Source organism: Perca fluviatilis, chromosome 18 (assembly GCF_010015445.1).
Source record: "Perca fluviatilis chromosome 18, GENO_Pfluv_1.0, whole genome shotgun sequence".
Classification (NCBI taxonomy): domain Eukaryota; kingdom Metazoa; phylum Chordata; class Actinopteri; order Perciformes; family Percidae; genus Perca; species Perca fluviatilis.
This window is the reverse complement of record NC_053129.1, coordinates 9,636,611-9,780,789: the sequence shown is the minus strand read 5'-3', so window position 1 is coordinate 9,780,789 and position 144,179 is coordinate 9,636,611. Positions and strand designations below refer to the sequence as shown.

The 144,179-nt window shown below is 41.7% G+C and overlaps 2 protein-coding genes across 2 annotated transcripts; both read right to left on the bottom strand.

Moving 5' to 3' along the window:
- Nucleotides 1-26,156: 26,156 nt before the first annotated feature.
- ankef1a (ankyrin repeat and EF-hand domain containing 1a) lies at nucleotides 26,157-47,702 on the bottom strand. Its single transcript, XM_039782006.1, has 11 exons — nucleotides 46,850-47,702; nucleotides 46,055-46,263; nucleotides 43,481-43,642; nucleotides 38,136-38,335; nucleotides 37,319-37,468; nucleotides 36,977-37,100; nucleotides 35,036-35,861; nucleotides 33,451-33,677; nucleotides 33,093-33,235; nucleotides 27,698-27,856; nucleotides 26,157-26,442 (listed from the first exon to the last, which is right to left on the bottom strand). The coding sequence occupies exons 1-11, from the start codon at nucleotides 46,897-46,899 to the stop codon at nucleotides 26,287-26,289; spliced, it is 2,406 nt and encodes an 801-aa protein (XP_039637940.1). The 5' UTR covers nucleotides 46,900-47,702; the 3' UTR covers nucleotides 26,157-26,286.
- Nucleotides 47,703-48,135: 433 nt separating this feature from the next.
- Nucleotides 48,136-94,133, bottom strand: emilin1a (elastin microfibril interfacer 1a). The gene is made up of 12 exons (XM_039782005.1): nucleotides 93,704-94,133; nucleotides 71,683-71,799; nucleotides 66,895-67,091; nucleotides 65,380-65,479; nucleotides 64,149-64,257; nucleotides 62,559-62,735; nucleotides 60,278-61,555; nucleotides 56,783-57,197; nucleotides 55,739-55,864; nucleotides 53,679-53,696; nucleotides 53,445-53,579; nucleotides 48,136-50,221 (listed from the first exon to the last, which is right to left on the bottom strand). Exons 1-12 carry the CDS (start codon nucleotides 93,811-93,813, stop codon nucleotides 49,902-49,904), a joined length of 3,102 nt encoding a protein of 1,033 aa, XP_039637939.1. The 5' UTR covers nucleotides 93,814-94,133; the 3' UTR covers nucleotides 48,136-49,901.
- Nucleotides 94,134-144,179: the final 50,046 nt, after the last annotated feature.

Below are 144,179 nucleotides of genomic sequence, written 5' to 3'. Positions count from 1 at the left end.
TGGGCAGTGGCTGTCAGCGTCGGAAGCGACGCAAAAAAGCGCCATCCGCGTGTTTGTAGAACGCACCAGGGAGAGCTGCAGCTACACGGGGTTTGACGATGACGTAGCACTAAGAGCGACTGTAACATAAAAATAAAACGTATTATGGATCATTGTTATTTGTTTTTAGTTTATAGCTGAGTTTACCAGCTGACGTCCCTTACATTCTAAAACCTGCCTGTGCGACTTGAACAGCTGAGTCACAGCGAAACCACCAGCTGGCTTGAGTCGAGCTGAGACGGGCCGGTTCAGACCGCTGCAACTTTTCCCTGCGACGTTCTGAAACGGTTTTGTCTCGTCGCGAATCTTTGGTCTGAACTGGGCTTCCGCTGTCGTAGCAGAAGCAACTTGCGTTTGCCAACCTCAAGCTGACATAAAGTTTCTGATCTTTCTGGAGTGGTTTACTGGTCTGGCCCACTTGAGATCAAATTAGGGGTGAACTAAAATGCATTTGACACCCCCGCTGTAAAGCAACCCGATCCTATCAATTGCTTTGTTGTTCAACTGTTGGCTTTTGAAATGTTTTATTCAGTATGCATTCGCCTAGTTTCATTCCACAAAATTGCAAGAAGTCAGTGATTCCTACAAAGTATATATACTTTTTTTAATTATTAGGGTGAAAATGCCTTTTGAGAGAGTCTTTAGATTATTAAGGGATATAACAAAATCTGGAATACGTTCAATCAAATATTGATCGAAAAAAACAATTTAACAAATGAATAAAATGAAATGAATTGTGCATATGAAATCTATTTTTGTTGCAGGTTTTACAGACTGTTTTAGTGTACGTAAAATTACTCTTTTTTTAACATAACATAATACAAGTGTATGTCTACACACTGTGTGTCAGTTATAGCGTGGTCATTTGCCCTAACACAACTTTATTTGTTCTATGTGCGCACAGTATACACTGAAACAATTGAGGTGTTAAATCTATATTTCGACACAGGGCCCTTCTGTTTCTTCTTATTGTCATGCACACGTTCATTCTTTTCATTTTTAATGTTACCATTACAAATATTCTATATAAATTCATGCCATATGTCATGCCATCCAGGTTGTTTTACAGATCTATTTTTCTAAAAATGAATATGTCTTCAAATGACTCAGCATATTCATCCCCCAAAAAAAAAAAAATCGACATTTCTTTCTCCCAGAGTACCAGATTCATGAGAGAATATGAATCAGACTTGATTCAGGTTAATCCCATTTTAAATGTTATTGTATTCATTCTGTGATCATTTAAAATCAGATAGCAGGGTTATCAGCAGTCTGAATTAGGCATTGTCAGCTTATTTCAAGAAACATCCCCCTGGCACTGCTGCTGCTTATCGGTCTCATTTTATGTACGTACTGTATATTTGGTTACACTTTACTTGAAGGTATCTACATAGACATGACACTGTCATGAACGTGTCATAAACATTATAAACAAGTCATAAACGTTTATGACATAACGCTTCTTTCAGTAAGTGTCATTTGGTTTTTGTCATGACAAGTTATGGTGATGGTTAGGGTTAGGATTCATTTGTCATGACTGTGTCATGACAGTGTCATGTGTTCATGACAGTGTCATGTCAATCTCATGTAGATACCTTCAAGTAAAGTGTTACCGTACATTTTTTTTTATAAACTTAAAATGCAGGTTCTTAGTTCTCTGGGTTGTGGATTTAGGAGTGAGTTGGTCAGTCTTTCAGCATGCGTGTATAACATGGCGCCTTAAGATGGTAGGATGCTTTTTTTATTCAGAAGAGCACAAATAAACTGAACACTGTCATTAAAAGTATGAGGCTCATCCAATTCTTCACTTTTCTTATCATCCATTAGAGCTTGCTGTGTTTTCGATTTTTTGGCGGAGATGAAAGAGAATGCCTAACTTTTCATGAAGAGGCTTTTGAAGTCAGAGTGGTTTTTGCAGTGTGTGTGTGTGTGTGTGTGTGTGTGTGTGTGTGTGTGTGTGTGTGTGTGTGTGAAGTGTCTGGGGAACTCAGGGGGATGGAGAGCTCGGCGTTAGTGGTGCTTGGTCTCACGGTCAAAGAGCAACAGCACAGCGAGTGAAAGGAGAAGATTAGCCGCAGCGGTATCAACCCTGTAGCAGACAAGCTCGCGCACTCTGATCTCCCTCGCCCTCTCTGACTCATTTCAACCCTAATTAATCTTCACAGGAAAGGTGGCAGGCTGGAGGAACAGAGGGAGGAAAAGAGGATAAGGGGGGTAAGCTGCGAAAGAGTGACGAGGCGGAAAAGACAATAGGCACTGGCTAAAAAACACAATTAGAGGTGTGAAAGATGGAACACACTTCACGGGATGTACAGAGTGGGTATTGTGAGTGTGTGTGTGTGTGTGTGTGCGCACGCTGCAGCAGCAAGCAGCCTTGCAGTGACTCAGCACTAAAATCTGCCTCTCTCTCTCTCTCTCTCTCTCTCTCTCTCTCTCTCTCCCCTCCCCTGCCTCAGATATCAGTCCTTAGTCATCGTACCAAACCAAACACACTATTTGACCGCTTTCTTGCCAGTTGGAGAGGTTGTCACGACGACAGTGCATCTCATATGGTTTGGCTGTGATGTAGAGATGCTCTGATTAAGCTTACAGTACATGTATGTTCTCAGGCCATGTATACAATATCACTGAGTGAATTGAAGTCTTTTTTTTTCTTTCACAACTTTATTGAAAAAAATACATTCAAATAATAATCCAGAGACACAATAATATGATTTTAAATACATAAATATAGTGTTAATAACAAAAACAAAGTATGAAGATCTGTCTTGGTTTCTGTTTTCGTTGTGACCCAGGTACTGCACTAGAGTACTTGTAATTAACTTGATTACTTGTAATTTATGTTTCTTTATACTTTCAACTTCATTACATTTCAGTAGGAAATATTTTACCTTTTGCTCCACCACATTTATTTAACAGCTACTAGTTACTTTACTGATAAAGACTTTCAACACAAAATATATAATCGGCCTATAAAATATGATTTGTTGTTATAGAATAAACTATCCAGCAGACTATAGAGTAGCTAGGACTGGCTCCACTGTGACCAGTTACTATGTTGAAAGCTGCTTTCACATGATTGCATCAGTATAATCTAATAATCTAGAATAATAAAATGTACTCACAGGACCATTTCTTCTGCTTTATAACTACAGTTCTTTATGATTCTTGAAGTACACTTTGCCAATAACACTTTTACTTAAGCAACATTTTGTAAGCAGAGGGTATTTTTTTACCGTGGTATTGCTCGATGTGAAGATGTGAATATTTCTTCCATCATTGTTAAAATCTCATTTACAAAAGCTGTGTACGTTCTTATTACACTAAATGCACTAACGTGCATGTTTTTTTAACATGCATAACAGTAGTGTTTTGGCAGTAGTGTAAGAAGTGCAATAAAATAGCAATACAACAATGTAGGATTACTAAATTAAAAGTGTGTAGTCTTCCATCCTATATTTGGTAACACTTTACTTGAAGGTATCTACATAAGAGTGACATGACACTGTCATGACACAGTCATGACCATGAACCCTAACCCTAACCATAACTTGTCATGACAAAAATCGAATGACAATAAAAGATAAAAAGATAAAAGAAGCGTTATGTCATAAACGTTTATGATGTTTATAATGTTTATGACACGTTGATGACAGTGTCATGTCACTCTTATGTAGATAACTTCAAGTAAAGTGTAACCCTATATTTATTTATAACGTGACTGGATTTGTATTACTGATACATTAGTCTCGCTTTGCCAGACCGTCCACACGCTGCGGAGCGGAGGAGGGTCTGGCTAGTCCACACAGCATTCCTGGGTGGGAGGAAAAGGTGCTCTGGTTTATTTTTTTAAACCAATCACAATCGTCATGAGCACTAAACTCCGCATAAGGCCACTGTAAAATAGCCGTGCGAGAAAATACTCAGATTGGACAGATAGTCTAGCTAGCTGTCTGGATTTACCCTGCAGAGATCTGAGGAGCAGTTAACCATAGTCCTCAGAAATCCACCGGAGTTTACAATGCCAACACAAAGGAAGCGGAAGGTAATGGACATCGGCGAAAAGACATGCATCCGGCGGATTTTCCTGTGGCACCGGAGCAATCCTGGAAGTGGAACGTCAATGATATAGACTACTGATGCATTAATATGTGAGCAGAATATTAAAGGGACACAGTGGAGTTGTAAAGCACTAATAGTGCTATTAAAAAAACGAATGTATTTAACCTTTATTTAACCAGGTAGGCCGTTGAGAACAGGTTCTCATTTGCAACGACGACCTGGCCAACAAAAGCATAAGCGTGCAAGACAACATACGGTTTCACATGCAATAAAATACAAGAAAACAGAATACAATAGGCTACATAAAGTGCAGATTAGGTGGGCATTACAAAGCTGGCACGAAGGGAGGTGTAAGTAAGTCGGAGGATATGCGAAAGTGGTAAGGTAATAACAACACAAAAGTGTCTATAACACTGCTGAGCTGTAGTGAAGAGTCAATATAAATTATAATTTTGTAGATAGTAGATGATAGATCGTTAGAGTTTACTAACATTGTGTCATACAAAGGTGGAGTAGAAAAGAAGTTAATAGAATAGTGGAGATAGGAAGGAAGAAAAAAAAAAAGTGGATGAAAAAAGATGGATGAAATTGTTACAGTTAGCACGTGCAGTGATCGGACAGGAGCTCAGAAAGATGTGATTTGAAGGCAGTTAGTGGGATAAGGGCTTTGAGTTTCAGGGTTTTTTTGTAGTTCGTTCCAGTCATTTGCAGCTGAGAAATGGAAGGAGTGGCGGCCAAAGGAAGTGTGGGCTTTTGGAGTGACCAAAGAGATGGAACTGCTTGAGCGAAGGCTGCGGGTGGGTGAGGCTATTGTGACCAGTACAGAGCTTAGGTACACCGGGGCTTTGCCTAGTAAGGACTTGGAAATGAGTTGGTACCAGTGAGTTAAGCGTTGAGTGTGTAACGAGGGCCAGCCAATTAAAGCATAGAGGTTGCAGTGGTGGGTGTTAAAAGGGGCTCTGGTCACAAAACGAATGGCACTGTGATAAAAAAAACATCCTGTTTTTTCAGGAGAGAGTTTGAGGCAGTTCTGTAAATGACGTCACTGAAATCGAGGATTGGTAAAATTGTCATTTTCACCAAGGCGACTTTGGCAGCATGAGTGAAGGACCTTATGAAGTCCCAGCTGGGCCCATTGAACCCATTATCTAAGTCTTGGAGGACTGATACAGCCATCTCCATTGCCAACAAGTCCCAGAAGTCCTTTAGCCCAAATATGGTGTTAGGTATTTTTTTATTACCTATTGTTTATTTTACTGTGTGACTCATTTTATAGTCTTATTATAGTTATTTTGTTTATCTCAATCTGCTGTTAAATAAATGCAGTAGACAAAAAAAAATCCATTATTTCATTCTGAAATGTAGTGAAGTACAAGTTTAAAGTAGTATAAAATAGTAGTGCTGTCAAACGATTAAAATATTTAATCGCGATTAATCGCATTAATGTCATAGTTAACTCGCAATTAATCGAAATTTTTATCTATTCTGAATATCCCTTGATTTCTTTTTGTCCCATTATTTTTTCTCATTTTAATGCTCTTATCAACATGGAAAAGTGGATTCGGCTTGCTTTGTGCTTTTGTCGTCTGTCTTTGACGAGGGGGCGGGGAATTTGCATCAGCTGTGTGCTCGGCCATCAAGTGGTATTTCAGACTGGACGTGCTGCGATGAAAGCTCAGTTCACAACGACAAAACACACACATCACTTTGGTCTCGTCAATGGAACCATTTGGCAACTTTTTAAAAGTAAACTTTCCATTCAGAATCTTATTGGCATCTGTTTTGGCTTCTCGCGCTCGCCATCCACTCAAAACATAACATTAACCTACTACTCTTTGGCCGGCTCACAAGCCCAAACAAGTGTGTGCGCCGTGCCTGTTGTTTTGTTTCCGGTCTTGCTAGATCCGGTGTGGTGTTGTAGTTTTTCTAACGTTACTAGTTGTTGCAACAGCATGTGAAAAAAACTACAAAGTTTGCTAGGCCAAAAATAACGTTAATCTTGCAATAAACAATTCAAGCTGTTAAAATGGGTTTGCATTAATGCCGTTAATAACGCGTTTAACTGACAGCACTATAAAATAGACATACAAAAAAGTACAAGTCAGTGTTTTCCCTAAGATTGTGTAAGGGGTCCTCCCTCAAGAAAATGTTACGCTAAAAAAAAGAAGAGAAAGAAAGAAAGTAATTTCCCACCATTTTGGACCATATCTGTGTCTAAATGTTGAGAAAAAGCTAGAGCAGATAAATGACATTATAAACCTACTACAGACATTAAAAAGCTTAAAGACAAAACTAGCTAAAGAGCTCCACTGGGGACCAACTACAATCTGATCAGATTTGATGCACACATTGATTGTATTGCGTTACTTGACATACTACTTAGACACTATATTGCACAAACTGACTCTATATTAGAACTGTATTTTTGGTAGATTATTTACTGTATTTTGTATGTTTATATTTTACATATTTAATCTGTAACTCTAAGTTGTCTTGCACATTTACGCTTTGTCTTGGCCAGGTCGTCGTTGCACATGAGAATTTGTTCTCCATGTAACCTGGTTAAATAAAGGTTAAATAAACAAAAAAAACACCTACGACCTCGGAAGTTATTTTATTATATATATTATTGGCCATCTTGGCCATTTAGTAGGTTGTAATGTAATGTATTGATGAACGTATGCATGTGTTGTTGTAATTAAAATTTCTGTTGTTGTTGTTGCTTGTTGTATGCACGTTGTCGTATTGCTAATTGTATTTTAATTTTAATTTAATTTTCTTTCACTCCACTGTAGTTATGTAATGATTGTGTTATATGTTGGGTGTTATATGTTTAGTGATTTCTAACAACAGAGTGTAAATTGTAATTTCCCCACTGGGGATCAATAAAAAGTATAACATTTAAATTCATTAAATTAAACAAATTTGAAGTGTATTTAAGTACAGCACACAAGTAAATGTACTGATTATTGGTGTGTATCTATGATTTTAACACTAAAATGTTTTATAGTATAACCGGTAACAGACTATCTCAGCATTCCCTGCTCTCAGGATTCTAGGTTTGATTTCTGATTGGTTACCTGCTGCCTGTTGTTTTGTGTTGTTCTATCCTTACAGAGGCGCTGAACTGTGAGTGAACGCACATCAACAGACACGTGCATGAAGAATAGCTCTCAGTCTCATCCAGCCCACTGGGGAGAGTGATATTGAATCTGATAATTGAGGTATTGATAGATCAGAGTGAGTGGCGACATTGATAAGTTTGAGTCTGAATGTCTTGTATCCGATGCTGAGGGATGGTTGTCGGAGGGGAAATCGATCCAAATCGACCCGCAGCTCTACACCTCTTGTCGTTTCTATCCCTGTCTTTTCTTTTTTGCCTTCATCCTGACTTTCCTGGCCTCAATGTGTCTTCATCCCCTTTTCCATTTATCCCCGCTCCTCTCTTCTTTTCTCTTCTTTTTGTCTTTTCTTGCTAATGTAGCACACAAAACTTTGGGTGGTATGTACAGTGGTGGAATGTAACTAAGTGCGTTTACTCAATTGCTGTACATAAGTATAAATTTGAGGTACTTAGTCTTTTCTTTTCATGACACTTTCTACTTCCACTCCCCCACAGAGGGAAATATTGTAGTTTTTACTCCACTACATTTATCTAGTCTGGCTTTGCCAGACCTTCCTCCACAGCGCTGCGGAGGAGGGTCTGGCTAGTTCACACAGCATTCCAGGATGGGGGAAAAACGTGCTCTGGTTTATTGGCATTTCTTTAAACCGATCACAATCTACATGGGCAGCGCTAGGCTCTGCATGGAGCCTCCGCAAAATAGCCTCGGGAAGGAACTTGTTTTGATGGAACATGTGTACGTTTAAAGGTTGTTTTAGTCGTGTGAGAGAAAACTCAGATTAGACAGATAGTCTAGCTAGCTGTCTGGATTTGCCCTGCAGAGATCTGAGGAGCAGTTAACCATAGTCCTCAGAAATCCACCGGAGTTTAAAATAACAACACAAAGAAAGCGGAAGGAAATGGACTTAGGTGGAAAGAAGGACAGCCGACGGAATTTCCTGCGGCGCCGGAGCAATCCTGGAAGTGGAACGTCATGGATATAGACTGACATTAATCTGACAGATTTAGTTACTACTGTAGCTACTTTACAAATTAAGAGTTTTGCACACAAAACACATGTAGTTTATTCAATACAATGATGTCTTGTTAATTAAACTGCCCAACAATATAATGGGCCACAAGTCAATTCAATTCAATTCAATTTTATTTATAGTATCAAATCATAACAAGAGTTATCTCAAGACACTTTACAGATAGAGTAGGTCTAGACCACACTCTATAACATACAAGGACCCAACAATTCTAGTAATTCCCCCAAGAGCAAGCATTAAGTATGACAGTGGCAGGGGAAAAACTCCCTTTCCAGCTAAATGATTGGCAAATTAAACACGTTTTGATCGTTTCCAGTTTCTAAAATGTGAGGATTTTTCTGCATTGAGTGCTTATTTTCTGATAATACTTACATACTTTTACTTAAAGGTGCACTATGAGTTCCTGCATGGTTTCAGCGCGATATCATTTTTGTCTCAAATCGTAGGCGTCTCTCCTTGATCCGCTAGCTGCCTGCCCCCCTGAACACACTGTGAAAAAGCCCGGCCTCGGGAGACAACACAGGGGTCGTAAACATCAAACAAACACTAGGGGCACAGGCTGTGCACCAAAATACAACAAATCACGACAAGACGGTTGGGAGGAGGGGGGTGGGGGTTAGTGACAGTTAGTCAGTTAGTCATGACAGTTACGGAAACATGGGGGGAGGGGATAGTTTGCTCTGTTTTGTTTGGAATTTACTTGGAACGTCAACAGAAGTGACGTCATGCAGGAACTCATAGTGCACCTTTAAGTAACATTTTCAATGCACTCGTAACAGAGTATTTTGACAGTGTGGTATTAGTACTTTTACTTAAGTAAAGGATCCAAATACTTCTTCCACCGCTGGTAGTATTTATGAAAGAACAAAACAAAAAAAATTAGCAAAGGTCGAAGTTAGAAGCCTTGTGTGTGTGTGTGTGTGTGTGTGTGTGTGTGTGTGTGTGTGTGTGTGTGTGTGTGTGTGTGTGTGTGTGTGTGTGAACAGCTGAGTGCAACAGAGAAGAGAAGAGGAGACGAGAGCAGGTCAGAGCAGAAACACAGAGATCACATGATGCAAAACATAGACAGACCCTTGGTAGTGTCACACAATATAAGGCAATGTAACATAATGTAACACAAGGACATGTAACTAAGAACATGAAAGAGAACAGGGGAGGAAAAGGAAACAAAGAACAGAAGTTGCGAAGGTGCACTGGCCCAGAATCTAACGTCCCTCCTGGCTGGCTCACAGGAAGCGGCACATTACTGCCGACTGAACTCCAAATGTGCGTACTCTCAATCTCCCACGTGTGCATATGTGCATATATAAAATTGCACATAAATGTGTGCGTGTGAACAGCTGAGATTGTCCTGCTGCATGAGTAGGGTTTGAAATGTTGAGTGAGCAGGGAAATGCAATGAGCTCTGAATCAAGACAGGGAGAGTAAGACATTTCTGTGTTTGTTATGTCAACTAGAGAATATTGCACTTGATAAAAATAAATGGCTTCATATTTTCTTGGGGCTGGGCAATATACCAATATTATATCGATACTGATGTATGAGGCTAGATACCTTCTCATTCTCATCAGATACACCTTCTCATTCAATGCGCATATATATATATATATATATATATATATATATATATATAGTCATTTTCTGACAAGCTGACATTTCTGAACCTAAAACCGTATACAGTTGCCTTCACCTCAACTTTTCTTCCTTTCTACAGCCCCTCATCTCCTGTCCCTCCCTCTCAACCTCTTTCCGCTCTTTCACCCCTCTATGTCTTTCCCCTCCTCTTCATCGTGTATCTCACCCCCAGGGTACAGATCAACACTCCTTTCCCCCAGCTCCACTTCTCCTTTCATCTCACTTTCCTCCTGTCTCACCCTTCTCCTCCTCTCCCCTTCTTCTCAACTCCCTTTCATCCTCTCCCCATCCCCCTGTATCTTCTATGTGTCTGGTGTTTCCTAGTATGTGTGTGTGTGTGTGTGTGTGTGTGTGTGTGTGTGTGTGTGTGTGTGTGTGTGTGTGTGTGTGTGTAGGGTCAGTAAGGTCGGGGTCATGGTTGGCCAATCACGTGTGACTGCGGCCATGTTCTGTAATCATGACACATGCTCTGCTCTTGTCAGTGTGGTTTTTCACGTTACTCCAAGAACACACATAAACATTAGCTCTGCTCCCGTGTCAGTGTGTTTATGTGTGTGTGTGTGTGTGTGTGTGTGTGTGTGTGTGTGTGTGTGTGTGTGTGTGTGCGTGCGTGTGTGTGTACGTGTGTGTGTGTGTGTTGGGCTGCGTTGCGCATGCAAATGTTTCACCTCAACAGATCGAAAGCTAGATCAGCTCCCAGTGTCTTGCACCTGCCGGTTTCTATGGAAACTGGGTATCCTCTCTGCGTCACCTGTGCCCATGTTTGGTCTGGTTTCCTGCTCCTTCATATCAGCATCCCCCTCTCTCTCTCTCTCTCTCTCTCTCTCTCTCTCTCTCTCTCTCTCTCTCTCTCTCTCTCTCTTTCTCTCTCTCTCTCTCTCTCGTCCTAATTTCCTGCCTGTGTCTCTCTCCTTCTCTCTGTAGTGCAAACCACACATGCCGAAACAAAAACACACAGATTAAGTACTGGACACAAACCGCGGCCCTTAAGTCTTCTGTTAACCAAATGAATAAATAAGGATATTTGCATAAACTGTACACCAAGCACAATCCATGCCGAACACACACGGACGCACACAGAAACACATCATACATACCACATTGAGACAAATTATGAAAGACGCAGGCATCATAAGGAACATAATGTTACCCAGTAATGTTTTTAAACAGAATTAGCTAAGCTCTGAGTCACCATTTGAACAGATGCGTCGTTCTTTATGAATCAGCAATGAAACAGTGTGGCTCACCAGGCCAAAAGCAGTGATTATTCATCCTCAAAGGGACTTGTGAACAGCGACCCACATGGGCAGTAGACCTGCTGCAATCCCGGGCTGGGATTGTACAGCTCTGATGCACCGATCTGACTCTTCCTTCTCTAATATTGTGATACCCAAACTCAGCCTCCCTTTCCCCCATATTTTAAATCTGTTAAACCTTTCTCGGAGGAAATGGTTTAAATGATTATTCTGTGTGTTAAGATGTGAGACTGTAACTGTTGCTGTTGTACGAGAGGTTACATAAAGGACTGTTTTTTAGAGCTGGGCGATTTGGATAAAATCAAATATCACAATATTTTTGACCAAATACATCAATATCGATACCGGCGATATTGTCCGGTTGACTATTGGGGCTTTTACAAAATATTTACACAATGAGATTTTTGATAAATAATCATTAATAATGTGGATATAATGAATAAGTGGGTATAGGCAAATAATAGAACAGCTAGAGCAGTTAGTAAGTTCAGAAAATTACATAATTTTATTGTAATGCAGCCAGGAAAAGACAACACTTACTGTATGTCATTTTGCGATATTACGATATCCAGAATCTAAGACGATATCTATTCTCATATACCGATATTGATATAATATCGATATTGCCCAGCCCTAGACCGTTTCTTGGCCAGGACGGTGACTTCAGGGTCTGAGCTGTCTCAGCAGGGCTCAACTTCACGACAAGACTTTGGGAAGACCTGAGCCCAAGAACATATAAGTTAGGTAAGAGATAATATATAGCGAGCCGGTCATTATTGCGAATTAGAACCCCCGACAGGGTGATGCAAGAATCAGATCTTGAGTCAGCCTGAAGGGGTTCAATTCGCAATAGTCTATATCGACAACGGTTCATTTACGGGATAGTTCTGGCGCCGCTGGAAGTTCCCCCTTTTTTTTTGTACCCTATCGTTAAGGTTGATAAGATTTAGGCTCAAAAAACAACAACTAGGTTTAGGGAAATCATGGTTTGGGTAAGAAAAGTACTTTGTCGGGGCGGCCTCTAGCTCACCTGGTAGAGCAGGTCTCCTGGTAAAAGTCCATTGTATTGTTGACCCATATATCCACCCTGATCACGTCCCTACATGGACTTACTCTCTCTGTAATAACGTCGCCTGACTTCCTCCGTTGCTCCTGTCATAATTATTGCAGATACTAGAGCGATTTGTCATTTAAACATAAACAAATGTCGCTTCGGGGAACTTGCTGAAGCGACTGCCGCTGTCGTTCTTCTTGTGAGGACACACCAACTGTAACTTTTCTCTGAATTCTACTGTACGTCACGTCTGCCCCGATACCCAATATGCCTAATTAGGTCAGTATATGTGCTGATACCGATCCAACAGATTGGATCAGTGCATCCCCACTGAAAGACTATTACGTGCACAACACAACATACCCCTATTAAATTGCCTCGCAGACAAACTCGAGATGAAGTTTTGTGCAATTGTGCTAAGTTACTACTTGGCAGACGCTGATGCAGCTAATAATGAAAAGTGTAAGTCTTGGCTATAGCTTGCGATGTCTGCACACAGCGAGACTTTGACACAACTTCACCAGAGGTTGCCAGATTAGTTTTGGACAGCGGGGCGCCAGGTATCAGAAAGCAGAGAGAGACCGAAAGAGACAGAGAGGCAAGCAAAGGCAGATAGATGAGACTCCAGTGAGAATAACAGCAGAGAAGAGAGAGAGAGAGAGAGGGAGAGAGAGAGAGAGAGAGAGAGAGAGAGAGAGAGAGAGATGGAGTGTATCAATGTGAAGCAAGAGGGGGGGAGGACAAAAAGCCTCTACTGCAGTGAAATATCCCCGACCAGGCTGACCCTCCTCCCCTTTCTCCTTTTCCTCTACCCTCCTCTCCTCATTGATTCGGTGGTGCAGTATCGGCAGCAGCTTACCAAATCTCTTGCAAAAAAAAAAAAATCTCCCCAACTTCAGGCTCTGCAGTGGCTGCCCTGCTTTGGGAAAACACCCCACCCCCCCTTTTTTTTTCTTCCTTTCACTGCTGCGTACACTCCTCGTGCCCCCCTCCCACTGCCATGCCTCCACTCCAATGTTTTGATAATCGCTACCCTCTCCTTGACACCCCTTCTCCTCTGCTTAATACTACCCGACGCAGCAATGACAGGCCAGTTTTTTGGAATACACGCACGCACACACACACACACACACACACACACACACACACACACACACACACACACACACACACACACACACACACACACACATACAGAAGTTAAGAATGTGTAGCTATTGAATTAGACTTGTGATACTCATTGAAAGTACCGAACACAACTAGCCATGGACAGCTTCTCTGTACAGATTGGGATTGCCAGCTAACGTTAGCTACAGATTCAAAACATTAACGTTAGCTAGCAAGCTAACAGTGTTTGCCTAAACTAGATCTGGCTCAATCAAGGCTGCACTAATGAATGTTGAATCACTGCAACACACACAAACACACACACAAACACACACACACACACACACACACACACACACACACACACACACACACACACACACGCACACTCACTGACTTCAGCTAAATCTCACCTCACCTTCTATTGTGTCTGACTTGAAAAACAAGCATTCCCACTCTTGACCTGCCACAACCCCCCATGCAGATCCTGTTTTTCAGTCACCTCACTCTCTTCCTTCTCTTCTGTTGCTTACATTAACTCCCAGTTATCCTCCACAGGCTCTCAGGGAACAGACCTTTAGCAACTGCGACTCTCCTCCAACCTGCAGCACATTTTTATTTTTTTATCTTTACAGGCATACAGGATAAATGCAGGAAGATATGAATATTCAGGGATGATTGCTGTTCGGGTTAATTGTAGAATACAGCGAGAACAATGTGTGATATGATGTGCAGAGCTTGAAGGGAAATAATGCTAATGAGAAACATAACCACAAGTTACAAAAACTCTTCAGACTCCTCATTAGGCCCCTTGATGTTTTACAAAATAAATGAATCCCAATGTCTTTCTCTGCGATACAAAATCTGAAAATTGTACTTCCTATCAAAATAAAATGCATGCTGTCATGAAAGTAAAAGTATCCAGGGATCCGAAAATGATTTTGTGATAAAATGATAATGTGTTGATCTGTGAGTGGCAGGTGGATTTCTCAAAGTTGCCCTCTCTCCATGTCACCCTCTTTTACATAACATTCATCTGTATTATTTATAGGCTTATCAGAAAGCCCTGCTGACAATTCCGTATGTGACATTCATATTTTATGACTGTGTTTCCTGGTTGAAGTTTGATTAAAATGTCTTCTTGCTCAGGAATCCAACTACTGCTGAGCGATTGGCCACTGAGGAGGCCTTAATCAACAGGGAGTGCGTGTGCATAAGTGTGTGTGTGTGCGCACGTGTGTGTGTGTGTGTGTGTGTGTGTGTTTGTGTGTGTGTGTGTGTTTGAATGAGAGAGAGAGACTGAGCCCATCTCTCCTTTTCCTTTTTTTTCTCTCTAAAAGGACTGAGGGAGTCAGTTTAGGGAGGGTGCAGATGATACTGCAGTATAAAACTGAGCCAAATGCAAAAACAGCTGTTAAACTTTTCCACAACAGTGGGCATGTTGCAGCCAGCTTGTAGGAGCACTTTAACACATTGTCAATCATAATGTAAAAAAAATTTTGTTGGCTATTTTTGATAATTCCATGTAATAAAATATAGTTTACTTGTGTATTCAGTTTAGGACTTTAATGATCCCCAATAGGAAATGTGTTAATTACAAGAGGCAGTTAATGAAAAGGGAAGAATACAATTAACCTGCATTCATTTTGTGTGTGTGTGTGTGTGTGTGTGTGTGTGTGTGTGTGTCTGTGTGTGCCTGCGTGCGTGCGGGCTTGTTTAACTATATTCGTGGGGTCCAAAAACCGGGAGTCCAGTATACTTGTGGGGTCCCGACAGCTTTGTGGGGCCAAAATGCTGGACCCCACAACTTTAAAGGGCTGTTTGAGGGTTAAGACTTGGTTTTAGGATTAGGGATAGAATTAGGTTATGGTTAGGGTGAGGGTAAGGGTTAAGGTTAGGCATTTAGTTGTGATGGTTAAGTATAGGGTAAGGGGCTAGGGAATGCATTATGTCAATGACGGCTCCCCACAAAGATAGTGTCTCAAACCTGTGTGTGTGTGTGTTCTCGTTTAACTACATTGGTGGGGTCCAAAAACCGGGAGTCCAGTATACTTGTGGGGTCCGGACAGCTTTGTGGGGCCAAAATGCTGGACCCCACAACTTTAAAGGGCTGTTTGAGGGTTAAGACTTGGTTTTAGGGTTAGGGTTAGAATTAGGTTATGTTAGGGTGAGGGTAAGGGTAAGGGTTAAGGTTAGGGATTTAGTTGTGATGGTTAAGGTGAGGGTAAGGGGCTAGGGAATGCATTATGTCAATGGTGGGTCCCCACAAAGATAGTGAAAGGCACTGTGTGTGTGTGTGTGTGTGTGTGTGTGTGTGTGTGTGTGTGTGTGTGTGTGTGTGTGTGTGTGTGTGTGTGTGTGTGTGTGTGTGTCTGAAATCGATAAGGCCTATACTCTTTCCTTGGTTGTGATATAATGAAGGAATGCCTTTCCATGTTAGCTGGACTTCAAGCCATTTGAAACCACTGACGTTTCATTTTACATTTAAATTTGAACTTAATATATCCTCGGTATTGCAAGAAACAAAAACAACATGTTGTTTTCATCTTGACATTAGCGAATGGCTACAATGAGACACACTTATCCTTTTACAGACAGTGAAACATTCTTCACTGAGTAGTGTGATTCTTTGACATTTTTGTATTAATTATGTTTTTTAAGGTATTGATGCTGATGCTGATGAAAGATACCGCAGACTAATACAACTTCATATTTTTACAATCCCCCCCCCAGATTACTGAAATTGTTGGGTCTTTGTAAATTATAGAGTGTGGTCTGGACCTACTCTATCTGTAAAGTGTCTTGAGATAACTCATGTTATGATTTGATACTATAAATAAAATTTAATTGAAATTGAAAGCCCAAATAAAATGAGGCTGAAACTACTGTGGTTTTAGGCCAATGGCACCCCTCTGGTTTTTATGATCACTGCCAGCAACACTAATGAGCTGTTTTTAGGGCAGAGGAAAACGTGTATTCCTAAAATTGAAAGAAAACAGGCAAATTAAAGCCAATGTATCCCTTACAGAAACAGCATAATGAATTACAACATCAAAGGGTTCAGTATCTTAAGTGTTCTCATTATGCTGACCGTGGAACGTGTTTTTAAATTACAGTTATAGTTCAACAACGTTGTGGGTTTGACTCCTATTATACAACATTTCTTCGGTAACTCTATAGAAGGAAAAGATAGAGATACACTGAATTTTTTTTTTTGGGGCCTTTTAACGCTTTTTATAAATACCGGTTTTACGAAGGACGAAGTATAGTCAGTAAAATGCTGAATCTATCCTGCCAGATATGCACTGTATCTGTTTTTGGGATTTTTCCCAGGAATTGGTCTGTTTATCTGAGCCAAGATCTAGTCCTCTGTTTACCACCCGGCGTTATTGGGCTCACTATGAAATTCAAATCAATATCCTCATAATAAAAGTCCCAGGCCTGCAGCAAATTGGAATCTATAGCTTGGAAAGCTAAAGAGATCTATGGCACTGCCAAGGCTGCACTAATGAATGATGAATCACTGCAACACACACACACGCACACACACACACACACACTTTTGCACACTCAGTAAACCTGCACAGGTACTTAACATCCACAGAAAAACCACAAACACACTTTTTGACACACATATACACATATACACACACACATGAAGTCCTGTTGTGTTACATACAGTAGAGTCACTCGGGCTTGCTGTGAAACATGACTCTGCCATTAATAATGGATGCTGAACCAGGATCTGTGCAACGCCGCCATTGTTTCAGTAGACACAGCATTTCCATACGCCTGCTACTGTGTTTACAGTTACTGGCTCTGTGAGGAAACCGAGACGCCATGAGCACTGAATCCATCTCAGCATGAAATTACAGGAAATGGATTTTCTTTAAACTTGAAACTGTGAATATATATGTTGTCATCTAACTTATGACTTATGACTAAGTTATGGGCATGCGCTGTATTCGGTATCATTGATAACATTCATTGAATTCAAAACAGAAAGGCCGACTACATAAAAAAATTATAATTTTCCTATTGCAGTACTGAGAAGTAACATACTGTAATTTAGGAATTTACAATATTGATGTACAGTGTAATGTATCTAAAGTATGTGTGTGTTATGTCTGTTTACATTAGAGTTAAAACTATTAGTTTTAATTCATCAACAGCCTGAAAATGAATTGGCAAGTACACCAAGTGGCAGCTTTATTAAGCACACCTGTAAAATCTAATGTAACAATACAACAGCTCAGCCATGAACTCTACCTTACAAATATATTAATGTTTAGCTTTGACTGATACCACGATGCCATTTCTGCTTTTTATTTAATAGTGAGAGAGACCGAAAGGAAAGGCAAAGGAGAGAGAGGGGACGACATGCAGACCCGGGCTGCTGCAATAGTCTAACAGAAGTACATTTCAAGGATAATTGCCTGAATTCCGATGTGTGGCTCAAGCGCTGGATGTCTGTGTGTTGCCGTTCTCAAACTCTGTTCGCTTTGGGGGAACAACAACAACCTTCGAGTTAGCAAGACACACGATGAAAATGGCGTGTGCGTGTGTGTGTGTGTTTGTGTGTGTGTGTATGTGCTTGCATACTGTATGCAATTATAGGATTATACAGTACACATATGTGTGAGCCCATCTGTGTGCATACATACTTAACGTAAGTGGCACTATAATAGAACGTAATAATAACTTAATATAATGTGGTAGGTGGTGTGTGTGTGTGTGTGTGTGTGTGTGTGTGTGTGTTTGTGGGTTTGTATGTTTGTGTGTCTCCCAGTGGGTTGTTTTGGGAAGTGAAGGGTTGGAGTGCTAAATGCTGAGTAAGCGGTGCAGGGCCAGAGCTGGGAGACTGCAGTGCTGCTGGCAACAACACACACTGATCTGAGCTCAGACTGATACTTGGAGGGGGGAGGGGGGGGAGCTTGAAACTGTAAAAAAAATACCCTTGAACGTACATCATTAGCATGTATCTACATTCGCATTTTAGCACATGCACTCCCAATCACACAGACAAATATAACTAGGGCTGCAACTCATTTTGATTGTCGGTTAAACTGTTGACCATTTTGTTGACATTTTCTCGATTAGTTGTTTGGTCTATAAAATGTCAGAAAATGGTGCGAAATGTGGATCGGTGTTCCCCAAAGCCCCGGATGACGTCCTCAAATGTCTCGTTTTGTCCACAACTCAAAGATGTTCACTTTATTGTCACAGAGGAGTGAAGAAACTAGAAAACAATCACATTTAAGAAGAATTTGTAATTGTCAAACCGATTATCTGATTATTTTAATAGTTGATGACTAATCAATTAATCAATTCATCTTTGCAGCTCTATATAACACATACTTCTTTGTCTTCCTCATATGAGACACAGCAGAGCCTGAATGAAAAAAAAAAAAAAAAAAAAAACCAGCCCCCAAAAAAAAAAAAAAAAAAAGGGAACAACAGATGTAACACATACATATACAGCACTACCACACACATGCATACACAACATAAACATAGTGTATTCACATTGGAAAACTAATATCCTATCATAGAGCCTTAACCCTTGTGTTGACTTCAGGTCACATTGACCCGTTTTTAAATTTTTGTTTTATATCAGAAAAAAATGGGACGTAGAAATAAGCCCTGAAAATGTGTAGAAGAAAATTTTTACAATTTAAAACATTGGAAAAGCAAAAACAAACTGTGAAAAAAAGGCGTCAAAAACATTGAAAAAAACAACACAAGGGTTAAATGATGATAAAACAAACATTCCAATATGTAAACAGCCATCTATATTAAGAGTATTTATAAATCATCTTATTTTCGAGGGGGTCCTTAGGACTAGTATACAGAAAATACAAAATACATTCACATTCACACACACATACACACACACACACACACACACACACACACACACAGACAGCCCTGCCAAACCTAACTACTCCATCACCAACTGACTCCCTCCCCGATAAAAATACTAAAAGAATAAAAAGAAATACAAATATACAAGCAAATACACAATAAGTTTGCATACATCCCAATTGTGCTGCTTTTTACAGTATATGCATGAAAGGGCACCAGAGAGGAGAACAGTAAGAAAGAAAAAGAAAATCAACATGAATCCCGTGTCATATCTCTATTTATTCTTTCAAATAGAGCAGAGATCTTCGACAGGGGGTCCAGGACCCATAGGGGTTCCTCAGAGTTACTCCAAGGGGGTAAGTTTTTCAAAAATTAAAATGTCTTAACGTGAATCCAACATATTATTAGCCATTATTAACCCCATTGATGATAGTCTTACTGACCAATAGAAAAGGTAGTCAATAAGATAGCCATCCACAGATACAGTTATACCTAAAGATTCACTGTTTAACATTTAAATATGATTTAAAAAATCATGCCAGCAATTATTATTCAAATGGCTTAGTATTCTTTGCAAAAAAAAGGTATGTATGAAGGCTTTAGGCCGCCCTACACGTTATTGTAGGTCCAGTTTAATATGCAACTTCATTTCATACAATATATGTAGTAGGGGGTCCCTGCTCCATCTCTCTTTCAGTTAAAGATGCAGTAGGTAAGTCTTATAAAACTAACTTTCTGTCATATTTGCTGAAACTGACCCTATGTTCCAGTAGAACTACATGAATTATGTAAAAAAAATAAAAATAAAAAGACAGCTCCTCTGGCACCTCCTACAGCCTGTATTGCGATTGGCAAAATTCCACCGCTCCTGGTCGATTTTCTCCAATCAGGGCCACAGGGGTGGTCTATCTGCCTGTCAATCACTGCTCAGGCACACGCATATATAGCGTTCTCCCCTCCCCCCTCCCCGCGCACGCGCTGCAGAAAAGTTTTCCAAAACTCCGTGAATAATGGAGTGGCTTTTCAGAGGTGGCGTGGCTGCAGGATTTTAAATACATTTAAAATACATTCCTCTCAACAGGTAACATAATTACCATGAATGATTTATCTTTCACTTGGTTATTAGTAGTCAAAAGTCCACAAAGCTACGTTGGTGAGGATGATAGTAACGTTAGCACAGTGGTCGGTCTGATATGATGCTGAAATGGCTAACGGTAGCCTGCTAGGTAGCATCGTTTTACTGTTGGTGAGTAAAGTTAACGTTGTGTTGGTGTTTAGTTATTGAACATGTTGTCTGACATGCCGGCAGTTCTGTCAAACTCCGTTGTGTGGGAGGGGCTTAGGAGACGGTTTGGGCTGCAGCAGAAAGGGAGGAGGGACTGAGAAGTTGTCGATGTTCAAATTTGTTAGCAAAGTCCTGGCTCTTCACAATCTTACCTACTGCAGCTTTAAGGGGTCCTTGGATTCAAACACTTTGAAGAACCCTGAAATAGAGTCAGTTGTCGTATAGTCTTGCTTTGCCTTCCTCTACAGCGCTGCGGAGGAGGGTCTGGCTAGTCCACCCAGCATTCCGGGATGGGAGAAAAACGTGCTCCGGTTTATTGGCATTTCTTTAAACCAATCACAATCGTCTCAGGCGGCGCTAAGCACTGGGCAGAGCCACAGTGCGCTGCAAAATAGCCTCGGGAAGGAACTTGTTTTGGTGGAACATGTGTACGTTCACAAGATGTTTTAGTCGTGCAACAGAATTACAACACAAAGAAAGCAGATATAGTGGATATACGTAGACTAGGATGTCCTACACGTTATTGTAGGTCCAGTTTAATTCTATACGATATATGTAGTGGGTCCCTGATCCATCTCTCTTTCAGTTAAGGGTTGCTTGGACTCAAACACTTTGGAGACCCCTGTACAGTATACGCAAGCACACACCATTTAAACCATACTATAAAGATGCTTTGATCCAGTTATCGTTCGAAGATTTTCGACCGCTATTTTTACTTTTCATTTTTTCCTCTTCTTGTATCTAGAGTTTTATTTTAGTTACTTTACCAATTCTTCTCACTCCCCGTCCCTTCTTTCTTGTCATCCACTTTTCTGGGTTATGAGCGAAGGATTTTTTTTTTTTTTTCACTCTCTATCCACTTTCACTGTTCTCTTTCTGTATATTGTTACATACGTGCGTGGCAATTTCTCTTTCCTCTCAGCTTTCATTCCTCCCTCTCTCTCTCTCTCTCTCTCTCTCTCTCATCCATTGCCTCTGTCTTCCCATCCTCGTCATCAATGCTTTTGTAACTATGTATATTTAAACAACCAAGGCCCTGTATTACCTCAAAGCTGTTTCCTCCCCTCCCCCCGTATATGTGATTATATAACTGCGTCCCCATGGACCTTGAGGACACTGCAATCTAATTTTATCTGGTGGTGATGATGGGGGGGGGGGGATGCATTAACGCAACATATATAACACAGAAAAGCATGTCTATTTTCTTTTTTCTCACATGATTCCTGATATGGACATCAATAACTAAAATATGAGCTGAACACTGTTCAGCGCCAGTCAGCCACCCTGAAGCAATTCATGCAGTCACTTCATCCAGGCAAAGATGACACATGGAGGATTGGGGAAAAATCCTTAACCCATTTTTTATAATGATATGGATATCCTTTTATTTGTGAACTGCAGATTCCTGTTTGAAAGCAGTCTGAGTGGCTAACATCAGAGCAGTAAACACACATGGCTGCCATTTTGATGTCTTTCTGTGCTAAGAACATGAAAGCTCCCTCCAAGTTTTCTGTCCTCCCAGCTTAATAAACACCCAAACCCCTGCAATGCTAAATTTGCCAAACAGCGCCATGCGCTGGTTTCAACGTGGAACTGCATCTGGCTGGAGAAGTTCTTTCTTGCAGGCAGCTTGATGTTTCGCAGTAGTGAAATCAAATACAACAGCATTAGGTACCCCTAATTACCCCCCCCAATTAATAAAATATTTGTCTCATTTACAGCTCTTATGCTATGAAACTAAAGAGTACTAAATACAGTAAATGTACACAAAATTGTCTTTTTCAGTTCATAATCTCTCATAATTCCCTCTTAAAGATGCAGTAGGTAAGTCTTATAAAACTAACTTTCTGTCATATTTGCTGAAACTGACCCTATGTTCCAGTAGAACTACATGAGTTATGTAAAAAAAAAAAAAAGACAGCTCCTCTGGCACCTCCTACAGCCTGTAGTGCGATTGGCAAAATTGCACCGCTCCCGGTCGATTTTCTCCAATCAGGGCCACAGGGGTGGTCTATCTGCCTGTCAATCACTGCTCAGGCACACGCATATATAGCATTCTCCCCTCCCCCATCCCCGCGCACGAGCTGCAGAATAGTTTTCCAAAACTCCGTGAATAATGGAGTGGCTTTTCAGAGGTGGCGTGGCTGCAGGATTTTAAAGATCTGAAGAACGATGCAGATGTAGCCACATTTCCTCTCAACAGGTAACATAATTACCATGAATGATTTACAGTGCCTTGCGAAAGTATTCGGCCCCCTTGAACGTTTCGACCTTTTGCCACATTTCAGGCCTCAAACATAAAGATATAAAACTGTAATTTTTTGTGAAGAATCAACAACAAGTGGGTCCCAATTATGAAGTGGAACGAAATTCATTGGCTATTTCAAACTTTTTTAACAAATAAAAAACTGAAAAAGTGGGCGTGCAAAATTATTCAGCCCCTTTACTTTCAGTGCAGCAAACTCTCTCCAGAAGTTCAGTGAGGATCTCTGAATGATCCAATGTTGACCTAAATGACTAATGATGATAAATAGAATCCAGCTGTGTGTAATCAAGTCTCCGTATAAATGCACCTGCTCTGTGATAGTCTCAGAGGTCCGTGTAAAGCGCAGAGAGCATCATGAAGAACAAGGAACACACCAGGCAGGTCCGAGATACTGTTGTGGAGAAGTTTAAAGCCGGATTTGGATACAAAAAGATTTCCCAAGCTTTAAACATCCCAAGGAGCACTGTGAAAGCGATAATATTGAAAAGGAAGGGTGTATCAGACCACTACAAATCTACGAAGAACCGGCCGTCCCTCTAAACTTTCAGCTCATACAATGAGAAGACTGATCAGAGATGCAGCCAAGAGGCCCATGATCACTCTGGATGAACTGCAGAGATCTACAGCTGAGGTGGGAGACTCTGTCCATAGGACAACAATCAGTCGTATACTGCACAAATCTGGCCTTTATGGAAGAGTGGCAAGAAGAAAGCAATTTCTTAAAGATATCCATAAAAAGTGTTGTTTAAAGTTTGCCAAAAGCCACCTGGGAGACACACCAAACATGTGGAAGAAGGTGCTGTGGTCAGATGAAACCAAAATCGAACTTTTTGGCAACAATGCAAAACGTTATGTTTGGCGTAAAAGCAACACAGCTCATCACCCTGAACACACCATCCCCACTGTCAAACATGGTGGTGGCAGCATCATGGTTTGGGCCTGCTTTTCTTCAGCAGGGACAGGGAAGATGGTTAAAATTGATGGGAAGATGGATGGAGCCAAATACAGGACCATTCTGGAAGAAAACCTGATGGAGTCTGCAAAAGACCTGAGACTGGGACGGAGATTAGTCTTCCAACAAGACAATGATCCAAAACATAAAGCAAAATCTACAATGGAATGGTTCACAAATAAACATATCCAGGTGTTAGAATGGCCAAGTCAAAGTCCAGACCTGAATCCAATCGAGAATCTGTGGAAAGAACTGAAAACTGCTGTTCACAAAGCGCTCCACATCCAACCTCACTGAGCTCGAGCTGTTTTGCAAGGAGGAATGGGCAAAAATGTCAGTCTCTCGATGTGCAAAACTGATAGAGACATACCCCAAGCGACTTACAGCTGTAATCGCAGCAAAAGGTGGCGCTACAAAGTATTAACTTAAGGGGGCTGAATAATTTTGCACGCCCAATATTTCAGTTTTTTATTTGTTTAAAAGGTTTGAAATATCCAATAAATTTCGTTCCACTTCATGATTGTGTCCCACTTGTTGTTGATTCTTCACAAAAAATTACAGTTTTATATCTTTATGTTTGAGGCCTGAAATGTGGCAAAAGGTCGAAAAGTTCAAGGGGGCCGAATACTTTCGCAAGGCACTGTATCTTTCACTTGGTTATTAGTAGTCAAAAGTCCACAAAGCTACGTTAGTGAGGATGATAGTAACGTTAGCACATTGGTCGGTCTGATATGATGCTGAAATGGCTAACGGTAGCCTGCTAGTTAGCATCGTTTTACTGTTGGTGAGTAAAGTTAACGTTGTGTTGGTGTTTAGTTATTGAACATGTTGTCTGACATGCCGGCAGTTCTGTCAAACTCCGTTGTGTGGGAGGGGCTTAGGAGACGGTTTGGGCTGCAGCAGAAAGGGAGGAGGGACTGAGAAGTTGTCGATGTTCAAATTTGTTGGCAAAGTCCTGGCTCTTCACAATCTTACCTACTGCAGCTTTAATGGCCAGTATGAACGCAAGGAATTATTACAGTATGAAAAGCCTGTTTCAAAGCTCATATGGACAACTGCGTGTTGTTTTACAATTAACTTGAACAACTATCCTTATAGACAGCAAAATGGCTCGCAGTTTGACCAAGCTGAAAGCAGAGTAAGTACAGTAGCCACAAATTCTGTATTTATGTAAAAAAAAAGTTGTATTCAGAGCATGTTTCAGTGTATTGACAAAACATATAAATCTGTTAGATTTTTGTTAGTTTTGACAATTGCCAAGATATACAAACAGTTCCTGCTGAGCATTATGAATATACAGTACTGGATGGTGTACACCTAACAAAACTTTATTTTTAAGTGAGAAGTTTTCGGGGCATGACCTGTTTTATTAATAAAAGCAGTTTGCTTACCTTTGGTAAGTTAGCGTGATGAAATCATACATGTTGTCCTAACAATTCCTGACTATGTATTGACATTGTTCCGATACTAAATGACAAGATTAAAAATGAGAGGTTTAGTAACATGATTTCCAACTTTGTTGATTAAAGTAGTTGTAATAACTCGAGCTGCACCGCTGTACACACACGTGACATGCCTCACTCTCCGTATCAGGGGGAAGCTACTTTATCATCACTCCCCAATATCTTGTGTAAAGCCAAACTGCAGGGAATGATGAGGTCAGACTCTGGCCGCCAAACACAATGTTCTGCTGTTACAATAAACATTTCAAAAGTGAGTTGTCTGACTGAACTACGGTTGCGTCCGAAATCTCATACTCTGCACTACATACTCAATATGTACGCTATAGTTCAACATACTTTTGAGGAAAAAAACAGTAGTGTGTATGTTTTCGGACGCACTAAAGCTGAAATTTCACTTCCTGAGAGCCTCATTGCCGTAACCATGGTAACCCCTGCTGACCGCTCTAGCGGCATCGCCAGTAAATTACTGGAAAAGGTAAACAACTAGACCAACAGTCGTTGAAATAAGTAGAAATGTAAATCAGAGCGTTATTGGCATTTTAGAGATCCTTGGTAGCTGTCCGTTTGTCTGTTTAAGTCGTTGTCATTACTACTGCACTACATTGTGGGACACTTTTGCCAGCGTAGTGTCCAGTATTGCATACTGTAATATTTTACCAGATATAGTATGCAATTCGCTTAGTTTCATACTAAGGTTTCGAACATACTAAAAAATCTCACATTCTGTTTCAGCCTACTAAATAGCATGTTAGTATGGAATTTGGGATGAAGCCTATTGGTGCATTCCATTTACCTCGGAACTCAACGGACTACAAATCAGATTTTTTTATTGTGGGTTAAGCTCTAGCCAGATTAGCCATTGTTAGCAATACCAGTTGATACCAACACATTAAAATGCATAAGTGCTAATAACTGTATGTTACTACAGCTTTCACTACTGTTGATGCAGGGGGCAGCCATGTTGGATTTTGAGCTCGGGGTACTGCGAGTTTGGCCGACTTCCCAACTCGGAAATCCGAGTTCAAGGGGGCGTGTATCCGACTTTGACGTCGGAAATTCCGTCCTCCAAGGACAAATGGAACGAAAATACATGACTCCAAAATGTGTGAGTGTCTCTTGCTGCCTACTGTAACTGTGTCCTTTCGGTCTAGTTTGTGGTTTTCGCCAGCTCCTGCGTTTTCCTCTGGATGTTCTGGCTGAAAGGCATCATGAAGTCGTCAAAGTCCACCTCGAGGGATAGGAGCTCTTTGCGTCTCTCTATCTTTGACATCAGCTGGCTGGTGGTGGGCTGCTTCCCCCAAACCTGAGACACACACAGACCACTCATAAAAACACACAGATAGAAACTTCAAAAATGAGAATTTGTGTGTCAGTAAGTTGGATACAGTACAGAACTGATGTGCACTTGTATCAACACTGGAGAAGTGTGCTAGAGTGACCATACAGTAACTCCACTGCTTTTCTTACATAGAGGCAGGTAGAGTGCTCAAACCGAGTGTATTTGAGTGAACTTACCCTGTATTCAAATGCTAGTCATAATAATAGCTGTTGGATGCCAAATTGCAAAGCTTTTGTGTTTTTGTGGAATGGTGTTGCCGTGGCGAGGCAGTGCAATTTGCACGTTTCGACATAACACGGGAAACGGCTATAACTTTACTTTACACAGTCCAATCTGTCCCAGATGTCACATGCTTGATAAGAGCTGAGGCCCGAGGACATCTACACACGGCCATATTGAGTCATAGCGACACCTGCTGCTGAGAACAGGAAGTCAGCCAATGTAATGTGACAAAGATGATTCGATTTATATGAAATTTACACGGTGTGGTCTACACATGACCTATACTGACATGACGTATCATTAATATGTGTTCTCTGGCGCCACAGAGTGGACAGAAGAAGTGGTACAAAATTAGCAAAATGTAATTTCCAGTGCCACGCGCTCCACCCAGGAAGTAGCGTCTAACTCGTGATCAGATGGTTAGGAAATCCACAGCTGCATCACCCGGCGTCCCGCTAGAACTGTCGACGTCAATTGCCGCCTGCAGCTTTAATGGTCATTATTTTTGTTTGTAATTTCTTTTTAAGATTGTTTTTATTGACGTATTTTGACAACATATAAAGAAAAACAAAAAATCAACCAAAATATAAAGGAAGCAAACAAACATACCCACAAGCACACCTACACACATACACACGGGGGGGGGGGGGTTAAATGTATGTCCAGTTCATCTTAACGCCAAGTCAAGGAAACCAAAACTAAATCAGTGCATAAATAGATGCATAAATAAAAGTAAAATCAAATTGGGTCCAGATATTGCAATTGTCATTATTGTTAGACACAGCATCAATGAATGTTTCCACATCGAAGTCAACTTTGCGCTGAACTTGTTTTTAAAACTGAAAACCAAAAACACAGTTAAAAACAATGTATTTCACAGGCAGTTTATGGGATATTTTTCAAGGGCATGTTCAGACAGGAAGTAATACTTTTATGTTCAGCAAGCAGATGCTACAATATATTGAGGCAACCTTCAGTGAATGGGGATGAGCCTCACCGTTTTTGGCACAACGGTGATATCCACCACGTTGGTTTCCCCCGTAGTGATCCGGGTGTTCTGCAGGATGACACTCTTTGAATCCTTCTGAGGAGGGGTCTTCCCTGCTGCTATAGTCGATGTGATCTCTGTGAGCGCTGCACCTTCTGCAGCAACGCTCTGTAAGGGAGAAGAAGATTTTCAGATTAGTACTCAGTGGCGTTGGTACAAATCAAAAGGTCTTCCAGTGTCAGATCTAGATCAGACAGAGAGAGAGAGAGAGAGAGAGAGAGAGGTTACAGAACGGGGCTCGGAAGGGTTTAGCTGCATCAAGAAAGTAGGGCTGGGCAATAAATCAATATTATAAGATAGATATTGTTTTAAATTTTGGATATCGTAATATTGTGATGTAACAATGTTGTCTTTTTCCTGGTTTTAAAGGCTGCATTACCGTAAAGTGATGTCATGTCTTACCAGCTGTTTTATTATTAGCCTTTACCTAGTTAGTTATTGTATTGACGTTATTGGTGATTATTTTTCAAAACTCTCATTATGTTAATGTTTTGTGAAAGCACCGATAGCCAACCCTACAACATCGCCGCAATATCGACATCGATGCATTCGGTCAAAAATATTGTGATATTTGATTTTCTCCCTAGTGCCCAGCTCTACAAAAGCAAGACATTTTACACACATTTAGGTCACAAAAGAAGACAGTTTAATAACGAATCAGAACAATAAGTTTCCTGATTTTTCAATAAATCATGGTAGAGGTAAATGATAGGGAGGGGGATGGAAGGTCTCAGCAGAAATAGCACTTGTAACAAAGAGAACAGGAAACCTCTTTACAGCAATGTTAATTATTTAAGACCACGCAAAACACCAACCAAATAGTACTTGTGATTACAAAATACAATAGAGAGACAACAGTTAAATGAAAAAAAAGCTTAGGGGATAGTGATAAAGATAAATATTGAACAGCTGGGCAAAACAACAAGTTATTTCAGACACCTGTGTGCATTAGTGCTAATTGTCTGTAGAAATAGTAAAAAAATAAATAAAATATGGTTAGGACCCCGCTCCTTCCCTCTTTAAAAATAATTACAACACACACAAGAAAACACACACACACACACACACACACACACACACACACACACACACACACACACACACACACACACATCACACACACACAAGTTTCTCCAAGGGCTCTCCTTGTCCCTGGCAAGGATAAATTGAACTGTGGGACTCCTGCCACACACACAAAAACAGTGACAAACAGTAGTTGTGGCAATAGTTATAACTTTTCTTGCCTGTAGATGGCGCACATCCAGATGTTTACATCTGCATTTTTATCCTGCTGCTGCGACTCTGCTGCATTCCCGGAAGTGGAACGTTGGAAAGGATATAGGCTAGAGTGGAGGACACCTCTGCGGTTAATTCGGCGGCCTGTAAAAAGCCTCCTGATCGCTGAACACTAAAGAAATCCCAACCGGGAGAAGCTGACTTCGCAGTCAGCTTCTCGCAGCATTGCTCCGTCTATTGTTATTGTTTCGATCGAAAGACCCCTAGCTACAGAAAATGACATATTGTACATTAATCAAATATGATGGAGGTCAGTCCAAGAAATCCAGGTTTAATTCTGGAGTTAATACAACAATCTCTATCATCACCTCTGGTCCATCTTAAAGTGCTCATATTATGCTCATTTTCAGGTTCATAATTGTATTTAGAGGTTGTACCAGAATAGGTTTACATGGTTTAATTTTCAGAAAACACCATATTTTTGTTGTACTGCACATTGCTGCAGCTCCTCTTTTCACCCTGTGTGTTGAGCGCTCTGTTTTAGCTACAGAGTGAGACATCTCACTTCTGTTCCATCTTTGTTGGGAGTCGCAAATGCGCAGTACCTAGGTAAGGACTACTAGCCAGTCAGAGTATGAGGGAGTGCCACGCTAGCAGCTAGGCGAGCATTATAACGTGTGTTAGAAAGTGACGCACTTTTGTCTCTGAAGTAAAGGCTGGACTACAATAGAGCTGTTTGGAGCAGTTGGTAAACAGTGTTTTCTGTTGGAGATGGTAAGTCCCTTTGTGGTGGACTTTGGGCTGTTTCACTTTGTAAACCTATAACATGAACAAAACAGATAAATAACACAATAGAGGAAAGGGGAAAAGCCAAAAAGCATTATATGAGCACTTTAACAGTATAACATAAGCTTCCCTTCTGTCCCAAACATGGTAATGGTTTAAATTCTTTGGGTCAAGATGTATTATATGAATATGGGTGTAGTCAATATCAGCTGATTCATAAAGACACTATTTTTGGACTTTTATACAGTGAACTTTAAAAGCCCTTTGTGTGCCCTTATTATGACTCCAAATCAATTACGCAGCAAAGTAGAAATAAACACTTTCAAAAGGATTCAAGTTAAAACATGGTTAAAAGATACTGGTTCAGTCAACCCAATTGGTTTAACGATACTAAGACAGTGTCTAACTTTTTCAGTGACCCACTGTGAAATGTTTATATGACATCTAGCTAAAAACACCAGAATTATGTCCAAATTTCACATCTGTGTCCGCCTCATTTACAGGATCCTATTTTTACCAACTCAGAACATTTCAAACTTGCATATGATCGTAGGTCTGATAAGTATCACAGGTTCAAAGCCATAAGTGAGTATTACATTGCAATGGAAAGCATGTACTTTGACTTGAGGGTGCATGCATCATTTACAGTGATTGGCTTGCTCATAAGTCACAGTGAATGGAAGTGGTCAGCAAATGTATATATGCTCAGTGGAGAGACCGCTCCATATTGTACCTGTGTGTAATTTATTCTGTGACTTACTTTCTTGACCCCCTAGAATTGCTGCTTTCAGCTATATTGAACTATGAATATTGCTGATTTTGTGCTGCAGCACCACCTGCTACTTCCTAGTCTTAATGACAAAATCAATACATTTTGTCAGATTATAGGAAATGCAAATTGAAGCGCCATCATGTTCTAGTTGGAACATAACACATCTGGTCTAATTTGCTTACAAGTTGCTGCCTGACAGTAATCAGATCTCTCTACAGGCTTAGGTTTCTCATGCCTCATGCTGAAGCCAGACGCTGGAGTACACACAAGAAAACCAGGGTGGGAGATTACCTCCAGTCAAATGTTGGTTTGTGCTGGGTACCAAATTTTTAGGCAACAGCCGAATTGCCTCCTTAGTATCGAGTATCGAAAAATGCCTCGTCATTCAATACCAAGCTATGAGGAGAGGGATCGAGACTGCTGCTCTGGCGAAAACGCACAGCTATTTAAAGCTGCATTCAGTGTTCAAGATTGCTCCGCCACGATGGAGCCATCACACGCCTTTGCCCTCACCATCGTCAATGACACCAATCCCCTTCTATATCCACACTTTACACTGCTGCCATCTGGCCGCAGATACAGGACTCTGACGTGTAGAAGGACTCGCTTTGGCAGAAGTTTTGTGGCTTCTGCCCAAGCCCTGCTGAACAAACTATCTCACTGACTTTGACAGAGAGGGAAGCAAAACAGCAGCTGATTTTTTTCTGGTAGCCAATCTGAGTTCAATGAATGATCCCCCCCTGAGTTTCCGATGTCTGGTAATTACCCGTCATTGACCGGAAAAAAATGATGAGGCCCTGAAAATTCTAATTGCCTCCAGTCAGAATGACCGCTGGAAATAATTCCCTCTGCACAATATGAATTGTGTTAAAATAGGCTACAGTGATTTTCATATCTTTTCGTTCTATTAAAACAATCAACAATCATATTTTTTCATGTAGAAAGGACTGTAGACTGTAGCGTATGCGATAAAGGAAAAACTGCATGTCGCGTTCTCGCTCTGATTGAATGCAGAAGACTAGCGACAAGCAAGCGGGAAAGTCAAAGCCCAAGCCCTGGGAAATATTGTGAATTACTTCACAACGCCAAGCAGCGGCCAGCCTAACGTATATGAAGCCAAGAAATTGCCAGCGAGGACACGTCTGCACCAGCTAAAGCCCCTCTCATTAATGTTAATGCCACAGACGAGACGCCATATATGATGACAGCTCTCCGCCGTTCCGGAGGCTTGACTTTCTCAACAGCCTGCGAGGTACAGACCTTTTTCACGGCAGACATGTTGACATGTCATAGTAGGAAAAGCACAGGTGTATTCAAAACCATTAATGATGGCTGCATTCCACTTAGGAGAGGCCCTGGTATTGTGCATGCTGACTCACTGAAATAGCTTACTGGGACACTTGATGGAATTGAGCCATCGTTAAAGTTATCAATTTCAGCTGTGCTTTTCCTACTATGACAAGTCAAAATGTCTGCTGTGAGAAAGGTCCATTGGGATTACGGTAAAATCTATCCAGAGTGGGTCAAACTGGCCAAGGTAGCATGGGTAAAACCCATCTCCAGTGTGCCAGCAGAGAGAGGTTTCTCCCTGCAGATCCGCATCATAACAGCGCAGCAAAGTTGCCTTGGAGAAGGCAGAGGCGTATGCGCATTGCGAGTTGCAAGGCAAGGCAAGGCAAGGCAAGGCAAGGCAAGGCAAGGCAGCTTTATTTGTATAGCACATTTCAGCAACAAGGCAATTCAAAGTGCTTTACAAAAACCTTAAAAAACAGAACAATTTCAGTGCATTAAAAGACAAAAAATAAAATGTAAAGAGCAAGAAAGACACTTGTTGACAATTATTTTGATTCAAATTGGCACTTGATCATTTTACGAGTCGCTTTGTTTGTACTGTAGTTTGTACTGTGTTATTGCTTCAGCCTATGGATGGAATGGAAAATAGGCTTATTTTAATTCAGATCGGCACAATTATGTGCATTGATTTAATTATTTTGCCCTCTCTGCCTGTAGCAGCCTACATTTCAATAAAAATAGTATGAATCTACATCCATTGATGATATTATTCTTTAAAGCCTGCCTATCAATTGCTTTTAAGCGCAATAAACACGGAAAAAATATTTGACAGGAACTGTTTCCATTTGACCCGTACATTTTTTTACTAGCGGAAACTCTGGATCCCCGTCTTCACCAACAGAGAGCAGATAGATCACATTGCTGTCTAAAAGTACCTAGTGGTCATACTCTGTTGTAAAATCTATGTAGGGCTCATATCAGACCAAAACCCTGCTACAAGTGCAGGAAATTACATTTTCTAGTGTATGACCTCCAAGAAAAGGAAAGCCTTATTTTTCCATAGAGATTGTCATGATTCTTTTTTTTATTTTTATTTTTTATAGATGAGCCTGAATGGGTTTAGTGAACAGTGATTAAAGAACAGAGTGAAATTTTCATTTCACACAAACACAAAACAGGAAAAAGTTTAAAGCCACAAGGTTTTAATTATGTTTGTAGCAGGCTGGTAAAAAGGTTTTAATGGAGTTACTTAGATACCTTAGCCGGTTTAGGCTTTGGAGCTTTGCCCCCCTTTCCCTTCGCTGCGTCCTTTTGTTTAGGCAGAGAATCCATCTTGTCTTTGACCAAGTCAATTATCCTGGAGTCTGCAAAAGCTGTGGCGATGTCGAAGCAGTTTTGTTCTGAAGGAAAAAAATATAATGTTATATATATATATATATATATATATATATATATATATATATAGGGCAATCAAATAACAGTACAACTCACAGTGTTACCATCAAAGAGGGGTCGCTTGCCTAAAAGTCGAATACCAATTTCACAGTGTGCACTTTAAACCAAATCTAATGGCACGAATGGTTAACATTGATATATTTCAGATACGCAGTCAAACCTTTTTTGTTCTCGGCGTTGACACTGGCACCCGCCTTGATGAGGAAGTCCACACAGGAGGGTCGAGAGCTCTCGATGGCCCTCATGAGGGGTGTGCCTCCACTGAGGGCCCGGGCATCTATTTTGGCCCCGGCCTCCACCAGAAGTTCAATAATCTCCACTTGGCCAGCGTGAGCCGCGTGGTGGAGGGGCGTCCAGAAGAACTGGTCACACACATTTACATCCGCCCTGTCAGAAACAGTAATATCACGGTGCGTTTAAAGACTAACCAGGGCATTGGCCTTGTAGCATACTGACAATAAATCTGATCTGTGTTCTTCTTCCAGTCAAGTTAAAATCCTCAAAGTATGATTAAAAACAAAGTTTATTTGCATTTACAGTGTGTCTACTGTTTGTCTTTAGGTTTGATTTTTTTATCCTCATTTACCTCATACATTAATAATATTAAATATCCAGGTATCCCTTAAAGCCCAGTTCAGACCAAAGATTTGCGACGAGTGTAAACTTGCAGCTCCTTGCAACGTGCCGGTCTGCAACGTCCTGAAATTTGCCAGTTTACACCAATGAGACACGACAAGACGGTGTATCATTTTCACAGCGACTCTGTGTACTTCTGTTTACTTTCAGGCTTTTTTGTAGCTGGATATATCATTTGTTGCGTTTAAATATGAATGTGGATAACGTTCGTGATAGTGAGGAAAAAACGTTTTATTTCTCTGATTCAAGGCTTTGTTCTAACGCCGCTCCCCCTCCTCAGTCAGTCTCTCGCTCGCTCCACCACATGCCGTGCTTGCGGGAAGTCAGTGAGCCTCTGTCTAAAACTCTGCCATTTCAACTAGTTCACAGTTTGTGATGTAGAAATAAAATTGATTTGGATCATTTTATTTCTATAGTTTTTAGCTGACTTCGCAAGCTGACTTCTCTATTGGCTGTTGAAACAGGCGACGTCCCTTACGTTCTAAAACCAGCCCAGTCCCAGGGAACACCGACAGCTGGCTTGAGTCGAGCTGGAACGGGGTTGGTTCAGACCGGCCCGTCTATAGACATAGCCAGCGGGGCTTCTGCTTGTCAGAGCAACGGCACAAGACTGGATTTATCGGGTAACGTCCGTAATTATGACTATGCTAATTTAGCTTTAGCTATCAACAACAACAGTCCGTGGTTAGGAAAGAGTAGGATTACCCCCATTTGTTATACATCGACCGGTGATTAGGGATATATGATAGCACAGTCAGCTGATGTCATTCAGTTGTACGGCAGGGATACAGTAGTGTACAGAATCCCCATGGTCACCACACATTGATCGCCTGGCGTTTAATCGCGGAGCGTTGTCCTTCACGTGAGGAGCGTAGGAGACCCCGCAGATCCACGCAACTACGCAGGCGAAGTGTCGCTCCCCGTGTGAAAGGCCCTTAATATATGAATAAAATAGTAAATGAATGTCTAAAATGAAATGTTGTATTATCGCTTTATGAGTAGGAGTGTTGTCGAACATCGCTTGGACTCGCCGGTGCATCTTTTGTCCTCAGAGGGTTAAAAAAAGTCTATAAACCAAAAAGAAAAAAGAAAAGGTGATGTTTTCTCACCCCCGACTGAGGAGATACTGAGCCACCTCGTAGTTGCCGCTGGAGCAGGCCACCATCAGCGGCGTCTTGTAGAACTCGTCCTGAACGTCCACAGGAACCCCGTGGTTGAGAGCCAGCTCCAGAGACTCCAGGTCTCCACTTTTCACACAGTAGTTGATGCTGACGTAGACCTTATCTGGCTTTTCTATGTACCACCCTGAGTCATTCATTATGGGATGCTCTTGAGGGTGACTGCGGTCGAATCGGCGGATGTCGGAGCAGTTGTAGTATGTCTCGATCATGTATTTGGGCGGGCCTCCGTCTGGCCGCCGGGCCATACGCTCCGGCGGCAGGGTGCAAATGGGCAAGGTGAGGACAAATTTACCCTTCTTCTTACCTCCTTTTCCACCCTTTTCTCCCTTTTTCTTTTTAGGCATATACGCGGAGAGGAGAAATGGTTTCTTGATGTACTTGACACCTTTGAGGAAATCACTAACGTTGATGCATCCCTTTTTGTCCTTGTCATGGGCTGCGATGACTGCATGGAGCTGGTCTAGTTCCACCGGAGCTTTCAATTCTTCCAACACTGAAATAAACATCTGGGTGGTGACAATTTCTGATTGGTTCCCCAAGGCTTGTCGTAGTGTAGTCTCGTGCTCGTACGACCAGTCGTGGAGGGTCAGGGCCCAGAGATCTGACGTAGGGCACTCGCCACCGCCGGGCTTGTTGCCCTTTCCCTGCTGGCGCTCGGCCTTCTTAAGCTCCTTGACAGCCGCTTTGTGACCGGCGTCCTTGGCAATCTGACGTGGCAGCAAACCTTCCTGGTTCTTCAGTTTGGGGTTACAACCTGAACACAGAGCAAAGTCTCAGCAACAAAAAATAAACACATGGTAGAAATACCTTATTTAATGTGAGACTGTGTTTGCAGCTGCATCTTCTACGACTTTCTTTCTTTTTTTTGTCAAATACTTAACCATGTATGGCTCTATGTATCACAAGAAAGATATAATTTTACGACATACACATGCTAATAAAGAGAGCCTGCCTTTTATTATGTTTTAACAGCTGTATACTACTATCCCTGTATGGATGTGATATGATTTCTATCTTTGTTGTACGGCCTGGCTCAGGTTAAACTCTTTGTGAAACATGAACAAACACAAACAATGAACGCCGCAGAACTTTGACAGTCAGTCATAATGGAAAAAGAACATAAATAAACTACTTAAAAAAGTATATTTTCTTCTGGGCTCCAGTACTTTCCGATACCATCTTTGATGGTGTTTTTCCATTACATGGTACCTGCTCGACTCGCCTCGACTCTACTCGCCTTTTTTGGTGTTCCATTATGAAAAGAAGTCTCTGGTACCTGCCAACAGGTACTTTTTTTAGTATCACCTCCGTCGAGGTTCCAAGCGAGCTGACGTGAAAACCTGCAGACTACTGATTGGTCGTAGAGAATCGTCACTAATCACTGCGTCATCATTGCTAGCGACAGACTGGGGTACCCTGAACAAACACGGCATTTTTAAATAGTTTAGCCAGCGGTGTTTTTTTTTTTGCTGCCTCCAGCTTCTTTTGACAAAATGTGTCTTCTGGCTGTGGCAACAGCCACATGCCGAGAGTCAAAAACAACACACCTTCGACGTTCTGTGTGTGTGTCGCGTTAGGTCACGGCAGTTTCCTGCGGCGTCGCTATGACGACCAGCCATGCTCACCTCACGCAAGAGGCGGTACTGCAATGGAAAACGGAGGACGGGGCACCATGAGCCAAGTAGAGCAGAGCTGGTACTAGCGGTGGGTAAGCGCCATTAGACAGTACCGGAGGCTTTTCCAATACTGGTATCAGATCTCTAGTACTTACCACAGAGCTATCTTTGCCTTAGATTTTAAAGAGAAAAAAGCTATAATTCAATGCACTGACATCAGGATGCCTATTATTGTAATAATATCTCACAGCACCTCTCTGTGCCAGGAACTTGCAGCAGTTAGCATTCCCCAGGGCAGCAGCGTAGTGGAGGGCTGTGCAGTCCTCTAGGTTAGCCACGCCCATGTCTGCTGCGTATGCAGACAGCACCTGAATCAACTGGAAGGCACAAAACACCACAGAGCAACACATCAGAATCCTAAATCTAAAACCCCATTCTAACTGACATTAAGTACTGTAATTTGAGTTAGAGCCTGAGGAAAACTTGAAAAAAAAACTGGTAATGTAGGCAGAAAACAACAGCTCTTTCACTTTAATTTTACATGTTATTACTTATTTAAAAAAATAGTAAAAAAGTGAATGAGTAGATACCACACCTCAAAAAAGCCCCCCATGGCTGCATAGTGTACAGCTGTGAGGCGCTTTCGGTCTAGGGCGTTGGGGTTTCCCCCTCTCTTTAGAATGGCTCTGACAAGCTGCAGGGAGCCTGCCTTAGCTGCCTCCATTAACGCTGTGACGCCTGTTTTCTGATGAGAGAGAGTAAGTCAGTGTTAGACGACGTTCAGAACAGGAAACAGCGTTGTGCAGTGGTGGGAGTGTCACTGGAAACCATTTGTGTGACGCCCTGTTGGGTTCTTTAACCCCCCAATATAGCAGACTTTCACAATTACTGTTTTGCGTCAGATTGTTTATAGATCTCGACATTTCCGACTGTACTTGAAAGCAGCTTCATTTCACGGAGAAAGAGAAAAAGAAAAGAGATGGAGCCATTGAATACATGCCAATGTGTTTTGTTGTTGCAGGAAACACTCACAACTCACAACTTTCTTGTGTCAGCAATAGAGGCAGTTTCCTGTTTAATGCACGGGACTCTCACACCGCCTCAAAATGGACTGACAAGTCTGATTGCTGGTTACATTACTAGCCACTGGAGCGTGGCGTTGGGTAGCGTTTCTCCAAAAGTTTAATCGGTCTTAACTTTTCGCCGCAGGCCGCCACGGGTTTGGGGTTGAATGGAAAGACCTGCGTCACACGCAGCCAGCGTGAATGCAGACTTAGGGTTAAACAAACAGCATGAAGAACATCTCAGCTGCAAATATGCTGTGCACTCAAAGGATAAGCTCAGTTCGCAAATACTCCACATGCCACTGCCTCAGTTCCCATAATGAGTCAGTTCCCGATCCAATTTCTCACCTGATTTGTTGCATTGGGGTCTGCCCCTTCCCCCAGCATGATGAGACACATGGGGGTGCACTCCTGGGCTTTTTCACACATCAACTGGAAGACATGTGTCCCCTGCGCTGACACATCGTTGACGTCTACTTGGCACTTGAGTGCAACCTGCAGGCAGCGGGTGTGGCGCTTGGTGGGGTAGATACAGTAGAATAGCACACCTAAAGTGAGAGGAGGAAAGAGGTACAAAAGGTTATAAAAAGAAAAAATTAGAGATTTAAGGGATTAAGGGAAAGGGATTAAAGCTTTAGTGTGTCACTTTTTGATGTTAATGAACGTCCGTTACATTCAATCTATTGTCAAATGAGTTGCTACAAAGCTAATTAAGACTGTCAGCTCCACACAACTCTCTCTGGATTTCTCAGTTAGTATGGTTTGTTCAGAATGGGTGAACTTTCCGTGCAGAAACTCAAGTGAAGATAATGAGCTTTCTGAAGAGTCCATCATGTTTTTTTATCGTCTCCTCCTGGGCTACTAGCAGCTGCGTGGAGGAGAGTGCTTTGTATCATGTGGACGCGCTGACAGTTTTGTTGTCATTACTTAGAATTCCTCATGGGGACGACAGAAACTACGCACTATAGCTTTAAGGCAAATGGGATTGACATTCAGCTTTTGAGATGCATCTCAAGAAAAATATCTAAATATCAACATTGTCAAAATTGTTTTGGACAGGCGTGTCGTAGCTGAATAACCATATACAGTAACTGTCCAAAATAAGGAAAAAAAGCCACAAAAATACCCACCCAGCTGGGCGATATGAAAAAAATAAATCAAATGTCACGATATTTTACCAACTACGGATGGGTATTAGTGCCGATATTGTAGTTTTACTATTGCCGCTTTCACAAAATATCAACACAATGAGAGTTTTGATAAATAAATCACCAGTAATGTGGATACGATGACTAAGTGGTTAAGGCAAATAATAGAATAGCTGGTAAGTCTGGGAAGTTCAGAAAATGATATCACTTTACTGTAATGCAGCCTTTAAAACCAGGAAAAAGATACAAACATTTGTGTTATATTACGGTATCCAGAATTTAAGGCAATATCTAGCCTCATAAATCAATGTCGATATAGTATTGATATTAGGGCTGCACGATATATGGAAAATATGCAATATGCGATAACTTGATAACAATATACAGTGCCTTGCGAAAGTATTCGGCCCCCTTGAACTTTTCGACCTTTTGCCACATTTCAGGCCTCAAACATAAAGATATAAAACTGTAATTTTTTGTGAAGAATCAACAAGTGGGACACAATCATGAAGTGGAACGAAATTTATTGGATATTTCAAACCTTTTAAACAAAAAAAAAACTGAAATGTTGGCGTGCAAAATTATTCAGCCCCTTAAGTTAATTCTTTAGCTGCCCCTTTTTGGTGCAATTAGCTGTAGCTCGCTTGGGTATGTATGCTCTATCAGTTTTGCACATCGGAGACTGGAGAAATTTTTGCCCATTCCTCCTTGCCAGGCTCCGAGCTCAGTGAGGTTGGATGGAAGGCGTTTGTGAACAGCAGTTTTCAGTTCTTTCCACAGATTTCGATATGGATTCAGGTCTGGACTTTGACTTGGCCATTCTAACACCTGGATATGTTTATTTGTTGAACCATTCCATTGTAGATTTTGCTTTATGTTTTGGATCATTGTCTTGTTGGAAGACAAATCTCCGTCCCAGTCTCAGGTCTTTTGCAGACTCCATCAGGTTTTCTTCCAGAATGGTCCTGTATTTGGCTCCATCCATCTTCCCATCAATTTTAACCATCTCCCCTGCCCTCCTGCTGAAGAAAAGCAGGCCCAAACCATGATGCTGCCACCACCATGTTTGACAGTGGGGATGGTGTGTTCAGGGTGATGAGCTGTGTTGCTTTCGTAAACATAGGGTTTTGCATTGTTGCCAAAAAGTTCGATTTTGGTTTCATCTGACCACAGCACCTTCTTCCACATGTTTGGTGTGTCTCCCCAGGTGGCTTTTGGCAAACTTTAAACAACAACTTTTTATGGATATCTTTAAGAAATGGCTTTCTTCTTGCCACTCTTCCATTAAGGCCAGATTTGTGCAGTACACGACTGATTGTTGTCCTATGGACAGAGTCTCCCACCTCAGCTGTAGATCTCTGCAGTTCATCCAGAGTGATCATGGGCCTCTTGGCTGCATCTCTGATCAGTCTTCTCATTGTATGAGCTGAAAGTTTAGAGGGACGGCCGGGTCTTCGTAGATTTGTAGTGGTCTGATACTCCTTCCATTTCAATATTATCGCTTGCACAGTGCTCCTTGGGATGTTTAAAGCTTGGGAAATCTTTTTGTATCCAAATCCGGCTTTAAACTTCTCCACAACAGTATCTCGGACCTGCCTGGTGTGTTCCTTGTTCTTCATGATGCTCTCTGCGCTTTACACGGACCTCTGAGACTATCACAGAGCAGGTGCATTTATACGGAGACTTGATTACACACAGCTGGATTCTATTTATCATCATTAGTCATTTAGGTCAACATTGGATCATTCAGAGATCCTCACTGAACTTCTGGAGAGAGTTTGCTGCACTGAAAGTAAAGGGGCTGAATAATTTTGCACGCCCACTTTTTCAGTTTTTTATTTGTTAAAAAAGTTTGAAATAGCCAATGAATTTCGTTCCACTTCATAATTGGGACCCACTTGTTGTTGATTCTTCACAAAAAATTACAGTTTTATATCTTTATGTTTGAGGCCTGAAATGTGGCAAAAGGTCGAAACGTTCAAGGGGGCCGAATACTTTCGCAAGGCACTGTAACTTGCGATAAATAAACATTGTACTCAGTTCTGCTGCGTTCAGTATTCTGCTAAAATACAACAAACTGCTTGTTGAATTTAAAACAAATGAAAGGAAATCATTTCCAACATTCTGTTAAGGAACAAATTAAACATTGAATTGAATATAGAAGGCATCACTAAAATAGGACGGTAACATAAAGTGCAGTTTCCTACTGATATTTTCTTTAAACTAACAAAGAAAATCGTGTCTTTCCTGATATGTCGCAGCCTTTTCGCGATGGGTTTATTGCGCCAGTTGATATCGCGATGACCGTAGAAAAACGATATGTTGTGCAGCCCTAATCGATATACTGCCCAGCCCTACACCCAGGCCCTGTATAACGGAGGATAACACAGGCAAATGTGTGACTATTGACACTCAGCCTCCTAACTGGGGAAAAGACTCGGCTGTGGCTTGAGACTGGGCCAAAGCAGTCCTTGTGGAGTGCAGGATGATATCAGGTTACTCGGCATGTTTCACAGGAGAGGATCACCATTAGAGGTTGATCTGTAATTAGATGTACCCACACGGTCTGGCTCACACATGCACACAGTACATGCACACGCTACGCACAATCATGCACACACACACACACACATACAACATAGTACATATGTTATACAAAAGCATGTATTCATGCGCACAAGCAAGTACGCAAATACTTTTCTTTCTAACTCAAGCTCACTCTCTCTCCCACTCTCGTTCACTCACTCGCAAAAGAGTGCCATTTGCGGTAATGGATGCCCCGGACACACTGTAATTGGGATCATTATCTCGATTGGTTTTCAAAAGGTCCTGAAGAAGAGCGTTTGGCTCCGTGATTGGAGTCGTCTGGGATACCGCCTCCTCATCAATATCTAAACACAAGCACCATGCATTTTCATGAGTTGTAAGACAAGGCAAGGCGTTCACACAGCGAACCTGCAGGTCTAAACTTGACGTGAAAAAACAAAACAAAAACTCCTCTACGTATTTGAGAAATCGACACTCCAAGCTCAAATGAGACATCAGTGGAAGAGAAGTAGTTCCGTTGCCTCCCTTGAATAAAGCCATATACCTTGTGGACATAATGGGTACATTTTGCGCGTTATATAACAGCTTTATTTATAGATTAGCAATGTTTTTTTTCTTGCTTGAGAATCAAAAATATTAATTAGAATAAAGGCCAGTTGTCTAGTGATATTTGGAACATGAATTATACCTTTCAGGTAAATCAACAGAAACAGACTTCCAGTGATTATGCCTTTATGCACAGCACTCAGGCATATCCTAATGGTTATCTATATCATAAATTAAGTGCATAAATAAAGTAAATTAGTACCACAAGCAGCCCAAAGTAATATCTTTAAATTGCTTACATTATCTGACAGTCTAAAACTCAAATTATCCACTTCACGGGGATTTAAAATATTTGAGAATCTAAAAGCAGCAAATGTTTGTATTTTTACCAGATACACTTATAGATGTAATGTGTAATATTACATTAAAATGTCCAGAAACAACAATGCCTCTGTTATATATTCTGTTTAATTGTGTACTCACATTACTTTAAATGTTCAAACCCACACAAATCTTTCATTTTAATCAATGACACAGATTGTGTTATTTGGTCGCCTGTCAATGGCGTCGTATAACCTTTGACCCCTTTAGTTGCTCTCATTTCTGATAAAACACAGGAAACGCCCGGAAAAAAAACCCAGATGATACGCTCACACAGCAATGCTTCTCCATTGAATACATGCCAATTTACAACACAGTATTACGGTAGAGACCTAATTAAGGCAGCAGGAGCTCAGTCTGTAGGGACTCGGCTTGGGAACCGGAGCGTCGCCGGTTCAAGTCCCCGTGCGGACCACGTACGGAGTGTGGACTGGTAGCTGGAGAGGTACCTCCTGTGTGTAATGTGTCAAGTAACTAAAAAGTTGAGTAAGAGTGAACAAAATTGAATTTCCCCTTGCGGGATCAATAAAGTATTTTAATTTATTGATATGATATTTCAATATCAATCCAGCTTATGACAATGTTCTACGCTGACTAGTGGCTCATGCTAAATGGGGTCCTCCGCCAGAATTTTTTTTTGATTTGAATCCCATTTCCTGCATTTCTACATACACTTAGGGACTATGATGATACAAAATCCAGGAAATAATGAAGTTGATGATAATGATAAATTCTGCCAGAAAGAATAGTACTAAACTATGTATGAAGAAAAAGAGGTCTTACTTTCTTTATGGTTTAATATACGGGCGATCGCCAAGACTTGAGGGAATCATTTTATAGAGTCAAAAATTTGATTTGAAAGTGGGGGGGACAAAAACAGGATTGTGAAAAGTGTCCCCAGTGGAATATACACCCTAATGTGTTAGTATTAGTGTATTGTTGCCCTTTTTTTTATTTGTACGTTGTTTGTATGTGTTTGTATTTTTTTTATCTTGCACTCCTGACTGCAGATCGAGCTTCCCATTTGGGGTAATAAAGTGACTGAACTGAACTGAACCTTCTGCTGCTCACCTTTGCCCTCGCTGTCTTTAAGCCTGAGGTTAGCATTGCTCTGGACCAGCAGTGCCACTATGGCATCATTGCCCAGCTCGGCGGCTAACATGACCGGGGTGCGGCCATTCTTGTCCTGGACGTTGGGGTGTGCTCCCTGGGAGAGAAGGAAGCTGACCAAGTCTGTAAGGAGTCAGGAGGAGCAGAGAAACAGTCAGGACAAAGAAGTGACCATAGAAATAAAACAGAACTTTTTATTATGGAAGTGACTTTGAAACCATACTTTGTTTTGGTTTCCTGTACATTGTATATGAACTGCTTGATTTCTCATACAAATAATTTCAACTGTAGCCTTGTGTACCATGCGTGATTACGAATGAATCTTTAAATTGACGACAATCCAAGAAACAACGATTTTGGAAGTAAATCAAATTGCATTATAGTAAACTTGATATTCACAGTATTCAAGTTATGTATACATACTGACTGTCTAAAGCCATAGCTTTTTAAATGTGTCTAAAACCATTGATGTCAAATGTGTCTAAAGTCTATGCTTTCAAAATTTGGTAGTTTTCAAATGCAACTACCAAATAAGACTTTTTTATGACAATATGATATATTGATATGATATAATATGCAGGGTTTCCCCCAGAAAAGTTGTTTAGCCCGGTGGCAAGTGTCTTTTTTTTTTTTTTTTTTTTACTAGGGCCCAGAGTCACAGCCTGATGGCAAGCATTGATGTAGAGCCCAATAGTTTCTGTGATAACAGAATCATGGACGGAATCGCAATATTAAGAATTTCAAAAAGACAGACTCCATACCAACATTGATGAGGTGCTAAAAGCTAAGTGGAGATTTAAAAATCAAATAATAAAAAAAATAAAAAATAAAAATTCAATACAGCACAGCATCGCAATATTTTCCGTGGCAATACTGTATCGATACACAGACGCCAAGTATTGATCTACTATTATGTATGTGTTGGCCAGTTTGTCTGCTTGACAATCCCATTTTCCAGCAATAAAATTGAAATGAGATGAACACACAGAGAATTTCTTCTTTTTAGATAAAACAGACGTTGACAAACTTTCCATTTGGGGATATCATTTGAAATTTGGAAAAATTTAAAGTTGGAAAAAATTTAATAAATTGCAATAAATCACAGAATGTTGCAATATCTTTAAAATCGTGATATCGTATCGTGAGGCCTTTGGTGATTCCCACCTGTTTCAAACTGAGCCGCCCCACTGTAACTGTAGTTTAAAAAAAAAATCTTTAAAATACATTCCCAGTGGCTTAGGCCTGGTGGGGGGCAACTTAGGCCCGGCTTGCAAAACACTGGGGCATGGGCAATTTTAGACCCTTTTAAGGGGGGCTCAACCCCTAAATTTCATCTCAGCCCCCCTGAAAATTATAATATTAAAAAACCTTTTTTTTTTTTTAAATCAATTTTGGTGCTTCAATTGAGAGTTTGCAAACGTGTCTGTTAGTGACAGAGGACAAACAATTACAGGTTCAAAGGGCTTGTGTGTCTGTCGCCGATGCTATGCACCTGTAACCTAGTCACGGAAAGGGTTAACAGAAACATAGTGTTGGCCAATCGGAGGTGGTTGTGCCAGAATCCCGCCTTTGGCCGAGTCTCTATCTAATCTGTCAGAGGGAGAGCAGGAGTGCGGTTGTGAAGTTTAACGTTGGTAGTCCCTAGTAGGGTGACCAGACGTCCCGAAAAATTCGAGACAGTCCCGAAATCCAAGGAGGTGTCCCGAATCCTGCCCTAATTGTCCCGAAAATTAGAGCAAAGTCTCAAGAGCAGACTCTGGAGTAGTTATAGTCTGATTGAACATTAAAAACTGTTCATGGTGGTTTTTAATTGAGTCGCTCTGCATTCAGCTCATGTCATCACCTGAGTTCATGATTTTAATGATTTGTTATTAGTATTTTCGGGTTTACAAGACAGACAGTTGAGTTTCTGAATAAAAATAATAAATAATCTTGGTGCGGAGTTTTGAAATTCATGTTAAGTGCAGGCAGCCATGAGAAGGAGTGATTGGATGTTGCTGATGTTAAAGCGCAGACATGACAGACAGTTGGTCGGAGTTTTGAAATTCATATTACACCCCCCTCCCCCCCCCTTGTCCCGAATTTTGTCCATTCTCATCTGGTCACCCTAGTCCCTAGAGAAGAAGTTGGTAATTTCATGGCGCAGATTAGAACCCAAAATGAAACGTCACCAACAAATATTGCTGAATGTTAGAACATTGTGTCAAACTGGTCGTTATTGTGACTTATAGAGTGTCATGTTTAGTTCCATCATAGTGTTAATAGTGTCAAAAAAATGTTAGCTGACGTTCTTCAGTAGCTAGCTCAGAGGGGGGAGTTAACACTTTTGCAAGGCAGTGTATCCATGTCACATTCTCATTAGGGGCTGAGACCCCCTAAAGGTTTGATCCTAGAATCGCCCCTGCACTGGGGGAACACTGATATGATCAGTGAAAATGATTAAACTGCAACAGCAGGCCAGTGGAGCACCATGTTCTCCTAAATAGAATATAGGCTAAATAATGTATCTGACTGAGTAAAGAAGAGGACCATCACCCTGATTGTTGGCTGACACTGCCACGTGAAGCACCCCTGTGCCATCTTGTGGCTCAGTGAGATTGATGAGGTTTTCCAGCCCCAGTTTGACCATCTTCTCTATCTGCGCTTTGTCCCCTTCATGGACGTACTGCAGCAGGCGGTAGATCTGGAGCACCTGCAGGCGGCCCCTTGCCACTCTGCCACTCATTATGGGCTTAGATGAGCTGCTTCAAAAGAAAGAAAAAAAGAGCTGTGACTTCCTGACAAATGTGCAGGCATACATGCTAATGACCAGGGTGGAAGCAATTGTGTGGCTTTTTGTTTTTTTAAAGTCAGTCATTTTAATGAGGTAGCTAGGTTTTGAACTATTCTTGTGGTGGTATTCGCTCAATGTCAAATCATCACAGAACACATGTGTTGTTAGTTATGTCACTTAACAACAGTCAGTGTAGCAAACCTGCCTGCTTTGTTTGAGCAATGTATTTTTAAACTCCAACTGATTGCATTCTGTAACGTTACGTGACAGTCTAGCTACTTACCCATTAGCCTAGCGTTACTTTTTCACTGCTAACGTTACTCAACCTTTGACCCGTTCTGACCCCTTAACTGAGCGTTACACTTTTATTAAAAAAACAAGAAAAGAAAAAAACACCCGAATACGCCTCACATACGCTGTAAATAAAAACACGTGTCGGCTTAAACAATACATTCACGTTAAAAGTAATTAAAGACTAACAGACCTTGTGTAAATTAGCTATTGTTATCGTTAGCTTGGCATCCTGCGTTTCCTTGTTTGGCTCGAGCGTTTCTTACCGTGGCTGGTGAAAAATTTTAAAAGTCCTTTTGCACTTTGTTGTTCTCATACGCAGCACGTCTGGACGGCGACGACACTCACACTTTTGCCAAGTTTGTCCAAAAAGTCCTTACTTTGTTTTAAAGCACTACCTTTCACTCTTTGTGTGAGCCGGAGAAAAGAAACAAACTCAGCTCCATGGCAACGGCACGCGTGAAAATGCCGGGAGGGAATTGGACATTTGTGTTTTGGTGGTGTCTGATGCTGCTTTCAAGTGCCGGTGATGAGCTCGGTTATTCGAATTCTGTGGCTCCAAATTCGACTGCAGCAAGGAAATATGTGCATTACTGTAAAAGCATATCATTTGTAAAACTAAATAAAAAAAATAAAAAAATACACTACACACAAAAAAACTGAAACTGAATACAATTAACATGATGGACCAGCGTTACCACCAACTTCACTTTGTTCCCCCAACGTCACATTTCAGCAACATCCAGGTGTCAGGGAAGTCCCACGTGTGTGTATCATCCGATTTTTCTGACAGCACTTGAATCATTATTCTTCATCCTATATTTAGACCATAGACTGTATGATTTAGACCTGATTTAGACCCCTTTTCGCTTCCACGAAGTGATTGTAGGCCTAGTCTGTTCCTGGGGTCCACACAGAATTACCAGCATAGACACCATGTGCATCTACGTTCCATTTCATCATGTATCTTCCTTAAGTAGCCTACGCTCTGTCTCTTACAGTCTACGAGCCTAGGTAGAATTACCGGTTCTTTGGCCTTGACCGCCAGTGCATGTATCAATTTACATAGTCTTGGGGATGACTTTGTTTGTGTGAGTGACAGTGGAACGGCAGCTATTGAGTGCAGAGACAATAATAAAGAGACCTGTAATTCCCAGTGATAAGTAATGAATGTGCAAAGAATGAAAGACAAGGGATACTCTTTCCTTTAAGGGACTTCTTAAAAGTCTCCAAGGTTCTTTAGCAACAGCATCACAGCTGTGATGGGAACGATACCGAACACAAGGGGTCGCTGCAGCGCAGCATAAGAACAAGTGGCTTTTTCAACTATCTCCTTGAAGTCTTCAGCTAAAATTAACCTAGGCCTACTAAAGTTGAGAGAGAAAGAGTTGTGAGATGTTAGTAGTAGGAGCCAGAAATAGAAAGTCAACCCAGCTGTGTGTATTTGTGAAAGCCAAAACAGTGACAGTTAAATAAGTTTAAAGCAGGCTAAACAGTGTGTAAAAAAAAGAAAACGGGCACCACTCATTTAAATAAGGGAACACAATCCAGATAAACGTGAGACTCAGCTGTGTAAAACTGGGTATCTGTATTTGAGGCACACGTGTGGCAGAAACATACAAAACATATACAATACCTGGCAAGGTGGAGTGGTAACTCGTAAAAATCTTATATGGGCAAAACCGTTGAAAAATATTTACATTCCTTAAAGGTTATACAATATAGGCTACATAGAAACATATAAAATGACATTCCCAAACTGAGCACGGAGGAAATAATGTGACAAAATTTGCATTGTGAGCAAACCCAGATTATGCTGTTACAAATCCACATATTACTTCCACCGTAATGTAAATATAATGCAATATGTGGCCCAATCTGCTGTATATCGTCTCTGCAGAAAATGTGCAATGTTCCTTTTAAAATCCATTCAAGAATATCTACAATCTTGATATCATACACACATTTGCTGGAGACGTTTTAATTCTTCTTCCAAAGGCAGGCAGTGTGTGCATAGGTGTAATTTACGGGGGTAAGTTTTGATTATTTGAGCCCCCTCAAATAATAAAAACTGGGCTTTTCCGAAGTTTTTGGCGCTTTTTTTCGACAGTTTTTGCCGCTTTTTTCGAGTGTTTTTCCGAGGTTTTTGACCCATCTTTCAACGTTTTTATCTCTCTTTTTTTTCGACAAATTTTTGTCGCTTAATCAAAAACGTCAATGTTGAACCCAAAGTTACGCCCTTAGTGTGTGTGTTCATGAAATGGACGGAATTTGTAGCTTAGAGACAATGCTTCAGCTTCCTTATTTGTTACTGATAGCTTAAAACAAAAATCCCACTGTGAGATACAATGATAGTAACAGCTTCATAACATTAACTACTTGATCCTCCACCAAGATTAGATGGCCCTTATTAGGACAGAGAGAGAGAAAAAAAAAAGTCCCCATTCTTCCCCCTGGCCATCATCCTCCTCCTCCCCTCGTGTTCCAGGGCATAGCTAATGTCCTAAAATGGTCGTATTGTTTTGCTGTTGTATGATTTATAAAATCCTGTGGGTTTTTTTTTTTTTCTTGAATGAACTGTCAGTGACTTCATTTGTGCATAGCCTTCTAAAGAATAGTGGTTTGGACTGTGTCCCCTCCTCCTACATCACTGGGGAAGTTTTTTTTTTCCAAGACAATTGGCATTCAGCGTTACGTTTCTGGGAATTTGCTTGCGGTCAAAATGAAACTGTGAGCATGAAGAGACAGAAAGAAAAAGAGAAACTACACTAGAAACAGAAAACATAGTGTGCAATAATCTTTTGAACAGTTGATATGCTATGGGTGGATTACACATTAAAACAAAAGACCCTCACATCCTTAATCTTTCATCATCTTACCAAATGTCCTTTCATTAACGCAAGAAAGATCTGAAGGCTATCTTGGTGTAAGCGGTAACAAATTCAAGTTTATAGAACAGCATACGTTATGGAATTATAAGATAACCCTGCAGTGGCTTTTTTTTTCTGAAGACAACACGTCATAGAATAAAAAAAAAAAAAAACACAATGGCTCTTTGCACAAATAGTTTTCCTTAAAGCTGTGAAACACAACAAAAAATTATTGGTGTGTTGTTGTTTTTTTTGTCCTTTCTTCTTAGAATGTAAAAATATAAAGTTTGCTTCTCCTTGCTGGATGTGAATCCAATCCAGTTATTTCAGTCTCTTCTGACTGTCTAGCCAGCGGCTCTGTCTCTTACAGTCCGGGCGGACAAAATTGAGATGCTCTCGTGAGGGGGGGGGGGGAACGTTTCACCCAGAGAGACGGATTGCGATCCAATCAGATGGTCTCGTACAGCAGCATCCCACTGAAGATGGTCAGCGGTTCCGAGGAGTACGCCAGTTTGCCGGTGACGAGGTCGATGCAGACCGTGTCCCCGGCCTCCATGGGCAGGATGATGTTGAAGACAGCCAGAGCGCCGGGGATTTGTTTGGCCTCCGCCATGGGCTTCTCCAAGCCTTCGGGCTGGTAGCCAGCCGAGTCCACTCGGGCCACGCCAACGTTGGACTTGGACAACACCGCCTCGATCTTCATGTTCTTATGGCCCGTAAGAATGCCGCTGAAGAAGTACTTCCCCCTCACTGGAGCTTTGAAAAAACCTGGAGGGTGGAAGCAGGTAACAAAGGAGAATTAATGTTGTGTATTTGCTGTGAGAAGTTCAGACTAGAAATGTTCCGATACCATTTTTTGCTTCCCCGATTCCGATACCGAGTACCGATTCGATACCAGTATGTTAAAAAATACATATATTCTATTATGTTTTAACAGCGGTATACTACTATCGCTGTATGGATGTGATATGATTTCTATCATTGTTGTTAAAACTCTTTGTTAAACATGAACAAACACAAACAATAGCCGCCATAGAACTTTCTTTTATTATCCAGTTTGACAACAAGTCATAACGGAAAAAGAACAGAAATAAACTACTAATTTTCAGGTTCATAATTGTATTTAGAGGTTACATCAGAATAGGTTTACATGGTTTAATTTTCAGAAAACACCTTATTTTTGTTGGATTGCTGCAGCTCCTCTTTTCACCCTGTGTGTTGAGCTCTCTGTTTTAGCTACAGAGTGAGACATCTCACTTCTGTTCCATCTTTGCTGGGAGTCGCACATGTGCAGTAGCTAGGTAAGGACTACTAGCCAGTCAGAAGCAGAGTATGAGGGCGTGCCACGCTAGCAGCTAGGCGAGCATTATAACGTGTGTTACAAAGTGACCCACGTTTGTCTCTGAAGTAAAGGCTGGACTACAATAGAGCTGTTTGGAGGAGTTTGGGAACAGCGTTTTCTGTTGGAGATGGTAAGTCCCTTTACGGGGGACTTTGGGCTTTTTCACTTTGTAAACCTATAACATGCACAAAAAAGATACATAACACAATAAAGAAAAGGGAAAAAGCCAAAAAGCATAATATGAGCACTTAAAGCAAAGGGCCGCGAGTCAGACTCGATCCAAGGCCATTGCGGTAAGGACTGAGCGTCAGTAGAGAGACAGAGGACATCGCGTCATACTGTGAAAGCCACGCCCACTGGAGGGGAAAACAACTCTGCCTTGACTTGTATTGCGTGAAGGTTTATTACTCGTCAATGCCCTCTGCTAGCAAACAACAGAAAAATGCCTAAAAGCTGCTGCGTGGTGATATTCACTACCAACAAGGTAAATAGCCCATGACTTAAGTTTTTATATGCAGCCACCGGGAGAAACAGGCTTTTATGAAGACAAAAGTGGATACAGACGTGAGGAGTTAGCAGGGAGAATGGGATGACTGTGTGGGATCCTGACACTAAGATAACGATATGGTAAGCATTTTGTTACCAAGTCAAATATCCAAATGTTACTTTTAGGCTAACTATATCGGAGACGGTTTAGAACCGAGACGCCCCAACTCAGAGTAGTTTCCTGTATCTGTTTCACGTGGGCTCCGCCACGGCCACGCCTCTTCAGGAGACCAGCAGCAGGTCCGAGTGTATTGATTCCAATGAGAGAAGTGAACGTGAACACAGATTATGACCGATTATTTAGCCCCATAGTCACCCAAGTAAATACTCGAGCCATTTTTCACAAGCCACAAATCTCCAGAACATTCTGACACTACAATGGCATTTTTCAGACGTACACATCAGGATAAAATTAACTTTGTTTGAGACCTGTTGCTGTCTCAGGACCAAGCTATCGCGAGATCTGGCAACAAAGAGAAGCTAACTTCAGCTAACGTTGGTGAACGCCCTAACGAAACTAATCTCAGTGATGCTGAATATGTCTTTTAACTGTGTAAATATCTAACAAAAAATATCTAAAGCAAAAGAGAACATTAATAAATTATACAAATATAACTTTTCATATATCCACACGACGTTCACTTTTCACTTCACGAGGACACGCCCCTTTAGGAGACAGGAAGTGTGTACCGTTTCAGACCACTGGCGCTGCTTGAAATGCGCTTATCTTTAGCATGGAGGATCTTTGACCATTTGTCTGTAAGTTAAAGGTGCTCTAAGCGATGTGATGTGTTTTTTAGGCTACAACATTTTTTGTCACATACAGCAAACATCTCCTTACTATCCGCTAGCTGCCTGTCCCCTGAACACACTGTAAAAAAAACGCGGTCTCTGTATTAATGCGCGGAAAGGCCCTCACGGGGAGGGGACGGAATGAGGAGGAGGGTGGGGCGAGCTTGTTTGACAATACTTTGAAAGTCGACAAGAAGTAACGTCACACAACATCGCTTACAGAACCTTTAAGCTAACACACGTAACGTCAGCTTAGTGTCAGCTTAGTGTCAGGATCCCACAGTCTCCCTGCTGATTCTTCACGTCTGTATCCACTTTTGTCTTCATAAAAGCTCAGTTTTTCAGGTCGGCAGCTTTTAAAAACGTAAGTTATGGGTTCTTTACATTGTCGGTAGCTCACATCACCACACAGCAGCATTTAGGCATTTTTCTGTTGTTTGCTAGTCCTCTGTCTCTCTATGGGGCGCACGCTCAACCAGGTGAGCTACCAGGGCGCACCTAATCAGTTCATCCTTGAGTCCAATTGGACGTGAGTTCACAGTGGCCTTTGAGCTTTGATCTTTTTACCGACCCAATTGAATCAGTTCATGTTTGAGTTCAAGTGGATGTTTGTGCCAAGAAATTCCCTCCAGGAGGTCACGCGATAACGCGTTCACGACAACGGGACGGACGTACGTTCGACAGACGTACGGACAGGAAGAAGAAGTATTCATATCATTTACTTAAGTAAAAGCACTAATACCACACTGTAAAAACACTCTGTTAAAAGTCAAAGTCATGCATTGAAAATGTGACTTAAGTAATTGTATGTAAGTATCATCAGGAAATTGTACTTGTATAGTATTAAAAGTAAAAGTACCCAATGCAGAAAAATCCTCACATTTTAGAAACTGGAAACGATCCAAACTGTTCTGTCAATCAACTAAGTGTTTAATCGGCCAATCATTTCAGCTGGACTTTTATGCCTGTATATTGTTGGGTAGTTTAATTTATAATAAAACATTATATTTTATAAACTACATGTGTTTTGTGTGCAAAAAACAAATTTGTTAAGTGTAACTAAAGTAACTAAAGTTGTCCGATTAATGTACTAGTGGAGTAAAAAGTACATTTCTCTATGAAAAGTAGAAACTGGCATTACAAAGAAAAGACTGTAGTAACGTACAAGTGCTTCAAATTTGTACTTGAGTAAATGTACTTGGTTATATTCCGCCACTGCAGGCAGACAACCCGGAAACATAGCACAGCCGTCGCCATCATACTGCTCCTTGGCATGCACCTGTTCAAATTCCAGCCGGTCCAAAAACTCACCTGTTTTGGGATCGTAGACGTCGTTTTCATTGACAAAGACGTCGTTGAACACTATGGTCCCCGCGCTTCTCATCGGGCGAGTCAGCGCGGCGGAGAAGGAAAGGCGTGGCACATGGGCATCAGACCCTGCGGGACCTGATCCCGGCGGGGAGACGGAGAGCACGAGTTAGTATGAAACAAAGATCACACAGTAAGGAGTGCTTTCATCTGCTGTTTAGTAAGAGCAACACGTACCCTGTTCACCTCTGAGACCTGAGAAGTAAGATGAAAGACAAAAAAACAGTGAGTTAATCATCCAACAATATCATTCTCGCTGCGTATTTTCTATTCTCGTCTACAGTAGATGTGAAAAAATAAAGACCCAAGATACAGCTTGCAGGTCTAAATCAGTAAATGTTATTATTAGGGCTGTCAAAATGAACGTGATAACAACAAGTTAACACAAATTCCTTCTAATGCCACTCGTTTCTTTTTGACACATGATAAATGAACACGGGTTCTGTGATTAAACCTTGGGCCGCTACGTAAACAAACTTCCTCGAGCATAAATGGATAAAGAAAATGTTTTTTTGAATGGGAAGTTCAGTTTCAAAGCTTCAAACTTAGTAGAAGGGGATGCGTTTGTGAGTCTTTATGTCCCCACGTGAGGTTAAACACAATTAGATTGTTACATTATATTACATGCAAGTTAAAGGGTAACTACCGTATTTTTTATTTTTGTTTAACCTGGACCCTATTTTCCTATGTTTTTGTGTCTAAGTGACTGATGGGAACAACAATCTTTGACATTGGTCCAGTATTAAGGAAGATCGCTGCAGTCGGCAGCGGCAAAACAAGCTACAATGTAAGTTAATAGGGCAATTTTCCAGCTTGTATTTACCTTCACAAAAGTGCTAATTTTTATCATTTTAGCATCGTAAAATATACTTCATATAAAGTTGACAAAAAGTAAATAAAACTATGAAAAGATGTTTTGGGTCGTCTGTCCACTTTTCCAATCATCACAACTCTAGTTTTGGTCGAAATAAACACAGTGTATTGAATTACATGTGAAAATATGTTGGCTGTATTCACACTAAAGTATTGTTTTTTTAAATGGAGTCTGGTGGGTTTAGCGCTAACAACCTCAGAGCTGTTTCTGGTTAAACAGAAAGGTCTTTAAAAGGTCTATCTCTATAGGGATCCTTTCCATAATGTTGTAAGACACTTAGAATAATAATCTGAGCCTGTCAGTTGCAAATAAAGCAATAAAGTGGACAAAATTGACAATGCACATTTGCCCGGTCTGTAGCTGCCAGTTACAGCGTTCACGCTCCAGTATTAAGCGTGAACGCTGTAACTGGCAGCTAGCGCTAGCGCTAAACCCACCAGCCTCCATTTAAAAAGCAATACTTTTAGCGTGTATAGAGCCAACATATTTTCTCATGTAAATCAGTAAACTATGTGTTTATTTCAACCAAAACTAGAGTTGTGATGGTTGGAAAAGTGGAAAGACGACCCAAAATGGCTTTTCATAGATTTTATTTTGTTTCTGTCGACTTTGAATGAAGTGTATTTTACAATGCTAAAATTACTGTTTATTTACATGGAGTCTGGTGGGTTTAGCGAACGCAATTTCACGGATGTTTTTATCCTCAAAAAAAAGGATCTTACTCTATAACAGAAACGTTGACCTCCTTAGAAATCCTTTCCATAATGTTGTCAGACACTTAGAATATTAATCGGAGCCTGTCAGCGGCAAAACAAGCACTTTTGTGAAGGTAAATACAAGCTGGACAATTGCCCTATTAACCTACATTGTAGCTTGTTTCGCAGTGATTTTCCTTAATACTGGACCAATTTCAAAGATTGTTGTTCCCATCAGGAAAATAGGCTCCAGGTTGAAAAAAGGTGTAAAGTGGGACACTACATTGTGTTAGTATTACCGAGTAATGTTACATTAAGGTCAATCTGTTGTTTTTTGATGGGCTTGAGTTTTTTTTTGAGTTTTTTGAACATTCAGTACCTTTGACGTTATTCTGGAGAAGATTCTATCTATTCTATCTAGACAGTATTTGTCATTGTCTTGCATAATGCATAAACCAAGCAGGTCCACTACATGTTGATAAGAGCATTAAAAACTTGAAAATTAAAGTACATTTAGAAATGTTTGATTAATTTGCGATTAACTTACGATTGAACTACGGACGATCATGCGATTAATCACGACTGAATATTTGAATTTTATTGACAGCCATGGTTTTTACATTAAACGTGGAATCACATAACTCAAAGACAAAGTTTGTTGTCTTTACCTGGGGGTCCAGTTAGTCCCTGCTTGCCCTCTGTGCCAGGAGGTCCCACCCTCCCTTGGGGTCCTACGGGCCCCTGGGCTCCCCGCTCGCCTCTCTCTCCACGGGGGCCCGGTAGACCAGGTGGACCTGTGGGCAGGAGAACATTTAATGAGACATCACAGCTGGGAAACACACTCCTAAAAAAACACTTTTTAACATTTATAGTTTCTCTTAGAATTCCAAAAAAAAACATGCACAGAACGCTAAGACATTGAATCTGGTCGGCCTCAGGATGGGCCTTTCACCCTCATGTTTACTAAAACTCCTCTTTCTGACAGATTGCAGACTTTTCATAGGCTTTTTAAGTGAATGCTTGTCAGGATGACAGCCTGGATTCTTTCTTTGGTCTATTCCCCCCCTCCACCCCACCCCGGCCTCGCCTCCCTTTCCACTGAGTGCTATCTTTTATCCAAAAGTCAAATCCCATGCCCCTCTGTCCTCTGCAGTGGTGGAATGAGTACATTTACAGTAAGTAAATTACAGTAACTGAGTACATTTACTCAAGTACTGTACTTAAGTACAAATGTTGAGGTACTTGTACCTTACTTGTGTCTTTTCCTTTCATGCAATACAATGTTTTATTATAAATTAAACTACCCAACAATATATTGGCCCACAAGTCCAGCTGAAATGATTAGCCGATAAAACAGAACTGTTTCGATTGTTTCCAGTTTCTGAAATGTGAGGACTTTTCTGCATTGAGTTCTTTTACTTTTAAGACTTTAATTACTTTGTACATTTTCCTGATGACACCAACATACTTTTACTTAAGTAGCATTTTCCAATGCTACTTAATACTCAATAATGTCGAATCGCAATACTTCTAGAATTGCGATAAATAAAAAAATCGCAATACAAATCAAATCAGCACCCATGTATCGTGAAAGAATCAAACAAAAGCGTATCGTCCCAGCCCTAATTTGTAAAGTGTAGCCTATCAAGTGTATAGTAACTTTAAGTAAAGGATCTGAATACGTGTTCCACCACTGGTCCTCTGCCACTCACCCATGAAGTCCTGTTCTATGAAACTGTGGAACTCGTTGACCAAGTCCAGCACTGAAGAGTTGAGTCTGTGTATGTCGGAGTGGACGTTCTCCAGCTGGACGGTCTGGATATTGTGGATAAGATCTCGGTGAGACGTTACCGTGACGTTGAGTCCATTGACGCAGCTCCACAGCCCAGACACATGTCGGTTCAGGCCCTCCCTGATCCTCTCCAGGCTGTCTGAGAACGAGTCCAAGTGTCCGCACACTCCCTCCAGCTTGGAGAGTCTTCTCTCCAGGCCGTCGCTGGACCGCCGGCACTCCCCCACCTCTGTCACATAGTTGCTCCGGATGATCTGGATCTCCTTTTCCAGACCGCCGAATCGAATCTTCGAGTCATCAACATGCTCTGTCAGCTCCTTCTGCAAATTGTCCACCTTGGAGAGAAAGTAGAGCATGTACATAGGCGCGGGAAGTAGGGGTGCTGGGGGTGCGGCAGCACCCCTTGTTGGCGGCAGCACCCCTTGTTGGCAAACTGCGATCAAGCCCGTATTACCCAATGGGCATTAATCATTATGGTGATAATTATCCAATCAGAATAAAATAAAAGTTGTTTAATGTAATGATTGGGAGAAGGCCGCATGCACTGTGTAGATTGGCTAATGATAAAGGTGGGTGGGCATAGAGCAGGTTGTTTACATCGCACTGAATCAAGATCAGTTTTCTAAGAACGAGTTGAGATTGAAAGAGTGGAATTAATTTGTAACTGATCCCCGGTCAGATTGGGTTGTATCAGCGAGTGAAAGTGTGGAAAAGGAGAGAGAGAAGCGTCTGGTATAAAAAAGTACCCCCGAATAAATAGCTTTTAAAAGAGCTGGGAATGATGAAGAGGAGGATGTCGAGGAGCTAGTCACGTTAGCTTGGAAGAATCGCTGCCTTCTACCAGCTACAATCTGCCACAGCTAACGGTGGCTAACGTTAATTTTAGCAAAGTTGTTGTGGAAAAAGACAGAGATGAGGCCGGACGGTCATCAGCATTACAGAACAAGGTAATGGCCCCTCAGGTACCATCATCTCTGAAGACCCTGCACTACGGGGACCGATTACAGAGACCGTCCGGGAGTAAGTTATACCCAGAGGGATATAGCCTTTCAGAATCGGGCGGCTAAATGTCCAGCATCTCGGAGGGGGGACGAGGCTGGCGGTAGAAAGACCCGCTCTCTCACTAACGAGGCACTGACCCGACACCTTCACAACGGTGAAACGGTACCATGGGAGAGGATTCTATATCACTGTCCACCGGAGACATTTGTTGCGTTGCCTGTAAAGTTCTACCAACACACAGCAGCGCATCTGTAGTAGGGTTTAGCGAGCTGCTAGAGCTGGACTTTGAGGATTTGATCTGCGACTTTGCAAAGAAAAAGACAAGAAATTAGAACTTCTAAAGGTAAGAGCTATTATGCTATCTGTAAATTGAGTAGGTTAATATAATCTGTTGTGACCGTGTGACCAGATAATGTACATATTTGGTTTAGTTTATTGAAAAGCCATGCATATCAGACTTATTGCATCATAATTTTGTGATGCTGCTATAGGCCTGTGTGAGACTTAGTTGTCAGTGCAGTATATGTTGGCTTTTGCAGTTTGTGAAGTGCCAGCTGACTAAGTGACTGTTATTTTGCAACCTGCACTCAGCTGTGTTGTGTGATGGCATTGTTGTATCTTCAGTCAATCACGTTTCAGAATTACTATTGTGCTTTCTGCTTTGGTGATTTATAGTGAATACTATATCGCCATAGTCTTGAGCCATACAATGCTTTGGTATGATTTAATTAATTGTAACACTGTCTTGTGATGTGTGAGTCGGATGGCAGTACTTGGTTTATTGAACTGGAAAGGCATAGCGACGCGTCTGCTCAGCTGTACATAGTCATTCATTTTTTTTTATTTTTTATTCGATAGTGACAGTGGATAGACAGGAACGGGGAGAGAGAAGAAGGAATGACGACGCAGCAAAGGACCGCGAGGTCGGATTTAAACCTGGCGGCTGCAAAGGAATCTTTTGACCAGTAGTGATTGGCATGTGATTTAGTGCCTATATATTTCGCTGTGCAGTATATAGCAGTATGTAGCCTACTTCATGGAGGGTGGTGGGGGTGAGGCAGAGGTAGAGTTGTTCTCCGCGACCGCCGCCCTCTGAGCATGTAGATACTTGTCAGATAATGTAGATACTTAGTTAATGTGTGTATTTTGGACGAGTTTCTTTCGACAAAGTTCTACCATAAATATACTTTTTTTCCATCTTTGCTCGGATTTATTCTCCAATGGCATCTTCTACACAGAAATATGTAAGCATATTATCTGAGCCATGTCTGTCAAGAAGACTCAAATGTTTGTAATATGCTCAAATATTTTCCTAACTAAAATAACATGTGAAAACCCTGTTTGCCAAGATAACCACGGGGCATGTTTGATGGACATAGTGTTGTTTTTAAAGAACATCAAGCAATTTTATGTTTCAGTATGTACAGTTTAATATAACCACACACACATCATTTAAGAATTACCATCATTATTATCATCAATGGTAACTTGATCTTTCATGTTTAATTCTACGTATTAGTACAGTGCCTACCAAACTGGGGCTCGTCATGAGATATTCAACTAGGAACGTGGGGGGAAATCCTAATATGCCACACATTGTATGTGGGGTTTTCTTTTGCGGTGTGCAAATGTTCCACCAAAACAAGTTCCTTCCCGAGACTGTTTTGCAGAGCCACCGTCAGCCACTGCATTGAGAACTTTTGCTTTAATACTTTAAGTACATTTTCCTGATGATACTTACATACTTTTACTTAAGTCACATTTTCAATGCAGGAATTGTACTTGTAACAAAGTGTGGTATTAGTAAGAATCTGAATTCTTCTTCCACCTCGGATGTAGCCAGACCTTACTATATGGTACTACATTTAGCGAAAAGGGAGATAATGTTCTGACACAGCTTTTAGAGCTTAGTTAGTTGTGTACTACTCTCGCATTGCCAGACCTTCCTCCACAGCGCTGCAGAGGAGGGTCTAGCTAGTCCACACAGAATTCCGGGATGGGAGAAAAAGGTGCTCTGGTTTATTGGCATTTCTTTAAACCAATCACAAGTGTCTTGGGTGGTGCTTAGCGGTGGACAGAGCAATGGTGCCGCTGCAAAATAGCCTCGGGAAGGAACTTGTTTTGGTGGAACGTGTGCTCATTCAAAAGTTGTTTTAGTCGTTAGATTGGACAGATGTCTGGATTGACCCTGCAGAGATCTGAGGAGCAGTTAACCATAATCCTCGGAAATCTAACCTCCGGTAGATTTATGAGGATTATGGTTAACTGCTCCTCAGATCGGAGGTTAGATTTCCAACACAAAGAAAGCGGAAGGTAACGGACATCTGGCCGAAAAAGACAACAGAATTTCCGGCGGCAACAGAGCAATCCCTGAAGTGAAACGTCATTGATATAGACTTGTTGTGTACCTTACCTCAGAAATGAGGTCGCCCTTGGTATTGGTCAGATCTGTCAGCGTGTTGCCATGCGTCTGTACAGTCCTCCCCAGGCCCTTCAGAGTCTCATTGATGGAGTTGAATGTGACCATGACTCCAGCCAGCTCTCCTTGGATGGACTTCAGATCCCCTCCTAATTTCCCACTATGGACGCCATGGCCATCCAGGCGGTTCTTCAGATCGTTGATGTTGGTTTTACACTGTCCGGTGCACTCCTCCACTTCCTCTCGTAGTCGTCCCACCTCCTCCTGAAGGTTGGAGCACACCTGAGAGCACACCGATTCTCCCGAGTCCACCTTTCTCCGCAGATCGGTGAGTTCCGCCTGGCACCTGTCGAGGCCGCTGTGGGTGGAGTTGGCGAGTGAGCGCAAGTCGTCCTCTATGCTCCGGCAAATATAACAGTCTTCGACATCGCGCCCCAACGTTTCCACCTCGGTGACGATCCGGTTGAAATGCTCGCCGTTCTCCCCCGTCACAGCTATTATCTTTTTGACGTCGTCTGTTAAGCTGATCACTCGGTCGTTCAGTGAGTCCCCGGACACGGACAAATCATTCAACCGGGTGTTAAACTTCTGGATGTCCTCTTCGTTGGCCACGACTCTCCACTGTAAAGTTTTCACGGTGTCGTCAGCCTTACGCCCCTTTCCGTTAGGCCCGCAGGTCTCGTTGCACATGTTTGTGGTCGATGTTAGCCTTCTGTCCAGGAAGGTTGTGATGTTCTCCAGCTGGCTCAGACGCCGACTGTGGTCGGTGACCGTATCTCCTAACACGGACACGTCCAGCTCTATCTTGCCGATCTTGAAGCCGTGCTCGTCCAGCCGACTTAGGACCATGTTGCGCAGCTGCGTGAAGTCTCTCTGGACGTTGTCCTTCATGTTGTTGCCCGTGTTGGTGCACCTCTGCTCCGTCTTTCTCACCGTGTTGTTCACCCTTTTCTCCAGCTCTCTCAGTCTGCCGTTCAGCCTGTCCTCCGTCACTCTTCCCTTTCCTCCGCCCGTCCCAGCCAGCTCCTTATCCAGCCGCCCTTTAATGGTGTCACACTTGTTAGCCGTGGAGGTGACCCGGACGTCCACATCCGTCAGCCTCTTCTCCAGCTCGGTGACTGTGTTGCAGCAGGCCTGGGAGCGTTGGCTCTCGCTGTGGAAGATGTCCAGGCTCTGCCTCAGGTGCTGGTCCATGGAGCCAAACAGCTTCTCCAGGGCTTGTATCCGCTCCCGGTCCTCCTGCTGCTGGCGCCTCAGGTCCTCCACACCAGCCTGCAGGGAAACAGGGATTACCAGGATTGGAATTAATTTGCTACTTGTATAGTTTGTATCAATTATGTATTAAGGTTTTTGGCGATGTATCTGCGGCCCAAATCCATTTGTAAAAAGTAAAAGGAATACGTGTCTTGCTCTCTATGCTTTTTCCAAATACTCCCCCCACCCCCCGAGTCTCATACTGAGTGCATACAGAGATTACAGTAAACCGTTAAATTAAAGCCAATAGGATTGAATACATTAATGTGTGTGTAAATATAATCTGCTGTAAGAAAATATGACCTGCTAGATCACATGTTTTTCTTTCATTTCCTTTCCTTTCATTTCATTTTCCTTCAATGCTTTCCTTCTTTGTGAAGCATCTCATGCTGAAGTATTTTAAATTCCTTTTGTGGAAAATAGTGTCAGTCGAAGAATGGTTTATCGTTATCTCATAAATGAACTTTATGAACACTGACATGTAGGTGTAGTTTTCAAACATGAACAGCAACATAATAGGAAAAAAAAGATGCCAAACAACTGTGAGCAACAGGGGTTTTCGGTACTTTGGTAGGTAGCAGTTCGAGGCTTTTTATGTGTTTGTGCCCAGGGGCCCAGGATTGTGCTTGCACATAAGGCAAATAAAAACTCAATTTAGACAAATAAACATTGTTTTATTTAAAATCCTAACCCTCTATTTTTTCAAACCGCTTGAAAATTGTGTTTGGCCTTGTTGCCATTTTCCTTTTTATTTTTTGTATCTTTCTTTAACGACTCAATCATTCTTTTCTTTTTTTTGCAGTATTGTTTTTATGTTTGTTAGTGCAGTGGTTTATGTGGGAATGTAATGTTCTTGTTTTACTGCCTGGATGTGGCTAATATTGTTTTACAGCTTTAGGCAGCAAAGATCACATACGGGGAACAAAGTAAAGACATGAACTACAACTAGCAATCACACAGGGTGACCTTCAAAATGGCTATAACAAAGTAGAATATTGACTTTAAACATATTGATCTTTACCTGGCAGGCAGAGCACGACAGAGTCACCCTTCTCTCCAGCTCGGTCAGAATCTCCTCCTTCAGCGTGTTCAGCTGGTTTCCCCCCGGTCTTACTCCTCCATTGGCTCCTCCGTCCAGCTCGTTGCTCCCTCCATTCACCAGGTGGTTGTTGATGTTGAGCAGGGTCTGGTCATGGACCTGAGCAAGCACATGTCCACATAGTACTGTCAAATGGTCTATCCTTCCATTACATAGAAATATAAAAACTGTAAAAAACACAGAAATCAATGAATCAATCAAAATACTTGGGGAATTCGGTTTGTTACATATGCCTATGCTCCACTCCCGAGCAGAAATTATAAGAACAAACAGAAATAAGAAATAAAGTAGAATGAGAAATACATAAACAGAATAAGAAATATGTATGTAAAAATGCAATAAAAATATGTGCATTACAGTAAAATGTGTAGCTTAAGCACATATGTAAAAATAGCAATATGAGTCGGCTACTTCTGATTTAGCGCTCCGCTAGCTTGAATGGGCATGAAATGATTTAATTGTGCAGCTCCTCTAGACTTTCTGAATGGATCAAATTCTGATAGAGAAACAAGTCATTTCCTGGGGGTTGTGACGCTCAAAAAGATGATTTACAGATGTCTCTTTTACCATGCAAATCTATAGGAAAAAGTCTTTTTGGGGGACAAATCACGTGACATTGCTATTCTACCCTTTGGCCGCTATGTTCAATTTGCTTTAAGGCCTGGCATATCAGTAGCAAATCATCAGCATACAACTTGTAGCCTAAACACAAGATTGACTGAGAGAGCCACCGCTAGAGTGACTAGCATTAGCATTAGCTAAGGCTGGTCGTTGGACTCTGTGTCCAAGGCTTCTTAAAGGGTAACTACCGTTTTTTTTTCAACCTGGATTTTTCAACCCTATTTACCTAACGCTGTAACTGGCAGCTACAGACCGGGCAAATGTGCATTGTCAATTTTGTCCACTTTATTGCTTTATTTGCAACTGACAGGCTCAGAATATTATTCTAAGTGTCTTACAACATTATGGAAAGGATCCCTATAGAGATAGACCTTTTAAAGACCTTTCTGTTTAACCAGAAACAGCTCTGAGGTTGTTAGCGCTAAACCCACCAGACTCCATTTAAAAAAACAATACTTTAGTGTGAATACAGCCAACATATTTTCACATGTAATTCAATACACTGTGTTTATTTCGACCAAAACTAGAGTTGTGATGGTTGGAAAAGTGGACAGACGACCCAAAACATCTTTTCATAGTTTTATTTACTTTTTGTCAACTTTATATGAAGTATATTTTACGATGTTAAAATGATAAAAATGAGCACTTTTGTGAACGTAAATACAAGCTGGACAATTGCCCTATTAACTTACATTGTAGCTTGTTCCGACCCTGCCGACCGCTGCGATCTTGCTTAATACTGAACCAATGTCAAAGATTGTTGTTCCAGGTTGAAAAAAACGGTAGTTACCCTTTAATATTAGGCATGTCGTCGTGAAAAGTCAACTACCCAGAGCCCACTGTGTCATGGAGCCCCAGGAATGACTTCCAACCCTAACAGATTCAGTTTACCTGTGTTCTGTTGTAGAGATGGTCCAGCTTGGTTTGGATGCTGTTGATGGTTTCCTTCATGTGTGGCTGAGCTGAATCAGCAGGGACAACAGCCCCATTCAGACCGGGCCTATACAGGAGAAGAGTTGAGATTTCCTAAGGTTTTGGCTCACATTTATCATAAAAAGATGTATATGTTAAATAGTATATGACATCAAAGTGGAGAGTGAAAGACAAATTACCAAATAGAAAATGCATCATGTACACAGGAAAGTGGTGTGTGGAGAGGCAACACATTGTCATGAACGGGTTTGTATGATATCGTACGAAAACTTATGCACAACTATTTGACAGGACAGCTTTAAACAGAAGAGAAAGGGGGGGGACGACATGCAGCAAAGGGCCAAACCAGCGGCCGCTGCGCTAAGGACTGGGCATTCGTACATGGGGCTGCCCGCTCAATCAGGTGAGCTATCCAGGCGCCACACGTTTAGCCTTTTTTACAGTTACATTTAGCCCAGAAAAGGTGACTGTGAGCCAGGGACAGGGCATGGCGAGGTGACCGTCCTTTTTAGGGGCCGTAGCAGTTGGGACGACACATGAGCGGTACCAAAACAAGTTAAGAATAGAAAAGAGGTTGTTTGGATTAAAACACACATGAACAAATGCATTTTCTGGCTGAAAGTCTTGTGTTTTCCCTGGGGTGCAAACTCCGCTCCCCCGGCTTGAAAGTGCTGTGTTTTATGACCCACCCATCCACCCCGACCTCCTCCCTACGTTGACCAGAGTGGTCTTATACAGCAGCAGTTATCGTGGTGCAAACGTAAATACATGGAATACATACCAATTTCACTGTTTTACCTTTCGTAGCTATATGTACAAATGGTTCATGAGAACAGCTTGGGAGAGGATGGGTTTAGTCTATATTTATTTGATTCTGCCTGTGCACAGTTAAAGTCAAAGGACACATTCTGTGTATATATGCAGCATCCCATTACGTTCTGAATGAGGCTTAACTATTTATATCTTGCTATCCTACCCACATCACTGTATATATGCTAATAAACAAACATATCCTCTTCTTAAACCGAGCTGCTGAAATAAAATGCAATAAACATGAACTGATACACAGTGTGCTACTCATTCCACAGTGTACTGGGTGATATCAGTACAGCAAAACTAGCAACCCTTGATTGTAAACAGGATTTTGGATGAAATAAAACACGGTGTTCTGAAAACAAGATCCACGTACAGCCTCTGGTTCATGCCGTGGATTGTGGTCTGCATGTTATGCAGGTCTTTGCTAAGACCACGGATGGTTTCCTCCAGCTGTCTGATCTTCTCAGAGTCACCTGGAGACAAAGATAACAGCCAATATGAGAGAGGAAATGTGGAGTTTAACTCTTAAGATTTTATATCTACTGCTTGCAAAATACAAACTCAACAAAGAATGGAACCTTTAATATTTACAGTATAGAAAGCATTACGTCCTGCGTGAACATGACATTTTCCAACAAACTTTAAAGCTATAGTGCGTAGTTTCTGTCGCCCCCATGAGGAATTCTAAGTAATGACAACAACACTGTCATTGCATCCACGTGACACAAGCCTTCCGTGATTGCACACCACCCCCACCCCTAATCAACGCAGTTGCTTGTAACCAAGGAGGACACGTAGGATTAAAAAAACATGGACTCTTCAGAAGAGGTAATTATTTTCACTTGAGTTTCTGCGCGCGAAAGTCACCGGAAGACATCTTTTTGCAAACATAGCCGTACTTCTAAATACAGAGTCACTGTCCTTGCTTTCCAATCCAAATCTCATGACACTTGGGGGGTTGTTTGCTTTGTGTTGTCAGTGCTGATCAAGCCACACCAGGGGTTGATGCACAGGCTGTATAAGTGAAGCCAAAACGTCTAGATTGCCCCGTGGTGGCTGGTTGCAGTATAGGTCATAAACCCCACCCCCTCTGTGTTAATTGATGGGACATGGGCCAAACTAAAAAAATTAAAGTACACGTAAAGTACGATTTTTTTCAAAAGTGTTTTGTTAGGTTGGTTTCCGTCATTTTTGGTAGTTCTGATCACACTGATGTTTGTTAAAGTGTTCATTTTTCGAATAAGTTTGATTTTTATTAGTATTTTTGATGCTATAAAAAAGGTGTGAAACGTCATGATTCACAGCTGTGATTGACTCGCGATTGGTCAGGCGGGTGTATGGGCGGGGCTTTGATTCCCTGGATACACAGCCAGATCACCACTGTGCAGACTCTGGCTCCGAAATTACAAGATGGCAGTGGAGACGCGTCATCCATTCCATATATATAACCTATGCACCACACGCATACAGTCATAATGAAACCAAAATGAGTAATGACTAAGAACACCCTCCACCCCCAAAATTCAACTTTGATTGTTGCTTATATAGTCATGAATATTTAAATTTAGTCAGGAATATTTAATTTTATAGAGAAATACTTCAGATTGAAACAAAGTTTTTAGGGGCTTTAAGTGAAAGTCAGATTGGATTCAAGAGTTTTCCAGCTGTATTTTACAGTTATGTAGCATATAGTTGTTCCCAGATCTATTTAAAGTTGTCAGTTTGCTTTAAATATTGATTGATTGATTGATACTTGAGACTGACAAGATACATATATGTTACATTTTGATATTATTTCACAAAATGAATGCATGCATCCTGATAACATGAAACCATATTTGAAGTAGATGCCATTTGGATTTCATGCAGCCTTCTCTACGGTCTCTACCTTCTCCTCCCTGTCTGCCGCCTGGGTTGTAGCCCGTCGGCGTGACGCTGGGTCGCCCTCCATTGACCTGGGTGTTGGTTGTTCCCTTTGGCCCATCGTGGCAGTCTTCCCCAGAGTAACCATGGCAACATTTCCACTCCATTTCTGTCACCATCTTGTAAGCTACCTTATACCGTGGCCTCCTGAATGTCCGGTAGCTGAGGATGAAATGGAAATTTCAGATATAAAATCTCATCTGGACTCCGATTTGACAAAGACTTAACACTTATAACATGGACTTATGACTTCATTTTTTAACCACGCCTGTGAAGTGGCTCTTCCAATGGCGATGTTGGTCTGATGGGTACCAGTCCACTCCCTTTGTCCAGATTTAAATATCTCTAGCTATTAAATGGATTGTGATGAAACTTTGTACAGACATGTATATGGTCCTAACAGGATGAATCTGACTGAATTTAGTGATCCACTCACTTTTCATCAAGTCAAAAATGGAATACACGTTTATGGTTTATGACCACATTCCTGCAGAATGTACCTGACATTGCTAAAGTTAACATGTTAGTATGCTTAGCTAAGATCGTGAACATGGTAGACATTAAACCACCTTAACATCAGCATGTTAGCATTATCATTATTAGCATCATGGGTAGATGCATAGACTGTGTAAGTGAAGCCAAAACATCTGGGTCGCCCCCTGGTGGCTGGCTGCAGTATAGGTCATAAACCCCACCCCCTCTATGTTAGTGGATTGGACATGAACCAAGCCTTAAAAAATAAATGTACACGCCAAATAAATTTTTCCCAAAGATAGTTTCTGTCATTTTAGATAGTTCTGATCACGCTGATGTGTTCAAGTGTAAAGTTTTCTGATAAGGTTGTTTTTTATGAATTATTTGATGTTATAAAAACGGGTTAAAATGTCTTGGCTCCGAAAGTACAAGATGGCGGCGCCCGCATCCAGGATATTTTGGCTTCACTTTTGTACAGTTGGAGAAAGTGGAAATGCATCGTCCATCTTCTTTTTTTACAGTCTATGGTTAGCATGTTTATGTTAGCATTAAGCTATTAGTACAGCCTCACAGAGCCGCTTAGCATGGCTGCTCTTGTTGATTCTTGTCTTCAGAATGGTTTGGGACTTAAAGTAAGCAGACTTGTGCCAGACCATGACATTAAGACTTAAAATGTGTAGTGAGATCCTGATAACTAAGTCAAGGACCCATAGTGGTCCCTGAACCCTGTATTGAATACCAACGCTGTACACTGTTGATATTAATGTGCACTGAGTCAATGGATGTCTGGGAAATAGCTCCAAATCATCAACTGATGATGAATGGGATTTAGAGTGCTTTGTAAACTTTAGAATGTTATTTCTGTACCATTTTCCAAAAGAAATCAACCCCATCCAGCACTAAATCTTTTTTTCCTCAAAGACGATTCATCTGAAAAAAATATATATGGATGTTTTATTTGGATAGCTCCTTTGTAGTTCTATCATTATTTGTGTCATTTAGCTCTGTGACTGAAGAGACTCCTTGTTACAGTAACAGTGCAATAAATAGACCAGAATTGGCCGGATGTCTGACTACAGAGTTATGGCAGCGTCACAGGAAAATTAACAAGCCCTGACTGGGAACGTTTAGCAGGTTGCTCTCTTCTTTATGCCAACCCACAAACATCACTGTAGGTATGGCAGAGGCTTTTCTGCGCCATATTAAAGACTTCAACTTCCAGCTCTCCGCTCTGAGAGCGTGAGAAAAAGGGATCCACATACTCTCTGATGAAAAAAACAAAAACTAGGGCCTGGAGAGGTAGCAGGAGGAGGAGTTGGTCGAGCTGGAGAAAGAGTACGAAAGTAGGAGAGCCATAAAAAAAAAAAAAAGAAAGACAGAGTAAGAAGAAGAGATTGTTTTTACAGGGTAGGAGACTAGACTGTGGTGCCTGGAACCCCTGCCGGCTTCATTCTTAGCATAGCCCAGGTTTAGGCCAAGGCCCCTGGCAGGCAAGGGATCAGGCAGCCAGGCCAGGGTCAGACAACATGGTGAAAACTTCAAAAGAGGGAAAAACATCAGGAGCTCATAATTAATTTTGCCTCGCATACACAACAACCACATTCGGGATATTTTTCAATCCATCATATATATATATACATACATATATATAGTAAATCTGCTCCAATATTTGTAACATCGGATATTCCCAGGTCTGCACCAGACATAGAGACAGAGCGCATATGAAAACCATGCCCAACAAAGGGGGAAACAAACAGCGCCACAATATGCAACGGGCGACGGCTAACGAGTAGCAAAGTGCCTGTAGCTAGCTAAAAACATCAGATTTAACCCGTTTTCTAAGTTTTTTATTTTTTTATTTTAGAAATATTGGTTTCTTTTAAGGAAATTGCCCCAAAATAACATGGATGCATGGATTTACGTTGTATGGAACCCATACAATGGTCCTCGCAGGTAATATGAATGATTACTTTCATTGAATTTTGAATTCTAGGTGTTTTCCTCAATTTTATAGCATTTGAAAAAAAGTTTTCATTTCAAAACATCATCGTGACTAAACTTTGACATATACCAGTCTGGGATCCACTCAACATCCTTTGATCTTAACTATTAGTCAAAGTAATTCATCCTTTCTGCTTTTTTTTTTAAACAAAAAAATAAGGTATAATGTCGTATACATTAGGTTTATTGACCATGAATGTATAAAAGCATTAAAAAAAGTGATAATAACATCGGGGGGAAAAAACAAACAGAAAAGTTAATTCTCATTTTTTTACTCGGAAGGACAAAAAGTTCATGGTGGATGGGAAGACAACACAAGGGTTAAGCATGTCAAAAGATTGTTGTAGCAACCTATGTCTACCAGAGAGGCAACGAGTCCTCCAAACCATATGGGTCGTTTGTTCCTACCCATTAATACGACCCACAGGAGCGTTTTACAGTACGTCATCACATCTAAACCAGAGAACGCAACAAAACTACTTAGTTAAGTTTAGCAAAAGATTGTTGTTTGGGTTAAAATCAGGCGCTAGGCCTACTTACGTTACTCAATCCCCACTCTCCTTGGTTACAGTCATGTGTTTGTTTGACCCATCCACCACCCAACCTGCCTAGTTCTGAAGAACTTGGCGCTCATTTACTTTGTCACATTACTTTCTGCTTTAGTCATAATTACTACCGCTACTAGAGGGCACTGCCACTAAAAAAAAACACACAGATGAGTCGTAATTGCTGCTTGAACAAAGTACCTAAGGGAGCATGTTTGGTGAGAGGACAGTCTCCAGAGAGGACAAGTTAGCTGTTAGTAAGCCGATGTTAGCTAGCAAGCTAAGGCATTTGCAAACATAAAACTGCCTAGCTTTCGGATTTATCCACATTCCTCTATGATACAAGCTGCATACTGTGTACAAAACTTAACTTACAGATATAAAGTCAACCTAAAACTGACCTTTGGATATTTTACTTGGTAACAAAATGCTTGCTGCACACGTAACGTTGGGCATAACGTTAGCTTAGTGTCAGAATTCCACAGTCTTCCCATTCTTCCTGCTGATTCCTCACTCCTGTATCCACTTTTGTCTTCATAAAAGCCCAGTTTTTTGGTTCGGCAGCTTATAAAAATTTAGTTATGGGTTTTTTACCGTGTTTTGTTTGTTTATTGTCCCCGTGGGGAAATTAGGTAGTGCATCCTGCCACACAGCAGCTTTTAGGCTTTTTTCAGTTGTTTGCTAGCAGGTTTGGGCAGGACTTAAATGCGCTCTGTCTCTATACTGAAGGTCCACCACAGTAATGTGTGTGAGATTGAGACCAGTACCACTTTATTGAGAATAGCCAGCCCAGTACTGAGCTGTAATTATGTCCGTAGTAGTGTTACTGGCTACACGCAAGTCCAGTCACAACCAGACACCTTTTTCTGATCAGACTCTCCTATGAAAATGAAAAAAGCTGGGTGAATTTGGTATCCACAGACAGGAAACAGGGGATGGACAGAGGATACAAACTTCTGTGGAACAGAGGGCAGAAAGCTGGATGAGCAAGACTGAATACAAATTAGGCCGTATTTGCATGGGATTAGTATCATCTGGGGACCTCGTGGGATTTAGAAATAACTCCCCCACATCTGAGTTTGGTGAGGCGCATTCGCACGAGATAAGCGAAGCCTGCTTTTACTCAAATTTACTGACGTATCTGTACCCCGAGAGTTGGCTACCCGGAGGCGCGCTGAGGACGGCCAGGGCGAGGCCGCCGCACCACACTTGGGTCAGGGTTTTTTTTTATATCTTTTTGGGCCAGGCCCGGTAGAGGTTATAAGAGGCGCATACCCTATCCCCGCCACGGCGACAGCCCTTAGATAAACCAACAGAGGTCTTTGGTCGGGAAGTGGTCCAGACTAGGTTGGCCATGAAAGGCGACGTCTGCAGCCCCCCGCGATCCCATCCTCCTGAGAGGGATAAAAAGGTGCACAGGAAACAAAAACCTTGCAAAAATTATATACGAACCCGCCAAATCCCAGACATGTGGGTTCGCATGGGAGTAATATCACAGAACCTCGTTGTTCGGCAAAATATGGTAGATCATTTGCGGGGGAATTTCTACTTGACAAATTACAGACTTGGCCGATTCGCACGGGATTAAGATCACAGACAACTTCCGTAAATATTACAAATGACTAGAGGCCATCAGGTACTACTAATCCCCTGTGAATAGGGCTTAAGATTCCAGCAACAGAGAAGAAGAATCAGAGAAGATATGAAATAGAAGAGAGGGCATAGATACTTACGCAACTCGAGGACACTGGCCCCAGGTACAGCGTTGATAGTCTGGTTTGATGTACGTCTCCACCCCATCCTCCATCACACAGCTAACAGTGCGTGTCACCACATAAGCACACCAGTTCCTATGAAAGCACACACACAAGCAGGCAAAAGGAAATGACAAATGAATGACTGTGTGATGACTGGCGGTTTACTGTAAGTTTAGAGTCAGGCGTTGACACGAACATAGCAGAACTCTTACACACTCTCAGTATACACTCTGCTGCCCTTTGTTTCCAGGCAAAAAAATAATAATAATCAAAAAGCAGGTCACTTGTTTGACTGTAAGGCTCCACTTTGAGTTTCCAGATCAGTATCTCAAACCCCAGACTGATTATTATTCTGTACAACATCCGAGAGAAATTGTCCGCTGGTCCAAATGTCAGATCAGTTTGGGATAACTGTGTGATTTTAACAATGGCTACCATTGTATGGCTTCCCAACTCTACACCAACCAACCCACACAAAGACACACACACACACACACACACACACACACACACACACACACACACACACACACACACACACACACACACACACACACACACACACACACACACACATATCCATGTGAAATAACTATCATTGGTTATAGTCATTCCACACAGCTGGAAAACCAACATGGAGCTGAAAGTGGCTGCGTAGAGCTACTTAAAACAATACATTGATTCCTTTGTATTAATGGTAATATACTGTATATAATTTATGATTGAACACTGCTTTCATGCAGGAGGTTTAACTCTTAATCCAATTCAATTTAAACCTGGATTAATTGATTTTGTTGCCATATATGTTGATATAGTGAACGTGTTAGCAAAAACATTTTTCACACATCCAGCACATGGAGCAACATTAGCTTTTATATGGAGTTGTGTTTCCGACCTCTTGGCGAATGTAAGTGGAATATTCACTCCCGTTTGAGTGCTTTTTTGCTCTCCTCCAACTACCGAGAGAAATATCTAGTTCGTAGCTGCCAAAAGTTCCACTATTTCCACCAGCGAATCACTAACTTGTCGGCAAATGTCGGTCCCCAAGTGTACAATGTTTTCTTTTTATAGAACACCAGCTGTCTGCTGCGCCTGAAATAGCGGTGGATTCGTCACTTCGAGCAACTTTTCCCATTACATTTGATCCATCCTTAATAAAAACATATTGATTATAGCCGTTTTTATTCATGTTTAAACTTAATCCTATTCTTAACCCTTCCTCAAATACAATGTCCTCATGTCTTTAAAGTCAAACTCAAAGAAACCAGTAACACACCCACTCCACCCCCCGTCTGCACTCAATTTGTCCTCATCCCTCTGAACTCCCGTGACCCTCAGAGATCGCTCATGATAACAACTGCAGATAGAATTAAGACACGGGCGACCTTCAGTTCGCTTTCTATCATCATTTTCATATTACCCACAATCCCCATCCACTGCTCTTTCCCAGGTGGTTATTATGGCCTATTAGTGTCACTCTCAGATTGATCAGAGCAGGGCTATGAAGGCTTTACAGATAAAAGTTGGAGTGTACAAGGAGTTCCTTCATGCTGAAAAGTCAATCAACGGCTTTGCTCCCTTTGTCTGTCTTCCTGTCTGTCATCTGTCTTTCTATGTCTCCTGTCTGTCTGTCTTTCTTTCTTTCTGTCTTCCCGTCTGACTTTCTATGTCTCTTTCTGTCTTTCTTCCTGTCTGTCTTCATTTCTGTCAGTCTGTTTTTCTGTCTCTTTCTGTCTTTCTTTCTTTCTGCCTGTCTACTCTAACTCTCTATTGCTCTACATGTCTGCCTCTGTGTAACTCCTTTTTCTTTCCTTTTTAGGCTCCCTGTCTGCATGGATCTCTTTCTTCCACTCACTGTTTTATTTTTCAAAAGAGGAGCTTTAGTCAGGCGTTCAATTAGCCACATTGTTGATTGTATTACTATTTATTTGTATGTTCCTTGCCTTTGTGATTTCCTGTGATATATATTGGGTATCGATTGGTTTTAATGCATTATTTGTCCCGTGATGCACTTTGTGACTTTGTCTCTGTGACAAGTGCTATATCAATAAACTTTACTTATTTACTAACTTATGATGGCCTATATATGTGTGTGTCAAACCCTCTCTCTCCTGTTCGTCACAGTTCTCACAACCCTCCCCCCAAACCCTTTTCCCCCTCCTCTCTCCCCTCTTACCTCAGTGGTTATCAACAACGCCTTACAACAAGAAGATCCTGGACTTAAACCCCTGGGGGGACGATGAAGCCAGAAGCTCATGGAGGCGTACCCCCACGCCGAGTCTCGACCCAAATGGTTCACAGACGTTACAGCCACACCGTGACTCCGTTCCACCCCGTTCAATCCCTCTGTCCATGGATGTCCCCCTCCATCCTTTTTACCCCTCTCCTTGACTCTAATCCTCCCACCGAACACAAGCCTGCCAAATCACACTCCTTTTATACAGCGCAGGAAGAAGTATTCAGATCCTTTACTTGAGTTCAAGTACTAATACCACACTGTAAAAAAAAAACAACAACTCTGTTACAAGTACAAGTCCTGCATTGAAAGGGTTAGTATGTAAGTGTGTCAGTATCTTCAGGAAAATGAACTTAAAGCTTTAGTGCGTAACTTTTTGATATTAAGGGACTAGAGCTGGGCAATATATCGATATTATATCGATATCGTGATTTGAGACTAGATATCGTCTTAGATCGTAATATTGTAATATGGCATAACTGTTGTCTTTTCCTGGTTTTAAAGGCTGCATTACAGTGAAGTTATGTCATTTTATGAACTTACCAGACTGTTGTAACTGTTCTATTATTTGCCTTTATCCACTTAGTCATTATATCCACATTACTGATGATTATTTATGAAAAATCTCATTGTGTAAATATTTTTGTTAAAGCACCAATAGTCAACACAACAATATTGTTGCGTATCAATATTGAGGTATTTGGTAAAAAAATATCGTGATATTTGATTTTGTCCATATCGCCCAGCCCTATAAGGGACGTCCGTTACATTCAAGCCGTTGCCAAATTAGTTGCTACAAAGCTAATTAAGACTATCAGCTCCACACAACTCTCTCTGGATTTCTCAGTATGGCTATGTTCAGAAGATTGTGGCGTCCGGTGATTTTCCCGCGCAGAAACTCGAGTGAAGATAATTACCTCTTCTGAAGAGTCCATCATTTTTTTTTAATCCTCCGTGTCCTCCTTGGCTATTAGCAACTGCGTGGAGGAGGGGTGGTCGTGGTGCGCGATCACTGAAGGCTTGTATCATGTGGACGCGCCGACAGTTTTGTTGTCATTACTTATAATTCCTCATGGGGGAGACAGAAACTATGCACTATAGCTTTAAAGTAATAACAACAAAAGTATTAAATGCAGAAAAAATCCTCACATTTTAGAAACTGGATGCGATCAAAACAGTTCTGTCAATCAACTAAGCGTTTAATCGGCTAATCATTTCAGCTGGACTTGTGGGCCGATATATTGTTGGGTAGTTTAATTTATAATAAAACATTGTATTTTATAAACTACATGTGTTTTGTGTGTAAAAATCCTTATTTGTAAAGTAACTAGAAACTGAAGCTGTCAGATGAATGTAGTGGAGTAAAAAAAAACAGTGTTGTAATGTAACCAAGTACAAATTCTTTGTTACTGAAAAAGTAGAATTTTCACGTATCTGTACTTCACTTTGTTATTTATATTCCTGGAATCTTTTACTTTTATATATACAGTATTTCCCCTAAGCGTCTTCGTTACTCGCTACTTGCAAGAAATGTTTTCGTACATTAGAGTGAAAGATTCTTCCTCACAAAAAAATGAAAGATTTGTTTCTGTTTTTCTATGTTGATGTCAGACTTTGAGGTTTAAGAAGATGTGGAGAAAGCCACAATGAAGTTCACAATCAAAGTTTTTTTTTTTTTACTCTTACTCTTTTTTATTCTTCTTCTAATAATTAAGTACATTTACTATCATACAATTATTTTTGATACTTAAAGTGCTGATATTATGCTTTTTGGCTTTTTCCCTTTCCTTTATTGTGTTATATATCTTTTTTGTGCACGTTATAGGTTTACAAAGTGAAAAAGCACAAAGTCCACCCCGAAGGGACTTACCATCTCCAACAGAAAACACTGTTCACAAACTGCTCCAAACAGCTCTATTGTAGTCCAGCCTTTACTTCAGAGACAAACGTGCGTCACTTTGTAACATACGTTATAATGCTCGCCTAGCTGCTAGGATGGCACTCCCTCATACTCTGCAACTGACAAGCTAGCAGTACTTACTGCGCATGCGCGACTCCCAACAAAGATGGAACAGAAGTGAGATGTCTCACTCTGTAGCTAAAAGAGAGAGCTCAACACACAGGGTGAAAAGAGGAGCTGCAGCAATGTGATGTACAACAAAAATATGGTTGTTTCTGAAAATTAAACCACATAAACTTATTCTGGTACAACCTCTAAATACAATTATGAACCTGAAAATGAGCATAATATGAGCACAGTACAGTTAATACCAGATACTTCGAGACTTTTACTCAAGTAATATTCTAAAAGGTGACCTTAACTTCTACCAAAGTCATTTTCTGGTAAGATAATTGTACTTTTACTCAAGTATTGCTTTCAAGTACTTTATACAAGACTGTAAAAAAAAAGTACAATATTGGAGCAGAAGTAGAAAGTGGCATGAAAAGAAGACTTTTTTTAAAGACATTTGCACTTAAGTACAGTGCTTGAGTAAATGTACTTAGTTTACATTCCACCACTGCTTTTATACCATACAACTGTGTGGTTTATTAGTGATCTTACTACTGCCGTCTCTTTTAACTCACCCCTCTCCACCTGTGTCCGTCTCTGTTTCTTATCTCCTCCTTTCTCACCATTTCTACTTGCTGTTTCTCTATCTCGCCCTCTGTGTGACTACACCTCTCCCCCGTTCCCCTAACACAGTGATCCTCCCCTTCATTTCACAACTCGTCCGAATGACAGAAAGAGTTAAATCATGTTCTCCCACTCCACCGGTACCTCATGACCGCCTGTTCCTCTCACTACTGTACGTTGGAACGTGAACAGGACTGATAAACTGTCAGACTGTACTGTGAAGGGTTTTCTCAATGATCACAGGGAACATTCAAAGGATTGGTTGACCTACATTATATATGTATTGATTTAAAAACACACATTTCCTCCCTTTCCTCTGGTGTTTAGCCATACAGATAGTCGGAGACGGGGGGACTCGAGTCGCACGACTTGAGTCAAGTCTGACTGGGACTTGACTTTTTATGAGTGTAATAGCCAGGCCGTGTTCTTTTTTTCCACGGTATTGAGAAGTTACGTAAAGTTGTTTTTGGAACATCTTTGTGCTATACGCGCCACCCTGCCAAGTTGCTGGGCAACCTTTCCAGAGCGTGGCAGACCAGCAGAGGCCAATGTAGGAGGCAGGATTCATGGAAGGATTATACCCAACGGGGACTGCCCATTTCTCCGACGCTCCATTGTTCCGACCTCTCAATAACCCGAAAAATTTCCTTTGGTCCTACAGCCCACTAGTCCGACGTCCCTTTGGTGGTGAAATTACGAATCCCGCTATGGCCACGCCAAGACCGGCCCTACAAAGCAGCTCGATTGGTTGGGGTTAGGCATTTGACCTCGAGTGGTTAAGGTTAGGATAGCCGATTGGTCAGGGCATAGGACCTGTACAAATGGGGTAATGTTACCTTGCGTAAACCTGGCCAATAAATGCTATTGAAGGGCTGGTCTTGGCGTGGCCATAGTGGGATTCGTAATATCGCTGGTGGATGTCGGACTAGTGGGCTGTAGGACCAAAGGGAATTTTTCGGGGTTATTGAGAGGTCGGAACAATGGAGCGTCGGAGAAATTACATGGCACCGTGCCCAAAATAGTGAAATTCGAGTTTGTAGTCGATGCTGGTTGTAAAAAAAGAACAGCGGTGTGCCACGATCGCAACTCCAAAATGATGGACACGAGAACCACAACATCCAGCTTCCTCCGTCATTTCAAGCAACACAAACAAAGGGACGTGAAAGTGTCTTTCAGCTAACGGTAACAGTAATAAACCGGCCGGTAAAACTTTAGGTAGAAAGTAGTGCTGTCAAACAATTAAAATATTTAATCGCATTAATGTCATAGTTAACTCGCAATTAATCGCACATTTTTATCTATTCTAAATGTCCCTTAATTTCTTTTTGTCCCATTATTTTTTCTCATTTTAATGCTCTTATCTACATGGAAAAGTGGATTCGGCTTGCTTTGTGCTTTTGTCGCCTGTCTTTGACGAGGGGGCGGGGAATTGGCATCAGCTGTGTGCTCGGCCATCAAGTGGTATTTCAGACTGGACGTGCTGCGATGAAAGCTCAGTTCACAACGAAAACACACAGATCACTTTCGTCTCGTCAATGGAACCATTTGGCAACTTTTTAAAAGTAAACTTTCCATTCAGAATCTTATTGGCATCCATTTCGGCGTCTCACGCTCGCCATCCACTCAAAACGTAACGTTAACCTACTACTCTTTGGTCAGCTCACAAGCCCAAACAAGTGTGTGTGCGCCGTGCCTGTTGTTTTGTTTCCGGTCTTGCTAGATCCGGTGTGGTGTTGTAGTTTTTCTAACGTTACTAGTTGTTGCAACAGCATGTGAAAAAAACGACAGTTTGCTAGGCCAAAAAGAACGTTAATCTCGCGATAAAAAAATGGACGCCGTTAAAATGGGTTTGCGTTAACGACGTTAATTACGCGTTTAACTGACAGCACCACTAGAAAGCAAACATTTTTTTTAACCTCACGTTAACGTTACTTCAGACTTGGTTTCAAATCTATTGCTAAGAAAATCAGCGACAGATTCGGGGGCCATAACCGATTAAATTAATGTATGCCTGGTTAACGTTACAGGTTTTGTATGACTTGACTTGTGACTTGCTTGACAGGGACTCGACTTGACTTGCTTGATTCTCACCACGGTGACTTGAGACTTGCGACTTGAAGGTTAAGACTTGAGACTTGCTTGTGACTTGCACGTGTGACTTACTCCCACCTCTGCAGATAGTTATCTGAGTGTTTGCTTATGTCTCAGTGATTTCTGCTTCCACCCCGATACAATGAAGGGGAATTTGCAACAGCAATGAGTAATTAAACTTGTCAATGGCACTGTCAATACAGGGTTTCTGCAGGTTTCACCAAGTCAAATGTAAGACTTTTTAAGACCTTTTTAAGACAATTATGAATGAAATTTACACAATGGTTCAAGTCCAGACCCAACTTCCCGACCTCAAATGTTTTGGGCGGGGCTAAGTCCGGCTGGCATCCAGGCTAATGAACTGAGCCTTTGACATGTCAATGACAAGGCAGGAGAAAGTGTAAGAAGGAATTGTAGCTGCAGCTTGATCTTTAAGAAACTTGAAAAGGCAGTGGTATGTGTCATTTTTCTTTTAATTTGATGTAAGAAATCTTTTTTTTCTTTTTTTTTTGCAAAAGAAGACAGAATGTATTCTTGGAGAGACACAGCTTTATGAAAACACAAAAGAGTATGGATTGCAAATAAATAGCTTGTGCAGAAACTTTTCACTTTGTCAGTTTTGCTGAATATGTTTATTCACAGTATATCATGTTGCTTTGAGCTGATTTGAAATAAAAATTTCGGTGTGTGTGTGTGTGTGTGTGGTGGAGTATAAGTGAAAGATGTTTGGCTGAAATCAAGCAGTGCTCATGCATCCAAACAGCTCTGTAATTCCCCTTTCCAAAGAGTTGCGGTTCTGCCTCCTCTCGCTATGCATTGAATTGTTTTGCTTCGCTCATTCTGTGGTTTGTCACATTGGATTTAATGTTTCTGTCTGAGCTTGGAGCGCCTGGGGACTCGGAGCAAAACCCTGCCACCATACATCTGGAATCAGCCGACGTCAGCGCTTCCAAACACAGCTGTCTCTCCCCTCACGTATTTCCAGATCCCTGCGCAGTTCATCTTATTGCGTTATGCCGTGTGAGGGCTTGCTGGTTGGGTTATCCGCGGTTTGTTTGACTGTACTGCAAGGGCGTAGGTTTTGTTTAGACATGGGGGGACACTATAACTGGAGATGGGGGGTCTCAGAGTCCTCCCCCAGACAATTTTGAGCATCAAACACTTCATTTCTTGCATCCAGATACATTTCACAGAGAAAGAGAGATAGAAAAGAGACGTGGGCTGCAAAGTTAACCCTTGTGTTGTCTTCCCCGTCAACCACGAAACATTTTGGGTTTTTTTTTTCGGGTCAAAATTTAAAATGAAAACTTTTTTTGACGCTTCTGTCGCTTTCCCCGATGTCTTTGTCACTTTTCCCGACGCCTTTGAAGCTTTTTGCCGAGGTTTTTGGCACTTTTTTCAATGTTCGTTTGTCAGTTTTGTCAAATGCTATGAAATGGAATAAAACACCCAAATTCAATGAAAGTAGTGAACTGATCATTTATTTTACTTGTGAAGAGCGTTGTATGGAACCATCCACGATATTTCTTTTTGACAATTTGGTTGAAAGAAATCCCCATTTCTGATATAGAAACTTTTTTTTTTTTTTTAAATTGGGTCAAATTTGACCTGAGGACAACACAGGAGGGTTAAGATGGTATGGTCCACTATAGGGGTGTCTGAAATAGTTGGGAAACATATTTAAAGGTAAGAAGGATATATATACATGTTTTGAGCCCCCTGAACAGTTATTTTTTACCTCTTTTGGGGTTGTCTTTAACTTTTTTTTTTGACGGAGACAAATCTAACTCAATGCCTATGCTGTACTCTGTGTCTTGGACTGGAAGTTTCTGAGAACTGGGAATCTAACATCTCCATCAGGAGTTGGAGCGATACAGAAGGGATAATCAACATGTAAAATAAGACAGGGGTGATCCATCAAAACAGCTCAGACCTTCTCCCCCCCCCTCACCACCACCCTCCTGCAGATCCACTGTGTTGTTTTTGTCACTGTGATTCAGTGGGCCAGTTCTGCCAATCTATTATCCGGATTTACTGACTCCCAGGGTCACAGACAGCAGATAAAGCATAAAGTTGGCAGCGTTCACACCCTGTCTTCGCTGATGGAGAACAGGCACTGCATTTTATATAAATAAACCTAACCATGTCTTTTTTTTTTTTCACAACTGAGCAGACACACATGTGGACACGCACACATACATACGTACATACATACATACATACAACCCAGTGGTGGAATGTAACTACATTTACTCAAGTATGGTACTTAAGTACAAATTTGAGGTACTTGTACTTTATTTGAGTCTTTTCTTTGGCATGGCACTTTCTACTTCTACTACCACACAGAGAGAAATATTGTACTTTTTGCTCCACTACATTCATCTGACAGCTTTAGTTACTTAACATATTAAGATTTTTTTGCACACAAAACACATGTAGTTGATCAAATACGATGTTTTGTTATAAATTAAACTACCCAACAATGTATGGGCCCACAAGTCCAGCTGATTAAACACTTAGTCGATTGACACAAATGTTCTCAAGTTTCTAAAAATGTGAGGATTTTCTATCTGATGATACTTACATACTAATAACCCTTGAGTAACTAAGGAAAAAAGGGGGAGTTCTCTGCGCTTCTGCAGGCCACAACAATCCGGTGCAACCAAGGCGGGACACAACAGAATAAATAGCAAAAAATTGCCTAACAATTGCATAACAATGACTAACGTTTCGATGCAAAGTTACATCTGATGTAACTTTGCATCGAAACGTTAGTCATTGTTATGCACCTTAAGAAATAAAATCATCAAGTAGAAGACATCCGTGTTGCACCGGCAATGTTTTGCTATTTAACCCTTGAGTAACATTTCAAATCAGGACTTTTACTTCTAACAAAGTGTTTTTTATACTGTGGTATTAGTGCTTTTACTTAAGTAAAGGATATGAATACTTCTTCCATCACTGACACACCCACACGACTCCTTGTGCGTGTCTGCAGCTTCCAAACACCCACACACACCTTCCCTGATGGTTCATTTTCCATCTCTCCATCACGGGCTTCTCACTCCAGTCAAACACATAAGAGGAGCCTTTATGTTTGTAGCAGGATGACGAAGTGTTAGTGCTGCACTAAAAGAGTGTGTGTGTGTGTCTGTGTCTGTGTGTGTGTGTGTGTGGAGAGAGAAGGATTGTGTTGTGTGTGTGTGTGTGTGTGTGTGTGTGTGTGTGTGTGTGTGTGTGTGTGTTGTGTGTGTGTGTGTGTGTGTGTGCTTGTGCTTAGGCGTATGCCCTTCACAAAAAAACAAGCACAGTGAATTTGTTCATGTGTGCCTGCACGCGTGGATGTTTTCTGTTCCTAGAGTTGACACCTTCAAAACAACATTTCAGCTCCAGGCCCATTGGCCTTTTTTTTTTTTTTTTTTTTCTCTCTCTCTCTCTCTCTCTCTCCCTCTAACCAGCGTGAAGTTAAGCATTCCAAACACTAATCCTATAAAGTCCCATTAATCCAAATGGCCGCAGAGAAATCGCTCAGATGAAAGTCCACTAACTAGACTTGGCATCTTTTCCATGAGTGTGAAATACAATTACATACGAACAACCACGCACGCACACTCGCACACACACACACACACACACACACACACACACACACACAGGTTTGTGGCACTATCTTTGTGGGAACCCGTCATTGACATAATGCATTCCCTAGCCCCTTACCCTAACCTTACCCATCACAACTAAATGCCTAACCTTAACCCTTACCCTCACCCTAACCATAACCTAATTCTATCCCTAATCCTACAACCAAGTCTTAACCTTCAAACAGCCCTTTAAAGTTGTGGGGTCCAGCATTTTGGCCCCACAAAGCTGTCAGGACCCCACAAGTATACTCCCAGTAGACTCCCAGTTTTTGGACCCCACGAATATAGATAAACAAGCCCACACACACACACACACACACACACACACACACACACACACACACACACACACACACACACACATACACACACACACACTTCATTTAACAGACAAACACACTACACACATAACACGCTCACAAGAGTCACACAGCCAGTCAAGGACACACACACACAGACACTAAGACATCAGACACACACATAGACAAACATAAAAAAAAGAACGAGGCTAACCTGCTTGTTATCCTACTTTACTACACCATATATGAACGTAAACAACTTTACATGGCGTTTAATGGAGAATTGGGTGTAGGTGTGTTTGTGTGTGTGTGTGTGTGTGTGTGTTTAGTCTCCCTTCAATGGCACTTTTTTTTCAATTCAGCAGCTAATCTCCTTGTTTCCTTCGCTATATCAGCACCACAGGAAAACAGTGCCCATAAACAGTCCAGTTCCTGCACATATAACTACAATATGTATTTGTAGGATGTTTATCGGACGGCAGATAAAGACAGAAATGCAAAACTAGAGTACAATGCTTTCTTTAGATTTAAACTTTCAAGTTGTTCAAACCTCAATGACTCATGCTGTGTAACCAAAACATTGTTAAAAGCTACAGAATCATATTTCAAATTTTAGTAGGGATTCCGAAGTTTCCGAAGATACCAAATGTGTCAAGCTTTTGAGTTTTAGGGGTAATGTTTAGGCCCCATTAGGGGCCATCTCATGCTTCCCTTAGAAAAAACGTGTGGAAGTGGTTGTGTGCTGCTCTTCATCAGAGGAGGGAAAGTTAATGCGACATGGATTGGCAAACCCACCCACCAGTAATGTCTTCTCTTTTATAAAACCAAAGAAGTTTTATCTAAAGTTTTGTCTGGCACAATGTTTCAAGTGGAAATACTTCAAATATGAGGTCTAACTGGTTTGGTTTGGAAAATTCACATCTGGTTAAAGGTCCCATGGCATGAAAATTTCACTTTATGAGGTTTTTTAACATTAATATGAGTTCCCCCAGCCTGCCTATGGACCTTTTTTCACAGCAGACATTTTGACTTGTCATAGTAGGAAAAGCACAGCTGAAATTGATAACCTTAATGATGGCTCAGTTCCATCAAGTGTCCCAGTAAGCTATTTCAATGAGTCAGCATGCACAATACCAGGACCTCTCCTAAGAGGAATGCAGCCATCATTAATGGTTTTGAATACACCTGTGCTTTTCCTACTATGACATGTCAACATGTCTGCCGTGAAAAAGGTCTATGGTCCCCCAGTGGCTAGAAATGGCGATAGGTGTAAACCGAGCCCTGGGTATCCTGCTCTGATTTTGAGAAAATGAAAGGTCAGATGGGCCGATCTGGAATCTTCTTCTTATGAGGTCATATGGGAAAGGTTACCTCCCCTTTCTCTGCTTTGCCCACCCAGAGAATTTGGCCCACCCTTGAGAAAGAGAGAGACATCATGGCTTGAAAACAAGTGAAGCATGGCAGTTGGTCAAGGCCACACCCCCACCCTCCACCTTGCCCCCCCTCTCCTCCTCAATAGCATTTAAAGCTACTGACACAAAAATGGCACATCCTAAGGAAAGCTCATTGTGGGACTGGCTCTAGTGGCTGTAATTCTGCACCAAGGCTGAATTTCAGGGAAAGAGACTTCAGATACAGTATTAGGGGACCACTAAGGTCTATATAAAAGAGACTTCAGATACAGTATTAGGGGACCACTAAGGTCTATATAAAAGCATCCAAAAACCAGCATGTCATAGGACCTTTAGCTAAAGTGCAGTCAGTGAGTCATCAGTGATCAGTGAACAGCATTAAACTATTAGCAAAGATCCTCTATACAGTAGATAGCGCATTTTAAGCAGCTCCAACAGTATGACATTTATTTGTGGCTTGTAAGAAATAGGTCCAATATTTACTTTGGTGACTATGGGGTGAAAGGATCGCTCATAATCTGTGTTCACGTTCACTTCTCCCATTGGAATCAATACACTCAGGACCTGCCGCTGGTCTCCTAAAGAGGCGTGGCAGTGGAGAAACCCATGTGACCCAGATACAGGAAGTTACTCTGAGTTCTCATACGTGTGATACAAATAAAACTGGGAGCCTCCTATAAAAAACATTCCTACTTGCTGTTTATTAAAAATTTCTGGTATAACAAATTTTTGGCCACTAAGGGGCAGTGGAAATAAACTGTAAACACAACATAAATGTATTTTGATATTTGATATGGAAACATGCTATTTTACATAAATGGCAGATACAGAGCAACATCATCATTCATTTGGCGTTATGTTTGTCCTCTCCACTAACTCCTATCTCCCTAAATTATCGGTCTCTTTATCTGCTAAATGCTCCACTGTGTTCACCAGCTGGTCGCTTACTTCCTCTGTCTCATATTTGGTGCTGGGCAGGTAGTGTACAGGGGCTTTCAGAGCTTTCCTGCTGCTGCAATCTGAAACAACACAGATGAGAGCATTGGGAGCTAACCACAACAGTACATTTACGGCCCGTAAAACAGAAACAATGAGCTCAGGGGAGCAGAGACAAGTGACAATTCTCTAAATGTTTGACCACTTTCTCCTACACATATGATCCATTGTCGACATTAAAGAATAACTTTGATACTTTATGACCTGGACCCTATTCTCCCATGGTTTTGTGTCTAAGGTAGAGATCTTCAACAGGAGGTCCTCAGAGTTAGTGCAGAATTATGTAAAAATTCTATTTCTTTTGAAAGTTTTTTTATTTTATTTTTTTATTAAAATAAATCTGAAAATATGCATTGATATGAATGCAAATTATTTATAGCAAATTGTGCTATATGTGAAAAAAATAAATAAATAAAGATTTAGACATTGAAAATAAGCTTACTGTGCCTTCCGGATGTATGTTTAACATTAAAACATGATGCATAAATAATATCCAGTTATTTTCATCCATTCTGCCCAATTTAATATACAACTCAATTGTATACAATATATGCGGTAGGGGGTCCCTACTCTTTCAGCTAAGGGGTCCCTGGCCTAAAAGACGTTAAAGACCCCTGTTCTAAGTGACTGATGGGAACAACACTTTTTGTTGGTCCACTATTAAGCAAGACCGAAACAAGCTACAATGTAACGTTATTGGGCAATTGCGCACCTTCAATTTATGTCCAGTAAAAGCGATTGTTTTTGCCACTGACAAGCTCAGATTATTATTCTAAGTGTCTGGCAACATTATGGAAAGGATCCATACAGAGGTCGACCTTTTTGTTAAAGAGTAAGATCCTTTTTGCTTAACCTGACACAGCTCTGGAATCGCTATCGCCAAACCCACCAGACTCCATTTAAATAAAGAGTAATTTTATCACCGTAAAACCCACTTCATTCAAAGTCAATGTTAACATGGACACAAAATGAGGAAATGTGCACTCAAGGAAACCTGCAGAATGAGCAGAGTGAGCTGAAACTCCATAAGAGGGCTTTAAGATTAAGTGACACAAAGTAGCATGTCAGGAGCTTTGATTTGATAGCATACCGAGACAGATACCAACACATTCTCACTCCCATAGCATGAAATACGGATGCTCGGTCAGGTGCCTTAGGTGTTGGTATTGACGCTTTGTCTAAGCGCGCTGGGTCGGGACTATTGTCGTCACTTTTGACGCAGTTAGGTCTAGGACAAGATGGTGAGTGGGCTTTAGGACAAGAAGAATGCGGCAGTTGGGTTTAATTTACAGGGTGGTGGGGGGTGGGGGGATTTACAGCCCCCCCAATAATTAAAACTGGCCAGTGCAACCCCCACCACCCTGCCCCACAAAATCTTATAATAATTTCCTTTACATAAATAAAGACATTTGCACCATAACTTGTTGCAAAAAGGCACAAATTGTTGTAGAAAAAATGTTCGATATGCTCAACCTGTCAGTTTTGCCCCAAAGTGGAGATCTCAACCCCCACCACCCACCCACCCACCCCAATGTTGAACCCAAAGTTACGCCCTTGGGTTTAGAAAAAGAAAAACGCAACAGTTGGGTTTAGGAAAAAGAAGAATGCGACAGCTGGGTTTAGGAATAGATGGTGGGTGGGGTTATAAAATGAACGTTTCGGTGACACGCGGGTCTAGAACCCCAGTCTCCGGGATGATAGTCCTGTATTGTTTGAGCCATACACCACCCCAACCTACCTCCCTTCGCGGAATTTGGGCTTTCATACTACTTGCTACTGTTGCGAATAGTAAACCCATACGCAGAGGGGTGCTTATTACATCGTATATGACGCTGAGAGCCACTAACTAAGCGCCGGTATTTTTACGAGTTGGGAGTGAGATTGGGTTGCAGATACACAACAAGCACAGGAAACAAGCCTAAACACACTTACATGCCTGTTAATTTACACTGTCCTTCTCCTTCAGACACATACAATAGTTTCATTCCTTCTCTGCCAGGCACCGAACAGTGAAACCTCCATTGTGTACGTCTTATTTTTATTTATTGAGCCATAACTCAGCGTGAGTGGAACTCTTGCACCTGTCTGAGCATCTCTTTTATTTCCCAATAAATTTCACCTCCTTATAATAAACAGACACTTCACAGCTTAGCAGGAAGCAGACATCTCAACCCACACATACTAGGTTTATTTTATTCGACATTTAACATCTCTGCATGAGTCCAGCAGAGAAGAGTTGTGGGGAACACTGGAATAGCTGTTGAAAAAAGAAAGTGACATGGAGAGTTAGTTGGAGGAAGAAGGAATGAAAGAAAGAAACAGGGGTTTACTACTTAAACAAAGCAATCACTTGGCGGTGCCTATTGTTGACAGATCTTTCATTTAGCTTCAAAGGGAAGGCTTGGACAGCGACCCGAATGAGTGGATGGAAAGGGGGCGTGTCTCTGTGTTTGAACTGTGGCCCAAAAGGTTAAGCACCCCCTTCACCGTCCTTGTAAAGGTATACCCCCTGTACACACACACCGCAACGCACACAGACTGTCACGGACGCCAACACACACACTCGAGTGCACTCACTCACGCTCGAGTGATCGCACGCCGACAGGCAAACACAAAGGCAGACACACACATTCTTCCAGTCTCTCTGCGCTGTCTTTAAAAAATCTAAGTTTTTTGACTCCCACACGCACCATTTCCCCCTTTTGGATCTGTCGCAGCATCAAGGGTGACAGCGTGACTGTGTAAACTTCTCTCTTGAGTGTTTAGCCTGGCGGCCACGAAGACATACAGAGAATGTCCACGATGCTGCTATTCGCTTTAGGACTATTGCTCGGATACGTCAGCGGAGGGGCTGCAGGGGGTTCGAGTGGCTCACTCGAGTTGTAACCATTTATGGAGGCATGTGTATTTGAGACATTAAGTCTTCTCAAAGCCTTAAGATTGCACTTGCGCAGAATAGTACAGACGATTTATGAAGGTAGAACTTTATTAGCTGCTCTGAAGTACAAAACGCCAAAGTTCAGTAATTAAATGTCTAGTCACTTTGTTGCCTTTATTCTTAAAGTTGAGAGGAGGTTTATAGTTTCAGGGATGGGGTGAATGTTGGGAAGGGATCCAAATCTCTGCAGCGTTCTGTATGCTTATCTAAACAGGGTGAAGAAAGCTTTCGCAAATGAAATGCATGCTGGGAACTACTACGGTAATTAAGTGACAATGGCTGTGACTGGAAAGTATCCCTTTTCCCACATTCGTGTTGCCATATGTAATGAGATTTGTTTACCGCCCTAATTAGCAGAAAGCAGAAACTCACACAGATGAAGTGAATTTGGATCCTATCCAAGGGTTTGCTCAAGAAGAGGACAATCCTGTTCCAGTTAATTGCCTGGGGCTTTTTTTGTATGCTACCACAGCCATAGTAAAAAGGCTTTTTCTCCATCTTACAGTGCATTGTGGGTCAAATATATTATGCTCTCAGAGCTTGTCCACATCATCCTTGAGATTCAGACTCTAAGAAACAAGACAAAGAGCCTGAAGCCATGCTAGCGGCTCGCGAGGCTATACTTGAGTTAAATGCAAGCAGCGGCATGCTAACATGCTAACATGCGCACAATGACAATGGGGGGTGTTTAGCAGGTATAATGTCTACCATGTTCATCATCTTAGTCAGTGGTGGAATGTAACTAAGTACATTTACTCAAGTACTGTACTTAAGTACCAATTTGAGGTACTTGTACTTTACTTGAGTCTTTCTTTTCATGCCACTTTCTACTTCTTCTCCGCTACATTTCAGATAGTTGTCAGAAAAATTGCAATTTTAACTCCACTACATTCATCTGACAGCTTTAGTTACTAGTTACTTTACACATTTTTCAAGATTTCTGCACACAAAACACATGTAGTTTATAAAATCGAAGTGAAAGAACTAAGCAGGTACTTTGTCATAAACCAAAGAAATGGACAACATTTTGGCCTGACGATGCAGATACACGAAAACTCATCAAAGTTATTTCATTTCACCCATCAGGGGCGACGTGTTTCAGATGAGATTTCACCACTGTGGACGGGTTCTATCTGTACGTCTACTGTGAGATCATTGGTCTTCTTCATGTGTGCCACGCCCAGTGGTTGGGAGCACTTGATGATTTCTGGGGTGAGTGTTTCCAGGCGTGGCACTGTCGAGCTCATTGGGACAGGAACACTGGTGGCAGTCCTAAGGCGTGATGGGACAATCGCCTGGGAAATTCAAGTGGTAAGGATATCTGTCATAACCTCTGAGAGCTGGTGTGCACTGGATATAGACACATCCGATTTCAGGCTCTACCCCTCACTTTCCGCTCTCTGTGTTGTGTTCTAATGTATTGTGTGAACAGTTAACTTCATTTAAAGGTGCCCTGCCATACAAAACCGTTTTTAATTGCATTTTTTGAAATATGTTAGGTCCATATGTGTTTGTGTCATGTGAATGTGAAAATTAACTGCTTCCTCCTCTAGCCACTGAAAAGAAATAAGCAGAGGAATCAGGCCAATTACAAAAGCTGGTCAGTCTGACATCATATTGCCTGAGCTCATTACTATTCATTAGCTCGCCTAGTTGGGCTAGGTAAAGGATTCTGGCAGCCAGGCTCTCATTGGCTAGCTGTTAGCCAATCAGATTCAAACAGCTTAGATTGTTGAATATTAATGAGAACTGGCAGAAATCGAGCTGAGTCTTCCTGTAGGCTTTCTATACCACGCTATAATGGCTTGAAAAAAGGTAACCATGGCATTTTTTCACAGAGTCCATAGTAGAACTTCAGACATGACCACAAAGTAATGAAACACGTGTGGCAGGGCACCTTTAATATTGTATGTGAAGTTTTCTTTTGTAAGGTGCAAATGTTCCACAAAAAGTTCCTTCCTGAGACTATTGTGCAGAGACACCGTCGATTGGGATTGTTTTCTTTTTCTCCTATCCTAGAATGTATGTGTGATGTAGCCAGACCTTACTGCGCAGCGCTGTGGAGATAGGTCTGGCAATGCGGGACTAACGGCCCCAGAACATAGCGTTTGTCTCTTTGGCTTTCCTGTTTTCCCTGTTTACAATGCACAAAGCAGAAGGCCATAAAACAGCACTCCAGTATTGTGTGTGCATTTGTCTTATCTTTACGGCCTCTGTATGGACCACAGTGATGCTAATAAGAAAAGAAAAAAGCAAAAGGGTGAAATAAGTATGATTACTGAGAGAGAAAGATGATGATTCTTTGTATCTACTCCTTGCTACCCTCCACTAGTGATCCAGTGGCTTGTCTTTCGAACTGTAAATGAGCCTACACAGATCTGCATCCAGCCCTAAACACCCATCTTCCTCTGCGGCTGTCCGGAGCTGGCCGGATGACGTTTAGCTCTGACATTTTGGCAGGAGATGTGTCGGACAGCTCAGGGTCCTCTGCTGGATGTCTCCAGTCCATTCAACAGCCTTTATCACTTATGGAATACTTCACACATCTGTCAAAACAAATCAATTGAGTTCAAATGGATGTCAGAAGGGGCAAACCGCATTGCCACAGGCCAGCGCATTCTTTCCCCCCGACGCGTCACTTTGTGTGTGTGTGTGTGGTTTAAATGTGTGTGTGTGTGTGTGTGTGTGTGTGTGTGTGTGTGTGTTGTGTACGTCACAGGCCAGCCATGCTGACTTCTTCATAGCCTACTGGTTTCAGCAGGGGGGAGGCATTTAAGGACCCAGGCCCGATCTTCTCTTCTGCTGTCAGTCTGTCTTTTTTCTCCTGTTGTGTCGCTCCTCCCCGCCTCCCTCTCACTCTTTCATCCTCTCTTGTCACGCCTGTTAGGTTCTCTCTCTTCTCTGCAGGCCCTCTGTTTCTTTTCCACTCTTTTCCTCTCGTGTTTTTCCTCTCACCCTGTCTCAATCAGATACTTTGTCTTGTTCCATTCCTTTTCTTTCACCCGCCCATCCTTCTCTTGACTTTTTATCACTCGTGTCAGGCCGTTCTCATGAACCACTCGCACACATAGCTATGAAAAGTAAGGCACTGTAATTCGTATGCATTCAACACATTTATTGCTGTATGCAATACGTAGAGTTTTTTTCTTCCTGCCTCTACAACATGTAACGTCAGACAGCCAATCAGCAGCATTATTAGCTTATTGGCTCACTGACGCTGATGAGATTTGGTATGGAAATTTGGTACTGAATGACGAGGCATTTTTTTATCGATACTCGATACAAAGGAGGCAATTTGATCGGTGTCTAAAAAGTATCGAATCCACCCAGGGTACCCAGCCCTACATACACATGAGAATGCGTTGCTCTTTTCCACCTGATCAATCAATTGCTTCTTCTCTTTTTCCAGCTTTTGCCATGTGTCTGAGTCTTTCTTTGCCTCCCACTTTCTCTCATTCACAGTTCAGCTTCATCATACACCAAAGAGGCCAACCATCCATGTCTCATCAGTCAGGCAGCAGCAGCAGTAGCAGCAGCAGTAGCAGCAGCAGCACACTGTGCTCTGATGTGGACAGAAACCTGATAGAAGCTCATATAGCAGCTCAACTCCCAGAAGCCTGGCCTGCCTTGCATATACACATATATATACATACACACACACACACACACACACACACACACACACACACACACACACACACACACACACCCGCTAAGTACAAACACATGCAGGCATGCAGGCAGACACGTACCACATGTGAGAGATGGACTCTGTCAGTCATTCACTCCTTCATCTTTTTAATTAAGCATATGAACACACACACACACACACACACAAACAAAGTGGTGGAAGAAGTAGAAGATCCTTTGCTTAAGTAAAAGTACTAGTACCACACTGTATACTCTGTTACAAGTAGCAGTATATTTTTGGTAGTTTAATTTATAAAACATTGAATTTTATAAACTACATGTGTTTTGTGTTCAAAAATCTTAATTAGTAAAGTAGTCACTAAAGCTGTCAGATGAACGTAGTGGAGCAAAAAGTACAATATTTCTTTCTCAAATGTAGCGGAGTAGAAGTAGAAAGTGGCATGAAAAGAAAAAACTCAAGTAAAGTAGAGTACCTCAACATTTGGACTTAAGTACAGTACTTTAGTAAATGTACTTAGTTACATTCCACCACTGCGCGCGCACATACACACGCAAACACACACACACACACACACACACACACACACACACACACACACACACATACACACATCCTCAGTCATTCAGTTTGCCAAAACTTTCTCATTCATTCATTTACAAGCACACAAACAAGCCGCACATCTGTCCACAGAGGTGAGGGGGTCGTCCACACACGGGGTCCTCAGGCAGAAGCTCAATTACATGCTAATAACACACTGTGGGGCAGCAACAAGCACAATAAAAACATACATGTGTTGGCTCGCTGACAGTTTTGAACACCTTTATGAGCAGGGACTCCGGCAGCCATCACTGATTTACAAGCGACAGTTAATCAACTGTCTCTAAGATCTAAATGCTTTCCTTACTGTCCCATAAAAAAAAGGGCAAGATGGAAGTTTGGGAATCCTAAATTTGAATCTGTCAATTTTAACTTCCAAGATGATATACTATGTTCTGGATTAATGCCGTCCAAAGTTCAGTATTCCTGCAGCTTGTCACTCCCCGCAGAGTTCATTTACCTTTACTTGACTGGAACTAGCTGTTTGCCAAAATGATGTATTCCCCTCCAGCCAGGCTGCAGCGGGGTGTGTGTGTGTGTGTGTGTGTGGGGGGACTTTTCACTGGGGGCGGTGAAACAGTAAATATCTATAATCCCACTAAGCCCTGTCAAGCTCAGGGCCCCCCCTACATCATCACACCCCCTCACACGCCCATCGCCTCTCACTCAGGGAGGGGGAGACCTAATCACCATCAAGCTATTTCCTCTGAAAACAACAATTTACACAAAGTGTACTTCTGCGAGGAATGATTTTCACATCATGGTCTCAGAAACAGACTTTTATTAAACAAATGATCCCCAATATTGAGAGGATTTTGTCCCATTCTGCTTGTTCCAGGAGGGGTTTTGATTAATTATTTGGGTATTTATCAGGCTATTTAATTTGTATGTATTATCTATCATTTGATTGAGATGATTTAAGACGTGCTGTAGGAGTGTAAGTTATGGTAAACCAAATATTCATTTGATTATCAATTCATCTGTCGATTGTATTTTTAGACAATCAATTAAATGCTGCAGCCATCACCATAATTTCTCCAAATACATCTTTCTGCTGAGATTGTAGACATCTATTTCTGTCATCAACAGTCCAAAACAAGATATGTATACTAGAATGTAAAAAAAAATAAAAATATTGAGAAAAGCCACAAATCTTTACATTTGTCAATCAGTCGCCTAATCCATTAATCCCACAATTGTTTCAGCCCTAGTCTAGCCTATTTCATAATTTTGTTACTTAGGAACGACCCACTGGAAACCCCTAAAGGACCACGCAGGGACCGCGGGCCTCACTTTTGGAACCACAGGACAGGAGCAGTTAAGGAGACCCTCGCCGTCATATTAAATCTTAAATAAACATGTTTTCCAATGAAGGTTTTGAACTGCAGCTCTTCTATTTTTCTGGTAGCCTACAAGGAAAGCATACTGCATCACTAAAAGTGACCGAGCCACAGGTGAAAACATCCCCACCCGTGTGATGAATGTCCATGTGGATCCTACCTGTGTCTGCTGGCCGCTCTCTGGCCCGTCTGAACACTGGACTCCGCGTACCCGAGACCCCAACTAACCCGGGCCAACATGAAGGCGAGCAGGTAAAACACCGACTCCATCCTCGTGTCCAGTTTGGCTTCAAAGCAACAACAAAAAAGAAATGTATAGTTCCAAAGTTGATCCTATAAAAGTCTCGCGTTCACTGTCTTATCTTCAGTGACGTGCTGTCGGTAAAGGAAGATGGAGAGCCATGACTTGACAGGATGACAAACTCCCGCAAAACCCAGCGCAGTCCAGTCAAGTGCATATTTCAGACGGTAACGTGCGGCTGAAGCGGTGGAGTCTGACTGCCACTGCTGCTGCTGGAGAGCGGAGCAACAAGAAAGTTTCCTGTCAGAGCTCCAAGAGCAGTCATGCCCGCTCAAGGTCTCTCTCTCTCTCTCTCTCTCTCTCTCTCTCTCTCTCTCTCGATCTCTCTGGATCCCTCTCAATGGTGTAGTCTAATGTATTGTAGTGGGTATACTGTACTGTATATTCGCCAGAATCTGCCTTTTGGGGGGTGGAGGGGGGGAGCATATTATAGTGGGAGGTCTGGGTGTCCTCCCCCAGGGACTTTGGAGCATCAACGACTTCATTTCCTGTTTTCTGATACACTTTTATGCACCAATTTACGGTGGGAATACCTTTATTTAGCCTATGTAAAGAAGAAAAACACAGATGACAATTTAAATTATATTCAAAAGATAATAGACAGTATGTTGTTGTGGGTCATTGGACAGTTTTAAGTGGGTATATGGAAATCCTGGAGCTTTCTTAGTGGGTATACTGCGTATACCTGCGTATCACGTAGACTACACCACTGACCCCTCTCCCTCCCTCTATACCGTCATCATGTAGCCTACATTTTCTCTCGGTTTCTCTTTATGGCTCAATTCAGCTCAACTCATTTCAGTTCCATTCCACTGGTAATTTCGACCGTGCCATTTAAAGCAATTTGTACAACAGAATAAACGAAGAAGGAAGTCCAAAAGAAACAAGGGGATTCCAGAAAACTTGAAAGCCCCCAACATTTAAGTTCAAAAACAGGTGGAGCTTTTATAATGAACAGTGTCCAAGATGGGAACTTCTACACATAACGTATGGTTATGGTAGGAGGATAGGCCTACTAAACTAGTTTACCCAGTTTACCCACTTGTCATGGAATTATAGATGTTGAAATTTCCATTTTTCGGTGCACATTGGGGATTTCTAGCTTGAAGCGAGACAATGTAAGTTTTGCTAAACATGGACCATATGGACATATGGCAACTACAGAATAACGCCAAATTGAATATTCTTAATTTTCTAACATTCACGATTTAGAGGGTTTAAAGACATCAAACTAAGGCAACTTTACTGAGCAGAACTAGAAACAAACCATAAAGTCTGTGAACTAGCATATCCGTCCAAAACAATATTTATTGCAAGGCAACTCCATTTAAATTTTTTTATATAGCACATTTCAGCAACAAGGCAATTTAAAGTGCTTACATAAAACATTAAACGACCATTAAAGAACAGAAAATAAAAGCAAGCTGAAATAGAATGACAGGTATAACATACAAGAATAACAGTTACAGTACAGTGTAAGAAATGAAAAATTACTTGATTTAATAAAATGTGGCATCAAACAGAAAAATCTTCAGCCTTAATTTACTTTAAAAGAACTGAGAGTTGTAGCAGATCATGATTTCTGGGAGTTTGTTCCAGATAAAATAAATGTGGCTGATGAAATTCTGATCTGAGTCTATGACTATGCCAAGATTTCTGGCTTTGTCCGTTGTTTTTAACTGCTGAGCGCTGACTTTTAATCTTTCCTCTTTGGCTCTAAATACAACTACCTCGGTTTTATATTAGATTAGTTGAAGAAAGTTCTGGCACATCCAATTGTTTCAATCGTTCATCCAAGTATTTCTATTGGACAATAGTCCCCCTGGTGATATGTGTGTCATCCGTCTGAGCAAGTGGAAGGATATAGATGTTAAACAGAAAAGGCCCCAGAATGGAGCCTTGGGGAACACCACATATCACATTGGTCTGCTTAGATCTGTAATTAGTTACCTATAGAGACAAAGTAGTCTCTGTTCTTCAAGTAGGATTCAAAACAGTTTAGCACTGTGCCAGAAAGTCCAACCCAGTTATCAATACATCTAACTAAGAGGCTACAAACACAGTTCATAGCAGACCAAGTAAAGCTGTAACACCAAAACCCCTGAAAGTATTGTATTGAGAATTGCATTGTATTGCTTATAAATATCCCTTTTCTTTTTATTAAATTTACTGTCTCAATGTAAAAGTAAATAAGTTAGAAATGTGATTGTTTGTCAGTTGTTGTTTTTAAGTTCATTCCTTCCTTGATTATTTTTTTTAATTTTTTTATTAGTTCAAGTAGACCTTCATTACTTTTTAAATGCTACTGCACTGTCAGCTCTACATAGTCACAAACAGCTCTTTTGCTTGTATTTTTTTTTTGTACCTATGCCCCAAATCAAATTGCTTTTGTGGATTAATATAGTTGTATTTAAAATAAGAAAGAATCAAACTGTCAATCCTAACCCAATCGTAATCAAGTACAATTAAACGACAGCTGGCTCAATCTGCTGTTGAAGATCATACATCAGACAAATCGAAATCTCCAGAAAGCTACAAAATGGACCTTGTGATGAGATCATTTTGTTAGCTACTGTTCTCGATGTCAAGAATTCATTTTCAATCTCAGTATTTCATGATTATTTCTCTCACAATTTCCTTTGTTTATTTATTTTTACTGTTAGGGTTGGGCTATAGTGTCCTTGCCTCCATCATAATCACAGTCAATCATAACACAATCAGCCTGTCTGCCCTGTTTCCCTTTTAATCAGTATTGCAGATTCAAATCTGGGAAGTGGATGACATCTAATAGCTCCACTCATGGGACAGACACACAAACAGCACGTAGTAGCAATTCCTTATCTGCTGGATAAGGAGTCTGTTCTCAAGGTGTGATTGATGCTATTCTACTCCCGCAGCCAAGACAGCGTTTGACTCCGTGCCATGATTTACAATGCACCTCATTCTCCCCTCTACCTCTTTCCTGTCATTATCTGTATCCAAATTTGGCATACATGCCGAAAAAAGTTAAAAATAGATCTGCAATCTCAGCAATTCACTGTTCAGAGATACAAAGTCAAATTCCATATGATCCAATTGGGTTACTCTTTTTTTATTTGGTTGAAGGCTTTCTTTTTCCTCATGATGAACTTATTTTCTTTTTCCTACATTGTTTCCCAGTTTATTCCTACATTTTTACTGAATGAAAGCTGTGCATCTCCTCCACCGCTGCCACAGAGGAATGCCCAGCTCAGCAGTCTTCCCATCAGCCCATTAATGAGATCAGCTCTCTCAGCTGCTGTGTCACAGACTCTTCGACTCCCTACTGAGAGCGTAGCCAGGCATACTGAGGAGGATGACACCATTACAGAAACATACAGCCACTAACTGTTCATTCATGCTGTAAACATGGTGTATCTATTTCCAGTAATCATCAGCCAACCCAAGACATTAAAGGGTAATCTCAGGGGTTTACAGCCTGGACTGATGTAGCGACTGATAGGAACAACAATCTTTGTAATTGGTCCAGTATTAAGCCTGAACACTGTAACGGGCAGCAGCAGACCAGGCTGCAATGTAACCCTGTAACCCATGTGCATTGTCAATTTTGTCCACTTATATTTTCACATATAAATCGGTAAACTGTGTGTTTATTTCAACCAAAACTTTGAGTTGGGATTGTTGGAAAAGTGGAAAGACGACCAAAAATGGCTTTTTATAGTTTGATTTTGTTTCTGTCGACTTTGAATGAAGTGTAAATTACTGTTCATTTACATGGAGTCTGTTGCGAACACAATCTAGCAAATGTTTTTGTGCTTAAAAAAGGATCTTACACTTTAACAGAAACGTCGACCTCCTTAGAAATCCGAGCACTTTTGTGAACGTAAATAAAAGCTGGACAATTGCCCTATTAACTTACATTGTAGCTTGTTTCACCGCTGCCGACTGCAGCGTTCTCGCTTAATACTGGACCAATGTCAATGATTGTTGTTCCCATCAGTCACTAAGACACAAATACAGGTTGAAAAAAGATGAAGTTAGCCTTTAATCATACGGTGTTAATAAGCAGAGGTGGAAAGTAACTTTTTACATTTACTCAAACAATGTTGAGGTACTTGTACTTTAGTGAGTATTTTCATTTTCTGCTACTTTATACTCCGCTACAATTCAGAGGCAAATATTGAACTTTTTACTATTTACTATTTATCCGATAACTGTTATTACTTTGCAAATTCAGATTCATAATACAAAATATAATCAACATCTACATTATGATGTATTATTGTAGGTTGATAATAGCTAAATTTAGACTTTATTGATCCAACAGGGGGCGACAGCTATTTACATTGCAGTAAAGTAATTAAAACAACAAGAGATGAAACAATAATGAGAGTTCAATAATAAAAACACAATATTCTCAAATGGAAATAATATTCAATATATTATTCTGCAGAATGAGTACTTGTACTTTTGGTACTTCAAGTAGATTTTGATTCTGATACCTTTGTACTTTTACTTTTATTCTTCCAAAACTGTCAAATTATGAATCTTTTCCATGACTGCTATGTTTGTCTTAAAAAAAAAAAAAAAAAAAAAAATTAAAAATATATAATAAATATTTGTGTGTGTTTGTCGCTGCTGCCACCCCTTAAAAAAAAAAATTTAAAAAAAAAAAAAAAATATTGGAGGGGGCGCAAAAAAAATATAACCGCGGGGAAAAAAAACTTTAAAAAAAATACCAAAAAACCCAACTCTGACCTTTTTTGGACCGATGCAAAACAATGCATTAAAATGCTTGCCAAACAAAAGCTGGAGCATATTAAGATTGGGAAGTGGTGACCTCTGTGTGATGATGGAAGGCCCACTGTACTTTGTCCAAAAGGCTTATGGCTCATTAAACTGTAGTCGCTATTTGGCTACTGTAACTTTCAAATGAACTGTGGCTGGTGTGAGATGCTGGCCAGGCAGTGGTATGAGTGATACAGATAAATGTGAGGCCTCACAAACCACGTGGTGCATGACACAAACCAGATATAAGAAGAACTCTAAAGGGGGGTGAGTTTAAAAAGAAGGGGGTGAAGGCTGTGAAGAACGGTGACGTTTATCTTGTAAGAACATTCAAGTTATAACTAACATTCCAGCTTTGTTAACTATAAATCTTTGAAAAAAAGCGATTCATCAGGGCAGATACACATAGACACAGTCACACCCTGCTACATTCCTTCCCTAAATTACTTCCTTCTCTGAAGCCAAAGCTCGCCAAGATTCAATTGTAGCATTTCCGCTGTCAGATTTGGGAATTAGTTCCAGTTGGATCTCGAGAGCGTTATGAGCGTGTGTGTGTGTCGTTTAGAGACAGGTGTCGCCACCTTATCTACTGCACGTTTCAAACAAACTGAAGTTCATTCAACTTATGTGTACAGGGCATAACATATTTCGTCATTCTGGAGGCTGCTGATAGAGAGTGTGCAGAGGACGTTTTGAAGCTATTTTCCCGCTAACTCAGTTTCAATTCCCATTACCATGAAAGGGGAAGGTGACAGTTCCAATAAAAAGACTGGCCTGCATGGTAGTTGTGGTAATCAGCCATCATAAAGGAACAAAAAAGTTGAACTGAATAAATGTACAGTAAAAAAACTAATTCTCTGAAGAAAAAACATGTTTACTGAAAGTTATGATGACCAAAAGTTGACTGAAATGTAATTACTTTTCATCGATTAAAACTGAACTTAAAATTTGAAATGTCAATGTTGGTATTGGAAGAAGAAGTACTTAAAATATTTGTTTCTGAAGTAAAACTACTAACTATTAATATTAGGCTAAAACTATTGATATCACACAGTACAAGCCCTGCATTCACATGTTTACTTCAAGTAAAGAAGGAAGGAGAGGCATTATCAGCACAACTTAAATTGACTTAATGTCTGTTCAATGTGGAGCTTTCAACTCTAATATAATGCCGGATAGTTTAATGAATAATGATGCATCATATTTTAATTGTAGTATTTTGTGAGTAAAATCTGACTCCAACGTAAACAGTAACATTTCCCTGTCAGGTTAATGTAGTAGTAAAATGTTTTCCTCTGAAGTAGAAGTACACAGTAAGTCAGTAGTATACGGTTGACTTGCATTGGGGTCCTTCTGTAAGTTATTTCAGGGTACAATGGTTCTGGAGAAAGCGGCAAGCATTAATACCGCGGGCCCTGCACTAGTTGTTTAAATGCCACATTTTTTTCATGTGCTAGCAATCCAACATATTCTCACTCCCATTGCGTAAAATTCGGACGCTTGGTCAGGTGCCTTTGGCGTTGTTATTGACGCTGAAAGTCTCCTTTGGCGTCATATGTAAACGCGCTTTATCTAAACGTGCTTGGTCAGGTGCCTTTGGTGTTGTTATTGTGGAGTTAAGTGATTCTAACTTAACAAATAAGCACACCGAGAGAGGTTTCCGACGAGTGCCAAGCATCGTGCCTTTATTTCCGTTACTCCCTTTTACAGCCCCTCCCCCTAGGCTATATCACATCCTGTCATATCAAAGCCTTTAACACTACATCCCCCTTTCTAAGATCAGTTGTACTGATATATGACAGATTAAACTAGCACCTCTATACTGTAACCGACTATATCACCAGTTAACTGTAAAGTAATACTCAACTGTGTCTTATGAACAATAAGCATGTGAACATTAACTGAACATCTGAACTAAGAAGGTGGGGTAGACTGCCGAATCCTTCTACTGAGTGTGGGGGTTTATTCTGCCCCGTAGAAATCACTCAGTTTCACCAGGGGTACCTACTATTTAGCCACAAAGTCTTTCAGGTACCCTGGAGGCTGTCTCTCTCTTACAGGGTAGCGTGCCGGAGGCTCAGGACTGCATGGTTGAACTGAGCCCTGCTCTGCATGATCTGGCCCCACTGGCTGACCAGTAAGTTGCTCTGGCTCTGGTAAGATGGTCTGGTGGGATGGTCTGGTAGGATGTTCTGGCAGGATGGCTTGCTCTGTTGGTGCCACTGGCGTAGAGACAAGGTGGTTTCGGTTACGGCGCAGATTCCCTCTGGGAGTGTCAATGATGTATGACCTTGGTGCTTCCGCCTGTGTTATCACTGTCCCCTTCTCCTTTGTGTCCTTTACCCAGACATGGTCGCCTGGTGTCAGACTTTTGAGATGATGAGCTCTGTGTCTTTTGTTGAAGTTCCAGCTCATTCTCTGTCTTTTCCTCTGTTCCACCTCTTTGAGTTTGGTTATGTCCATCCAGCCTGGGTTGAGAGATGACAGAGTGACCGGGACTGTTGTCCTGAGCTGCCGGCCCATAGACAGCTGTGCTGGACTGTACCCGTTGGCGAGTGGTGTGGCCCTGTAAGCCATGAGTGCCAGATACGGGTCTTGTCCTTTCTGTAGGAGACCTTTAACTGTCCGCACAGCACGCTCTGCCTCTCCATTGCTCTGAGCATATCTGGGGCTGGACGTAACGTGTGTGAACCCCACTGTGCTGCAAACTGAGTGAAGTATTCAGACGAGAACTGGGGTCCATTATTGGTTATGACCTCGGATGGTATGCCATGCCGGGCGAAGATAGACTTGCAATGTTCCACTACTGCTAATGAGGTGGTTGATGTGAGTTTAGCTACCTCAATGAAACGGGAAAAGTAGTCTACCACCAAAAGGTACTGGTTATCGTTCCACTGAAACAAGTCAGCACCCACCTTTGCCCATGGCCTATCAGGGAATGCCGTGGGCAGCAGTGGCTCTTTGGGGTTGATCCTTTCTTTTGCACATGTGTTGCAGCCCTCAACCACTTTCTGAAGCTGTGTACACAGTCCCGGCCACCAGACAGATTGTTTGGCTCTTTCACGACACTTTGCTATACCTTGGTGTCCTCCGTGCAGTTTCTGCAGGATGTCTGTCTGTAGCAGCTTGGGAATAACTAGCCTACATCCCTTCAGTAATAAGCCGTTTTCCACAGATAGCTCATCCTTGACATGAGCATACGGTAGGTAAGCTCTGTCTATTGTGGACCTGTCTGGCCAGCCCTCAGTACAGTATTTCTTTACTTGGCTCAGGATTTCGTCCAGTTCTTGGTATTCTCTTATTTCTTGTAGTCTCTTTTCTGTAGCTGGTAGGGTCGACATTATCATGTGTACATACAGGTTGACTTCCTCTTCCTGCTCTGGCTGCCCTCTGTCTCGCAACGGCGCCCTTGACAGCACTTCCGCCGTGGCCAACTTCTTACCGGCCACATGTGAGATGGAGAAGCTGAAAGCCATCAGTCTCATTCTCTGAAGTCTCTGAATGCGTGGTGGGAGCTCATCTAGGCTTTTGGAGCCTAGTAACGGAACCAGAGGCTTGTGGTCCGTTTCAACGTGGAACGTGATGCCCACCAGGAAGTCTGAGAAGCGCTCGCACACCCATGTGATTGCCAAAGCCTCTTTCTCTATCTGTGCGTACCTTTTCTCAGCCTCTGCGAGTGCTCTAGAGCTATATGCAACTGGCTTAAGGTGGCCATCCTCCTGTCTCTGGAGTAGCACAGCTCCCAGTCCAAATGATGACGCGTCAGCTGAGACAACCGTTTCCGCCCTTGCGTTGTAGAGCGCCAGCCCTGGTGGTGTGCTCAGCTCCTCTTTGATGCCGTCAAATGCTCTTTGTTGATCATGCCCCCACCGAAACACGTTTTGCTTCTTTAACAGGTCCCGGAGTGGCTGTGTCTTTTCTGACAGATGAGGTAAGTATTTTCCCAGGTGATTCACCATTCCAAGAAATCGTCTCACTCCGCTCGCGTCCTCAGGTTCCTCCATGTCTGTCACTGCCCTCGTTTTGTTTGGATCTGCTCTCACGCCGGCTGCATCTACGATCTGTCCGAGAAATTTGACATGGTTTTTTGAGAATTCACATTTCTCAGCTCTCAGCGTGACGCCTGCCTCCTGCAACCTCCCCAGCACTGCAAATAGTCGTGTGTCGTGCTGGGCCTGTGTGTCTCCATACACGAGCACGTCGTCCATTTGGCAGAGGGCACCGTCGAGTCCCTCCAGTATCTGGGACATTCTCTTCTGGTAGTGTTCCGGAGCTGAGGATATGCCGAAGCAGAGGCGGTTAAAACAAAACCTCCCAAAGGGAGTGAGGAATGTTGTGAGCAGGGCAGACTCCTTGGCAAGGGGAATCTGCCAAAACCCTGAGTTTGCGTCGATTTTTGAGAATACTTTGGCGCCTCCTAGCTGTCCGAGCGTGTGTTCGACTGACGGGAGCATGTGTCTCTCCCTCTTTACTGACTCATTCAGTTTGGTCAGATCCACGCAGATGCGCACCTCATCTTTGCCCGGCTTTGGTACAGTGACCATCCCAGCGCACCAGTCTGTAGGTTGTTCAACTCTTGAGATCACCCCCATCTCTTCCATGCGCGCAAGTTCTTTTTTTACTTTAGACATGAGAGGCAGTGGGATTCGTCGGGGGGTCGATATGGAGAATGGTCGGGCGTCAGCTTTAAGCTCTATTCTGTATTCACCCTCCATCTTGCCTAGCCCTTTGAACAGTGCGGGGAACTGTTCCTTGACTCTCTCGACTGAGTCCAGCACCACTGTATCTACTCTAGCCACTAGCCCTAATGCCTGGATAGCTGGACGTCCAAGTAGGCTAAACGTCAGACCCGGGACCACATACACTTCCTGTGTGGTACTCTTACTGTCAGTCCTCATAGTAGCTGTGAACTTCCCCTTCACTGTGATAGGCGTCAGACCTGGACCCTGCAGCACTCTCTTTGACCTCTCTAGCTTTGGGAACTGCCCCTTCTGAAATACATCTTCAGCTAGCACTGTTACATCAGCCCCCGTATCTATTTTGAATACAGCTGTATTCTCATTCACTCTAAGGTTGATTAGCCAGGGTTAACCATCAGAACTAACTGTGCCTAGGAAAGCTATTCCCTCCTCATCTGCCACTGCTGTGTTAACTTCGTTGAGAGTCCCTGACATGCACACTTTTGCATAGTGACCTTTTTTCTGACACGAGTTGCATGCTACATCTCTAGCTGGGCATTGGTTTTTGTTGTGTGCTGGTGTTCTACCACACCACATGCACCATGTCTGGTTACCTGGCTGTCTCTGATAAGTGCTTTTATAATACATTTTAGCCTGCATCTTCTGCGGTCTCTCCTTGCCTTTATCAAATTTGTATTTTGTTTGAATGCTGTCCACGTCTGTAGTTTCTGCTTTAAAGTTACTCTTCAACAGGTCCTGTTGTTTTTTCACACTTTCACTCTGACGCGCGCGCGTCACAGCTCTCTCCAACGTAAGCTCCGCGTCCAGCTGCAGTTGCTCTGACAGTTTTTTATCGCGCAAGCCCACAACCAGTCTATCTCGGATCATTTCGTTGTGTAGCTGTCCGTAGCCGCAGTGCTCTGACAAGCAGTGAAGTGCAGTGATAAAACTATCCACTGTCTCCCCTTGTTCCTGCTGTCTCTGATTGAATTTGGCCCGCTCAAAAATAACATTTCTCCTCACCACGAAATGCCTCTCAAGCTTATCTTTGACAGTGTCGTAAGCGTTTGCCTCCTCTTCCGTCATGTGAAGTGAAGTCACAATATCTTCCGCCTCGTCCCCCATAGTATAAAGTAAAGTGTTCACCTGGTTTTCATCCGGCTGCAGCTCTAGGCCCGATGCAATCCGAAATCTCTCAAACCGTCGTATTCATTTGGGCCACTCTTCTGGTTTTGTGAAATCGAACTTGGGTGGTGGGGGAATCTGGAATCGCTCCATTTTCTGCCGCGAATGTCAGCCACGAGCCACGTTAGCGTTGCAAGCTAGCTAAACTTCAGACCCACTGACCGACTAAAATTCACGTGAGTTCCCCCCAATTAATTCGGCGAAACCGAGTCTCATGTGTACCCGACTTAGTAACTGAAGTACTTCTGACACCATGTAGAGTTAAGTGATTCTAACTTAACAAATAAGCACACTGAGAGAGGTTTCCGACGAGTGCCAAGCATCGTGCCTTTATTTCCGTTACTCCCTTTTACAGCCCCTCCCCCTAGGCTATATCACATCCTGTCATATCAAAGCCTTTAACACTACAGTTATTGACGCTGAAAGTCTCCTTTGGCGTCATATGTAAACGCGCTTTATCTAAACGTGCTTGGTCGGGACTATTGCCGTCACTGTTGACGCAGTTAGGTTAAGGAAAAGGTGGTGGGTGGGCTTTCGTTTCCATGACACGTGGGAAGAACGGGACAGTTGGGTTTAGGAAAAGAAGAACGGACGGTTGGGTTTAGGAAAAGAAGAACAGACGGTTGGGTTTAGTAAAAGAAGAACGGACGTTTGGGTTTAGGAAACGGTTTTGGAAAAGAAGAACAGACGGTTGGGTTTAGTAAAAGAAGAACGGACGTTTGGGTTTAGGAAAAGAAGAACAGACGGTTGGGTTTAGGAAACGTGACACCCAACCAACCTCCCTATGCAGATTTTCGGGCTTTCATACTACTCGCTACCATAGTCGCTCTTAATGCTATGTCATCTTCAAACCCTGTGTAGCTGTTGCTCTCCCTGGTGCGTTCTACAAACATGCTGAAGGGCGCTTTTTGCGTCGCTTCAGACGCTGACAGTCACTGTCCAAATGTACATATTTTACGAGTTTTGAGTGAGAACGGGTTGAGCAATCCCAATAGTACCTTGCTGATGTTTAGCAAGTATAACTTGTGTTAAAGGTAAAGTGCAGCCGAGGCTGATGTGAATGACATTAGTTTTGTCACAGTCACATTGCTTACAAAAAGAAAGTGAAGCTGACTCGGAGACTATCAGAGAGTCAGTAGGAAGAGGATACGTTCTAATTTGTCGTGACAATTCCCCATCAAGTTGCATTAATGTTTTGTCAGCGTCTTAAATGTCTAAAAGCGAACTAACAATGGTGTGTCCGACCGAAGAGAAAAGCGAAACTGCGCTGGCGATGACAAAGGCAGGCCTAGACCTATCTCCTAAACAAAACAATAGTAGTAAGTTTCTCCAAAGTTATGGTAATGCCATGTCGGGTATTTGGTCATTAACCATTGGACAAATTACAACTTTAACCTCTTAGCACTAGACGATAAAAGGTAAGGGATCACTTTAGTTATGACAATTCATCCTGAACCACATTTCACGACAATCTATCCAACATTTGTGCAGACTTTTCACTCTAAAAACACAAGTCAACCTCATGTTTGCACAAAAGGAAAAGTCAGGGGATCATCAACGTAATTAGGATTCATCCTCCAGGCATCAAGAATGTTTCTGTCACATGTTAATGGCAATCCTTCCAATTGATTTTGAGATACGTTCATTTAGAGCCAGGCCACTAGCCTTATAAGAGCTTAAATAATAAGCATTTTCTAAAAGAACCCTCATGTTTGTATTACTCTTTTACTCCCTGTCTCTCAGGGTCCACACAGCTCGACCCTTCTCTAGTCACCAAACCGTGATAACAGTCATGTTAAAGATACCCAAGAGCCCATGCCCAATGGGAGCTCTATACCATTTGACAGTGTGACAGGCTATTTCTTTTAGTTTATGTGCTGTTGCCTTGTTTTTTTCTCTTGCAGATGTTGCAGGTTAAAACTTGCTTATGAGTTTCTTCTGCTTTTCCTCCTCTCAAGTTAACTTTTATTTCACTGGAATCTCTGGCTTTTTGTCAGTTTATGTGGTTTGCACCATGAGGCTGCCTTTAAAAAATGCAACTGGACAGCGTTTCTTTCCTTTCCTGTGGCTTTCGATTAATTGCATCCTCCTTGAAGAGCCAACTTGCATTGGGACGGACTTGGATCGACACTGTCAGCTGGGCGGCGTTCGTTGGCTGGGCCGCTGGACTCTTGACCAAAGCCCTTGGGAAGATTAGCATTCCTCCGGAGGGGGTGGGGGGCACATATTCTCTGCCATTATAAAATTATAAATAGGCAGGATTAGAACACGCACAACAAAACAAACAACAGGCCTTTCTGTTGTAGCAACATGCAGTATGTGTTGATGAAGGCACCATTCCTCTAAACAGTTTGAATTGTGTGTACCTTTTGAAAAACTTGAATTTTGTGCCTTTCTATTGTTCCCATTGTACCCCATTCCTTTTCTATCTACTCCCACTGCTTCCACTGCAGCCTTTATCTTACTTTGTATGTGTGTGGTGTTTGACCGGCGCATGATTCTGATGCTTTGCGGCTGCCGTGTTGACATTCTTGGAGGCTTGGCCTGCATTTCACATTTGCGCAGGTCAGCGTGTTTTGTTTGCTTTGACTATTATGGGAGACCCCCAGTTGTTATTTCGCACTTTCAAGGAACCTCTAAAATGCCTCTGCTGGCGTGGTAAGCTCTGCTGCACAGAAAAGACTTGAGCCTCGGGGGAGGTGTCTTTAGAGAGTGGTTCTGTCAGGCTCCAGTCAAGCTCTGCAGTCACTGGCTGATTTTATTCTTCTGAGGCTTTAGATGCCCAGGCAACATGTACTTACAAGACAGCCTGCTTTCATGAGTCACACGGCAGTGTGTGTGTGTGCAGCAAACATACAGTAGTCCTAAGCAAACCCAGGCTACTTTACACACAAATGTTCTTCCAGACTTTATACACACACACAGCAGGAGCCAATGTTTCTGAAACATATCTTTACTCTTTTATAGTCTTCCAACAAAATGTTGCTTCACTAGTGTGGGACTGCTGTGAGCCTGTTTTGACTAAGACTTAATCATCAGAGTTACTATCACGAGTCAAAAGTTGCAGTGTGACAGGAAATACTTAGGACTGGCGTGTTCCAAAAAAGAAATTTAATGAAAATACATTTAATCTTGCAGTGACCCTCCCTCACAGAACACAAGTTCATTAACCAACGATATTGGAAACTTAAACTCTGGGGCTCCGCTGGTTCACCTCTGTGTTGTGACAGGAATTCTTTATGATGCAAAGACATGGAGGAAAATGGTAGCAGGACTTATTTTCCCCAGTAATAATGCATAACCAGAGTTGTGTTCCTGGAGCCTGATCAAGGTGTTACCGCAGTATTGATGATGAATGCTATGTTTCATTTCTTTAATTCTGCTGAAGTCAGCTGCGGTGGCCAGACATTTTTTGGTAACACTTAAAACACTTTTCTGGTAACAGTAAAACTGACGACTTGTCCTGCTAAATTACATTACCACCATTAACTAAAACAACTATTCTTACAACGTGTTTAACTTGGCTGACCTGAATTTTGGGACTTATAAAAGCATAGCAAGGCCTTGACACAGATGTTAAAATGCGTCATCCTGTTCCACCACTTGGGGTCATTGCAGCAAGCTGTAAACAAAACATTGAGGGTATTATCACCTTATAAAGTTCATGTGACGAACCTGTTAGCAAACAGTTGGCTATTTTGCACATACAGCAGACATAGAGCAAACATTAGCATTTGGAATTGTGTTTCAGGTGGCCGGATGATTGTCAGTCCAATATTCAATCATGTTTTTGCTCTGTTTTGGTTTCCACCAACTCCTGAGGGAAACATGTTGCTCTTGAGCTAGTTGGAAGTGTTCATTATTCCAAAGCCGACTGCTAGCCCCATAGTCACATCATTTTGATAGCCTAAGGTGCCAATCACACCAAGAAGTGTGTTAGAAACATGTCCCCAACAATACCATTCAGTGCGTTTACATGCAGTTTAAAAAAAAAGATTATATAATTTGGGTTAAGGCAATACCCCGGTTTTTCAAACGCCATGTGAACACCTTAACCTGGTTAAAATCTTCTCATAACCCAGTTAAAAGACATTTAGTAACCGGGGTATTCGTGCATGTATACACATTAACAGGGGTAAGATCGGGTTGCGCGTTTGTGCATGTTCCGTAGGTAATGACTGCCATTTCCCACTTGGCTGGAGTGGTTTTTGACCCAGAAATAATCCGTCAGCACTGTGGGTGGACATACAACCCGTTGCTATGATACAACAAAACAGTGTTGTCTGAATCAGCGGGCCAGCGGCAGCAAAGAGCCTACAGTCCATCTGTTTCACTCCACGCCAAGACAGCACCTGACACCGAGAGATGGCTAAACAGATTATCCATCTCTGGGGCTGGGGTTTCGGCAAACAAGTGGAGGGACCGAGCAGCTCGTTCCGGTCACTGGCTAACGTTAATGTTAGCTTGCTAATTCCTTACAACGTGTCTTCATGCAATACTGGTTAACGTTACAGATAATGAGCCAAACAAAGTTGTCACTCATCTGGCAAGAGCACTGTGCTTTCCTTTGCTGTGGCAAGAGTGTGTGGATGAAACATCAAGTTGTTGAATTTAAAAAATTTTGTCCCGGGCCGGTGGTTAGTTAGCTTGCTCGCTCACTAGAGGTCTCGCAGCTCGCTAGACGTCTGGCGGCCCACGAGGCCTGTACAGTTATAGGGGAAAGACTGAATACAAGAAGTAAGGCATTGAGAATTAATTATATGAACAGCGCTGAATCAGTTCTTACCAGTTGTACGTTGGCAGAGCGCCACCTACTGTACCGGAGGTAGAGTTACTTACGACATTCTACCCATTCTTCCCCGCTCATGTAAACAGGGAGAACTGGCATAATCCAATTATTCACTTAACCGGGCTAAGGGTTACTGCTGTGCATGTAAACGCACAGTTTTCCAGTGATACAGTGTGCCTGCTGTGCGCTTCTATCTTGCACTGCACCCCACTTTTTTGTAGTGTTTTTTTAGACACACATAAAAGTTTAAATATTCTCAACTTTTCAGGGGATGAGCCTCAATGGGCTAAAAGACACAACATAGTTCAGAGTCAGGTGATAATTCTCTGTGGGGTTGTCTCTACAAGCTACAACTTCCACATTACACAAAGTTATCTGACCGAATGTTGTTATAAACATTTTGATTGGAGAAGCTTTAAAATAGATTGTGTTTTTTTACATTCAAGTAAAGATCAATTATTGTACTTTCACTGTAAAAGCTTGTAAAATCTGATACCCTGGCTGCAACACTAACACAGGCACGCTTCAGTTTATTTTCCCAAGATAATTTCTCATCATTATCACATGTAGAAATAAATACTCAGACCCGGGAATGTGGCCTTTCTTCTGAACCGTTGAAACTGGTGTCCCAGTGATGCCGGGTGGGGCGTCATTACCCCTAGGCCCCGGCCCTTATCATCACCGATGTTTGTTTAAGAAACCCTGCATTAGCCTTAGTCCTTGTGAGAATGAGGATGGTATAATCCCTTATGAGGATAACGATGTCCTGAACTGTTCATCCATTGTAGAGCTGCAAAGATTAATAAATTAGCTGTCAATTATCGCATTAATCGCCAACTATTTTCATAATTAGCTAATCGGTTTGAGTCGTTTTTTTATGACAGAAAAGTAAAAATTCGCTAATTCCAGCTTCCTAAATGTGAATATTTTCTAGTTTCGTCACTCCTCTGTAACAGTAAACTGAATATCTTTAAGTTGAGGACATAACAAGACATTTGCGGGCGTCATCTTGGGCGTTGGAAAACACTCTTTATAGACCGAAAACAACTGATCGATTAATCAAGAAAATAATCCACGGATTAATTGGCATTGGAAATAATCGTTAGTTGCAGCCCCAACTCAGTGTTTCTTCAGTAGGAGGCCGCCCCTCCATGTGCAACACGGCGCTCCACAAATCATACAAATTGTCTTTTATTGCCCCTGCATAAGAGAAGGCAGGGGATTATTAGGGAAATCATGCGGTGCAAATGGAAAATATATATATGCAGGGTTTCAGCTACCAATTTACTCTAAGTGCCACATGCCTCTATTAAAGCAAAAATCGGGCATATTCTACGAAGAAAAACACTTGCATTTTGTTTGTTTTTTTGTAATATAGGTAATTCCTGATGTGTTTTTTTTTTTATTCCTTTTATTTTACGGCTTTTTGCGAGCTACTTAATAGCTCCCAGCGATGGCGCAGTGTTTGAATGATGCCTTTTGCCGTGAATCCCCTATCGCCATACAAGATGACTACGACCTCCTGTGTGGGCTTTGTTTGAAGAGGCTGAGCTCATAAACAAACCACGAGGGAGTTGCAGTAGGATGTTTATGGGGATGTGAGGTAGAATGAATTAGGAACCGCAGGGGTTTAAGCACCGGGGCCCTCGCCACACACACACACACACACACACACACACACATATATACAAGCTCATTAACAAATATATACAGTACACAAAATCCAACACTAGACAATCTGGAGTTCTGTATACCCTGCAGAGACAGTAATTCCAGTAAACATAGAAACTACCGCTTCATTTCAGCAACACCACTTTTACGTCCAGTAAAATAACCTTAACAAGATTTGTTTAATTTCGGTGTGCTGTTACCGAGCTATTAAAAGTCCTTTTCACACACTATCTGCGGGGGGGAGGCCAGATGGGGAGGTTTTTGCACGAGAGGAACAGACGGATAGAGAGCTCCCTCTCTATCTGTCCGTTCCTTAAAGAAAGACAGAGTCCATCGCTCCATTATCCATCTGCAAAGTTTTAAACGTGAACCTAAACCCACAGTCCAAAACCGTGACACACATGGTCAACATACACGAATAAAAAAAAAAAAAATAGATTTGCACAATTTCTCCATTTATGAGCGTTCCACTTGCTTCATAATGTTTACCATGTGTCCGCAGCACGCATTTGTGCACTCATCTTGCGGCGGCTGCGTTGTTGTTGTGTTGCTCTCCCATGGGAAAACCCCCCTGCCCCCCCCTTAGCATTACCGCTGTTTGAAACTAAGTGGTCTTTATTATCTGTGCTCAGCTTATTTTGGCCATTTAGGTTGATTTTCAGCGCAACAGCCCCTCATTCGAACTTTCACTCGGAAGGCCGTTACTCCTGGGAAAACATTGGTCTGAACTCAGAACAGCTCGATTTTGGCATTAGTAACAGCCTGTTCTGACATTTACACTGTGCTCTACTTCCCAAACAGTGAGGGAGCTTAGTTGTGCTTTGTGCTGAGATGGAGGGACAAATGTAAAGGCCAAGTGTTGAACCAAAAAAAGAAGAAGAGATAAGACATGCTGTCTCCCAGTTTTGCTTTCACTCTTTCAGGCTGTTCTCATGAATGTACAGACATTCGTACATATAGCTACGGAAAGTAAAGCACTGTCATTTGTATGTATTCCACGTATTTATTTCTGTACGCACCTCATTGACTGCTGCTGTATAAGATCGCTCTGGTCCGCGTAGGGAGGAGTGTGTGTGTCTGTGTGTGTGTGTGTGTGTGGGGTGGATGGCTGGGTCATGAGAGGAGTTAGGGTCCCGGGGAAAACACAAAACTTTTACTTTTACCCAGGAAACGCATGTTTGTGTCCCAGGAATGTTTTTTCTTCTTCTTTTTTTCTAATCTTAACTAAACGGCGACAGTTTTGTTGTCATTACTTAGAATTCCTGATCGGGGAGACAGAAACTAAGCAAGGGGGTAAGCCTCTCTCAATGCGTAGCTCCTACGGCGGTATTTTGATGCTTCCTAGCTCTCACCCGCCGTTAGCATTCCATTGACTGCCATTCATTTTGGCGTCACGTTGACAGCGAATAACATCTGCAGCGTTTAAAGACTTTATTTGTCCATTGTTTATTTCTAAAGAAACACGTCAATGTATAAAAGGCTCCATTACCTTGTATCTGACGTTATGGCTCCGTAGCAGACGTTTTTGTAAAAATAGGCTAACGATTGGGTCGTAACCAAGTGACTTACTGTCGCATAGTAGAGGAGTATAGTACAGGAGAAGCTCGCAGGCAGTTTGGACTTACATTAGCCTTTAAGTTTAATTACTAATGTTAACTAGCATTTTAGTGATCAATAATTAGCCTGTGCCCATGTTATCTCCTTACATATACCTACGCTCTCCGTCTCTGCAAGATTGGGAATGATTGAGATTTCTCTTGGCACAGCTACCAGAAGACTTCCAACTTTCAGACAGGTTGCTCACGTCACATCTACGTCTTTAAGCTCAGTCCATTTCTTTGTCGGTTGGGGGGGGTGGGTAGGTCAAACAACACAGGACTTTCACCTAGGAGACCGGGGTTTGTGTCCTCTTCTTGGCCCGCGTGTCACTGAAACGTACACGTTGTAACCCTACTCACCATCTTTCCCTAACCCTGACTTAGTGGTTTTACCCTGCACGTTTGAAAAAATGATGCCATATTGTTCCCGACCCAGAGCGTCAAAAAGTGACGCCATGAGTCGAAAGATAAGACTTAATGATTATAAAAGACTTTTTAGCGTCAGTATCTAACGCCAAAACATGGTGCCTAAACACAGTGCCTAAAAAATAACCGTTGTCGCAGCATGACGCTCACTTTTTTGACAACTAAACTCCACTGCCAAGGCCCCTGAAGGGCACCTGAAGTTCATTTGCTGCAGTCGCGCGTACCAAATAGCTGACGTTGTAAGTGCAAAAGTGAGCTCATAGTCCAAATGGCCACAATCGTCAGAATAAGACTCAGGTTTCAAAATGCCGGGATATCCCTTTAAAGCTGCTGGACTTGAGATTCAAAGCACTCAGTTCAGAAGCTGAAGCGGTCATTGTTTGAAAGTGGGCTGTGCATGAGAGACTCGAGTCCCGATCACATTTGATGTATGGAGCATACATCCCTCAAGTGGCTGAATACTCGCAGTGGGTGCAGGAAAAAAAAACAACCAAATATAAATAACCAGTCTTTTTCGCACTATTCTTTACAGTATAACCAACTTTTTCTTCCAATGGATATACTGTACTGTAGTAGCAGTTACACCTTTGCTTCCCTTGATAATTCAAAGTGGTTGAGCTCGAAACACTGGTGCGCTGTCCTCAAACACTACCCCTACAGAGTTCTATGCTTAAAATTGTCTAGGTGTGTTGAGGCTACTATTCATTCAGTGCTATTCATGTTTTCCCTTTCCGTGAAATATCAGCTCTACGTTTCTCTCCATCCTGTTGGCTGCCGCTTTCTGTATGCTGTCAGAGCGGTGGGCGTCGAGGACGCCGGACCAACGTATGAATGCCGGGCTTTGTATGCTGGCATGTGTGGGCTGCGCTCGCCTCTAGTCTTACCGTTTAGGTGGAGGCGTGAGAAGGAATAAAAACACCCTTACTTACTGCTGTATTAAAACCTTTACTTTTAATAAGGAATTCCTTAACATTTCCAGACCGGTGCTTATGATTCTCAGGACAGAAATGGGTTTTGTTGAGCTCGTTCACACCAAAGAGCAGAGAGGAGCTGGAAAAGTCCAATCTTTAAAATACAAAATATTGCAGTTTGAGCTATCCGAATCAGAAATACCCTCAGGGAAATTGTTCAGTTGCAGTTGCTCACAGTCAGATTCAAGGTTAAAGTAAGTAGTGAGAAAACAGTGAGTCAATAAGTGTATAAAGTAACATTGCTACAGTCCAAGAAATACAAAAAAATGAAGTAGAAGTAAAGCCAGATTAGGATAAAAAGTAAGATTGGGTTAAAAGATAATGTTGCTCATACAATGGATTGTACAAATGCTAAAGTGCAGTGTGAATATAAGTAGCAGCAGTGACTAAATAACAGATATTGCACTCGGAAATGATTGCACCCAGTAATTATTGGCAAAAGGTACAAGTAAGTAGCTGCGATTTACATTTCTCTGGTCGAAAGCTTTGGGTCTCTTGCTTCAGGGGGAAATTCACAGGAAGGGAGGTAGAGGAGGAGGTGTGGGGAGCAGAGAAAGGTCTTGCTGCCAGGTCTGTCGAAGGGCCAATATTTAACGTTGCTACAAATCGTCAGGGTGCGTGCTCAGCTGGCTGTATCAGTTTCGGCTAAACAGCCCTCCTGGGCCAGTTTTAAGTGATCGGTACACGTCAGTAGGGACAAAGAGCGCCTTTTAGAAAACAACAAAAATTCCAAGTAGCGGGGAATCCAAAGTGAAACAGAGGTAACTGCGCTGTTTGCTTTGGATGGGGTTTCACTGTTGCAGCGCCGCCCCTGCAGCTGAACCCGACGCTGAAAGGCGACGGGTGGCGTCCGTGCCGCTTTTTTAGGATGGTCCACTCCTACAAACACAAACATGCACACACTGAAACAACCGACACAGTTAAACGGATTTTCTCCCCCTTTTCTCTCTTTCTTTCCCTCACACACACACACACACACACGCATAAGTGCATACGCACTCACACAAAGAAAGGCTTTCTTCACTTGGGCCTTTTGCTTTTTTAACTCTTACTCTCATTAAAGCCCCTGCTCCGGCTGCAGCCAGGCTTGCGGGTACGTGAGGGGATCAGTTGAGCGGTCAGGTTGAGCCGTATGCAGTAAAGCGTGACTTTGGCCTCAGAAGACCCTAAATTCTCCAGATTGGATGTTCCCTTCTAGGGAGTTGGGAAGCAAGGCCAGGAGTTGTTTTTTTTTATGGTCACTTCACTGTTACAATTTGGCATTTTAAAAATGAGATTATGCAGGATTCATTCACTTTGCTGCTGTCTTTGTAAAACGATCATCTCTGCGGTGTATTGACACAGGGTATATTGCGTATTGTGTGTCATTATCTTGGATATCTTTTTCCTCTTTTATTTTATTTTTCTCTTCTTCAGCTACCGTAGCCATAATAGCTGTCTGGTTATCCTGCACAGGCCACTGTTATTGCTGCTGGAAACGTCAAACGTGATTTCCTGTGGGGAGTTTTTTTTTTTCTGAGAAAGACCTACCTGACACCAAATTTTCGAACCACAGTGTAAATGTTTTCATGAAGTGGTTATAGGTTGAATCACAGCTGGGTTAAATTAGTAAGCAATAAAGAGCACAATACAGCATAGTGGACATTTTTCTAGGAAATTGTCACAGGTTATTGCTTATAATAATGATTATAAATGAAAGCAATGTTATTTTCACTTACAGCGAACAGACCTGAGCTCTGAGCTCGGCGGCCAGCAGCCGTGCAGGGATCCCTGTGTTTTGCTCAGGGACACTTCTGCGGGACAGATGCGCATCATCGGATTGAGGTACAAGCACTATGTGTCTGCCACCCTCCTCTTGCGTCGGGCAACGCATATTTAAGAGTCAACGCATTCTCATCGGGTTCGTGTCATAACGTAGGAACGCATATACACACCAAGCCGTATGATATCCTACGAAATTTAGTTAAAGGTCCCATGACATGGTGCTCTTTGGATGCTTTTATATAGACCTTAGTGGTCCCCTAATACTGTATCTGAAGTCTCTTTCCCAAAATTCAGCCTTGGTGCAGAATTACAACCACAATGAGCTTTCCTTAGTATGTGCCATTTCTGTGTCTGTAGCTATTGAGGAGGAGAGGGGGGGGGGGCAAGGTGGAGGGTGGGGGTGTGGCCTTGACCAACTGCCACTTTGCTCGTTTGAAAGCCATGCTGTCTCTCTCTCTCTCTCTTTCTCTCTCATGGGTGGGCCAAATTCTCTGGGTGGGCAAAGCAGAGAAAGGGGAGGTAACCTTGCTCCTTATGACCTCATAAGGAGAAGATTCCAGATCGGCCCATCTGAGCTTTCATTTTCTCAAAGGCAGAGCAGGATACCCAGGGCTCGGTTTACACCTATCACCATTTCTAGCCACTGGGGGACCATAGGCAGGCTGGGGGAAATTTTCAAGCCATGGGATCTTTAAGTTTAGCGGTCTTTACAGTTTACTTTGGCCGAGTAAAGGTTTAGTATGAGCCGGGAGCAGAGCGCCGTCCAGAAGATTAGTAATCGGGCCTGGAACTTCAGTGACTTTTCGGAGACTTTGCACAATAGTTCCAGAACGATAAATCAATGAAATAAATAAATGAATAAATGAAAATGTATTGTTTACTGTCAGCCACCGCTATGTCGACCAATCACATGAAGTCATGTCAGGAGACAGGAAGCTTTCTCAGCCAATAGATAACCCTACGCTCATACAAGTAGGAAGGCCTTGTACAAAGGCGTAATTTAATCAAAAACTGAAACTTTTTTTCCAAGTTTTTGTTGCTTTTTCCAACATTTGTCGCATTTGAAGTTGTTTGAAGTTGAATTTTTTTTAGACACGACTTTTTTCAAAGACATGCATACATGTCCCGGGACCTCCCTAGATAGTTGGAGCCCCCCAAGTTACGCCCTTGGCCTTGTATGTAGTGTGTGGGTGTATTGCAGGCAGAGCTGCAGGTCATTCAGGCAGCCCTGGATGTGTACATGAGTGTGATTTGGCATACTGATGTTAAAGTGTTTATTTTTGTTTCCTCTGAGTGCCAAGACTTGGTATAACAATTTCCAGACATTTTTGTTGTCTGTGTGATTTCAATGCGTTTCTGTTAGATTCAATTTCCCTTTAGTTTTTTTCTTTTGTATTTATCGTCATATAACAATTTATACATGCATGTGACATCCCAACATACACATCCTGATAGCCCAGGTTGTCCTGAAAAAAATGATGTCTAGAACTTGGTTGTGCATAACAGGATTAAAGTTATACTTAAAATATTATTAGACAAGGAGACCAGGCAAAGTAAAGATTGGAAAAAATGGCTTAGACCCAATTTAGGAAGCTATAGGCTCACGCTGCCCTGATGTAGACTACATTGTTATCGCATCCTGAAACTCTATAATAGAAGTGACAAGTGCAAAGTTAGCAAAACAGTCAGAATGTCAAGAATTGTAAGATTAAAGGTGTGGTCACACCAGAAACTGGTGGAGGCCATGGTTCTCAGCAGGAAACCGATGGAATGCCTTCTCCAGGTAGGGAATGAGTCCTTACCCCAAGTGAAGGAGTTCAAGTACCTTGGGGTTTTGTTCGCGAGTGAGGGGACAATGGAGCGGGAGATTGGTTGGAGAATTGGCGCAGCGGGTGCGGTATTACATTCCATCTATCGCACCGTTGTGACGAAAAGAGAGCTGAGCCAGAAGGCAAAGCTCTCCATCTACCGGTCAGTTTTCGTTCCTACCCTCACCTATGGTCATGAAGGCTGGGTCATGACCAAAAGAACGAGATCCAGGGTACAAGCGGCCGAAATGGGTTTCCTCAGGAGGGTGGCTGGCGTCTCCCTTAGAGATAGGGTGAGAAGCTCAGTCATCCGTGAGGAGCTCGGAGTAGAGCCGCTGCTCCTTTGCGTCGAAAGGAGCCAGTTGAGGTGGTTCGGGCATCTGGTAAGGATGCCCCCTGGGTGCCTCCCTAGGGAGGTGTTCCAGGCACGTCCAGCTGGGAGGAGGCCTCGGGGAAGACCCAGGACTAGGTGGAGGGATTATATCTCCAACCTGGCCTGGGAACGCCTCGGGATCCCCCAGTCGGAGCTGGTTAATGTTGCTCGGGAAAGGGAAGTTTGGGGTCCCCTGCTGGAGCTGCTCCCCCCGCGACCCGACACCGGATAAGCGGACGAAGATGGATGGATGGATGGATGGTCACACCAGAAACTGGCACAGCTAAATAAATCTGCACGTCTTTACTAAATACTTGGTTCTGTAAGCTTGGTGACATAGTGACTATACTTGCACGGCTAGTTGGTGAATTACTGCAGCTGGTGAGCTAACTGCTAACACTGGCCAGCCGAGCTAGCCATAGTCAGTCACAATAGCACTCCAAGCTCCTATGTTTCAGACAGTTTCTTCCTTGGCATTTTGTTTTTATACATGATTTCATTTAAGAAAGAGTTATTCAAAAGTGAAAAATAAGCTCTTTAAGGCTAACAAGCTTGCTAACTGAGTGTTAGCTTGTTGGTTTGCGGTTTACACTCCTACAGAGGAGGTTAAATAAAAGTGGATAGCAGCACAGCTAAAAAGGCTACAATAGCTACCACCATTTGGAGCTTTAAAAGTGAATTTTCTTGAAGTGTTGGAGTGGCTAGAGACTTTAAAGTAGTAAGGAAATGTAAAGCTTTAGTGCGTAACTTTTTGATATTAATGAACGTCCGTTACATTCAAGCCATTGTCAAATGAGGTGATACAAAGCTAATTAAGACTGCCAGCTCCACACAACTCTCTGTATTTCTAAGTATGACTATGTTCAGAAAATGGTGTCGTCCGCCGACTTTCGCGCTCAGACAATCAAGTGATGGTAATTAACTCTTCTGAAGCGTCTATCGTGTTTTTTTTAATCCTCTGTGTCCTCCTTGGTTACTAGCTGAGTGGGTGAAGGAGGGGTGGGGGTGGTGCGCGATCACGGAGGGCTTGTACAATGTGACACGACAATTTTGTTATCATTAATTAGAATTCCTCATGGGGGAGACAGAAACTACACACTATAGCTTTACAGGTCAGCACTAACAAGACGACTTGTTTCACAGCACACATCGATGGGTCAAAGTTCAACAAAGTTCAACTCAATGTGGAAAAAAACACATACTTTATTCTGCCCTTGCCAGCATATCCATAAATTGCGGTGATTCCATGAACTGATTTTGCCACTAACTTTGAAAGGTTGGAGTGACCAGACCAAGATTGAAAAATACCAGTATTTTCATTTTATGAGTGTCAGAGCGCTATGTGTGCAAGCTGTGTGGGAAGGCCAGTCACCTTGACCTCAGCAACAAGCTGGAGATAGGCAGGGCTCACTGATCTGAGAACAAGATTTCCTTTTATCTCTGAGAACTGGCAGGCAGAGTGGTTTGACTTATCAAGGACTGTTCTCATGCGATGCCATGACATCACCACCTCTGAACTGGATATGTTTCAAATAAATTTGTCTGACGGAGTTCAAGTGAAAGAATAAAACTGGTTCAGTGGTTCAAAACGTAAATCTGACTTCAGACGATTTATTAACGCGGTGTAGGTGTAACTATGTTTCACTTTCACCTTCTATGCCTTAATTTGTCCATCGTTGCCAAGCTGTTCCATTATCTTCATGCTTCACTGGATTTTGGGTATACACACTGACTCAGCATCTCCCTTCGCAGGCCTAATGTTATGGTAAAACATTCCATTGACATTACCTTATTTCTTCGTTCTAATTTCACCCTGCACTTTAGGGAATCTCCGTTTTCACAGACAGCAGCACAGGGTCCAGCTGATGAATGTCTGCCAAGGTTGTAACGCTGAATCTTTGTGCGTGTCTGTGCGTAGGTGTGTAAAAGTGTGGGAGAGATGGTACTTTCCGGTGTATGCCTTAGTTTCCCAACATTTGGGCAATATCTTTGTATAAAGCTAATTTATTACCAAAGATGTGTAAGGCAACAGATATTGAGGGTGGCTGTGGGTTGGAGGTAAAGTGGTCACCCCTCAACCACAAGATTGGTGGTTTGATCCTGGGCCTCCTCCAGCCAAATGTCAAAGTGTTCCTGAGCAAGACACTAAACCCCAACTTGCTCCCCAGATGCTGTATGTCTAGCTGTCCACTGTGCCTTATAGAGCTCAACAGTGACCGCCCACTTTTTTTTAAGGTCTCGGGTTCCGGAAGTGTTTTTCCCCCATTCAGTTGTTTCATTGATGTTTGAAAAATTGCTTATATAAAGAGTTTTAAGTCTGGAACCAAGCCAAGTTCAAATCATTTTGAAAATAGCAAAAAAGGTACAAGACTGTGTAGAGAAACTATCATAGACTTGAATGTTAGAAGCTCGATCTAGCCGTTCGCGGTTTTGCGGCTACGGCAAACGCTTCCATGGTAACAGCGAGTTGGATCAATCAGAGACATCGCCTTTACGCTTAGGATTGTGGGTAGTGTCGTTTTTCCCCATAAGATTGCAAATTAAACATGTTCTTAATACAAGTTTGATTTCATATGGAACTCTAGCTTTTACAGGAAAAGAAACTTTCGTTGCACACCCTTGTAGCTTGTGGTCAGTCTGCCTCAGATGGTTTAGACGTTATGGCTGATAATCAAAATCCTTATGGAGAAAATGAATGGGATTTTTACTTCTGGAACCGTGCTGTTGAGCTCTATACTTAGGATGGGTTAAATGCAGTCAATTAATTACACTACATTATAGTGTAAATTGTATGACTAATGATAATAAACTGTATTAATATGTTTCCTTATTAAGAGGTTTAACAAATTATGGGTGCTGTGTGTGCATGAAGCGCAACACACTTTTCTGTAAGTAGTCCAGGTATTTGTGGATTAAACGTGTTCCTGCCTACAGAGTATCAGTGCCAGAATCTGTTATGGTTCCAGAGACCCGGTAGCCATGCAGATTAGCAGCAGGTGGCCCTCGACAGACTGTTTGGGGAGCTGAAGGAATCCATCTAACTTGTTTACTTGACCTTAGCCTGCCATCAATTGCTCATGGCCTGCAGTTGTTTTAAGAGGAATTTAGGCTGCTCAAGAGCATTATTAACTTCTCACACCACTGTTGTTTTTAAAACTCATATTGTATCATTTCACATGCATATTGTAAAAAATAGTGCAGTCAACTCAATCTGTCTTTTTCCGAGTGTATGAAATGCTGCAATAAGTTGGAGAGTGGAATCACAGTGTGCCTTGAATGAATACTCAGCAAACTCAATTTGCTAAGAAAGACTGTGTGTTTTAAAAAAAAATCAGTAGCAGATCGTTATTCTCTGAATGGTAAACTCAACTTTATCCATTAAGTAGGCTACATAGCTGTACATAACAGCTGGCGTACAAACGTATACCATTAGTTTTTTTAATCGGTGTTGTTGGACATATTAGAGGATAGCTCACAATCTTTGGCATTAAGTAATTTGATTGATTTCTTTTGCCATTTGGAGGCAGAGCAACAAGCTCTAAACAGATTGACATCAAGTTATCACCTAAGAGATATGGCTTATTTACACATCGAGCAAACACGTAGTAACATTAGCATTCATTAAGAGTTGTGTTTGCATCCACCTGATGAATGTACAGTAAGCCCAATATTTACTCTTTTAGCTCCGTTTTGCTCTCCACCAACTTGAGAGAGAAATATCCCTTTTAGCTTTTTTAAATGCTTCACCATGTTCACCAGCTAGTTGCTAACCTTGTCTGCAGTTTGGTGCTGGGCAGGGAGTGTACAGTGCGATTATCACAGCTTTCTTAGCTGTTGGCTGTACAATATGATACAATATGATGCAGTACGATACAGTACGATATGATACAACGCAATACAGTACGATACACTACGATACAGTACGATGCACTACGATACGATTTAATATGGTACAATACGATTCAACTTCAAACCCATCAAACAGTCATGACAATCATATTATATCCTCAAGATTCAAATCTCAGTTAGCGGCACACTGATTTTCGTTTAGCAACATGATAGACTGATATATGTATATATACTGTATATTCAGCCTAGGCAGAAGTTGGTATTCTCCATTCATAACATGCAAGGAGTCAAAAGAGATACTCAAATTCAGACACTTTAATAATCCCAATGGGCAATTCATTAGTAGCTTCCCAGCCAACCCGGTCTCAGGGCAATTCGTGAAATGGTCACGTTATTGTGATTTATTGATTTGTTTTTATTGATTTTCTCGTTTATTTGGTGTACAGGTCACGATTTTCGAATGTAACCATTTCACGAACTGCCATGACACTGGGCTGCTCACAACAGTGAAATGAAACCCCACACGTGGGATGGTGACAACAACGGGCGCCAGGACACGATCCGCGGTCTCTGGGGGACGCAACAACTGGGAAATGAAACACCACACGCCCGTGACGACAACGGGACGGACTGCCACACACGGGACGCGATCCCTGGGCGCAGGGACACGTTACACGGTCTCTGTGGCACGCAACAATGGGGACATGAAATGCCACACGCTGCCCACAGCAACGGGACGGTTGTGGTTCGGAAGAGAATAACGCGGAAAGGAACTGCAACAAGCGGGACGCGATCCCGGGTCTCCGGGGTGAAAGTCCTGTGTTGTTTGACCCACCCACCACCCCAGCTAATCTCCTTGCGTGGATTTTTGCCTTCTCAATACTACTCACAACCGTAATCGTTCTGTGATCACGAAATATGCTTCCCATTGAAAGACATTACTTTAAAATTCGTGCTGAAAATAACGACATGAACGTGTCCCTGTACACGAATCAATAGATTCAATAATGTGACCATTTCACAAACTGCCGTGAGACTGGGCTGTCCCAGCCCATACAGTCAGTCAGTTCCAACAAACACTCCCCAAACAATAGTTAAAAATGTTACAGATGCCAAGGAAACATGTTCAAAAGACGTGGGGACAGGTTACAATAACTAAAAGCAATATAAAAAACAATACTTTTAGCAAGTCTGAGCATATCTCCATCCACAGGAAGTCCATGTATGAATGACACCAGCAGTAACAGCCTCATGTCAAACAATCTGAAGTATCTCTTGATCTATTTTAAGTGCACAGCAAGCCAGATGTCACAGAGGACATCTCATGCTGTTTTTGTCTTTGCAGGTCACTATGTTACATCTGTGTTTTGTCTCTGATGCTACAGCTGTGGGCGATTTGTAGTCTTGTAGTAGTCTTCAGAGCCAGACATTAAAACAGGACTACTGTTTGACACTTGTTTGTGCTGCTATTTGGTTTTCATCCAAATCTTCTACTGCAGTAAAGAGGTCCTCCGAGTTGTTGTGGAGGGGGGACTGCTGGAGACGGTTTGCTGTCTCAGGTGATGGCTGAGCTAGACCGACAGGATTAAAGTAAAAGACATAAAAAGAAAAACTATCACTTAAAGAAACCTCATACGTTGTTGTTTTTTAGACACACAAGTGCAATGCTTAGGCCACTGCACTATTACATCTTCATTTTTAAACGGCATTTTGAAACAAAAACGATCTGTGTCCACACAAAGCCTTTAGGCAACTTATCAGAACAAATTTTCGTCCGCATTATCACGTCTGACAACGAATATCACATGTAAACAAGAAGGAGTTTGTCTGACGTTACTCTGCGATTGAAAGTCAATGAATGAATAAGTGGAAAATAGAGGAAATTACTTTGTAGAAAGAACAACAATGGCGAAAATTAAGAGCATGGATTTATTTAACTGTTACTGAAAGGTATGGAAGCCTACCTAACAGATAAGACTGACTGACCTGCGTCGTCGTTTCCAAAGGTCTCTGTGTTTGCACGTCCAGAATACAAAGCAACCCCGGAGTTTTCAAACCTAAACAAGGTCAGCAGTTTTTCCAAATGTCTACGTTTTAGGGGCTCAGAGGTAGCCTGGGTAAACCCTGACGAACTTCCGGCAAATTTGAGATTTGCTCTGCAGGTCAGTCTGGTGAAGAGCCCATTCAAACCCATTTCCAATGTTCTCAAAATTGAGGCACCAATCACAATCGCTGAGGCGGGCTTTACACCAATCACGACCGTTGAGGCGGGCTTTACGCGACGAGGATAGCGCAGCGACGGCGAGCAGCTTTTTGTTTACATTCAACATGATGGCTACCGAAGCCGTGCTTCACGTGCTCGGCCATGACCGGCGAGCTGCAGGTCAGTCTGACATATGGCGATTTCATAGAGGTCAACGCTACAATTAACTGACAACAGAAGTTATACTAGTTACAGTTCTCAAGGACGCACACACACACGGATAGAGACTATCTGTCTATTTTTCCTTTCTCTCAACTTTTCTGCCGTGTGTGGCGCGTACCTGCTCGCGGTGTGAAGCGCGTGTCTGCGCTATTCTTGCACATGTAGGGAACCTCGTGAATTAACCTGCAACATGTCAGCTGTTTGGACATTCTTCAGCGTGTGTGCAGAAGATAACAAGTTTCCAATATGCAACACCTGCAAGGAAAAAGTAGGTCGTGGAGGGACGACACCAAAAACCAAAATCACATTTTTTTAGTTGGATATTGGATGTGAAAAGCGTCACCTGGATCGTTGGTCCTGATTGGTTGAAGGACTATCCAATGCGCCCAGAGGCATTTGAGTGGCGTCCATTGGTGACACCCCTTTGGAAATGAACTGTCAATGAACCTTCCCCAGACCTACTCTCAGTTACCACTGAGAAGGGTCTGGTGTCAACCAGGCTAGACGTGAGGATAAACGTTGCAAAAGATATTAGTTCTAACAGAAACGCACACTTGACACAGTTAAACTGTGCCCAAACATGTTTGACCCCAAAGTCCGATTTATTTGACTTGTGTGATCGCTCGTGCCTGTGCCCGCTTAAAAGAGTTTGGCCGGTTCGGTTGGACTCAGGTACGGTACGCATCAGTATGATCGCTACGCATGCCCAGGTCAGGGTCTTCCCTTACAAATGAACAGGAATAGTCGGCGAGTCCCGCAATGTAATGACGTAAGCGTGCTCTGGCCCTGAATGTTTTATTGCAGTGTGAGTGCAGGACAATGGGGGAGTGTGTGTGTGTGTGTGTGTGTGTGTGTATGTAGGGGGGCAATCGTGCTCGTGCACGGTTCAAGGCAACCGGGCTAAGTGTGAGTACGCCGATAGGCTACTTAGGATTTAGGCTGCATCCACACTAATACGTTTTTGTTACACACGCTTTTGATTATGAAATCCAGGACATTTGCATTACTTTTCATAGCAAAAGTCTTAACATTACATTACTTAATTGTCTAATTGCAGTTTCTTTTTTACATAATCACCATTGCTTTGGTTAACCGCAATTAATTGCTAACATAAGCTAAGGCCCTAAGGGTAATGACTCTTGGTGGTAATTTTAAATTTTATGTTCATTTACGACAAAAATACACTGTTTTATGATAATAAAGAGGCGTGGTTTTTTAAATGTACATTACGTTACATTATCTGGGTTACATAATAGTGATATAACCACAAGATATATCCTGGGATTCATTCAAAACTTCATTAATTTGAAAAAGTAATACATAAATAAATATTTTTAAAATTTGACTGAAAGAGAAAATTATATTGTAATTTGCATTTATTTCTGTAAAATCTGGAATTGTTACAGCTCTAATGATGACTACTGTTTAATCCGGGATATGCGAGAGACATGGATCTCATTGTGCGACAATACAAGTTAAAATGTAATTTTAAAAACATAATACTGAGCAGAATCTTTTATGTCTGGCCATTGAAGTGTGTGACTGCAGTCTCAGTAGCAGCTTCTCCCCGCTGCGCTGAGCAGAGGAGTCGTGCTGCTCTGGGATCAGACGCTGGAGGCTGTTGGCTGTTGGCTGTGTGGAGGTCAGCTGCAACAGTGAGAGGCTGTCATGTACGTTTAACCCCGAGACTAAATGGAAGGAGACAGAAGTTAATGTGCCACACACGCACACACAACAGTAACAGCGCCAACAAAGCATAGCTTCCGCAACCGACCTGAAGAAACAGACCTGACAGCCACTGTAACACACACTTTAAAAACCCACGTCAAACACACACGTCGACACATTTCACACTCAGCCCTCCCAGGCCTCTCCCCAATAAAACCCCAATGCTTAAAGCACAATCCCTGTAGTGCAGTATAATCATCCCACACTTCCTCTGAGCCGCCATGGGGACGGTTTAAAAACAGCCATATTCCTGTTTTTTTTGGACAATGGTCACTTGATAGTTATGGTTGCTGTCAGGTAAAAAACCTTGAATCTCCAATAAGTCACTTTCTCAGGGTATGAGAACAGCACTGTTGTCTTTAGAGATCACAGAGGTGACTGTAAAACAGTACTCTAATGTAACTGAATGTATAGCTAAATGACGAGCACAGCATTGCTTTGAACTGATTGCTAACTTTAGCATGCTAACATGCTCATGGTGACAATGTGAACATGTTGATGTTTGCAAGTAGCATTTACCACGTTCACATTTTTTACGCATCTAAATGCGATTTATAGCTCTGCATTAAGTTCTGCATTAATATGACGGCTATGGAGATATTATGGAACATAATATATAAATTACATTAGAAGACTTTGTACTGACTTTGAAAAGACTAAAGTCTGACATCATCTCACATCTAAAGACAATCATCTCACATCTAACGTTAAAGACACACACACAAATTGCAAAACTACAACTAGATTCTTTTTGAAAACTTTAACCAAGCTAGCTAGCTACCGCTAGCGTTAGCTGGTAACTTAGGGGAAAGTTTGCAGATTTTCTGTTCTGCCGTACATGCAGATAATTGGCAGCAGTAGTCAGCATAAAGGTCCCATATCATGCTCATTTTAAGGATCATACTTGTATTTTCGGTTTCTACTAGAATGTGTTCAAATGCTTTATTGTTCAAAATACACATTATTTTTCTAGTGCTGTTTGTCTGAATATAACTGTATTCACCCCTGTCTGAAACGCTCCGTTTTAGCGCCTGTCTCTAACCCCTCCTGAAAAAGCTCCGATTGGTCAGCATTTCCACGTCTTCCTTTTCTGCACTCTTGGTGTCTCTGCCACTGTCATTGAAGCCGGGGAATTACTTTAATGGCACTGTAGCGGCACTTCCTACCTTTATTTAGTATAGTTGTGACATCACAACTGTACGAAAGTCCTTACGGCTCGTTTAAAAGCACAGTTTCTGAGTAGAGGTTGTGCGTATTTCTCTGTGGCTTGAACGTTATGATACTTATTCCTTATTACCGCAGTAGGGTAATAGCACCTCGTCCTGCTTTATAATACAAATCTCACTTTTTACAATATGGGACCTTTAAGGAAGTTGAAGGACAACTCACCATACCCTGGTAAATCATTGATATCTCTACCCAATTTTTCACTACTGCATCAAGTAATCGCTAGGTGTCATATTTTGGTGGATAATTGAAAACTTTGACCTGCTTGTGGCACTAGATGAAAAGCCAGGAGATGACCCATGACAGTGCAATACGTCATCTGGAGACCTTTTAATATCTGTAGCAAGTTTCACGGCAATCCATCAAATAGTTGTTAAGATATTTTACATAAAAAACCAAAATGTCAACCCTAAAAGTGATGTGAGACAGATCACCAAAGTCTTTAGGACTCATTCTCAGGGGACCATGCGGGCAAGCCATCAATTCAATTGTTAAGACATTTCAGGCTGAACTGAAAGTAACTAATCCCTTCAAAAAAAACATGATAGAGTCTATGAAAGACAAAATAATCCAGTATATCAAATTATGTTTTAATCTTGTATTTTATTATCTCTAGTGTCATTTAGGTGAGAACTAATTTTAGTTCATGGGCCACATACCCCTAATTTGATCTCAAGTGGACCAAACAAGTTAACCACTCCAGAAAGATCAGAAACTTGATCTGCCACAGAGTTTCTTGTCAGCTTGATGTTGGCAAACGCAAGTTGCTTCTGCTACGACTGCGTTCTAAGGCCCAATGTAAGAAAAAGTAATAATGTTACGGACCCGGGAGAGAGGGGTAATATTCCGAGAAAAAACTCAGGACTTCTAAGATTAAAGTGGTCAGTTTAAAAAGAACTTGGATATTCTCTGAGATTAAAGTGGTAAATTTGGAACTGGAATTAATTACTTCTTTGCCATTTTCACACGTTGCAAAGTCATCCGGTGGGCCTGATAGGACGGGCCACATATTTGACACCCCCGGGTTAGTTACTCTTGCAATCTCTCTTCACACTGCTGTAGTTGCTTTTAAGTTGGACCAATCCATATGAAACTGTCAGGGGTGTTTCATGGCTGTTCGCTTATCTCTCACATTAAAACAGGTGCGATGCCTCATTCTACACACACGCACACGCACACACACACACACACACACACACACACACACACACACACACACACACTAATTGATTGCCCTATCTGTCACATGGCACATTTAACTGCCTGGTGAAAGGAGGAAGCGGGGAGAATTTCAAAACAATAATATACAGCCTTTAAAAATGCCACACAGTTTAACTGAAACTCGAGTAGTTGAGGCACCATATGAGGGGGGGTTCAGTCAACAGGCTTCCAGTGGTGGAAGAAGTATTCAGATCCTTTACTTAAGTAAAAGTACTAATACCACCCTGTAAAAATACTGTTACATAAATGTCATGAAAATGTTACTTAAGTAAAAGTATGAAAGTATCATCAGGAAAAGGCACTTAAAGTATTAAAAGTAAATGTACTCAATGCAGAAAAATCCTCACATTTTAGAAACTGGAAACGATCCAAACAGTTCTGTCAATCAACTAAGTGTTTAATCATGTAATCGTTTCAGCTGTATAGGCCTATATATTTTTGGGCAGTTTAATTTTTTAATAAACTACATGTGTTTTTGTGTTCAAAAACCTAATTTGTAAATTAACTAGTAACTGAAACTGTCGGATTAAAGCTATAGTGCGTCGTTTCTGTCGCCCCCATGAGGAATTCTAAGTAATGACAACCTTCCATGATTGCGCACGGGCATGGCTTGAATGTAACGCACTAAAGCTTTAATGTAGCAGAGTAAAAAAAAATTGCCTAAAATTTTTACTTAAGTACACTTGAGTAAATGTACTCAGTTACATTCCACCACTGCAGGATTCCTCATGTTTCCCCCCTGCACATGTCCGAGTAAGTTGGGGGACATAAGTTCAGGGTATCCATCCATCCATCCCTCCCTCATCCATTTTATTCCTCTGTCCCTGTCCTGCCTCAGCTCCCAGCAGCCTTTTCTGCAGCGAGCAGCCCTGTCACAGTCTCTCATGCACCGTCAGAGCTGCGGTATTTTATGTTCCCCTCTGCCCCCTGCAGGTCCTGCTGCTGTGATTTAGAGCCAGAGGAGATGGAGGCAAAATTTCAGGAGGAACCCCTCCATCCTTCCTGCTTTTTAACTGCACCGCTGGGGAAAACACCAGCCGGGGACCTGTAAAGGTAAAATCTAAAGATGTTTAAGAGACACACACCAGGGGTTAAACTGAAAAAGCCAAAGCGGGGGTCATACTTTTTAGAGGTACTCTGTTCATGTTGACTGTCCTTCCCTTTATGGTGGTTTGTAAACCTTCGAATAAATGTGTAGTGTCGCGAAATGTTCCATTTATTATAGGCATAAAATTTAAATACATACACATAAAAACCACAACCAAAGTACATACACTGATGTATACGTACAAAATCGAATATATATTTTAAGTGTCAGTGTGCAAAACGTTCATAAAAATGTAATACAGATAAATATATGTAGAGAAACAGACATGTTTACAGTAAAAACAACGAGTTATCTTTTTTCTCTCTCCAAAGTCAAATAGTTTGGACAGCAGGGCATTTCCAAGTCTGTTCCTAGGAATCTATTATGTAAATTTTCATTCCACAAATAACCTCACGAAATTTGATAGAGAACAGACCGTGGGATGTTTTGTATAAAGGAAGGATGAAAATTCTCAGCCTGTCTCGTTGGCTAATTATGGAAATGTGAATAATATCCAAAATAAGGTAAATCAGTTTTTTTTTATATTTCGTTTCAAACACAAATATACAGGTTTGAAGAATTTTAACGCTTTAGTGCGTAACCTTTTTATATTAAAGCTATAGTGCGTATAGTTTGTCGCCCCCATGAGGAATTCTAAGTAATGACAACAACACTGTCGGCGCGTCCACATGACACAAGCCTTCCGTGACCACGCACCACCCCCACCCATCCTCCACGCAGTTGCTAGTAGCCAAGGAGGACACGGAGGATTAAAAACAACATGATGGACTCTTCAGAAGAAGTAATTATCTTCACTTGAGTTTCTGTTGCTGTCACCGGACAACGCAATCTTCTGAACACAGCCATACTGAGAAATAGAGTGTATCAACTCATTTGGCAACGGCTTGAATGTACCGGACATTTATTAATATCAAAAAGTTATGCACTGAAGCTTTAATGAACGTCCGTAACATTCAAACCATTGCCAAATGAGTTGCTACAAAGCTAATTAAGAATATCAGCTCCACAAAACACTCTCTGGGCCCAATTTTAACTATCTAAGATGATATCTCGGTCTCTATTTTAAAAATCTAAGCGCACAGCGTGAAGGTGTGTTTAGAGAGCAATATAAATCCACTTTTGCTAGTTTAATGTCGAAAAAAAGGGTCCGTGTGGCCGGCGCATGGTTCAAAAGGGTTGTTCTTAGTGTCTTAATTAATTATAGGTGTGTTTTGGGCGTAACATGCAATAAACGTTGTGTGTTCAGAAAATTGTGTCGCCCGGCACTTTTGCGCGCAGAAACTCGAGTGAAGATAATTACCTATTCTGAAGAGGCCATCATGTTTTTTAATCCTAAGAAGGGGAGGGCGGCCCCTCTTTCCTTCAAAAAAGAGGTGGTGGGGTTGGGGGGGGGCGGTCCACCTTCTTCCCCCCTAAAAAAAAAAAAAAAAAAAATTTTGTAGTTTTTTATCTATAAAAAAAATTTTTTTTTTTTTTTTTTTAAATTTTCTTTTTTTTTTAACAAGTTTCCTCTTTTTCCTCCTAAAAAAAAAATGGAGGAAGGGGTGTGGTGTTGTTTTTTTTATTTAAATATTTTTTTTTTTTTTTTTTTTTTTTTTCCTATGTCAACACAACGTATGCTATAGCTTTAGCTATGTCGGAAAATAGTGTGTGAAAAAAGAGTGGTGCACTTGGTGTAACAAGACAGGTAGAGTATGAGAGTATGCTTTGCTTTTTCTGTCCCCTTGAAAATTCTCTTCAGATGTCTCTCACAAAGACAGGGCCTACTGCTAAGCCCTTTGTCTTTATAAGTGAGGCAAATCTGAAATTAAAAGATATGAACCTTTCCCACGGGTGTGTGAGCTGCACTGTTGTTGGTTGTTTCCATTGTACCAAACAGACCCGGAAGTGCATTGATTTTTTTTACTTTTTCTTTCCCAACCTGAAAAAAATATTTGTGTGTAAATGCAAAAAAATATTTATCTTTTTTTTTCTTCCACCCAACTATTTCTATTCCCATGCTCCCTTAGGGGCTCCCTCCCAACTGCTGTGGAAAATATCTGGCTCTTTAGCTGCTAAACGCTCCACTATGCACACCAGCTTGCAGCTAACTTTATCAGGTGCTGGGATGATAAAACACACCAACAAAAAACAGTCAGAGTCGGGTGATGATCTCTGTGGCTTTGCTACTATGAGAATGAGCACTGTGCACATTGTCATTTAAATAGTTAAAGTTTTAGTGTGTAACTTTTTGATATTAATGAACGTCCGTTACATTCAAGCCATTCCAAAATGAGTTGCAGCTCCACACAACTCTCTCTGTATTTCTCAGTATTTCTATGTTCAGAAGATAAGTCGTCCAGCGACTTATGCGCGCAGAAACTCAAGTGAAGATAATTACCTCTTCTGAAGAGTCCATCATGTTGTTTTTAATCCTCCGTGTCCTCCTTGGCTACTAGCAACTGCGTGGAGGAGGGGTGGGAGTGTTGCGCGATCACGGAAGGCTTGTATCATGTGGATGCGCCGACAGTTTTGTTGTCATTACTTAGAATTCCTCATGGGGGGGGCGACAGAAACAACGCACTATAGCTTTAATATCAAAATATTGATTAGTGCAGCTTTAAGAAGGGGTGTTTTTTGTTAAGTGAATAATACTGCAACTGCAGCATCACCCACTTATACACTCTAAGAGATAAAGTTCTGGCAGCTTGTTACCCGGACTTTGTCCCGTAATTAAAAACAGAAATGATGTGTGCAGCTTCAGTTGAAATGCTATTTAAAATTCTCTCATACGAAGTTGCTCAGTTAGTAAACTTCTGAAAGCGTAAAAAAAAAAAATCAAAAATGGCGAAAAAAAGCGCCAAAACATTCTTAAAAAGCAACAAAAAAAGTGTCTCAAAGGTAGAAAAAAATGACAAACGTTGGAATAAACGCTTGAAACGTAGAAAAAAAGTGACAAAAACGTTGGGAAAAGTGTCACAAAGGTTGAAAAAAGCGACAAAACTATTGGAAAAACGCCCAAAATTTGGAGAAAAAAAGTGACAACTTGGACTGTCTATCAAAAAAAACAATGGCTGATAAAAGTTGTTGGAGCACAAATGATGCAAATCGAGATGTAAATAAATAGAAATAGTGAATCACGTTCTATGGACAATATCCTTTTAAAATATACTGTACAGTCAAACAAAGATATTTTTTAGAGTGTAAGAAAACAATGTATTAAGCTATGATTTTTGTACATCTCTTCTGCACATACATGAAGCCAGGGCTTGACATTAGCACCTGCCAACCCGCCAAATGCGGGTAGATTTCGGCAGTGGCGGGTAACACAGTCACTCTCACTAGCCGCCTTGGCTAGTGAGCGGGATGGGATGCCTTTATATTGTTACACTGGTGGCTGGAGTAGCCTACTGTGCCACCGCCCGACACAGGAACACAGCTGTGACTTAAAATATCCTCCAGAGCTCCGTTCAGCGCGCACATGCGACATGGCAGGCCGAGACAACAGTTGCGTCTGTACAGGTCATAGACTGTGTATGGTAATGGTTTGTAGAAGAAGTACAGAGATAGCGCGCAGCAGGACTATTTTGCAGGACATCTGGTCTGTGTGCTCAGCTTCCCGTCAGCGAGGGCGCGGGCCAGCTGCTTAGTGACACGCGAGCGCTCTCCAAATCACTTTCAACTCATCTTCCACACCCCTGTACTACCTAGCCTATGCATAAGAAGCTACTCTTTTATGTCTGTGTCTTTCATACAAAAAGGATCTTTACACACATTATCAGAGCTGAATATTTGATGACTGCTTTGTTATATATTAATGAAGTCTTGATTTAGGTGTTTACAGTGCTCACTAACCTTTAAAAGGGTTGTAAATCTGGTTCTTCAGGTTAATTGTAGCACACCATAGTCAACTTTTATCAAATAAAACCGAATAAAACGTTATCTTCCACAAAATAGCGGCTAGTCAAAAAATGCTGAGTGGCTAGTATCTATTGGAAAACCACTAGCCACAGTGGCTGGTGGGCAAAAAAAGTTCATGTAAAGCCCTGCATGTAGCACTTGTTCTGGTGCCAGAATAGAGAAAAAAACAGGTTTTCATTGTCGGGGAAAGGCTTCTAATGAATAGCAGGTAACCTTTTCCCAAAGCTGATACTTGTTTGTAATACAGAGCTATTGTCTCGAAGGAACCCCAAGAAATGTTATCTTCTTCTAAGGGAACCCTGTGATGACGCGTGAGGAATGCGTCGGTTCATCAGATCTCTGAGCGCCCCCCCCCTTTTAAATCGATGATGAATGGGAAGCAGTTCTTCAGAGTGCGAGGTGATCAAAGGCGTGGCAGAGCTCTGGCCTTGGTTTATGAGAGTGTGGCGGTCAGCAGACGGGCCCCAGGATCACAGGGGGGAATTCACTTTTCCACAAGCGCACATCTGTGTTTGGCTCCCATAAATATGCTGAACTAATGCAGAATGCTCTGTTCAGACTTCTTGACCAAATACCTGTGAATTAGAGAGACTTATGATCCACATAAGGCTTTTTGTTATTGCTGATATAGTTTATTGCTTTTCGTGTCCTAATATAATATAATTTCTGTCCCAAAGTAACCTTCTTTTCAAAAGATGCCAAATTTGTTCGGCTTTGTTCGTTATTTATATAAAGAGCCACTGGAGGAGTTTTGGGATCTTTAGTAAAAATAGACTTGACCCTCCCTTCGCCAGTTAAAAAATTTCTATGACCCTCCAAAATGCTTGCGAAAAGAGGCATGACCCTCTCCATCAATTTGAGGATGCTTTCTGTACTTGTTAGCACTTGGTAAATTTCAGTAGATTTACTCGCTAACATTGTTGTGGAAACACAATAAGCATGGAAACTAAATGTTACTCCTCTAATAAACTAGTAATCACATGAAATAAAACAATAAAACATTGAGACCATTCAGCAAAGCACTCTGGGTAACAAATTCAACACACAAACTGGTTGCTATGGACTCGTCACTAGGCTTCCTCAGTCATTGTATATTTTAGCATATAGGTAAAGCTGCCGAAGCTGAACCATAGACTGTATATTATTATATTCCAAAACATATGTTTATTTTTAAAGCAGATTTTAAATTACATTGTAACAATTTAACAATTCGCCCTTATGAAATCCAATCGCAGTACGGCTGTCTTGGAACGCCATAGACAGACGGTGGCGGAATGCCCCGACACTTAAATTCCACTAAAATGTAACAGTGAACAATCAGTGTTGGACCTACAGTCTGTTGAGATGCCTCTCCAAACACAGAAACGAAGCACAATCACATAAAACGTTAAGAAAAAAGATCCTTATTTTGCCGTAATCTAATGACACGAAAAAAAAGTAATCCACAGCGATCAGTAGATCCACAAAAAAGGTAAATGATACGGTGTATCCAGCAAGTCATATACCAGCGTCACATTCATCAGCCAGCTCCAACAGGTGAACGAGGCCTCTCCACTTCGCCGTTTAAACAAACTGGAATAAACGTACAAAAGTCCAAATCTACACAAAACGCGCAATCAGTTAGTAAGCTGACATCAAATGTATATACATGGCAAAAAATTTAGGAAACCTTTATTGCAACCTTGGCACGGCAAGATGTCAAGATATAGTACAACAGTAATTTTTATTTTTTACGTCTTGCTGCTCCCATCGTCAGCCAGGTAGGCTAATATTTTTTTTTACTAAAGCAGTATATGAAATCAGATGTATTACCTACCACCATTTAGTTGTTTTGTGTTATTTAAAATATTTATAAAATATCTGGTCATGCCAGACATAATTATTCCACTCATTTTTAAACAATGCAATTACCCGTTTCAGCCACCAGGGGAGCAGTGCTCCCCCTGCCCCACAGCCAACTCATGGGTCAGACCCATCTGGTAGCGAAGGAGGGCCGAGACTGAGAGGTACATGGAAAAATATGCACCAAACAAGCCATTTTGAAATTTAACTGTTTCATGAATACAAAAGTTGTGTGACCCCCCCCTCCCAGACTATAAAATGTTGGGTGACCCTCCCCTCAACAAAGAATAAAAAGACATGACCCTCCCCTATTTTCCTCCAGTGGTCCATTCCATAAATACCGAACGGTCCCTTAAAGGTCCCATGGCATGAAAATTTCACTTTATGAGGTTTTTTTAACATTAATATGCGTTCTCCCAGCCTGCCTATGGTCCCCCAGTGGCTAGAAATGGTGATAGGTGTAAACCGAGCCCTGGGTATCCTGCTCTAACTTTGACAAAATGAAAGCTCAGATGGGCCAATCAGGAATCTTCTCCTTATGAGGTCATAAGGAGCAAGGTTACCTCCCCTTTCTCTGCTTTGCCCGCCCAGAGAATTTGGCCCACCCATAAGAAAGAGAGAGACATCATTGTTATTATTGAGTTTTAGTGGGGGCGATTGTAGCCATTTTTTGTGAAGCCACCCATAGACTGTTAATATTAGTGGACAGAGCACGTGTGACGTCACCCATTGGTTTGTGGAGATCTGCTATGAGTCGTCGAGTTGCCGACTACCATCCTGGTTGCGGATGTGACGATTTTAGACGAGAAGGAGGAGTGAGGGAGGAGCTGATTACGATCTACGTTACACACGTTCACTGGCAATCACATCATAGCCACGCCCTAAAACACCCTCTGCTTTATCGCCAATTTTAAAATAAACGAGACCATAATTCAAAAAATGAACATCATTCTGTGTTGCAGAAGACTTAAAACTAGCGATTGAGACCATAAACTCATTATGAAAATGTTTACTGAGGTCATAAATCAAGTGAGAAGTGGGTCACTTTCTCATAGACTTCTTCAAACCGGATGCTTTGTCCATTAATATTAACAGTCTATGGTGCCACCCCCACTCTAGCCCCGCCCCTGCCTGGAAGGTCAGTCACATGTGACTAAATGAATCCATTTATTTTTTTCAATACTATTTAGCTTCTGTGCATTTTCTCACAGGATCCAGATTTGGCAGATTTAAAGCGAAGTGGCTGAAAACCAGGTCAAACTTGGCCAGATTTCAACATCATGAAACAAAAGTTTTGTAGCCTGACATTACATGTTGACATGTTCCATTTAGCCACTTGCTAAAGAAGCATGATTAATTCAGACCACATGGCGAAGCTGAAATGAAATAGTTCAGTCTGTGCATGAACAGCAGTGTTGTGGATTTTGGCAGACAAAATGAGCTATCATATTATTTGTAGAATTTGGTTAATTGATGGAAATATGATTATATCTAAAAAGGAATAATGCAAGACCCCCTGGCTGACAGAGTGGAGTGAAGGAGTTGCTAAAGTTCACTGAAGTAAACTTGTTAGGCAGGTCATTCAAAAGGAGCCCAGACACTGGAACTGCTTACACTGTACTGTAGATCCAAATTCCCTGCTGGAACACTGGAGAACACAATATTTTTAGCACAGACTGAAGAATAAGGAGAGGAGAAAAACAGGCACAGAGGGGAATTGTTTAGTTTCTTTTGTTCTTTTATCTTTTCATGCCGTTTTTATTATTATTACTAATACACTCTGCTGCTCTCCTAAATCTCTTAACTTGAACCCAAATCAACTGACTGTTAGGGTTGGAATTAAAATGTCTTCTTCTCTGTCCGCTGTGCTCATAGTGTGCATCTGATTTACTGCTACACGTGTGTGGTATCTCATCACACAGTAGCCACGGTGCGATTAACTTTCTACTACTGTCGTTATTTGTTTGTGTTTAAACCGACATTAATAACTTTTTGCCACAGTTTTTGCTGCAACAATGCAGTAATCTTATTAAGTTGATTGTGTCTGTGTAGCAGTTGTATACTCTCTCACACATTGTGATGAATGAGGCACAAACTAACACTTCACCGACACAAAAAGATCTTAGTCCTTTGAGCTCTGTTTTGGTCTTAACCAACTTCTGGAGGAATATCTGGCTCCAGGGGCGATTCTAGGATTAGAGCTTTAGGGGTGCCTGGCACCCTTTTAACGTCATTTTTTTTTAAACGTTATTCTATTGTGCTAACTGTGCAATTTAACATCATTTTGGACCTTCAAGATAGGGGATACACAATGGATGTATTAAAAGAACTGGATACAGTGTTTGGCGGGAAGCCCCGTACATTCCAATGAGAGTGCTCAAAAGCGCATAAAGCAAACATGGAGCTCGGATCTTCCGCGTTTACTGGCCCATGACGTCACGATGGACATGCGCACCAGCAACAGTTTCTTTGTGTTGTTCTAGCCACATGCTCGTTCATGAGCTTCTCTCTCGTGTCTCTTACAAGTGGCGAACTCATGAACTCGCCGTTTCATTGTATAAACTATATAATAATTAAACATTGTGTTTTTGTTGTTCATGATCGTTTACATGCTTGTCTAAATAAATGATGGATGTTTTTAGACAACCAAAGAGATGTAGGTGTCTAGCTACTAGCTAGCTACTATGGTTAGCCTGCAATTTCGTGAACAAAGCTTCTCTTAATAACATCCATGGGTTCATTACAGGCTTACGTTACAGGCTTTACAGCATACATACCATGGATGTATTAATAGAACACATGGTGAATTACAATAGTGGTGGGACAACCGACTCTTTTACGCGAGTCGGGTCAACCGGACGGTCGTTGGTTGGCCGTGATTTTCTTCCCCCGCCAGCAACCAAGACACCACGGAAGACTCGAGCGGTTGCGGTTACATTCGGTCTCGACATACTATTTACACACTCCTACTGACCGACACTAGACTCACGCACTGGCCACGGTTACATTCGGTAGCCTGGTGCGCGCTCTCCTCGTTACAGTCTAACTACCATGTAGCAACATTTAACTTAACATAACTACCAAGATAACATTACGTGTATTTGTATGTGATGTAATACTTTCCCCTTGGTAATGTAGCCTATGAATTTCCATGAACACAATTCTAAAATGCACGAGACATGAAGGCTTCTGCTATCGGTTGATAACAAACTTGCCGAGAACCCAGACACCCGTTTGATTACATAGACTCATGCATTAGGCACGGTTACGGTCTCGTTCAGTAGCCTGGTGGGCGGTCTCCTGTGACAGCCTACCTACCATGTAACAACATTTAACTTAACATAACTACTAAGATAACGTGACGTGTATTTGTATTTGATATCCATCAATAATGTAGCCTATGAATTTGTATGTACACAATCATCTAAGATGCACGAGAAATAAAGGCTTCTGGGATCGGTTGATAACTCAAACTTGCCGAGAACCTAGACACCCGTTTGAATATCGACTCATGCAGGACCCTCGGTAATGGTCCTTACGGTCTCGTTCAGTAGCCTGGTGCACGGTCTCCTGGTGACAGCCTACCTACCACGTAGCAACATTCACTCCTCTAACATTTAATTTAACATAACATAAGATAACATGACGTGTATTTGTATGTGATGTACTTCCCCATCGATAATGGGTGAATTTAGCATGAACACAATCATCTAAGATGCACCAGAAACAAGGCTTGGTTAATAACTTAAACTTGCCAAGAACCGGCACCGCTTGACTACATTAGACTCGAGTGGGCCGTCCAGTTGCACGGTTACATTCGGTCTCGTTCAGTAGCCTGATGCGCGGTCTAGGTAGCTCATTTCCTGATTCTACCACCACCATTCCAGTGGAGACGCTAATGAGCTAGATTACTACACACACACAGTAGCAGAAGAATACCAGCTAGGTAAAAGAAAAAAACAGGAGTGAGTCGGTTCATTGACGTATGACACTCGATTCTCCCGGTTCAGTGACACGAGTTGGGTTAATTAACCGGCTCTTCAGTCAGTTCGTCAACACTAAATTACAACCATTAGCGTTAGCATTATCCATTGTTACAGCTACAGGACCTCGGGAGAACAGTCATATGAGCATGCGCAGCGCAGTCTGCTCGCGTCCTTTATGTGCGTTCATCATACCTAGTTTAATAACTCTGGATTCTGCTACTAGTAAATGTTAAAAATGTTAAAAATGTGACGTTTTAAACAAGGACCCTTTAAGTGGTCAGGCTGGTAAGTTGACGTACCCCCCAAAAAAATGCCGCAGAAATATAGAAGTTTCTTTCGCCATGCAAAGTCTATGTGAAAAGTCTTTCTGGGCCATTGGGTGCAGTTCCACCCTTATCCGCTAAGCCTATGGTGGCTTTAAGACACTGAAATATGTTATAATATGTTGTGAACATTTCCATGGTAACAGCGGGTTGGACCAATCAGAGACTTCCTCGCTATTACGCTTAGGAATGTGGGTAGAGTAGTTTTTTAATTTTAATTGTTTAATACAGACTTCTAGCTTTTACAGGAGCACAAACTTTCATCGCACAACCTCGTAGCTCGTGGTCAGTCTGCCTCGGATGGTTTAGATATTATATCTAGCAATTAAAATCCTTATGGAGAAAATCTATGGGATTTTTACTTCCGGAACCACACTGTTGAGCTCTATAGCAGACCGCATGCAAGAATCATGATTTAACCAATCAAAATCAAGTATTCAGTTAAGCTGTGTGTTAATGATATATAATATAACAGTGAGTCCTGCAGTAATAAAAGATACACTCACTGACTTTGTTAAAGTCCCCCTAAATCCCCAAATTTCCTCTCGGTTCCCTGTTCATGTTTGTAAACTCAACCCTGTTCACAGCTGAGGTTCAACACCATTACTCCCCTCACAGCCGCTAGGCAGGAGGCTAACAGGAGCCGTAAATGGAGGGTACATTTTGTTAAATGAGCCTTGACAGCAGCCCCCCCCCCCAAAAAAAAAAACACATGCTAAGTCTGAAGAAGAAAAGACCTTGTTTATACCCCGGAGAAAATGTTAAAAACCTATTTGCCAGAGGGGTCAAAGGTCAGCCCAGTGTGACCCTGACTCTTTGTTTGTTCAGTGGGTCACCACCTGGATCTGTTTCTAATTGTGGATGCTGGCTTCAAATGTGCCTTTGTTACAGTAGGGGGAAGTTGGGAGTCATTTATTAAACAGGTGGGGGGGAAACAGGCTGACAGGCCAGTTTGGGCGTGTTTGATAGTTGGAGCCAGGCCAGGGTGGAGGTGTGTGTGTGTGTGTGTGTGTGTGTGTGTGTGTGTGTGTGTGTGTGTGTGTGTGTGTGTGTGTGTGTGTGTGTGTGTGTGTGTGTGTGTGTGTTTGCGCATCAGCAGTGGAAGAAGTATTGTGTTCAGATCCAGAACCAAACTGTAAAAATACTCCCTTACAAGTTAAAAGCCTGCATTGAAAATGTTACTCAAGTAAAAGTATGTAAGTATCATCAGGAAAATGTGCTTAAAGTATTAAAAGTAAAAGCAGAAAAATCCTCACATTTTAGAAACCAGACACGATCAAAACAGTTCTGTCAATCAACTAAGTGTTTAGTCGGCCAATCATTTAGCTGGACTTGTAGGCCGATAAATTGTTGGGTAGTTTAATTGAAAATAAAACATCGTACAGTACCAGTCAAAGGTGTGCAAAACTCTTAATTTGTAAAGTAACTGAAAATGTCAGATTAGAAAAAAAAAGAGTACAATATCCCTCTCTGAAATGAAGCGGAGTAGAAGTAGAAAGTGGCATTAAAAGAAAAGACTTGCATAAAATACAAGTCAAATTTGTACTTAAGTACAGTACTTGAGCAAAGTTACATTCCGCCACTGGTGTGCATACGGTAACTCCAGCCTGGTTTCACAGAATTCCGTGAAATGATCACGAACTGTTAACAGCGCATTACGTGGTGGTGGCACGGAATGTGTGAAAATTCCGTGTGGCCACCACGGAAACCAATGCCAATGTAAAGTCAATGAGAAGATGAGGTAGCATTAAGAGTGACTACGGTGTAGTGCATAGTATGAAAGCCCGGAAATCCGTGTAGGGAGGTTGGTTGCGGTGGTGGATGGGTCAAACAACACAGGACTTTCACTCAGGTTGCGTAACTCACTTCTGCTGCTCTTTCTCTCTTTCTTTGTTTTCTTCATCTGCTTCTTTTTCTCTGTCTTTTAACCACTCTGTCTTTCTCTCTCTCTCTCTCTCTGTCTTTTTGTCTCTCTGTCTCTCCCCTGCCGTGTCGAGGTCACTCGTCCGGCTCAGTGGTATTTTTCGGTAGAGGAGCGGAGAACAAAGATGAGTGCTGCGGCCTCAGTGGGGGGGGGGCACCTCTGTTAGCCTTTCAGCCATTCTGCTCGCTGTGCATCTTCTAAAACACATTGCGGACCTCTTGAATCGTCCGTCGGACACTCACTGACTCACACACACTGACAAGACAAACCCAAGCGTTGTTCTCTTTCTAACTGATTAGCCTCATTGATTAGCTTCCAATACACATGTTGTGAAAACAAACACACAGACCCCTCCCAGTGTTGAAGGCACTTAAGAACAACAGGTCAGCTAGTGAGGCTAACTAGTGCAGGATGTTAAAGGGAGATTAGTTCATTATTTTATCTTATTAAAGCTTTTCTATTCAGGAGTTTTAAGGGTAACTGCTAACTTTTCAACCTATTTTCCTAGGTTTTTGTGTCTATGTGACTGATGGGAACAACAATCTTTGACATTTGTCCAGTATTAAGCTAGAGCGCTGTAGTTGGCAGTGGCGAAACAAGCTAATGTAAGTTTAAAGGGCAATTGTCCAGCTTGTAGCCTATTTACCTTCACAAAAGTGCTTGTTTTGTCACTGACGGGCTCAGTTTAATATTTTAAGTGTCTGACAACATTATGGAAAGGATTTGTTCTTCTTTGTTTTCCGATTACTTTTTGGGCTTTATTTGTATAGGACAGCTGAAAGGGGAGAGAGAGGGGGAATGACAAACAGCAAAGGGCCGCAGGGCGGAGACGAACCTACGGCTGCTGCGTTGAGGAGTAAACCTCTATATATGGGCGCCTGCTCTACCAGGTGAGCTACCCAGGTGCCCATGGAAAGGATTTCTAAGGAGGTCAACCTTTCTGTATAAGCGTAAGATCCTTTTTTTTTTAACATAAAAACATCCGCGATATTGCGTTCGCTAAACCCACCAGACTCCATGTAAATAAACAGTAATTTTAGAATCGTAAAACACACTTCATTCAAAGTCGACAGAAACAAAATAAAATTATGAAAAGCCGTTTTGGGTCGTCCTTTCACTTTACCAACCATCGCAACTCTAGTTTTGGTTGAAATAAACACATAGTTTACTGATTTACATGTGGAAATATGTTGGCTCTATACACGCTAAAAGTATTGGAGTCTGGTGGGTTTAGCGCTAGCGACTTCAGAGCTGTTTCTGGTTAAACAGAAAGGTCTCAAAGAGGTTTTAAAATGGTCTATCTCTGAAGGGATCCTTTTCATAATGTTATCAGACACATAGAATAATAATCTGAGCCTGTGAGTGGCAAAAACAGCCCTTTTAATGGACCAAATTGACGATGCACATTTGCCCAATAGGGTTACATCGCAGCAGGTGTGTGGCTGCCGGTTACAGCATTCACGCTCATTTAAACACTGTTGTCCCTATCAGTCACTTACACACAAAAACATAGGAAAATAGGGTCCAGGTTACAAAAAAACGTAGTTACCCTTTATGGATGGAATTGCTATGTACAATGTCAGATAGTAACAAAACCAGAGGGAATCTGTAGTTCCTCTACAGAAGGTTTTAGTGTCTTTTGGCTCATTGTTTTGGTTTTCCGGGCGCAACATCACTGTTTTGGTTCCTGCGTTCCCAGCATGCAGCTGTTTTTAGTTTTAAAGCGGTGATAAACCCATTGTACACCAACATCCCAGAACTAAACAGCAAGAGGTGTATGTTATGGGGCCTCTAGCTTGGTTAGATGCTCCTGGAGATGCAAATAGAAAGCCAATGAGGGGTCATTACCTTGTTGCTGCACTGCTGACTCCTGTTGCTATGGGCACCTGTGCAAAGGGGACGGGGAAGCTCTTCACTGACTACATATACAATACATGCACATAATATTTCATTTTTTTCCTATACTATACTATATACACTCACCTAAAGGATTATTAGGAACACCATACTAATACCGTGTTGGACCCTATCCTTTCAATATGGGCCAACATTTCTAAAGAATGCTTCCAAAACCTTGATGAATCAATGACACAAAGAATTAAGGCAGTTCTGAAGGGGAAAGGGATCCCTCACACCATTACACCACCACCACCACCAGCTTGCCCAGTGGTAACACGGCATGAGGGATCCATGTTCTCATTCTGTTTACACCAAATTCTGACTCTACCATCTGAATGTCTCAACAGAAATCGAGACTCATCAGACCAGGCAACATTTTTACAGTCTTCAACTGTCCAATTTTGGTGAGCTCGTGCAAATTGTAGCCTCATTTTCCTATTTTTAGTGGAGATGAGTGGTACCCGGTGAGGTCTTCTGCTGGTGTAGCCCATCCGCCTCAAGGTTGTGCGTGTTGTGGCTTCACAAATGCTTTGCTGCATACCTCGGTTGTAACGAGTGATTATTTGAGTCAAAGTTGATCTTCTATCAGCTAGAATCAGTCGGCCCATTCTCTTCTGACCTCTAGCATCAACAAGGCATTTTCGCCCCCCAGCACTGCAGCATACTGGATGTTTTTCCATTCTTTGTAAACCCTAGAAATGGTTGTGTGTGAAAATCTCAGTAACTGAGCAGATTGTGAAATACTTAAACCAGCCCGTCTGGCACCAACAACCATACCACTCTCAAAGTTGCTTAGATCACCTTTCGTTATATATATATATATATATATATATATACTATACTATACTATACTATACTCCGACTAAGCTATT

What these genes read in the sequence shown, in the direction of transcription:
- emilin1a (XM_039782005.1), bottom strand. Translation starts at nt 93,813, where the DNA reads ATGGAGTCGGTGTTTTACCTGCTCGCCTTCATGTTGGCCCGGGTTAGT. An exon ending in CATAGAACAGGACTTCATGG is followed by an intron (nt 55,865 to 56,782) that starts GTGAGTGGCAGA and finishes TCCTGCCCACAG; the next exon opens with GTCCACCTGGTCTACCGGGC. An exon ending in CGTCTACGATCCCAAAACAG is followed by an intron (nt 50,222 to 53,444) that starts GTGAGTTTTTGG and finishes TCCACCCTCCAG; the next exon opens with GTTTTTTCAAAGCTCCAGTG.
- ankef1a (XM_039782006.1), bottom strand. Translation starts at nt 46,899, where the DNA reads ATGAGAACAACAAAGTGCAAAAGGACTTTTAAAATTTTTCACCAGCCA. An exon ending in AGTGTCAGCCAACAATCAGG is followed by an intron (nt 43,643 to 46,054) that starts GTGATGGTCCTC and finishes GACTCCTTACAG; the next exon opens with ACTTGGTCAGCTTCCTTCTC. An exon ending in CAAAGCCTAAACCGGCTAAG is followed by an intron (nt 27,857 to 33,092) that starts GTATCTAAGTAA and finishes TCTCCCTTACAG; the next exon opens with AGCGTTGCTGCAGAAGGTGC.